This window comes from Chrysemys picta, chromosome 5 (genome assembly GCF_011386835.1).
Source record: "Chrysemys picta bellii isolate R12L10 chromosome 5, ASM1138683v2, whole genome shotgun sequence".
In the NCBI taxonomy this organism is placed as follows: domain Eukaryota; kingdom Metazoa; phylum Chordata; order Testudines; family Emydidae; genus Chrysemys; species Chrysemys picta.
The window spans coordinates 22687567-22831745 of NC_088795.1; the positions used below are offsets into that span (position 1 = coordinate 22687567).

A 144179-nucleotide genomic window follows, 5' to 3' on the forward strand; every position below is an offset into this window, starting at 1 on the left:
CAGTGAGAGCCCCATCATCTGAGTTTTTTTTAAAAAAGGAAGTAGGCAAAGGGAAAGAGAACATACTGTAGGGAACAAGAAGTGGAATGGACAAGATGACCTGATGGGCTAAATTATGCTCTTATTAACACAGACAGTAAACACTAAGGGCTAACGCTTGATCACCTGTGTGAATAAGGGTAACAGCCACTCACATGAAAAGTCCTTTGACTTCAGCAGGACTACCTATGCGAGCACTTTTTTGGCAGGGGAAGTGGGAAGAAACTTCTTTGCCCAGAAAGGGAAAAAAATTGCTTTGGCCATAGGGTCCAATCATTAAGTTGCCCTACCAGACTGGGGAAAGTTGTCTTTAGAAAAGAAAAATTGAGCCAACTGCCCCTCATGCTTAGGAGGCTCTCCTTGTAAACACCCACAAAGCTACTTTGTTATTCTTCTTCAAAACCCTCCCTAAACTCTTCTTTCTCATGATACCTACAAAAAACTTGACAACGGAGTAGTTGCTGATGTGTTGAGGCCACAGCCTATCATGTTGACCAATGTTGTCTTATTGTTTCCTTGTACTCCCCCCCCCCCTGTATCTGTATCCATCTCTTGGCTTATACTTAGATTGTAAACTCTTTGAAGCTGGGACTATCTTTTTGTTCTGTATTTGTACAGCACTAGCCCAGTGAGATCCTGGTCCATGACTCGGGCTCCCAGGCACTCCACTAACACAAATAGTAAGTAGTAACAGGGGCCATGGAGAGGAAAGTTTCACTCCAATACAGCCATCTTATGCGAGCAGAAATTAATTCAGAGACGTGCCCCTTCCATTTTCATTTTGTTAGTAATTAGGATGGGAGAACCTTACAGTATACCACATGTTATTAGTCTTCAAGACAAACAAAATGGATGAAGTGTTCCACCATTTTAAAATATTTTCTAATTCAGGTCATAGATACATGAATGCTCAGCTCCCTTCAAATGCAAGTAGATACATGAAACCTAGAAATATTCCCTTTTTACGGAATAATCAACGTTCGGGTTGGAAAACACATACTGGACCCAATTCAACTTGATTAAAACAAAGTGTAAATCCTAATCTACTGAGCTACTAGCCATACTCTTGCTTTATAAAGGAACAACAGAGTAGAGTTTAGGCACTAGAACTGAAGGTAAAAAAACACAAGGACAACTCTTCAGCTTTTGCAAATTGGTATCAATGGAGCTGTGAGGATTCACACCAGCTGGGGATCTGCCCTGAGTGTGGGAGCAGCATATTACAGTTGGTAACTTGAGATAGATGAACTGTTGAAAGGAGACGACTGCAGAGAAGAGAAACAACCTCTTACTAGTGTTCTGTACCAATCTAACCTCAGAGTTGAAAACCTCACTGTACTTTAAAATGAGGACTAATGCAAAAGCTGCCCAGAAGGTTTTAAATAGCTTGAAAATCTGGCTGTGATGAATGTCAGTGGGAGGACAAAAATATGCCAGAAGGGGTATAGCAAAACCAGAACCAAAGCAGCTTTCAAGATCAATCAGAAGCTGAAACTGTTTCAGAGCCTATGCCAAAAATAATGCCCGTTCAAGTACATGTTACTCAACAGCCATTTTAATGAACCTGCTTAGAAGTGACAGAACGGAGATGGTATTGGCATGGAACAACATTGAGAAATCTGAAGCTGTCTGCTTATAGTCCAAGCATTTATTACAAAGTTCAGCCATAGATAAAACAGGACAAGCAACTGAAGATTAATTAAGTTTTACACCACGGTGGAACAAATCTCTTACTAAAATGAATGTGGAATAAACAGGCTATTTACAAAACAAAAGAAAACAATACCATGCAAGATATATTGACAGTCTTCCTGTGTTCAAGACACAGTAAAAGCTATAATCAAGCCCTACTGTACCTCAAAGAATTCAGATTTGATATTTGTGTATCTTTTTCTTCTTCCTGCCCTCACCCTTCCTTATCTGTTTTCCATTTTCAACATAGCATTTGGGATCAGTGCACAGTGACAGCGTTCCACGCAGTTCTGGATAGCTGTGCTATGCCAAAGCCAGCTATAATTTTATAGCCAATGAACCTACTCAATAGTACTAAGACATTCACCACTTCAGTCTTTTCTGCTTCCTACACAGGAGCCCTTCTTGCCATTCTAAACACCACACAGCAGGGCCAGAATTCGAAGTTACACTCTATTAGAAATCTTTTGCACAACTTGGAATAGTAACATGGGTATTTCTAAACAAAGGGCTAGGGAAAGGAAGTTCACCTGCTAATATACAAGTGGAATCAATTTTGTGTGTTGGTACTTATACCCACACTGCATAATGATCCTGAAAAGTACTGAACAGCCTCAACTCTCACTGCCCCTCACGGGATCAAGCAGAGACTGCTGAGAATGGGCATGCTGCCACTAAACCAATGGAAGGTTTAAGAGAGATCGGTGTATAACAGCCTGTCCACACTAGCAATGGTGCGTACACTTGCATAGACCTCTGGCTAGTGCTTTAACTAGCATGTCATTTTACACTGCTCAGAATGGCTTCTCTGTGCTAGACTTGCAAGGATACAAGCAATGGCATTTGCAATTGATCTGTGCCAGTGGGAAAAACAATGGGGGAATGTCCATTATAAACAAAGACATAAAATGCTGGTTTGTTAATCTGGTGTTAACCTTTTGGTGAAAAGCCCAACTTTTACCAGAGGACATTGGAGAGTTTTTCCTTGTTTTCTTTGTTTACTAATGTGCATTTTATTAGATTAATGGAGATGTACCCTGAGATGTATAACGAAACAAGCTCTCAAATATCAATAAGTAAGCAATGAGAAAAAACTATGGCTTATTTTCTCAGTCCTACTCCATGGAAGTCCACAGGACTTTTGCCACTTCTTTCAGTGGGTCACAGAGGAATCCATGTCAGAAGAGCGACTAGGACTCAAAGTTCCCAGCTTCAAAAGCTTGTTCTTGGGCCACTGAGCCAGGCACCTCTCATGGTAGAGTGTTAGGGCCCTAGAGATTGCAATAGATATAGTCTTTTAAAAAAAGATTCAGAGTTAAATAATTAGGCTGTCTTGCTGCTGGTTATTTAAGTGACATTGCCAGTTTTAGGCTCCCAATTTAAGTATTACCTGATTCAAATGAAAAACTGAAAATATTTCTATTTTGTTCATTTAATCATTCCCTTGGAGTACAGGACAGATCAATAACAGCATTGTGCAGAAGCATGAGAATGAGGAATTGAAATTAGATGGTTTGGTTGCATTGTCCAATCTGATTTTTATGTTTACTTTTTGTCCTTAAACTTTTTTTTTTAAAGAAAAAAAGTAAATTAATGTCTTAATGTTCTTTTACTTTCAGTAATCAAAGGTAATATTAACACAACATTTTTCATATGATTTATTTTGGCGGCATACCTTTCAACTTGCATCTGTATTTGAATCTGGACTAGCTGGAGTTAACCTCCAAGCCTGTTCTTGATCAATAAGAAATAATAATTGATCGGTGAGGTGATTCAAGCCCTGATAAACACAGAAGGGATGAATGCATTTGGAATAGGTGTTCAGCGACTCAGCCAAACATAACATGTTTGGTCAGAATGCAAGAATCTGCTCAGTTAGTTTTATGTATTAAGAATACATAACAATAAATATAGGGAGATGCTCGTCATGGGAGACTTTTACACTCTTGACTGTATGTGCCAGGCACAAGTGTCACGTCTCAGAACCAATTACAAAATAGGAAGTGGAGGATCAAGCAGCACAAAGAAGAAAACATCAGGAAAATATTTTTTGTGGAAAGAGCAGACACTCAGCTAGAAAAGGGTTAACCCAGACTAGTTATTATAATGCCCAAACTCAAGTTGAACCAAGACTTTTTCAAGGTTTATAGAGATTGATCAACAATTTCTCTCAATAAAATTGACACTTGCTTCTGCACAGCTTGATTTCTACTGGATCTCTCCTTCAATCCTGAGGACAAAGGAGATAGCAACAGTCCAGATTGCAGGAGCAATTTAGGGTCTGATTTCTATACGTTAGACATTCAGAGAAGTTCACATAAGCTTCTGGGACTTTTAGATGCTAATCTAAACCAAACCAAGGAACTTATTTATGCTTATTCTTCAATACCTCATTATTTCTCATTAAATAATTGATCTGCAGCATCTCTACACTTGTGAGAGGAGATATGGATCTGATCTATGAAATTCAGGTCCTAACTTCCCCAGAGTTCATGGTTGTTTGGATATTGGCACATCCTATTATAGATTTAGAAGCCAATCTCTCAGGTCGGATTCCAAAGTGGGACGTGTCCGGATTTGGGGTTTTGGTTTGGTCCATTACAATAATACAGGTGGGAGATAGAGAACAGCAGTGGCTCAGGAGGAATAGGACAGAAATCTGTGGCACTTCTGTACCATGCCAACTGCTTTCAGGTCATTTTCTCTGCTAAGCTCTCTCTCCCTTTTCATTGAAAACTAGCCTCATATGTTACAGTTTGCAAAGTTTGATTGCTACGAAAAGTCAAATCACAGTCCATAAAAGAAAGCTGGTTTTCCACCTATTGAGGGGCAAAACCTTGGAAGTTTCTGGCCAGCAGTTACGGGTACAAAAGTTGTGAATGTTCCTGCTGTCTAATTCCTACGGAAATATAAACAAGTATTGATTTAAAAATCAGCTGATGATCACTTGCCTGTTTCTGTTTAACTTGACATCAATAGGTCTTCCTTTGCATGCATAAACATGTTTCTGCCATGATGAGCAATAATAGATAACGTCCAGCAAAGCAGGTCTTCCATTTCTTCATGTTTTCTTGTTGAGGTCTTAAAATGTATGCCTTTTGTTTCCAGTCTAACGGTGAGTTTAACCACTGGGGCAATTTACCAAGGGTCATAGTGGATTCTTCATCACTGAGCATTTTAAAATCAACTTGGGATGTTTTTGTAAAAGACATGTTCTAGGAATTAGTATGGGGAAGTTCTAGGGCCTGTTTCACAGGAGGTCAGACTAAAGGATCACAGTGGTTTTTTCTAGCCTTGGAATCTATGACTGTGTTATGGAAAGAGTGAGCCAGTATTTTTAATGAAATTGTACTTAGAATAGGCAATAGGCAGGGAACTATATTAATTTTCAGTATTTCAATTATCTTTGCCATACATTTCAGTCTCTGCAGGATTGGACTACAAATCTGTCATGGTCTCATTCAATATTTCTGATCTTGGGAGGGTAGAATAACAAAGCCAAAAGCCTCACTAGAGGCTACATTGTCTGGCTTAATACCTAAGGAGCTTGTAATAATACAATGACAGTTTTAAGCTGCAATTTATCAATACAAAAATCTAAGGAAAGGTCAACCATAAAAATGAATGTTCATTGTACCTACTGTAGAAATGGAAAATGAAACAAAGAGGAATTTGAAGAACAAATTTAACAGACAAATGTGATAAGGGTGACTTACCTAGCTACATTCAATGCGGAAATACAAGACATAATACAAGCTCTTCCAGAGTAAATATTTAAAGGAAGGTTCGGGAGACACTGTTTTCAGGTTTATTATATTTCAAAGAAAGGATATCCTCAGGATCATCTAAAGGAAGTCTCAGTTTGGGACTATGTTCCACTGTTTGGACTTGCACTAATCACAGCAGAAAATAAAGTATATTCAGCATTTTTAAAACTTAAATGCCTAAAGTTAGGTACCTAAACAGGGTGTTGATTCTGACTCTCTTGAGAGTCAGAGTCAAGCACACCCATTCCATCATGTGATCAGACCCTATACTGAAACAACAATCCACAGCTCAGCATCTCAGAGCCCAGGTCAATTGATTCAGCTTAAAATTGCGGCGTAGATATTCCATTTTAGGCTGGAACCCAGTCTTGGCCCGAACTCAAACATCTACACTGCACTTTTTAGCCCCGTATCCCAAATCCCCCCCAGCCCGAGTCAGTTGATCCAGATCAGCAGTAGGTCTTGTATTGCAGTGTAAACATACCCCAAGTGGCCCGATTTTTCAAAGTGCTGGATATCTGCAACTCTCATAAATGGCAATAGGACCTGATGCATGCTCAGCATCTGAGAAAATCACTGCACTGATGTATTGCCTATATATGGCTTTAGGTCCCAGCTGGGGGCACTCAAGTTGGAACATTTCAGCTTAATCATTAACAAGATTTTAAGGGGAGCTGTTCAAGCTTCCTTTCTGGAATGTTTTCCCATGCCATTGTATGAATATATTGCTGGATTTTCAGAACCGCTAACTACTCACTGAACCCACTAATGGTAAAAGAGAATCGCAGGTGCTTAGTGCCTTTGAAAATCAGCTTAGTAACGTTTTTCCCCCCTAACTACAGCTGCAGAAAAATCATGGGGGTGAAAAATCTTGTATGAAGTCAAATTCCCTATCATCCTGTCTGCATGAAGGATCTGCACTTTATGATTAGAAGGGAAATGGTTTGAATATCAGACATGAGAACAAGTCAGTTCTGAGGACATGAGTTCCTCCCGCTTGGTGTTTGTTGAGCTCTCTCATTCAATGGTTGGTAAACTAGTACAAAGAAAAAAGCACTTGAGAGAGTAGTTTGTAATAACGTAATTGCTGTGGACCCTCTGCTCATTCATTAAGGCCAAACAAACAGTGTAGGTTTGCTATGATAGGATCAGCTCTCAAATGCTGAAGTTGGATGTAAGCGATGCACGACCCTGTGCTGACTCGCTGCACCTGGGTAAAATTCACCTCAAATGCATTAGCTTGTCCAAGCCTGAAGAATGGTGATCACATGGAGGTGTGATGGCTTGCTTTCATGGGGAAAACTGCATAGGGGTCAGGGCTTAGGTCCTTTGACATGCAGTGAGGTGTGAGGTTGGTAGGGGAGCCCAGGCCTTCCCACTCCATTGGCTCTGGCCCAGGGCCCTGTGAGGGCTATCAAAGAACTGACATCGAAGAGCATCTAAAGACTGCCCTCCCTGAGCCACTTCTTACCACTCCACAATTGTCCAAGGTTCGCAGATGGTGGCAAGAAGGTACGAAGGGGTCAGTTCACCACTGGGTTCCTCCTCGTGGCTCTGCTTGGCAGCTCTCTCTCGGGTCAGCAGCTGCCTCCTCCTGTCACTTGGCCCTCCAGCCAGGTCAGTACCCAGTCTGTCCCTTGTTCAGGTAATCCATGAACAGCACAAGGGCAATTAACACAAACTGAATTCATATGGGTTGGGGAGGGGGAGGGGAGAAGAGAATAGTACTTCCCTCTGAGGGTGCATCTGAAGCATCTTCAGGCCCTTGTTGTTAAGAGAGATCCTGCCTTGCCTGAGGAACTGTTCTGCTCCCTTTCAACTCCTCCTCCTCCAGTCCATGCATCTTTTCCAGGTGTGATGGGGTGGGGCTATGGAGTTTGTATATCCCCCACACAGGAGGGTGTTACATTTATCATTTGAAAATAAATTGTTTTCCAGGATGTCCACATGGTTTGGTTAGTGATCCTATGCTTCTCTTTATTTTGCACAGTTTATGCAATAGCTTTATTCACAGATTTTTGCTGCTATGTCTGGAAATGCCATCTTGGGCTGCATGCCTCAGGAACCTTGTAGTACTACATGGAGGTTTTAAATGCATTCTGGTCATGGCTTTGGCATCCTTTTCTAATACAGTGGTTCCAGTTTATATTGATATCTTTCAGTAGCTGAAAGAGGAGGATAAACTGGTTGAATTTAACTGAAACAATCCTTTGGCGATGGGAGAAACAAGGCTAGGTTGTTATCTTTGCCCAAGCAGTATATAATCCCTGCAGTTTACCCTCCTCAAAAAAAAAAAGTTTGGTTTGTATTCTATTGTCTTTGTATTAGAGTTACAGCAATTTCTTGCATATCCTTGGGAGACCTTACTGAATTAAGATTAAGTATATTTTGGGTCCATTGCCTTAAGCTAATTGTATATGTATTACTATGTATTCTCTAGGTGGGACACAACAGACGTGAGGCCTGGGAGTTCAAAGGATGATATTGAAAAGTGTGCCAGATGTTAATGGACTTTGGGGAGAATTCCCCATATGGAGAAGTTAATGCAAATTCCACACCTCTGGTTATGCAAAATCCCAGCTTTTTGAAGCTACGCCCTGAGGAGAGGATGATTGTCTGCTGCTTATTTGTTCCCAGAGACGGGCAATCAAAGGCCAAGCTGTATAAAGAAATGGCTCAACTGCCAGGCTGGGTGCTGGTTCTGAATCAGAGTTATGAACCTGTAACCACAGGGGAAAAAAAGAGTTGTGGATTTTGAAGGCCTGACACTTACCAGAGCCTGAGGTTGGATATGGGGTGAGATCTGTTAAGCTTTTAACCATGGGTGTGTTGTTGTTGGTTTTTTTTATATTAGTGTTTTTAGTATTTTTTTTGGTAATGCTTTCACCTTAATACATATTTTTTTCTTAGAAAGAGCTGTGCGCAATTGCCTGCAGTGACAAGTTACCACAGTTCACCGCTTTCAGAGGGAAAAAGCAAAGTACAGATGCTGGCCTATTTAGGCAGTCTGGCTTGCTAGAATCATCACAGAGGAAGCAGGGAACTGTGCAACCTGGAAAAACCCTGGTCAGGAGGGAGTGGGACTTGGATCTGCCCAAGAGAGATGATGGCTAGGAGCTGGAAACCTTTAAGTGGGTGCCCTCAAAGGATCATGGAGGGGAATTACAGGTGCACTTACCTTGAAACTGACCCATTGCCATTTCTTTCGTTTACTGCACTAGTCCACGTCTTTGGCAAAATTAATCCTCCCTCCTTCAGCCTGCTGTATAATGAGTTCTGTGACCATCATAGACCTTCTAGGGATAACATGTAGAGGGGAGAAAAGTGAATTTTCCTGATGGCCTTTTAAAGCCCGCATATTCAATAATAAGGAAAGACTGAGTGTCAAAGTCTTTCCAGCCAATAGTTCTATTCATAGCACCATGGCCTCTGCACATGACTATTTTATCTTTAGTAAGAACAAGTATTGAATTTTATTTTGTATTTTTGGTGTTGACATCCAAAAAGAGGAGTCAAGATGAAGGAGCAACAGATGTGCTGAGTATCATACTGCACAGACTAGCCAGTACCACATGTGCTCGTTTTTGTTTTTTTTTGCAAGATTGGAAAGAATCATTTTCATTACTGAAGGAAGCAGGGAGATGGTCGCTTATTTTTTTGACTCCTTTTTCACGATCATTGCATTCACTTATGCTTATGGCATCATACATCAGCTGTGGCTATAAATCCAAGGCCTGGTGGATACCAGCAGCTGCAAAAACTTTGTGACAACATTCATCCACTTACAATTTGCTTAGAAGGTGTCACAAACACAAGTTATATTTTTCTGACTATTTAAGGATTAATGTTTATCTAGAATGACCTGCAGAGCAGCAAAGCTTTGAAAAGAGGCCACTTAATTCTAAAGATGGACTAAGGAAAACTTTGGCATTCATAAATGAGGAAAATGAATGGCTGACCTTTCTTTGTCTGTTAAATATGATCTATACTGTGAAATAAAAATAATAAATAATGATAATACAGGCTGATTTGAGCCACTTGCAATACCTTTAGGAAAAAACACCCAGAAAGAGTTTTTATGAGCAAAAATGGGATTGTAAATTTTGTACATGAAATTTCAAAATCAAGTCATTCATCTCATGGCACATTCCTCATCAAGACATCTCTAATGTATGATCAATAAAGTTATTTTTAAAAAAGTCTTGCTTAAAACAGATGGTGTTGAAGGGAAACAGGCAATATGTACAGAGAAGAGCTAACCCCTTCATATAGTAAAATAAGGGTCTGGCCTTCAAAGTGAGCTAGGGATGTTCCCCTTGGAATTTTAAGACGATTTAACTGTTTAATTTTGATAGGTCTGGATTCCGCTCTCACAGACACTGATGAGAATTAGTCAATGGAGTTATCTTGGTATGAGATCAGATTGAGGGTTTGTCTGTGTTCCAAATCCATGTGAATTAATGCATTTATTAGACTGTACAATACTGTTCCAAGAGAACTTGGTGAGACATTGAAAATTAGCCTGTGCAAAATAGCAAAAATACACAATAAGAAAGAGTACTGCATTGGCAAGGAGATGGACTTCATGACCTGACAGGCCCTTTTCTGTTATTTTATATGATTCCATCAATAGCTGGAGAGAAAGCCAATAACTTTCTGAATGTGAGATCAGTGCAGATCAGCCCTCTTTAAAATGATCAATCCTCGGGCAGTTTGAAGATTTCGCCTCATTTATACCTGAACAGATTGTCTTTAATCTTAAAAATCATAGCCTAAGAGGTCTTCTTCAGTCTTAGTATCAATCTAGTCCCACTTCTTGCCATCCTTCTGCCTAATCTCCCAAACGATTTATTTTACCAACTCTTAAACACCTTTAGTGTTGATGCCTCACGTTAAACAGATAATTACACTGCCAAATTACCTTCATTGTTAAGATTATTAAGACTAAGCAAGTTAGTAGTCCCCAGGCATTAATTCTTTCCCTGTTGTTTAAGGCACTGCAAATAACTCCTCCTTTCCTTGGTTTTACAGTTCAAACATTTGTTGACAAATCATTTCTTAGAAATTCTGTAAAAAGAGACATGAGTGAAATCCCCATTAATGTCAAATACAAGACTCCCATTGATTTAAATTTTCATCCAATATGTGTTTATCAAGTTGGATAAGTGTGTGACAATAGATGGGGGAAACCAGTACTGCTAGACAACTTTTTAGCTAGATGATTTCATTCGGCTAGAATACAAATGAAAAATGTATTTTCTAAAGTATGAAACATTAAGTTCTTATTATCCAGATTTAAAAAGACCCCTAATGCATTAACATCAAGTATGCACTTTATGGCAAAGTCCAGGACACTCAGTGTGGCTTTAGACCTGGTTGTTACAGTGTCAACCATATCTTTACATTGAGACAGCTTTTTTACATAAGAACGGCTATTCTGCGACAGACCAATGGTCACCCACAGTGGCCAGTGCCAGATTCTTCTGAGGTAATGAACAGAACAGGGTAATTATTGAATAATCCATCACCTGTCATCCAGGCCCAGGTTCTGGCAGTTGGAAATTTAGGGACACCCAGAGCATGAGGTTGCATCCCTGTGCAGCTTGGTTAACAGTCATTGATGGACCTGTCCTCCGTTCACTTAATTCTTTTTTTGAACCCAGTTATACTTTTGGCCTTCACTACATTCCCGGCACTGAGTTCCACAGGTTGACTGTGCATTGTGTTAAGTACTTCCTTTGGAAAAAAAAACAACAAAAAAACATCTGCCTATTAATTTCATTTGGTGACCCCTGGTTCTGGTGTTATGTAAACAGGTTAATAAACACTTCCTTATCACTCTGTCCACACCATTTATGGTTTAATAGACCTCTATCAAATCTCTGCTTAGTCATCTGTTTTCTAAATTGAATATTCCCAGTCTTTCATTTCACCTTATATGCAAACTGTTCCCGACACCTAATCATCTTTGTTGCCCGTCTCTGCAGCTTTTCCAATTCTAATATAGATTTTTTTTAAACGGGGGTGTCATAACTATAAAAGGAAGGGTAACAGCTCTCCTGTGTACAGTACTATAAAATCCCTCCTGGCCAGAGACTCCAAAATCCTTTTACTTGTAAAGGGTTAAGAAGCTCGGGTAACCTGGCTGACACCTGACCCAAAGGACCAATAAGGGGACAAGATACTTTCAAATCTTGGGGGGGGGGGAGAGGAAGGCTTTTGTTTGTGCTCTTTGTTTTGGGGGTTGTTCGCTCTTGGGACTGAGAGGGACCAGACATCAATCCAGGTTCTCCCCATCTTTCTAAACAAGTCTCTCCTATTTCAAACTTGTAAGTAAATAGCCAGGCAAGGCGTCTTAGTTTTCCTTTGTTTTCCCAACTTGTAAATGTACCTTTTACTAGAGTGTTTATCTTCATTTGCTATACTTTGAACCTGAGGCTAGAGGGAGGTCCTCTGAGCTCTTTCAGTTTGATTACCCTGTAAAGTTATTTTCCATACTGATTTTACAGAAATGATTTTTACCTTTTTCTTTAATTAAAAACCTTCTTTTTAAGAACCTGATTGATTTTTCCTTGTTTTAGATCCAAGGGGGTTGGATCTGTAGTCACCAGGAGTTGGTGGGAGGAAGGAGGGGGGATGGTTAATTTCTCCTTGTTTTAAGATTCAAGGGGTTTGGATCTGTATTCACCAGGGAATTGGTGAAAGGTTTCTCAAGGCTACCCAGGGAAGGGAATTAGCTTTTGAGAATGGTGGCAGTGGACCAGAGCTAAGCTGGTAGTTAAGCTTAGAAGTTTTCATGCAGGCCCCCACATTTGTCCCCTAAAGTTCAGAGTGGGGAAGCAGCCTTGACAGGGGGCAACAAGGACTGCATGTAGTGTTCAAGTGTGGGGCATACCATGGATTGATGTAGTGGCATCATGATATTTTCTATCGTAAGAACAGCCATACTGGGTCAGACCAAAGGTCCATCTATCCCAGGATCTTATAATTTATCCCTTTCCTAATGAGTCCAAATAGCATTAGCTTTTTTTGACTGCTGCTGCCCATTGACCGGATGTTTTCAGAAAACTATCCATAAAGGACTCCAGGATCTCTTTCTTGACCATTTTCTGGCCATTACCATCAACCAGCCACCACTTCACAAACAACTCAGTATTAACTTGTCCAGATAGGAGACATGAGCATGTGACAATTGTCAAATATCTGGGCAGCATCATAGAGCTGGAGGATACTTTAATATGTGGATACTTGTATAGTAGCAGCTGCTTCAGAGACCTCTTTGGAAAAGATGTGACATCAACTTTGCTGCAAAGCTGCAGATCTATAGAGCCACAGTTAAACCAACCGTATTATATAAAAGTGAAACCTGGGCACGGCGGAACACTGAATAGCACCAGATTGATGCTGTCTACTGTCATTGTCTTCGTCAGCTATTCCTTATTAAGTGGCAGGACAAATTCCAAAATGAGGCTATTCATAGTCAAATCCATCAATCGTTTCTATCAGCACTCGCCCAGTTCCGGCAGCTTTCTTGGTATGGTATTTTAGAATGTAAAACCAATGAATTCTGAAGCATATGTTCCAAGCAATGCGACTATAAAGGTTGGTGATCAGCTAGGTGCCAAGAAATTCAGTAACATCATAAGATTGCCAGTAATGGACATACTGAATATCCAGCTAGACCCCCTTAAGAATTTAGCCAGAGAGTGATATGTGTGGCAATCTGTGAAGAAGCCACATTCCTTTGACTTTTGCCATGATGATGAGGATATATTGTTACAAGTTAAGCCACACTGAACTGCTGTTGTGTTCTTTTGAGTGTCCTGATGAAGGAGTCTGAAGCCAGTGCTTGAGGAAGAGGATTCTTTATTGAAGTTAACACCCAGCCTATTCCAGCATGTAAGAGCTGTTAAAAACAAAAACTTCTGTGGTCAACGTACCAACTCATTAGAGCTGCTAAGGGATGAGAGCGGGAGAGAGACAGACAACTGGGTCACAGGGTAGCTCTTAAAGAGACATGATCTTCACAACTGCAGCCCTTCATTTAAGATAGTGGAAGTAGTAGTCAGTCTTCAAACTAAAACAAAGGCACAGGCAAGGCCACTCAAGAATTTGAATGATTTCATAATTGTCCTTAACTATGCGAGTGGAAGGGCTCCTCTGGGTAAGGGAAAATGTGTATGAGTGTGTGAGAGACAGAGTGCAAAAAAGCGGGACAAGGTGAGAAGCAGGAAAGAGGCACACAGAAAAAGAGTGTGAAGGAAGCTGCTGATACAGCCTGGACACAGATAGTGTTTGGTTCTGATAGAGGCCTAGAGAAAAAGATTTGCACCCAGTGTTGACTAAAAAATTTGGGGCTGTAAGCAAGAAAACCGTCTCCTGGGTTCAGGAAAACAGGACTTTGTACACTCTATGTAAATAAACACCATTGTATCCGAAAGTAACTGGGTTCATCATCAATTCCATCTCCTAACTGGAACAAGCTGCAAGTCTCATTTTTTGACTAGCTGCTTGGGCTATCTGTTTGAAGCCATACTTTCCACTAGCTGAATGGAAGAGAGTTACAATTTTAAAAAGACTGGTCTGTGTATAAAGGACCTCTAACCTCAAATGGCAAGAATATGAGAATTTAATCACATTCCAGTACCATATAAGCAAAATATATAGTTCATATAAGTAGTTAAATATGGAAAATTATGCATTGACGCAACAGGGATTAGCACTGTTTATCTGTTGTGTGTTTTTTCCCCATTTGTTCTTTATCCTGTTTTAGGACTAATTCCTCTATCCCTTACTCATATAAAAGAGTAAGGGAGTAAGAGCTATGGGATCAGGGTCTTAATTAGTTGTTTATATTTGTTAGCTTTCTTTTTAACGTGGGAAAAGATTCTTTTACATGCTTTATTATCTCGCCTGCAAGATTAATACGATAAGACAAAATTAATATTAATTACATAAAGATGACAAGGATTTAATATAAGAAAACAGATTGCTATTTAACATTACTTAATTTGTAACTTCTATGGTTAATAAACACGTTTAATATCTTTGATAATTATAACTGTGATGCTAATTAATGCATACTTTGTTCCTATATTACTCAGCTTTATTACTTATAATTGTGTTGGAAGAAATTAGACTTCTGCCAGACTATTTGCATTTTGTATGAAGAGTAGAACTTTTGGAAAGTATACATCTATCAACTTGTCCCATTAAAGTTACAGCATTTGTTTTTACACTTCTCCAAAAGGGGTCACAATGGGGAGGGGGGAAGGAAATGTATTCCAAAGAATTTCATATTAAAAAAATCAAGTTAGAAAAAGAGCAGTTCAACCACAAGGTTGTGGACTTGATTCTCTTCTCACAAGAAGTGACTGGTCCAAAGCTTACTGAAATTAATAGATTTAAAGTTCAGTAGGGACCACTCAGTCTATTCTGACCTCTTGCATACCACGGGCCACAGAACTTCCCCCAAATATTTCCTGTTTGAAATACATGTATTTTAGAAAAAACATCCAATCTTGGATTTTAAAATTGCCATAGACAGAGAATCCACCACAATCTCTGATAAATTGTTCCAAGTTAAAGGGAGTCATTTGACTTTCCTTATTTAGGGCCTAATCCAAAGCCAATTGAAGTGTTATTGAAAATAATGGTATTTTACCAGTGTAAAACTGGTTTAAGCAAAAAGCATTGGGTCCAGGTGATTTAAAAAAAAAAAAAAAAAAAAAGTTGTGCTAGAAATAGGTTAGTTGTTTAATTAGTTAAAAAAAAAAACAAAAAATAATTAATAAAAAAACCCCACAAGACAGAGCTTACTTGGCCCCAATCCTGCAAGCACTTATGCATATCAGTATCTTCAACATCCACGCTTGCAGGATCATTTCCGCAGTTCAGAGCTCCCATGTGCACATTTTGGAATGCTTTGCTGTTGGCTACGTTTGCCCAGATTAGGGTGACCAGATTACCACTATAAAATATCGGGACGGGGGCGGAGCCAAAAGGGGGGGCGGAGCCAAAAAAGGGGGGGGACAGAGCAAAAAAAAGTTTTAAGGGGCCTGGGGCATTAGCAGGCCCCACACGCTGCCCTCCCCGAGTCCCCGCGGAGCCTCCCGCCCCCTGGCCCGCCACGGGCATATGCGGGGCGCAGTGGGTCTGGGCGGGGGCAGCGCGGAACGGGCAGGAGCCGGGGGGGGGGGGGCGGCAGGGGCCGAATCCCCGCTGCTGCCAGGGAGCCCCGCGCCTCTCCCTCCCGCTCGCGGCTGTGGCTCCTTCCCGGCGGGACGCGCCTCCCGCTGCCCCGGGCACATGCGGCGCGTGTCCCCCGCGTAGGGTGACCAGACGTCCCGATAAAATCGGGACCGTCCCGATATTTAGGTATTTGTCCCGCGTCCCGATTGATCTTCGGTCGGGACGCTGCACTCCGCTTTTTTTTTTTTTTTTCTCTGCCGGCAGCACTCAGCTGTTCTCGGCTTTTTTTTTTCTTCTCCTCTGACTGCCGGCAGCACTCAGCTGTTCTCTGTTGGTTTCCCCCCCCCCCCCCCTCCTAAAAACCAGAGGCTGAAGGTATGCATACCTAAGGAAGGGTAAGCATAATCTCCTGACTGCCCGCAGCCCTGGGCTGTTCTCAGCTCCCGCCCCCGACTGCCAGCAGCACTGGGTCACAGTAGGGAATTGGGAGAGGGAGCTGTTTGTGTCCTTACACTGGCAGCACTCGGTTTTTTGGGTTTTTTTGCTCCGCCAGTGACCCCCCCTTCCCCCCCCCCTTGTGTCCCGATATTTTCTTCCTGTCATCTGGTCACCCTACCCCCGCGCCTAGTCTCCCTCCCGCCGGGAAGGAGCAGCTGGACGCGCGCCGCATGTGAGTGGGACAGGCCGGGGGGGCGCGTCCCACCGGGAAGGAGTCGCAGCCGCAAGCGGGACGGAGAGGCGCGGGGCTCCCCGGCAGCAGCAGGGATTTGGCCCAGGCCCCCGCGCCGCCCACCTGGCCCCTGCCTGCTCCGCGCTGCCCCCCGACCGGACCCACCGCGCTGCCCCGCGGGCTGCAGGGCTGGAGCAGCCTTCAGGCTGCGCTCCCGGCCCTGGGTGCAGCAGCCCGGGCAGAAGCCCTCTGGCGCGGCGGGGGGTCTCACAGCTGAGCCCCCCTGTCTCCCTCCCTTGCCCGCCCGGTGCCCGGGTGCTGGAGCTGACTCACCAGCTCCAGGATCCAGGCACCGCCGCCGCCACCCCCCTCCCTCCAGGCTTGCACCGCCATGCTGCAAGCCTGGGAGGGAGGAGGAATGCTGGGGAAGAGGCGGGGCCAGGGCGGGGATTTGGGGAGGGAGCCAATGGGGGAAGGAGGGGGCGGAGCCGGGGGGCGAGCGCCGGAGCGGAAGGGAAAATTTCTTCTTTGTCCAGTGTCCCGACCAAACATTGGTCGGGACGCGGGACAAAGAAGCAAATATCGGGACAGTCCCGATAAAATCGGGACGTCTGGTCACCCTAGCCCAGATTCTGTTCTGGGTAATTTGACCATTTTAACTGCTAAGTCTTTGCTAGCAGGGAGTGTTTATAGATAGCACATCTTTATACAGCTGACCTCTTCTCCCTTCCTGCTCGCCCACTTGGTTTACTTTGCCATGTGAAATGTTTTCAGTCAGATGTAATAAACCCAAGCTAATCCACAGACTCCCACAAGTCTCTTGTGTTCATGTGTCTGCAAATTTACATGTACTGAAGGATGATAAAAGATGAGAAAGGAGAAGACAATGTGCAGCTTAAACATCTGTTCCTTATGGCCTGCTGATATCCTTTTTGTCAGGGTCAAGAAAAGATTTAGGAGACTTTCTGTTTGAGATCAGGTGCTGAAATTATACGGTCTACACTTCAGGGCTACAGCTGATCCATACCTGTAAGGCTTTCTACAAGTCTTAGATCCTATAGGAAGCAACATATATAGCCAACAGGAAGTTTTAGAGGATACTAAAATGCTTCCTGTAGGAAGCAAAGATTTGTAGAAATCCATAGAGGTATGGATCAGCTGTAGCCCTGAAGTGCAGACAGTATAAAATAAATATATATATATAAAAATAAATAAAATAAAAAAATAAATTTCAGATGTTTTTGCTGGGTATATATAAATAAATATATAAATAAGTTCAGAGTATGTTTTTTAAACTGGTTGGCAAGGGATGAAAAAAATCCTTGACTGATACCAAAAGCACTAGGAATAGTTTTCTTTGCAAAAAAACAAGTGTTGTTGTTTTTTAGAGCAGCCCTGTAGTCATTTGCAGGCTGGCTAAGAAGCAATCTATAAAAGCATCCTCTCGTCTTCAGTAAGAGCATGGCTGAGCTGCACGTTCCGAGTTGTTAAAAGTTTGCTTCTAGTGTCAAGTCTTTGCTGGAGTATTATTCGACTAAAATAGGGGCCTGGAGCAAAGGAAAGCTCACCCCACTGAGAAGTGTCTAGACCTTTAAAAATAATTTGTTTTTATACCACTTTCCATGTGGAGGATAAAAATATTTCTTCAACCTCACAAAGATGTGTAATCACTGCCATTTTTAAGCATGGGAAATGGAGGTACAGGGTGGTTAAAAGGCTTATCGAAGATCACACAGCATGTCTGACAGTTAAGAACAAAGCTCAGATTATTTGACTCTCATCCCTGAGCCATGACCCTGAAGGTGCCCTTCCCACAAGATTATATTGGCTAGAGGTGGCAAGTTCTAGTTTTGGGCCAATATTTGTGCTATTCAAACAATTGACATCCCAATCTCATATTGTTGTTGGTCTTAATTCAACACATCTCTCCGTGGAAGAAAAGACCCACCTTCTGGCAGACATGGCAAATGAAGTTGATTTGTTTATCAACAAGGGGAAGACAGAAAGTAGGAGCCTATATAAAAAAAAATCGGGACATCTGGTCACCTGAATAGAAAGACACTAGAAGTCAGTTATTTTACTTATGATAAATTTTATGGTCAATTGCTTGACTACACTTTAGTTTGTTATGAAATCTAGTAAAGAGAGCAAAACCAGTATCAGACAGGTTTATTGCTAAAAGCCCATGATATAGAAAAGGAAATGGTTCAAAATACGATACCAGACTCTGGAAAACTGTCTCATGCAGCATTGTTACAGTCATCTTACACCGAAGGTATGCTAGGCATATTTATAGGATGATTTCACAAATTGAAAAACTCTTTATACATCCTTAATATTCACCCCATTATTGTGTCTTAGTTCTTTAACTTGTTGTTCTGTTCCTTTCGTTACCTTTGTTTTTGATACTATCATTCCAGGTACTGGCCTGTGCAGGCATCACTCTACTTTGTGCTAATGGGTTGTCTAGAATTCATGTGGCACAGCTGTGATGTTGCAGCGCCTCAGTATAGACACTATCTTCATGGACAGGAAGGATGCTCCTATCAGAGTTGGTAATCCATCTTCCTGAGAGGCGGTAGATAGGTTGACCGCAGAATTCATCCCTTGACACAGCGACTTAGGTCAGCTTAACAATGACACTCAGGGGTGTGGATTTTTCCACCAACGTAGTTAAACCAACCTAATTTTATAGGCCAGGCCTCAGAGATACAACAAATATATCTTGATTTTCACAAGTTTCCTACATGTTTAAGCCAAATGCTGAGTTGTGTTATTGCAGGGTATTGTGGAACGTAACTTAGCATGAGTGAACAGAACTCTGGGAAAAACACAGGCAAGTTCAGCTCTTGTAACTGCCAGGCATTTGTATAATGTGGCATATAGTAACCTAACATATGTGTGTTGGCTCACAGGTCCCTGCTTGTCACTCTGATTATTATATCAGGGCAACACCTTTGTTAAATTAATATATGAAGCAATGCTAAAACATTCATGAGACTTGTACTATTTTAGCAAACTATGTAAGTGGCCATACATAATTAATATGATTAAAATGAGTACTTTTTTGTAATACGAGCAAAGCTTTAAATGAAACTTCTATCCAAGTGTGGTAAATTTTGAATTTTGGATTTATTTTGAGAAACTGGAATAAGTATTATTGTCTGACCACAATGCTATGTAAATAAGGAGTAAACCAGAAATTTGGAGTAGTGAAATTATAAGTGAGGTCTTTATAAATTGTTTTGTGAACAGTACTACTTATTCAAATTATTCTTACTGCTAGTAGCCACACACTGGAGTTGTGATATTAACCTCACCACATAGGCACATGTCTCCATTCCCTTAATGGACCAACAAGCTGTGCGCAGTATCCCAAAGTTTTGTATTGCTGAGTGAAACACTAGTAGTTGAGGTAGATCTAGACTTCTTTTGTAGATGCCATATCCAGGTAACCTACTGAATGGACAGTACCTAATTTATCAACTATTGCTTTGTCAGAGTCCACTATTGGTAGCAATATCGTAGAAGAATGATACATAAGGAATTTAATTACATGATTTAACACTTTGCCAATTTACACAGTTTTTGTTATACATTGAGGGCAATACCATTTAGCTATTTATTGCTAATAAAGTCAGGCAGTTTTCCTTTTTCAGTATCCCCTAATGAATTGGCTATGGTAGTTAATACATAACTTCCATAAGCCGTACAAATATTTTTTCTACCAACATAGGTTTTCCCTTGTCTTCATATTATTTACTGAAATTAGTTTAACAACTTTTACTTGTTTGATTAAGCACCTTAGCAATATCATGCATATTGTACTCTATGTACTGGTCAGTAACCAGGCCCTTGATACTATGAATCATAAATTTAGAGACTGTTTAAAATAGGTCATTTTTTCATATTGCCCTGTTCCAAAGAGACATTCCAGATTCAAATAATCCTGAAATGTAACCAATAATTCCATCTAGACTCTGGAGTCCCAGGAAGTCTTTTGCACAGCCATTGAGTCTCATGTACATTCCTGATAAGAGGCTATTATTCTGATTAATAAAGTAGTTGATAGCAATGATATGTTTGCTTTTACAAAGTAGCCAACTTCAGCCATATTCCAATGAGAGACATTTAAAACCATAGTTACAGGCATAAACTCACTTTGCTTAATAAAATACAGTTTAATCAATAGTTAGATCTGACCCTGCTAGTGGTCTTTATAATAACTCTAGTCTATTGCATACGCACTTGTGTGTATGTTAAAGGGTAGTTGACCAGTTTCTTATTAATAAGACACTCTTTTCTTCACTGTGCGCTGCTATTTTTGTGTCTCCCATCTGTGTGATGCACCCTTAAACAGTTTAAATTAACTCCTATCAAGAGAGTGAGTTGTGCAATAATGGCACTCCCATGCTAGCTATCAAGCAACAAAAAACTTTCACAAACTTGAAAAGATTTGGGAAAGTAGCATTAGCACGGCTACACAAATACACATTTTTAACTCCATCATGTCTGTCCTCATTTATGAATTAGAGTCATGGAAACCTACAACAGAATAGTGACTCAATCCAATCGACTCAAGTAAATGCCTGCAAAACATCTTTAGAGCTCATTTGGAAGAGTTTCTTGCAACATCAGAAATATAAAAGTAGAGCAAACCAACCTAAAGCATCAACCCTGGTAAAATGACAACACTGGAAATATTTAGGACAAGTTTCTAGCATCCCCTCAACATAGAACATGGATATCACCTGGAAAGAGAAAGAGGGTGACCTAGAAAAACATTACGCAGAACGAAGAGAAAGAAGCCAAATCCATCAACATGACAGTCAGAAGCCTGAAAAGCATACCACAAGACCAAAGTAAGTGGTGGAAACTGGTGGACGCCCTATATGCCAGTCTCAACCAGCAGGTAGTATTTCAGCAGCGCTACCAAGACACTTCCTTTTCTGGTCTATACTTTTTTCTTTTTGCTCAGGCACTGGTGCTGCCACACTGATGTAGCTAAACTGATGCAACTCTCCCAGTGTAGATTCACTTCACAGGTGTAAAGAGTGACTTGCACCTGCATGGCTTACCCTGATAGAGAGACACTAGCATTACTGCCTCGTCTTCCCATTCCTTTAAGTGTCCTTTATGGTTTGCATCTCATGACCTCACTCTGTAGTCAGTGTGAGATTAATTTAACAACATGGCATGGTAACATATGCAACCGGAAATTAAGCCAGTTTTAGGGTGCTGTGTAGCAACCTCCCTAATTCAGAGGTCAGATCAGCCTGGGCCGAGGCATTACTATTTGCACAAACTCCCAAGAAAAATTAAGGAATCCTCTCACTCTGTCCCCAAACCCGATGCTAGCCCTTCCTCACTGGCCCCCTACCCTCTGATGGCGATACCACTACTCTTCTTGTTCCCTTCTCATCTTTCCTTCCCTTCGCTCCAGATCCACCTTCCTTTTGCTGGCTGCCTCCTCTTACCACTTCCTCCTCTCACCAGCCCCTCATCTCTTTAATAGCTTCTCTTCAGCTCAGCATTCCCCCATATGAATGTGGAGTCAAGGCTGTAATCAGGGCAAGGTGAGCAGGGCAGCCACCCGGGCGAAAAGCCGTTAGTGCAGGTAGAAAAATAAGTGACATAAAGCCCTGTACAGTGGGGCTTGGTTGAGCCAGTCCTGGCTGGCGGGGCTCAGAGAGGGAACACCACCTCCACCCTCAACACACCTCAGTGACCCATCCAGCTTGCCTGGTTTGGGGGGAGCACAACCAAAACATCTGGGGGGACATGTGACCCTAGATGCCCCCCACATCATCTCTGGGTGGAAAAATGACAAACGACGCAGTAGGGGGTGCAAATATGCTTGCTCATGCTAGCTGCTAAAATGCCTACTTATGGCTTTGGTGGTAGCCTCCCATACAGGGGAGTGGAAACCCTACCTTTCTACTCCCAGGCTTCAGCATAGAAGAAAGTCTTTTGTAGAAGAAAGAGGAGATCTTTGCCAGTCTTCTCCCTATTGCCCTGCTGCTCCTGTCATTAGCCAAGCCTAGCTTTTACTGGAGTCTGGTGAAATAGAATAGGAAAATATGTTAAGGAGATCAAGAAAAGCACTAGTTGAACAAGGCTGTGAATAGAGAAACAGAGAATTCTAAGGGATAAGACCTTTATAGCCAAAATTATCCCTGGGTCTAAGTTAATGGGAACATTAGGCAAAAGGCCATGTCACTGCCAACACTCTGAACTCTGTTTGATAATACTGATTTAGAGCAGCAAGCTATCAACATCAGCAGTAGAAAGCAGCATTAATATAGCAGGATTTGGGTCTGAACACAAGATAAGATGTTTCATGCATGAACATTTATATGCCCGACAGTAAAATCTGTGTTTTGGTACCTTTAACACACAGCCATGTTATATCAAGCCCTCCAACTGCTACCCCTTCCTACTTCTCCATGTGGGCACCAATGATACCGTCAAGAATGACATTGAATGGGCCACTATAGACTATCCTTCTTCCCAGAGCCACGTAAAGGACTTTGAGGCACAAGTTGTGTCCTCGTCTATCCTCCCTGTTGAAGGAAAAGGCCCAGGTAGGGACCATCGAATTGTGGAAGTAAATATGTGATTATGCAGGTGATGTCGGAAAGAGGACTTTGGATTCTTCGACCATGGGTTTTTTCCCCCTGGTCAAAAGATTGCTAGGAAGAGATGGGATCCACCTAACCAAGACAGTGAAGAGCATCTTCACAGGCAGGCTTACTAACCTAGTGAGGAGGGCTTTAAACTACATTCGCCGGGGGATGGAGACCTAAGCCCTAAAGCAAGTGGGGAAGTAGGATACCGGAAAGTAACAAGGAGAGTGCAACAGGGGAGGCCTCCTGATTCATACTGAGAAAGCAAGCAATCAGCTAGTTACCTTAGGTGCCTGTACACAAATGCAAGAAGCCTGGAAACAAGCAGGAAGAATTGGAAGTCCTGGCACAATCAAGGAGCTATGATGTGATTGGAACAACAGAGAATTGGTAGGGTAAGTCACATGACTGGAGCATTATCATGGGTGGGTATACACTATTCAGGAAGGACAGGCAGGGGAGAAAAGGTGGAGGAGTTGCACTGTACGTAAAAAAGCAGTATGATTGCTCGGAGGTCCAGTATGACACTGGAGGAGAGCCTGTTGAGAGGTCTTTGGGTTAAGTTTAGAGGCGAAAGCAACAAGGGTGATGTCATGGTGGGCATCTGCTATAGACCATCAGACCAGGAGGATGAGGTAGAGGAAGCTTTCTTCGGACAACTAACAGAAGTTTCCAGATCACAGGCCCTGGGTCTCATGGGGGACTTCAATCGCCCTTACATCTGCTGGGAGAGCAATACAGCAGTGCACTGACAATCCAGGAAGTTTTTGGAGCGTGTTGGGGACAACTTCCTGGTGCAAGTGCTGGAGGAACCAACTAGGGGCCTTGTTCCTCTTGCCCTGCTGATCACAAACAGGAAATAATTGGTAGGGGAAGAAGAAGTGGGTGGCAACCTGGGCAGCAGTGATCATAAGAGGGTCAAGTTCAAGATCCTGACAAAAGGAAGAAAGGAGAGCAGAGAATATGGACCCTGGACTTCAGAAAAGCAGACTGACTCCCTCAGGGAACTGATGGGCAGGATCCCCTGGGAGACTAATATGGGCCGGGGAGAAAGGAGACCAGGAGAGCTGGCTGTATTTTAAATGAAGCCTTATTGAAAGGCTCAGGAACAAACCATCATGATGTGCAGAAAGTATAGCAAATATGGCAGGCAACCAGCTTGGCTTAACAGATAAATCTTTGGTGAGCTTAAACACAAAAAGGAAGCTTAGAAGAAGTGGAAACTTGGCAGATGACTAAGAAGGAGAATAAAAATATTGCTCGAGCATGCAATCAGGATGTCACAGCCCTATGCTCTGTCATGGCATCTGGATGGCCAATTATCGGTCAGAAGGTCACATCCGTGTCGTGTGCAGCGCCTTGGTGCCGTGTGCAGCGCCTTGGTGCCATGTGACCATTCTCAAACCTTCCGCCTGGTCAATTGTGGGTCACATTGGTACCGTGTGCTACAATTCCAGGGTGCCGTGTGCCAGGTGCAGTGTCTGTTTACGTAGAGGGCACCAGCTCGGACCCTGGTTGGTGTAGGAGCGGGGAACCAATTAGATGCTAGCACGTGCAAGGGTCTATGTCCTTGCCTAAATCAGCAGGAGTGTCCGCGTGTTAGCTGGAAGGCCTGATCACCCTTTCAGCCAGGATCTCATCCGGATTTAGCCGGCTCGTGTCGTGTCATCTCAGGTTACATCTTATGTCCCTGGTGTCTGTACTGCTGGTCAGCTGAGCCTGGTGGTATGTATATATTAATTTTTGTAGATATTCTGTTTGTTAGGCCTTTTTTCTTTATTACTTGGTACCAAATCTCACGTGTAGTGTATAGAGGACGAATTGTTACAGTTTACTCAGTTTTGTATGTTTGTTCTGGTTTGTCAGTAAATGGTTGTAAATTATCTGATTCTTTGTTGTTAAGTGTACGTAGACTGTTTTATATTACTGCTCCGGTGATATTTCTGGTTGGTTACTTGTTCCTATTTCAATTGAATTTGTATTGTTAGTTGGTAAAAGTGCTCCTCCCCAGCCCAAGTTGTGATTTATCCCCCATTAATAAACGGCCACCTGTTTTGAATTTCAATCTGCCTCTGTCTCAATTTTCCTCTTCCACTCGAATCCTCATTCGAGCCTATATTGGTCTCGGACACAGGAAAGCCAAAGCACAACTGGAGTTGCAGCTAGCAAGGGATGTGAAGAGTACAAGAAGGGTTTCTACAGGTATGTTAGCAACAAGGTGGTGATCAGGGAAAGTGCAGAACGCTTATTGAATGGAGGCAACCTAATGACAGATTATGCTTTTTTTGCCTCGGTCTTTACAGACAAAGTCAGCTCCCAGACTGCTGCACTATGGAGGCTGTTAGCAGCCCTCAGTGGTGAAAGAATAGGTTAAGGACTATTTAGAAAAGCTGGATATGAACAAGTCCATGGGGCTGAATGCAGTGCATCCGAGGGTGCTGAGGGAGTTGGCTGATGTGATTGCAAAGACATTAGCCATTATCTTTTGGAAAAAAGTGGTGATCGGGGGAAGTACCGGATGATTGGAAAAAGGCAAATATAGTGCCCATCTTTAAAAAAAAGGGAAGAAGGAGAACTACAGACCAGTCAGCCTCACCTCAGTCCCCGGAAAAATCATGGAGCAGGTACTCAAGGAATCCATTTTGAAGCACTTGGAGGAGAGGGGGGTGATCAGGAACAGTCAACGTGGATTCACCAAGGGCAAGTTGGGCCTGACCAACCTGATTGCCTTCTATGATGAGATAACCGGCTTTGTGGATAGGGGGAAAGTGGTGAAAGTGATACATCTTGACTTTAGCAAAGCTTTTGATACAGTCTCCCAGAGTATTTTTGCCAGCAAGTTAAAAAAGTACGGATTGGATGAATGAACTATAAGGTGGATAGAAAGCTGGCTAGATCGTCGGGTTCAACTGGTAGCGATCAACGGCTCGATGTCTAGTTGGCAGCTGGTATCAAGCAGAGTGCTCCAGGGGTCGGTCCTGGGGCTGGTTTTGTTCAACCATCTTTATTAATGATCTGGATGATGAGATGGATTGCACCATCAACAAGTTCATGGATGACACTAAGCTAGGAGGAGAGGAAGATATGCTAGAGGGTAGGGATAGGGTCCAGAGTGACCTAGACAAAATTTGAGGATTGGGTCAATAGAAATCTGATGACAAGTCTGATAACAAGGACAAGTGCAGAGGCCTGCACTTAGGATGGAAGAATCCCATGCATTGCTACAGGCTGGGGACCAACTGGCTAAATGGCAGTTCTGCAGAAAAGGACCTGGGGGTTACAGTGAATGAGAAGCTGGATATGAGTCAACAGCGTACCCTTGTTGCCAAGAAGGCTAATGGCATATTAGGATGCATTAGTAGGAGCATTGCCAGCAGATCAAGGGAAGTGATTATTCCCCTCTATTTGGCACTGGTGAGGCCATATCTGGAGTATTGCGTCCAGTTTTGAGCCTCCCACTACAGAAAGGATGTGGACAAATTGGAGAGAGTCCAGCAGAGGGCAATGAAAATGATCACAGGGCTGGGGCACATGACTTACAAGGAGAGGCTGAGGAAACTAGGCTTGTTTAGCCTGCAGAAGAGAAGAGTGAGGGGGGATTTTATTGCAGCCTTCAACTACCTAAAGGGGGGGGGGGTCCAAAGAGGATGGATCTCTGCTGTTCTCAGTGGTGGCAGATGACAGAACAAGGAGCAGTGGTCTCAAGTTGTAGTGGGGGAGATATAGGTTGGATATTAGGAAATACTATTTCACTAGGAGAGTGGTGAAGCACTGGAATGGGTTATCTAGGGAGGTGGTGGAATCTCCATCCTTAGAGGTTTTTGAGGCCCAGCTTGACAAAGCCCTGGCTGGAATGATTTAGTTGGTGTTCGTCCTGCTTTGAGCAGGGGGTTGGACTAGATGACCTCCTGAGGCCTCTTCCAACCCTAATCTTCTACGATTCTTCTAATAGCTGCATCCGAGAATACCCAGAATGCAAAGTATATGAAAAACCTGCGGTCAGTTCCCAAATGTAGCCACTAGAGGGTACTTTAAGTGATAATATATGCATCAGGATTATGCATGAGGTGCATTTACAGTCTATCATTAATTATTATTTTCATTGAACCATACACAATTCCTGTTTATTCACAGCAGTTGCACTTTGACACATTAATGAAGGAAGACAGGAGTACAACCTTAATGCTTCTCAGAGGGGAAATACAGACTACAAAGGGAAGGAAGAGAACAAACAATCAAAGAGAGAGAGGATGAGCTGCATAAAGAAAGGAGAAAGCAGTGAACAATGAAGAGGGAATATATTCAACCTTTCACCTCTGTCATACCAGTTTAAAGTCTTGAATACTCCAAAGCAGCACTATTAATGAAACAATAATAAATATGTTAAGGCTGAGCCATTAACCCCCATTATTCTTTGGCACAGCCCTGGAGCAAATATGTCATTGGGAGTCTCAGCACAGTGAAAGCCTAATAAACTCACTTTAACAGTTAAAAAAAAAATTGAACACAAACACAGGGCATAAGTAATTCCAAAAGATAATTGTTTTAGAGAGCCAAAGATAATACATAAAGGATGAGCAGATTCATTACGAGTCTGAGAATAAAATATGATATGCCAGGATTTGTATTATCTTTAGCCCCAAACTTCTGTATTAGTATGGAAACTGTCATTCTAATATACATTAGCATTGCTTTCTAGAATATATTTGCATTGCCTATGGGGCAATAACCATGTCTCCTTACTAGTTTGTACAGCATCTACCACACTGTGGGAGGTATGCAAATGAAAATAAATACCATGGGGACAGTGGGGTTCAAAAAAACGCTCGTCTGCTTGCCAGGGCTGCTCCTTGGTAAGGATTCCAGGGATTCCTATTTCATTCCAAGGAAGGAGCGAGAGCAGCGGAATAAGGACAATAGACTTAACAGAAAAAAAAAGAAAAAAAAAAAAAAGAAGCAGACTTTAATAAACCCAGAACCGGTAGGTTAGGACCCAATGGAAGAATATCTAAGGGGAAAAGGAATTCAGGAGAGCTGGCAGTTTCTCAAGGAGGCAATATTAAAAGGCACAAGAGCAAACTATCCTAATGCACAGAAAGTGAGGAAGAATAGTGGGGGGGGGGGGGGGGGCAAATATGGCTCCATCAAAACCTCTTTAATGACCAGAAAAATCCAAAAAGAATCCTACATAAAGTCAAAATATGGACAAATTGCTAAGGAGGAGTACAAAAATAGCACAGGTATGTAGGGACAAATTCAGGAAGACTAAGGCACAAAATGAGTTATACCTAGCAAGGGACATGAAAGGCAATAAGGAGAGGTTCTTTAAGCCCAATAGGAGCAAGAGAAAGATGAAGGAAACTATAGGTCCTCTGCTTAGCGACAAAGAAGAGCTAATAACGGAGGCCATCAAGAAGGCTGAAGTGTTAAAGCCTATTTTGCTTCAGTCTTCACTAAAAAGGAGAATGACGACCAGATACTCTATGCGATTAATATTAACAACAAGGGGGAAGGAACACAAACCAGAATAAGGAAAGAATAGGTTAAAGAATGTTTAGGTAAGTTAGAGATGCTAAAGTCAACAGGGTCTGTGGAAATTCACCCTACGGTACTTAATAAACCACCTGAATAGCTATTATCTTCAAGAAGCTTACAAGAAGTGGAAGATTGGACAAATGACCAGGGAGGAGTATAAAAATATTGCTCAGGCGTGCAGGAGTGAAATCAGGAAGGCCAAATCACACTTGGAGTTGCAGTTAGCAAGAGATGTTAAGAGTAACAAGAACGGTTTCTTCAGGTATGTTAGCAACAAGAAGAAAATCAAGGAAAGTGTGGGCCCCTTACTGAATGAGGGATGCAACCTAGTGACAGAGGATGTGGAAAAAGCTAATGTACTCAATGATTTTTTTGCCTCTGTCTTCACGCACAAGGTCAGCTCCCAGATTGCTGCCCTGGGCAGTACAGCATGGGGAGAAGGTGACCAACCCTCTGTGGAGAAAGAAGTGGTTGGGGACTATTTAGAAAAACTGGACGTGCACAAGTCCATGGGGCCGGATGCGCTGCATCCGAGGGTGCTAAAGGAGATGGCGGGTGAGATTGCAGAGCCATTAGCCATTATTTTTTAAAACTTATGTTGATCGGGGGAGGTCCCAGATGACTGGAAAAAGGCTAATGTAGTGCCCATCTTTAAAAAAGGGAAGAAGGAGGATCCGGGGAACTACAGGCCAGTCAGCCTCACCTCAGTCCCTGGAAAAATCATGGAGCAGGTCCTCAAGGAATCAATTATGAAACATTTAGAGGAGAGGAAAGTGATCAGGAACAGTCAGCATGGATTCACGAAGGGGAAGTCATGCCTGACTAATCTAATTGCCTTCTATGATGAGATAACTGGCTCTGTGGATGAGGGGAAAGCAGTGGATATGTTATTCCTTGACTTTAGCAAAGCTTTTGATACGGTCTCCCACAGTATTCTTGCCGCCAAGTTAAAGAAGTATGGGCTGGATGAATGGACTGTAAGGTGGATAGAAAGCTGGCTAGATCGTCGGGCTCAACGGGTAGTGATCAATGGCACCATGTCTAGTTGGCAGCCGGTTTCAAGCGGAGTGCCCCAAGGGTCAGTCCTGGGGCCAGTTTTGTTTAATATCTTTATTAATGATCTGGAGGATGGTGTGGACTGCACTCTCAGCAAGTTTGCAGATGACACTAAACTAGGAGGCGTGGTAGATACACTAGAGGGTAGGGATCGGATACAGAGGGACCTAGACAAATTAGAGGATTGGGCCGAAAAAAACCAGATGAGGTTCAACAAGGACAAGTGCAGAGTCCTGCACTTAGGACGGAAGAATCCCATGCACTGCTACAGACTAGGGACCGAATGGCTAGGTAGCAGTTCTGCAGAAAAGGACCTAGGGGTCACAGTGGACGAGAAGCTGGATATGAGTCAACAGTGTGCTCTTGTTGCCAAGAAGGCTAACGGCATTTTGGGCTGTATAAGTAGGGGCATTGCCAGCAGATCGAGGAACGTGATCGTTCCCCTTTATTCGACATTGGTGAGGCCTCATCTGGAATACTGTGTCCAGTTTTGGGCCCCACACTACAAGAAGGATGTGGAAAAATTGGAAAGAGTCCAGCGGAGGGCAACAAAAATGATTAGGGGTCTGGAGCACATGACTTATGAGGAGAGGCTGAGGGAACTGGGATTGTTTAGTCTCCAGAAGAGAAGAATGAGGGGGGATTTGATAGCAGCCTTCAACTACCTGAAGGGGGGTTCCAAAGAGGATGGAGCTCAGCTGTTCTCAGTGGTGGCAGATGACAGAACAAGGAGCAATGGTCTCAAGTTGCAGTGGGGGAGGTCCAGGTTGGATATCAGGAAAAACTATTTCACTAGGAGGGTGGTAAAACACTGGAATGCATTACCTAGGGAGGTGGTGGAGTCTCCTTCCTTGGAGGTTTTTAAGGCCCGGCTTGACAAAGCCCTGGCTGGGATGATTTAGCTGGGAATTGGTCCTGCTTTGAGCAGGGGGTTGGACTAGATGACCTCTTGAGGTCCCTTCCAACTCTGATATTCTATGATTCTATGATTCTATAAGAACTCAAGGAGGATAGGTGAAGTCCCAGAAGACTTGAGAAGCACCTATGTTTAAAAAGAGGAGGTGGGGAAGAAGAGGAAACAGGGAATGATAGACCAGTCAGGCTAGCTTTGATACTTGGAAAGGTACTGGAACAAATTATTCAACAATCAATTTATAAGTCCCTAGAGGACAAGAGAGCAATAAATAGCCAACGTGGATTTATCAGAAACAACTCATGCAAAACTAACCTAATTTCCTTCTTTGATAGGGCTAGTCAACTAGTGGATGGGGCCGGGGAGCAGTAGAAGGGATAAATCTTGGTTTTTATGAAGACTTTTGACACAGTCCCACATGACATTCTCATAACTGAACAAGGGAAATATAATCTAGATGAAGTGACTATAAAGGTGGGTGCACAACCTGTCAAAAGACCATATTCAAAGACTGGTTATCAATAATTTGCTGTCAAACTGGAAGGGCATATCTAGTGGGTTCCCACAGGGGTCAGTCCTGTGTATGATACTATTCACTATTTTCGTTAATCATTTGGATAAAGGAGCAGAGAGTACATTTTTAAAATTTGCAGGTGACACCAAGTTGCAAAGTATTACAAGCACTTTATAGGACAAGATTAGAATTAAAAACAGTCTTATTAAATTGGAGAACTGGTCTGAAATCAACAAGATGAAATTCAATAAAAACAAATGCAAAATACTACATTTAGGAAAGTAAAAATCAGCTTCAAAATGGGGAATAACTGGTGAGGTAGCAATACATCTGAAGAGGATCTGGGGGTGATAGATCACAAACTGAATATGAGTCAATAATACGATGAAGTTGTGAAAAAAAGCCAATGTTCTGGGCGGCATCAACGGAAGTGTCATAAGTAAGACAAGGGTCATAAATTGTCCTACCTTACTCAGTACCACTGAGGCTTCAGCTGGAGTACTGTGTCCAGTTCTTGGCACCATGCTTTAGGAAAGATATGGATAAACTGGAAAGAGTCCAGAGGAGAACAACAAAAATTATCAAAGGTTTAGAAAACCTGACCTATGAGAAAAGGTTAAAAAAATGGGCATGTTTAGTCTTGAGAAAATAGGACTATGGGGCAACTTGATAAGAGACTTCAAATAGGTTAATGGCTGTTATCAAGATTCTCCATGTCCATTGAAAGTAGGACAAAACACAATGTGTTTGCAACATCCAGAATATAAACTGACAACAAAGGAAGAAATCCTGGCCTTACTAAAGTCAACAGCAAAACTCCCATCGACTTCAGTAAGGCCAGATTTCAATCCAAGATTTTTGGGACTCTTGATTCTTATATAAGTAATGCAATCAGTGCCTTTTAAAATTAGACTATCAATGTGATTGCTCCAAAATAGGGGTAGGGGATGCTAGTGGCCTAGGTGCAGCATACACTGCCACTCTCTGGACTGTATCTATTCTGTGGGCAAAGAGATTATAATTAGAGCAGTGCCTACAGACTCCAATACATATCGCTAGAGTCAGTCCCTGACAGGAAGACAAGGCTGACAAAGTGTCCGAGTGGAAACAAAGGCACAAAGAATTAAGTGACTGGCCCAAGGTACCAGAGCAGATCAGTGGCAGACCCAGGAAAAGAATACAGGTTTCCCAAATCCCATTCTAGTGCTCAATCCACACTGCCTTTGAAACACACAATAGTTAGCCTGATGATGATTCCTCTCTCGGATCCTCTATGTTACCAATTTCCTAAAACACCAGGCTCTTCCAGGGGACATATAAAAGGCAAGTAGGCAACAGCAACACCACACAGACTCTGAACCTTTCCTTCTGCTTGTTGTTGTGGAATATTCTGCTAATTCAGATTAAAAAAAAAATCTGACATAATTAGAGCAAGTTTCTGGAAAAAAGCAACTACCACACACATTGGTTTAAAAAAGTGGAAACTGCAGCAATGACAGCAACAACAGTAGCAAAATGTGTTTGTCTTTCTCCTTTGGGAGCAATAGAACATGTGGAGTCATGAGGGCTTTGTCATTTGCAGAAAGTACGGCAATTTTACTAAGACAGGACCCATCTGCTTGAAGAGGAGTGGAAGATTGTTTGCTTTATAACAACTGCTTTATGTCTCGCAGAAGATCTCCTAGTGCATTAAGCACATAAGGAAGCACAATTCCACCTTCATCTATCTAGCTGTATTTCATCTATGTCAATATTACAAAGAATTTTTTTCCTCCCATGCACACACGCAGTTTGGCTTTATTTAAAGAAAAGATTACAAATGGTATGTGGCCATGATGCTGCTTTCTCTTAATCCTCATTAAAGGGAGATGGCAGGTCCACTGCCCTTTGGAAACCTTCCAAGGACATCTCTACCCCGATAATCACTATCAACAATAGAGACCAGTTATTTTCTCAATGTATTTACTAGATATGATTAAACCAGGTAGTAAAAGGCAAGCAATAAAAAAACCTTTTAAAAATTGACTTTTCGTGCGTTTCATCTGCCAGGTCTGAAAAACAAAACACAGGAAATATGCAAAACTGAAGAGTCAAGCAAAGCGCCAATAGCAATAAAACTAAAGATCTTGCTTTCAGACTTGACTTTTGCTGAAGATGATTTAAGACTTTACTCAGGACTCACCAGACATGTAATAATTAGTATGTACAAGGAATGTGTACCACTTGTACACCCATGGACTAGTGTAAATACACAGTAGTTAATGGTTGCTGTTTTGGTCCTCAAAACAACTTCATTTAAGTGTTTCTCTTTTTCTGGAAATCTTTCACACCCTTGTGCATCAACCCCATAGAGGGAGACTATCATGAACTAATGCAGCAAAGAGTCACACCAAAGTATGCTGCTGGTACATGTGCCAGTTGCGCTGCTTGGCCTAGATCACAACCTGGTGTGGCTTACAGCTCATTATAAGTTACAGCACGCTAGAAGTGGAATTTGGATTAAGAGGAAATGTATCCAGTCCCCTAAGTTTAGGCAGACCACCTGGTGGTATGAACCTAGAAGAGAGGTACCTACAACACAACACACCCCAGCTACTAGCGTAAGGGGCCTGGCAGGCACATAAGTGCTAGAACTGCCGCATCCCCCAGCTTGAAGGGATTTCCTTTATATACAAGGTTTACAGTTTGGTTTGATGGCTCTCAGCACCCCCACTATACAAATGGTTCCAGCACCCCTAGGCAGGGATGACCATACCTAGTCTGTTCCAACTCCTGGCTGCAGTTTTGGCCCATTAGGGCCATTAGCAACCAGCCTAAGTCACAGGAGGTCTCAGGTTGTTTTTTTACTGGGCAATGGCTCTGCAGATCCAGCCCCAGGAATGATAGAATTTAAAGGTGGGCTTTACACCACCTTTACACATGTACCCCCTGATCCAGGATGTGTGGTCTTTATCCTAGCAAAAGTTCTGATCCAGGCTACATTCCATTTGAACAATTTTTTTTTTTGGGGGGGGGGGGGGGGAGAGAAGAGAAGAGAGAAACTCTGGACTTTTGAGCATCTCCTTCCTCCTCTGCGTAAAAGCCCAGCTGCCCTGTCAGCAGCTGTTTGTAGCCCAATTCACTATTCTAAAAACTAAGGGTAAAATTCAGCCACAGGTGATGCGTAGCGGGGACATGGGGGGGGGGGGGTGTCAAGTGCCCACTCACAGATTGGCCTACCAGGGGTAGGGAAGTAGAGGGGCTCTGTCCTTGTCTCCCTACTCCTCTCCTGTGGCACGTTCGGCCACTGTCCCTAGCTGCCGGGTGGGAAGCAAGATGGAGCCGCTTCTGCCTGACAGAGCCTGACTAGAAGGCAGAGCTCTCTCAGGCAGAAGTGGCTCCATTTCGCTCGCCACCCAACTGCCAGAGAAGTGGCCCAATGTGCCAGTGGGGGGGGGGAGCAGGGGTGGAGGCACAGGTCAATCATAGTGTAAAGTTAGATAATCCACATGCCCTTCTGTATTCTAATAGCCATTCTCTAATTGTGAAGGCTCCATTAAATGAAAGGATTGTTAAAGAAAGAATTTACCTTATAACAGTTGAGAAAATATTATGCTTCCATTCATATTCAATGGTGAACTGCATGTCCTTTATCTCAATGCACTTCCCAGCAGGAGGTACAATCTGATAAAATACCAGCAAAATGTCAGCTCCCACTGAGATACACAAGCACCATTCACTGAATGGTGACAGGTATTTCAACCACCAGCTTAAAAATTCATGTTTTAATAAATTGTCTATTGTTATCCAGTAAATATGTACTTAAGGATGGATAGTATTAGAACCACTGCATTTACTTTAAAAGTTTCTAGCAATGGGCTTGCTATACTACTTATCCTAGAAGAATACATCATGAATTAATAAGTCAACAATTTCATAACCTACAACTGACCATTAAAATTTTCTTTGGCTATTCAGACTAAATGTTCCTCTTCTTATTTTCATCCCACTATTTCTACGTATAACCCACCTTTACTCCTTTGTGTGACACTAAGTTATTCTTAAACATAGATTAAGAGGTGTGCAAATCAATTTTGCCATTCCAAAAACGTCATGGTGAAACTGATTTTTTTTTTTTTAAATACAGCAAGTTATATTTTTGAAGTACAGGATTTTTCGCAGTTACATCATGGGCTCATTCGGGAAGACTCTGTAGCCATTTTCACATCATTTGCGGAGACTTTTCTGTATCAGAAAGTGAAAAGCTGTTTGCAAAAGATTGGGGAGGAAGTCATTCTTTTCCTAAGAGCAAAATTGACAAAAAGCAGTCAGAATTTGCAAGTTTGCTTTCACAAAGCCTTCTCACAAATCTCTAATGTCTTTGGGTTTTTTTTTTTTAACATGATTAATGGTGTTAATACTTAGCAGGGCTTCCAGATGTGACATTTGCCCACCATATCATGTCGTTGTGCAGCCCTGAAGAAACATCACAGATGCACTAGGAGTGAATTTATTTGGTCTGCAATTCCACCTTTCAGTCGCTAGGAATTGCACTCCAGAAACCTGAGGACAGCTGAGTTGCTCCTCTTCCTCCTGCCTCTTGATGGTTAGCATTGCCCCATGCAGGTTTCCTACTGTACCTATACATAGGCACCTCAGCATGGCCAGCTAGGAAGAAAGGTAGAGACAACAAGGAGGAAGGGGAGGACTGAGTCCTTTACTCAGGCTTGGAAGGATTAGATTTGTCGGTAAACATCAATTTCACCAAACAGTCGGAAAGTATTTCCATCAATAATCAAAATTTACAGGAGGCAAAGTACAAAAAATGATGCTTGAGAACTTCGAGACCATCATTAAATAATTACAGTTACACACCCCCGTAGTTCCCTGAAACTGCAAACACTTAAATAGGAAAAAGTGTGAAAATAAATATCAATGTTATCTGTCGAAATTATAAAAAGTAAGTTGAATTCAGCCACGCCTAGTTTAACTTTAGCTGCTCGGTAGTTATGGATACAAAGCAGGTGACACAGAATCAAGGAGATCAGCATCATGAGGAGACAAAAATCAAAGAGAACATTAGATGTTAGCTGAATCAGAAGTGGTAGAATTGAGAGTGACGGGGCAAGACAGATAATGGCTTATTTTAATTGCAAAAACGTCTCATCAGAAGGCAACCTCTTTTTTAATGCTATTTTTGAGCCCAAACTTAATATCTGTGGCTGAGTTTGCTCGAAAGCTATAAAGCTAAGGCGGTTACAGTGTAACTGGCTGATCAGTCATAAACGGAGCAATGCTATTGGATGCCACTATAATAAAACTGCAACACTTTTCTGGAGTTGAAACAAAACCTCATGTCTGTTACTCGATAAATTTCTAAAAGATAGGTTCAATAAAAATATAACTAGTTTCCGCACTGCGGAATCTCACAAGGCTGCAAAAGCTGTATATATTTTATTGAATCCTGCCTGAAGCACAGATTTGTAAATGAGAAATTATCTGCTCTTGAATCCCTGCAGGAAGATATCATTTTATTCTCCAAAGCGGATTGTCTAAGTTTTTTCCCCTTGCTGGATCTAAAAAAAAAAGCAGAATAAAACAAGGAAAGTGTCAACTTTGTGGAGTTTGAGTGATTATAAAAAATTACATACAAATCACAAAAACTCAGGATTCCAAAGCTGCATCTCTGCAATGCTTTGGGATACTGCTACCATAGCATGGGCCAGACATTTTATATGATTTTAAGTAGCTTAGATTATTGATGCAACACTCATGTGTTACATCTTGCTCTCTGAAAAAAATTCCAAGTTCTTATCAGTCTGAAGTGTAAGAGCAGTGAAGTGATTAGTTCAGCCTTCTGTACTTCAGTGGCTGTCTTAGAACCAGTGAATAATGTTCACTGAAAAAAGCAGGTGCGTTAACACTACAAGAAATACAAGGCAGTTCAGTACAACTTGGCTAGTAATATTATAAAACTCTACCTATCAATAAATTTGTAGGAGTAGAGAGAGGGGTGAAATTTGGATGTGTCCTTTCAATAGAACAAGACTAGTTTCTAAAGCAGAGGGGGACTCTGGCTTTTCATCAGAGTGGAAAGCAGCAATGAGAAATGGCTCACATTTAGTGCTGGAGCCATTGACTGGACAAAATTAAAGAGGATATAGAACAGCCAATGGTTATGGAATTCAGATAGTCAGAGTGGTGCCTCCCTGTGGAAATACCATTGTATTTGCATTATCTTCTGTTGTTGCATACAGTGTTCCATTTCTACACAGATATGCCACATTGTTCCAGCCATCAAAGGAAATGCTGGTGCTGATTGATGTTTGAGTCTTTACACACACACACACACACACAGAAGAGTACGTGCATGCAGCAAATATAAAAAAGGATCAAAGACTGAAGAAAAAGAGTGTACACAGTAGCATACATTGTGATATTTATACTGAAAAGCAATGAAACTCTCAGAGAAAGTTTCCCAAATTAGGCATAAACACAGCACATGAAGAAAATTGTCAAGGCTGCAGGTCTAGTTCGCTCCGCCAAAGCCACAGAAGGTCCCTTGGCAGCAGAACTGAACGGGTGCTATTCCACTGAACGTTGTAAAGGTACAGTATTCAGGTTGGGTGCTGCACAGCTAATTTGCTCCGAATCACATTATCACTGCTACTCCAAAATGAAACTTTCGGCTAGGCTGGAAAAGGCTGTCCAGTCAGATATGCACACACAGTAGAGTTAAGGACTTATTGTAACATAAATGGTCACAAATAATTGCCACTAAAAATGGCCTCTCTTTACAGATTCGGAGTAAAGTGCCAAATCCTGTCTCAGGTTGCATCTGTAGTGTGGAAATGATTGCAACTGAATGCAAAGTGAAGTTCCACAACCACAGAGGCTTAATCAAAACCTGAGGGTAGTGGCATCTGGTTTATGCAGCTGCTTAATTCTTACCCAATCAGGGGAGGAGTATCAGACTTGCTGCACCTGAGTTCTGGCTGACAATGTTGGGGGCTGGGGTACAGTGCATGCACAATGCCTCTCCCCCCTTTGGGAAGGTTTGTGAGGAGTCAATGGAAATAGTTGGGCTATGAAAAAGTATTGAAGCAAACTTAGGAGTCCCCACAATGAGAAAGCTATTAATGGGTCAAAGTCTGTAGCCTACCCTGTTCTCTTTGTACACTCTGGTGGCACAAAGGGAGCAAAGTGGTTATCCGTTTTATTTCTCCAAGGGTTAACGCACTTACTACAACAGAAATTATATTAAACTAGTTCTAGAACTTTATCAATGTGTTATAAGTAAGTAAACGGTCTCCCTGTCCTTGAAGTTTATGTAACCATGTCAGGAGTGGTGACTGCAACTATTAATAGTAATAACATTCAAAAAAAATTAATAGAAGAACTCCCAGAGTTAAATAATAAATCTATAGTCATTATCCTTTCAAAATCGGCATTGATAACAGTAGTGTCTCTTACTCTGAAAGCCAAATATGTGGCAAGCTTCTTCTCTATCAGTATCAACAATGGAGACAACACGCCTCGTGTCAGCAACGTAGCTGTGAATGGGTCTACCCGACTCCTTAAGCCCTGTTTGGGTAAGAGGTCAGGTAAAAGGGTGGGTCTGGCTTCTCCATCCACATTCAATTGACTGATGTCTGCTTTCCTCCCATTTGAAGATGAGAATGGCATCCAGGGAAGAAGCTTAACCCTGCCCATTTGGGGACAGATAATTGCCTATAAGACACATTTTTGGCTCTGGTCAATTGGCTGGCCAAATGCCCTTGAAAAAGTGCCTACAGGAGATGGGTGCATTGCATGGTATGACATGTGGTTTGAAGGAAAGGAGTAGCTAGTGGTGATTCTGCAGTGATAGAGCAGGTCAAAATGTAGCCTGAGTACAGAGTTAGAAGACAGGCTGGTGCAATGGACACTGAAAACAGTGTGTGGGGGGCATCTGGAGGTTGGGAAGTGGAGCCACTTGTCACCAGCTCTAGGAGAGGCAGGCACTGCAGAACGAGATTTCTGCAGCAGGATAATATTAAGTAGTCCCTTTAGATATTTGATGGTGAAAACTTAACGTTGAATCTCCTTATTTTTGTTAGTTTGTCTCAGGCATTTTAATGTTCTTTTAATTAAGATTGTGTAAACTTATTTAAGTCATAGGGTACCCAGGAGGAATAAGCAACATTTTCTGACAAAGCATATATCTTTTCAATTTCACTTACTAAAGCAATTGCGGCGTAACGTAGCCAGTAGCAATACTGATGTCAAACTATAAGAGTGCTAGATTATATATTCAGTGACTATAGCTTTTTCTATATAACCGACCAAACTTCAGTCAATCTGAAATCAAGAAAGTTCTTAAAAGAACTACACTAATATCTGGGGCCAAATTTTCTGCAGTACCCCGCAGCTCCAATTGTTACACTTATGACCAGATTCTCCAAAGTCCTCAATACCCCATGAGCTGAACTCTTCTGAGTGTCTGGCTCTAACACCAACTGCTGAGCCCTTGAAACTCAGGCCCATCGTAACAGTCTCAAGCCACCAAATTTGATCTAGGTATCAAATAACGCAAAGTTTAATGGTGATAGTTAAGGCTAAGAGCAGCTTCCTGTTTAAAGAGTGACTGGTTTTAAGTGCTCTAGAATCTATACAGTCAGATTGCCTTGAAATTCAGTGTGCCTTATGTGGGAGTGGGATATGGTCAGGAATCCATACTTGGGACAAAGTTTCAGCTCCCACACTGGGGGTGGGAGAGCGGGGGAAAGACAGCGGTTCTTGAAGCGGATGCATTCTGGCAAAGTTAATTTGCTCACAGGCAGAGATCAAACCAGTGCTCAGATCATCACACCAAAGTCTCAAATGCTCTAGGGTTACCCTAGCAGAGTGCATGGCTACTGCCAGCCCTATGGGGTGGGGGAAGCAAATTTGAAAGAGACTTGGCTTCTCCAGTTATGAATAGGCACATGAGCCTTAACCTGTACCTAAAGGATTACACTGACCGTAAGTGGACAGAAGAGTTAACAGGATTTTGAGCTTTCAAAGCATCATGCTAGCTGAATACTTTCATGTGATAAACAGGAGTCCTTTAAACTTGACCCCCCCTCCCCCCACAGCCACTGTCAGTTTGAATCTCACCTTAGGAAGAAGATGGAAGGCATAATTAGCAAGTCTCTGTGTGTATTTAATTTTGGGAGAATATAATCAAGGTATTTTTGTAAAAAAAATCTTAGATGTGAATGCTTGCTGGCAGGGGAGGGACATTTTAGGGCATGAAGGAATAGAGTTGAGAGAAGTTTAGGGCTGCATCAATGGAAGGGGATAAAAATAGGTATTAGAGGAGGCACTGGAACAATGTGAATAGTGGGGGTGCTGAGAGCTATTTAACCCAACTGCAAACCTGCATATAATGGAAACCACTTCAAGCCAGGGTATGTGGCAGCACCCTAGTTCCAGCACCTATGCCGTCAGCCCCACATTCTCCATTTCTGTGTGCGCACATGTGCCAGGATCTAGAAGGGTCTGAGCCCTTCTCCTGACCCCTCCTATGTGCGGAAGGTGGATTCAGGGGTGGCTCTAGGCACCAGCAAAGCAAGCATGTGCTTGGGGCAGCCCATTTGCAGGGGAGGCAGGGATCCAGCATGGGAGCTGAGAACCAACAGGGGGCCCTGGAAACTGTAGTTCCTTGGTTAGCTTCCTACCTATAGAGCCAGCCCTAGAGCAGGGAAAGAACGACATTTCCCAGCATTCCCTTGGCCACTAGTAACAGGAAAGAGGGGGAGGGAGTGAGGTAGCTGAGACCTCATGCTGCAGTGAATGGAGAGCTGCACTGTGAGTAGGGATACCATATTTTAACATTCAAAAAATAGGACACTCCACAGGGAGGGAGGCTAGCCCAACCCTGCCCCCATCCACTCCCTCCGACTGCCCCACACAGAAACCCCAACCCATCCTCCTCCCTGTCCCCTGATCACCCCCTCCCAGGACCCCTGCCCCTAACTGCTCCCCAGGATCTCATCCCCTATCTAAGCCTCCCTTCTCCTTGTCTCCAACTGCCCCCTCCTGCGATGACCCCCCCCCAAATTCCCCCCTAGGACCTCACCCTCTACCTGTCCCCTGACAAACCCCCGCGACTCCATGCCTATCCAACCACTGCCTGTCCCGACTGCCCCCCCAACCCCATCTAACCCCCCCCTTCTCCCTGCCCCTGACTGCCCCCCCCCAAACCTCCACCCCGTCCAACCCCCCAACCCCCTTACCGTGCCACTCAGACCAGCCTGTCTGGCTCCACGCAGCGCCAGACACACTGCTACATACATGCTGCCGTGCTCCCCCGCAGAGCCACAGCCCTCTCTGCCCCCCCCCCCTGCACCTGCCTTCCTGATTTGAACACCTCAAAATTCAGGAGTGCTCAAGCTCAGTTTGGGCAGCTGTTACTTCATTTCTCCCAAATCAAATATACTGATCCACTGTAACTTGCTGTAGAAAAAGTAGGATAAAATTGAGCAAGAAATGATTCCCAGTGGTTATTACGATTGGAATTGCTATTTTCAACAGCCATTGCCTTTTTTGTTTGTTTGTTTACAAGGAGGACAGTGATATTGCATTGGCAAATTCCCCATAGAAAGAAAGAGGAACAAAGAATAATAAAGGCACCTCAACTTTTCTTCATTTATGTAGGACAGTCTTATAATATGCATCCAGATATCCTCCAGTCACACAATCTGAAAATTGTTCCACTTTACTGCAGTTCTGTAACCATATGGGAAGCAATCCTGTCTGTGTTCTGGGCACATCTAAAATTCCTGCTGAATGATCTGCCGTGGGAGTGAGTTACCAGTGACCCAGGGCTGCGGCGGAAGGAGGGTGCAGGTGGGGGGGGAAGAGAGCCCAGGGCCGGGGCGGCAGGACGTGTGTGTGGGGGGGGGGCAATGAGGGAGCCCAGAGCTGGGGTGGCAAGGGGGGGGGGGGGAGAAGAGCCCAGGGCTGGGGCAGCAGGGGGTCCAGCAAGGAGCCTAGGGCTGGGACGGGGGGCAGCCAAACATTTTTTTGCTTGGGGCGGCAAAAACCTGGAGCTGGCCCTAGGTGGATTACCTACGCCTGTAGGAGAATCCCTCCAGTCTGCATAGGTAGTGTCTATACTGAAACACAGCAGTGGCACAGCTGTGCTGCTGAAACTTTTTACATGTAGACAAGCCATCAGTGCAGTATCCTAAGCAGATACTAGATCTGGTTGGAAAATGCAGAACAATTAGTAAACCTTAATTCAGGCATTTCCTAATTTTTAAGTGCCTGACTTTGCATTACAGTATGTCTGTGTTTGCCTGTTCACTTCCACTACATTCCATTCAAACTGGTTACTTACATTTCCATTACTCGTTAAAAGAACGCTCACTGAGCTGCATAGGCATTGAGAAGAGAACTGGATGAAGCTGCAGTGGTGCAAGAGACAGATAACACTAGGTTCATCACATCTAAACTCAGATGTGCACTTGTGCAGTGACAAATGCTGTAGCTGGACCAATGGTTAAAACTCCAACCCAGACAAGGAGTTTTGAGTACAGAATCTTTGTTACTGGTAGTGATGCATAAACCAGAAAGAATTAGCTTTCAATTCTCAGTGCTGTCAGTAAGAAAAACTATCTGGACTTGTAAACCAAGCAAATCTCATATGGAATAACAGAAAGTAAACTTGGAACCTTGCAACACCATTCTTAGTGACTTTTCAAAGCAGAACCACATTTTAAGTGGCATTTACCAGGTGTTAATTAGGTGCAACGCTCTGTGCCAGTCTATTAATAATAGAATTGCCAAATGGAAATTAAAGAAATAAAGATCAAATAAAGATGAAAGAGTGAATCTCATTTTGATTCTTGCCTCTTTATTCAGGACAGTGTTTTATGTCATTAAGTCTTCCCAGTTTTTTTTTTTAAATTACATCCTACTGTTCTGGGAAAGCTGCTAATTAAGACAATCAACTGTCCACTGAGGTATTTCCAATTAAGACGACTATTATGGCACTGATCCTGCCAACACTTTGTCGAACATGCAGTCCCACTGCTATCGATAGAGTAGGCACAAGATTCTTTTTCAAACATAGGCCTGGCTCTCTACTGCCTTGCATCTGGTGTAGGCATTTCTACCCGTGCAAAGTGGGTAGAAAACACACTCTTTTCCCTGTGAGAGGAGTGGAGAATTCTGACTGGTAGGATTTTGCATAGGTGTAAGTGACTGCCAGAGCTTTAGGTTCACTTTGTACTGGCTGCAGATGTATCTGGCTGTTTGAATGCAACAGATTTCTCAAACTGTGAATCAAATATTCAATTGAGCTTTTAAAATGTGGCCCACCCCCTTTTTTATCCAGTGGGAAAAAATGGAGGTGGTGGGTGGGGAGTGTCACAGGGCACACCACTCACCACTTGTCTGGAGCCTCTTCCTGGTCACTCTGGGGATTAGCTCTCAAGGTCGATGCTACCTTCCAAGGCCTCTCAGGTCTGCAGCCCCCCTCTCACTCCAGGAACCATAACGTCCCCTTCATGACTCAGCTCTCCAGCTAGGTCACTTAGTGTTTCTCCCTTCCAGGCACAGTCCTTCGATTATCTGTCACTCCCACAATGACCCAAGCAATGTCCCGTTCACTGCCCTGCCAGTCTATGCCACATCCTCAGCGGCGAGTAGGGCTGCCCACTACTGCAGGTTCCAGTCCAAGGACTCTAGACCCAGCAGTTCCAAGCTTTCTTCTCCCAGCCCTCACTGCTCCTTCCCTGGACTCCTTCCTACAACTCTTGGTTCCCCTCCTTGCTCTGGGTTTACCAGCTCCCTCTTACCAGGGAGAGGCTGCCCTTTCCCAGCAGCAGCCCCTGTCTGTTGCCAGCTTCCTGGCTTAATAGGCCCCACCCATTTGTGCCCAGCTGAACCTGCTTGCAATCAATTCCCTGCTCCTTCCAGGTACAGCCTGTAGATTTAATAGGCCTACCTGGGCACCTTAACTCTTTCCAGCCCTGTGTAGGGTGGACACTCCATCACAGGGAGAAACATTTTCTTCTTCCTCTTCACCATCATGAAAAAGAAAGGAAGAGAAGGAATGGAATTGGGGGGGGGGGGGAGAATTAAAGGGGAAGAGAAAGCAAACAAACAAAACAAAAAAATTGAAACCAACCAAAAAGTGACAAAAACGTGAAAAAACTTTCAGATAAAACTAATATTTTTCACGGTCTTTAAATTTTTGTTGAATACAATTTTTGAGCAGCCATACAGTTATATAGTTTTGTTATGAAAGATAAATACTCAGTGTAACTCTGTGATAGGGTTGCTCCTGGCCTAATAGCCAATCACTACTGGGCCCCTAGTCTTGTGCACAAGACAAAGGTTGTTATTCATCTGTCATTCCCTTCCTGCAGCAGTCTTTCCAAGCAACAGCAAATAAGGCATTGGTAGCAAAGTGAAACAATAGTCCAGCAGCAAGACTACCTTCCCTCAGGCAGGATGTGACTGGCAGCAATGTTTCAAGCAGTTCCTGGCCCAACCAAGCTCCTCTCATGGAGTGAGAGCTGCAGGGCTGCCCAGAGGATTCAGGGGGCCTGGGCCAAAACAATTTCAGGGGTCCCTTCCATAAAAAAAGTTGGAATACTATAGTCTCATGGGGGCCCCTGCAGGGCCCAGGGCCTGGGGCAAATTACCCCACTTGCCCCCCCACCCCCAGGCAGCCCTGGAGAGCTGGCAACTCTCTCCCCCACACCAACACCCAACTTAGCTGGGTTCTTCCCTTTTAACTCCTCCCTCCAATCCTTACACCTGTGGTAGATAGTGCAGGGTCGGGCTCATGAAGCCCACAGCATGTTAACCCTTTCCTGGCCAGTGGTGGATTTGTATGCCCCACCATTTTATTTAAATTTGTACTGCATACAGGCTTTTCTCTTCTTATTCTTGGTTTGACCTTTTTGCATTGTTATATAGTCAGAGTTCCTACGAACACTAATTATTACAATGCTAAAAGATTTTGTTATCCATTCACTATGGATACAAGAGTTCTGTGCTCTACCGTGGCTAGATTCTCCTTAGTTACACCAGTATAAATCTACTGTAACTGCAACAGTAACTGGGCCAAATGCTCATTTGCACTACGGCCCATTTGAACCACTCGGAAAGTGAAAAGGGGCCTTAAAGCATCTTCCAAAGCTGTTTAAAGGGAACATATAAATTAGAATCAGACTGACTTCTATCAGGTTACTGCAGATTTATGCAAGTTTAAGCAGAACTAAAATCTGGTACTGGATCTTTCTACCTGGTCTCTTAGGACCTGATTCCCATTTAACAAAAACTGTTCCACACAACATTGTCAGTGTCAAGTACCTTTAGGGTAAATGAGAATCAGACCAATTCAGTCTATTCCCAAAATGCGAGTAGCAGATCTGTGTAACTGTTCTCTTCATTCTTAACTCCTTGGACCTCTTCTACTCAGAGGAGAGATTAAAGTCAGGTTGAAATATAAGCTATTTCATTTCAGAGGAACTTAAATACCTTCCCTGGGCCTGATTAAACTAGGATAAAAAAAAGTCAAACTTTCACCAACATGAATTCAATTCCACCAGTGTTATCAAGCCAGCCAAGGCACCCACCACAATTGTAAGCATTTCATCAATTTGATCTTCACTGCTCCAAGCAGGGTTAAATGGCATAGTGTAGGAGTGGTCAAACAGTGACACGCAAGCCATGCAGGACTCTTTTACCATTTTAGTGCGGCTCGTGGAGCCCCCCCATCCCTCACCTACCAGACTGCGGGGAGGAAGCTCAAGACCTCTGCCTTGCAGCAGGGTGGTGTGTGAGGGGCTTCTGTCCAGTGGGGAAGGGGGTCTCAGGGCTTCTGCCTAGTGAGGTGTACTTGCCAGGGCTCAGGGTGTCAGCAGGAGCAGTGCTGGAGCCCCAACCCCAGGCTCCTGGCAGGTATGCCCCAGCTCTTGATTGTCGTACGTGGCCATCCCTGGCATAGTGATTAAAATGGCAGCTGAAGCCCGCAGACCAGCAACATTGGGAGCCCATTTAGATAATAATTGTGGAGCTGAGCAAGTATTAGCAAAAACAGAGACAGGGCCTCTGCAAATCCCACAGGTTTCATGCTCGTATTAAAATGTTCTTCTCCTGGACTTAGAAGCTCATTTAAACTGCTTTCCAAATACCATTCTTAATGCAGCTACACTGATTTACACTAGCTGAAAATCTTTAAATGAGTTAAAAAAAAATCTCATTTTGGCTCCAAGAGCTATTGTTTCAGATTCATTGGCTGTGCCTATACTTAGCTTCCTACTGTTGCTTCCAGTGGGGAAGTTCCAGTGAGGGGTGTGATAATGTTAGCTCTGTTCCCATGACTGCCAGGGTTTTTACAATCTTGTTGTGTAACTCTACACAGAGCAGGTCTAAACAACAGCATTTAAAATGCCAGCAGCGAGGGGTGATGTTGTCTACACTCTTACTTCCATTGTTATTGCCCCTCGTGGAGCTCAGTGGTAGAGTTTTGGCACAGAAAGCTTGGTTTTAGACAAGATTTGTGTCTGTTGGACACTCAGGCCCAGCATCCTTGTGAATGAAGCTCACCTTTGAGTGACATCTCATTACCATAAAGCCTAAAAACTTAGGGTGGAAGTTTCAAAAGCACTCAGGATTAATCATACTGCTGCTATTGAAGTCAATAGGAATCTTACGACAGCACAGATAAACTAAGCTTTTGAAAATCCCACCCTTAAGGCTTAGATTCTGCAGATGCTTCTGCAAAGGAGAAGAGTGATGGCCATTTCCTTTGCTGCTCTCTCCTCCCCAGCCTGCCCTGTGCAGCAGGCAGTAGGGTTCAACTACATTCTTAGACTGTGCACCCCAACATCTGATAAGCCTTCTGAAGAAGAGCTTTCTATTGACAAAGTATAATGTTCCAATCTAATTCAAACCCCATTTCTGGAAATTCTCCAGGTCATAAACTAAGAACTTGTGCTTCATGCCAACCACTGTAGCAAGCATAATATGTAGTGACTGAACATTGTGAAAACGTCTTTGTTGTAACTAGACAGAACAGCTGTAGCTAGTTAAAAGAGATCACAGAAATACGGAGAAGTTGTGATGGAACTATGGGCACCATTGTAACTATGGAGAAAAGGTTTCCATTTATTTTTCAGTGGCATACTATTCTTCCTGCTTTAGTAACAGACATGAAAGAAAATAGTTGTAGAAACAGCAAAAGACCCAGTGCTATAAAAAGTGATCTCCACCTTAATACATGAGTGGCCCAAAGGCTCATGGAACCATATATTTTGGGATGAACTAGTAGTAATAATAATACTTGCATAGCACCGTTCATCTATAGCTCTCAAAGCACTTTACAAAAGATGTCAGTGTCATTGCCTCCATTTTACAGATGGGGAAACTGTAGTACACAGACTGACTTGCCCAAAGTCACCCAGCAGGCCAATGGCTGTGCTGGGAATAGAACTAAGATCAGGTAGAGTTCTAAGATTCTGCCCTCGTGAATTGTGCACTATGAATATTATTAAATGGAGATGCACAGCTCATAAGCATCCCTCTCCGTAGATCTCAGTTTACCTTCACACCGTCTAAAGACCTGGTGTTTTCATAATTCATAAATTATTTCCATCAGAAATTGAACTGTACAGGATCTGGTCCAAGAGATGAACATAGCTGAACTGTTCAGTAATAGTAACCATAATGTGATTCAATTTAGTATCCTGATAGGGGGTAAAATAGCAAAGAAACTCACCACAGTAGTACTGAACTTCAAAAAATGGAGAACTACACAAAAGTGAGTAAGTTAGTTAAATGGAAATTAAAAGGAATAGTGCAAAGAGTGAAATGTCTGCAATAGAGGCTCAACCTAGATTTATACACCTCCCCCAAGCCCTCCAACCCCCCACAATACATTAAGACGACCAAAAAATGCCACCTTGGCTAAACAACAAAGTAAGAGGCAGTTAGAGACAAGGACATCTTGTAAAAATTGGAAGTCAAATACAACTGAGGAAAATAGAAAGGAACAAACTCTGGCAAGTCAAGTGTAAAAGTATAATTAGACAGCCAAAAAAGAATTTGAAGAGTAACTACCAAAAGACACACAAAGTACAACTATTTTAAGTACATCAGAAGCAGGAATCCTGCCAACAGTGAAGCCAATGGACGACTGAGTTCCTAAAGGAGCACTCAAGGAAGACAAAGCTGTTGAAGAGAAGCTAAATAATTCTTTGCATTGGTCTACACTGCAGAGACTGGGAGGGAGAGTACCACACCTAAGCCATTCTTTTTAGATCACAAATCTGAGGAACTGTCCAAGATTGAGGTGTCAGTAGAGTAGGTGTTGGAACAAACTGATAAATTAAACAGCCATAAATCACCAGAACCAGATGGCATTTATCCAAGAGTTCTGAAAGAACTCATGAAATTGCAGAGCTATGTACCCTATTGCTTAAATCAACTTCTGTACCCAATGACTGGAGAATAGCTAATGTAATGCTGATTTTTTAAAAAGGCTCCAGAAGCAATCCTGGCAATTACAAGCTGGTAAACCTAAATTTAATACCAGACAAATTAGTTGAAACTAGAATAAAGAACCAAATTATCAGACTTTTAGATGAACACAGTATGTTGGTGAAGAGTCAACAAGGTTTTAGTAAATGGAAATCATGCCTCACCAATCTACAGAATTCTTTGAGAGGAGTCAACAAGCATATGTAAAAGGGTGATCCAGAGAATATAGTGTACTTGGACTTTCAGAAAGCCTCTGGCAAGTTCCCCCACCAAAGACTCTTAAGCTAATAAGCAGTCATAGGATAAGAAGGAAAGTCCTCTCATGGATCAGTAACTAGTTAAAACCTAGGAAACAGAGGGTGGGAATAAATGGGCAGTTTTCACATTGGAGAGAGGTGCACAAAGGGAACCCCCAACGATATGCACTCAGAGCAGTGCAGTTCAACATATTCATAAATTATCTGGAACAAGGGGGTAAACAATGAGGTAGCAAAATTCGCGGACAATATAAAATTACTTACAAGATAGTTAAATCCAATGCAGACGGCAAAGAATTACAAAGGGATCTCACAAAACTCAGTGATTGGGCAATAAAATGGCAGAAGAAATTCAGTATTGAGAAGTGCAAAGTAATGCACATTGGAAAAAATAATGCCATTATACATATCAAATTATGGGGTCTAAATTAGCTATTACCACTCAATAAAGATCTTGGAGTCATTGTGGAAAGTTTTCTGAAAACATCCACTCCATGTGCAGCAGCAGTCAAAAAAGCTAACAGATTGTTGGAAATCATTAGGAAAGGAATAGATAACAAGTCAGAAAATACCATATTGCCTCTATATAAATCCATGATACGCCCACATCTTGAATATTGCTTGCAGATCTGGTAGCAGATATATTGGAATTGGAAAAGGTACCAAAAAGGGCAACAAAAATGATTAGGGGTATGGAACAGCTTCTGTAGGAGGAGAAATTAATAAGTCTGGGACTTGTTAGCTTGGGAAAGAGATGACTAAGGGGGAATACGATGGGGTCTATAAAATCATGACTGGTGTGAAGAAAGTAAATAAGTGAGTGTTATTTACTCCTCATAACGCAAGAACTAGGGGTCACCTGATGAAATTAATAGGCAGCGGGTTTAAAACAAAAACAACAAACAAAAGGAAGTATTTCACACATGACACAGTCAACCAACCTGTGGAACTCTTTGGCAAGGAATTTGTGAAGGCCAGAAGTGTAACTGGGTTTTAAAAAGAATTAGATACATTCATGGAGGATAGTAAAGGGATCCATCAATTGCTATTAGCCAAGATGGTTAGGGATGCAACATCACACTCTGGGTCTCCCTAAACATCTGACTGCCAGAAGCTGGAACTGGACAATAGGAGATGGATCACTTGATAAATTGTCCTGTTATATTCATACCTTCTGGAGCATCCTGCACTGGCCACTGCCGGAAGACAGGATACAGTGGTAGATGGAACTTTCATCCGACCCAGTATGGCCATTCTTATCTTCTTAATGTTTCAGAGTAAATAATTTCTCACATAATTGTAGCATGTATGCTATTGCTTTTCCTGTGTCCTTGTTCCACATCAGAACCTCAGCCGTTTGAGAAGGGCTGCACAAGTGCATGAAATCATAGTAATTGTCTCCGTAAAATGTAATCCTAAAGGGAATTCATCGGGGGTGTTTAGAAATTAAATAATCCAGAATATTGCTTGTGAAGCTGTTTACTGGCCAGACTTGAATGAAAACATTAAACAGCTGATGGGAAAATTGCAGCAGCTCTTAAATACTATTACAAAGAATGAAAGAAGGAAATGATAGTAGAAATAGTGCCTGAATATCCACAATGGAAAAGGGTAATCATGTTTGTTTCATTTCACTTGAAAGGACATAATTTAAAAAATATTTTTGGCCCCCTTCACAGCACTCTGGCAGAGCAAAGTGGCCAAAAAAAAAAAAAAAAAAAGTGCCCTCATAGGCAGCTGAGAATTTCCATGATGTAACTACTCTTAACTGATAGTCTGTCCCCCTCCACACACCTTCCCCTTGCAGCATCAGATGGGATATTTGGGAAGGCGATCAGCGGTGCTGAGGTGATCCCTAGCTGACGAATAGGCCTCTAGAGAGTTGTTGCCAACATGTATAAATCAGAGTAGCTCTGAGGCTCCCAGCAGCCCCAGTCATTGGGGGAACACAAAGGTGACTTAAAACCACCTTGCCCACCCCCATTCTTCAGCTACACCAAGCAAAGAGCTGGTGCAACTGAGGATCTAGCTCACTGCCTATTATGCAATCTCTTTCCATACATTCATGAGGCCAAATTGTATAGCTGGAAGACACCTGGGCAAGTTGGTATGAGTAAACAAGAAATAGCCTGAATGTTTTCACCCCCCTTGAATCAAATTGAACCCAAACCTTTTTAGGCTCTTGAAAATATGTAGGACCCCACCACCATACACCCTATTCTGTCCACCCAGTCTGCTGGGACTTCAGCCAAGCAAGTCATTAGTTCCTTTTCAACAAAATGTTAGTTTCGATTCCAGTAATTCCCTGAGTGGTTTTGGGTTACCTCCCTTAGAGCCTGAGGTTCTGAAACCTGCTGTGATCCTCATGAACTCCCAGCTTTTGATTATCCAGTGTAGCATTCACAAAATATATGCTCTTCAGGATGCCAAATACTCAGTTTTCATATTTCAATAACAAACATTTGGAGACCTGTTATTCTAGGGTACATGGACATCATGTAACGCAAATAAAGAAAAACATCAATAGTAAAACCCAGTGGTTATACCATGATGAAAACAGTACCTGTGATAGCATGGTATCCACCTCTCACAAGCAACCCCTTCTGCTCAGGTGTGTCTGCAGTCTTTAGACAATCCCAGCCCTGGTATCAGGCCATACCCCCAGGAAACAATGATTTCACACACTCTGGCCCCAACTGGGCCACTCAGTAGTTCAGATCCCCTTCTGGGTGGTTATCAGTGTACAATTGTAGGCCACTTCCCCAGTGTCCCATGGGAGAGGGACCCAGGTCTGCCCACTGCTCCAGGTCCCAGCCCAAGGACCCTAAGAATAGCAACAATGTCCCTTTAACAAAACAGCCTGCAGTTCCCTGGGTCACTTGCCCATGGCCCCACCCTTCACCAAAGCTTTACCCTTACCTCAGGCCCCTTCTATGTTCAGACCAAGCCACCAGCTCAATGCTGTTCCTCCCTCCCCGCCAGAATTGAGCTATACATGGTGCTGCAGTTCCCTTTGGCCAGACAGAAGCACCACCTACACTCCTCTGACTCCAGCAAGGAAAGAAGTGGGGTTTGGACTGCCGCCCCTTTTATACTAACCTGCAACCCTCTGATTGGCTAGCTCCTTGCAGCCTCCCTCTGATTGGCTGCTTTCCTGCACAGTTTCGTTAGGCCCCTTCAAGGACTTAGCTCCACTGCTCCTTTCCTGGGATAGGTGTGGCAGTACTCTGAATCCTCCAGCAGGGGGCCCCTGGGCCTAGTCTACCCCTAAACCCAGCATTTGCAACCACTTAGGGAAATCCCTCAGACCACAAGAGAGAAGTCTGCTCAGGCTGTGGACATGGAGCCTAGTGTCTTGGGTAGTAGCTGCCTATTGTTTCAGCTATAACAAAAGGAGCATTTTATAGTTTCTTCCAGTTAACCTGAACTAAGAATGCTTAGTACACCCAGCAACTTTAATCATATCTATAATTGTCTATAAATCAAAGACCCACTGGTGACATACATTAACATCTCCAAGTACAATATTTTACAGTTAAAGGAATATTTAAACTCTTTGTTTAAGAAGCAAAATACAGTATCTATAGGATTCCATCTATTTTTATGTAATTGTGCACGATACAGACTGCTATGAACTAGAGTATACTATGAACTTTAAATTCATTTTACAACTTCTTTTCTTCTTTGTAACAAATACATTAGTCTAAAACTAGATAACACTTCTAGGACTAGATAACACTTCTAAATTCTCATCAATGGTAAAACCAGACTATCAGATAAAGGATAAAAATACAAAGAGAAAGATAATCCTGAAAACTCTTACTCATGTGAGTAATCATTAGTTTTACAAGTAGTCCCACTGAAGTCATTGGGACTTCACTACAACCACTTATGAGAGTAAATGTTGTTGTTCTAGCCTTGCTATAGGTTGACTTAAAACCTCATTAAGATTGATGGATGTGAATGAACCCTTTAATTAACACAACTGTAAGGATACGTTAATCACAAGACCCACATTAGACAAAATGGTTAGAGAAACCAGCCCAAGAATTTCTGACAGGGTAGGCAGAGGGGCTTTTGGCTGAGTTTTGTTTTGGCTAAGGGGGTGTGTGTCTGTGTGACAGAGAGAGAGGAAGGGAGGTTGGGTGGATGGCAAGCAGAATACAGAACCAGAATGACAGCCTGAAGAAATCCAAGCAGCAACATGTAAGCATGGTGTGGTCTGGTAGAAGCTATAAAGGGAGCTTTTGGGTCTGATGCTGGCTAAACAGACTTAGGTTGTAAGCAAAGACACTTTCCCCTGTTTTTGGTTCCTCTCGGGGTCAGACGCGTGGCATGTATAAAGTGTACATGCATTTCTGTAAATTTGGGCCCCTTTCTCCTCACCCCACTTTTCTACCACTAAAATAGAGTAGTAGTAGCTGAGTTAAAAAAATCATGTTTTTTTAAAAAATTGAAAACCCAAGTCAGTTAGAAATGGGCCTAAGCCACAAAGGCCCCAACCCTGCTGTCTGGCCCAGGCAGGTGTACTCCCTTGCTGAGGAGAGCCCCTTCCTGCAGGTGTAAGGATCCACTCACGACGATCTGATTATGGGACAGGGGCCAACATTCGAAGCTGGCCTTCAATCATAATACATTTATTATTGTATACTTTATGCTATAAAGCTAGTTTTTATTACTATAAAACTTACTTTTCCATTGTATTACATCCTCCCCAGGTGAATGTTGGAGCTCAGATTGGAGACAAGTCTCTTTCTTTCCTCTCTGTCATTTTCTGCTGCTTCCATACCAGGATGGTAGCCTGGTTCTGGCTCTATACCAGTGGATTTTTTTTTTTTAATGAGGCCAGGTGGTTAGGTTTGCAGTCACCCCTCCCCACCTTATCTGGGTTTGGACCAACAGCCGCATCAAGGTGCAGAAAGCAGGGTTATAGCAGTTTACCATACTAAAAGCTAGCTCTATAGGCAGACTGACTAATGTATCCTCTGAGAGTGTTACACGTTTACAAATGGGAATACTGAGGTTTTACATTCAATTAACAGCAAAACATAGATTAGAAATCAGGCCCTCCTGATTTCTAGCCCTGTACTCTTTCCACCACAACACACTGCTTTCATTAGCCATTTGGAGTATTCAGATCTGGGTTACTGGTTTAGGCTCAGCTCTAGTTCAGTTAGGATGTTATATATATAAAAAAACACCTATACGCTAGAGAACGTTTAGCCATTTACACGCTCAATCTAAAACAAGGCACCTTCCAAATTCAGATTTTCTTTCACTGTGTTTATAATTTAAACAAGGGGGAAGTCAAATTAGCACTAAAGTACTGTACCTCGTTTAACTCTGGAGATAAGGTGGGTGAGCTAATATCTTTTATTGGACCACTTACAGTTGGTGAGAGAGACATGCTTTCTTACTGGAAAACTTGTCTCTCCCCCCAACAGTAGTTTGTCCAATAAAAGGTATTAGCTCACCCACCTTGTCTCTCTAATACTCTGGGACTGACATGGCTACAACAACATTGCATACAATATTGTTTAACTCTACTTTAAATAGGACACACTTTTCTACTTTAAATAGGACACACTTTTCTAATTATATCTTTGTGGCTTAAATTTTGTTTACTAATGTTTATAAACTGATCCAAGATATTTTGTGTATCTTTATGGTATTAAGTGTTAAACCCAATCCTGCTTTCTCAAGTTCCTTGCCCACTTGCTGTCTTAACCTAAAAGCTGAGAATGAGCAAGCCTGAGGACAGAAACACTTCAGGATGGTCTTTATCATGCAAATGAACTGCATAACTACTTCTACCTGAACCCATAGGTGCCACATTTCGTGCAGCTGCTGGTGTAACAGTTTATGCCAATTATAGGAGGAGGTTGGGAGGGAATAGCTAGAAGTTAGTTGTGGGGATGGGGAACGCAAGTTTGGAGACAGGTGGGTAGGGAGTTGGATATTTGGGATTATCCAGGGGGAAAGCTGGGAGACTTGGAGAAGGTGGGGGTAGCCACAGGGGATGAGATTAGGGGAATCTGGGAACAGACAGATTTTCTGAGGGTATCAAGGGACATGATGAGAAGTGGAGGCTATTGTGTGAGGCAGCTGGCTGGTTAATGGGAGGAGGAAAGCCTGAGGCCTCCCATCCCTTTTGTCCCTGTCCCCTTGTCCCTCGCTTGCATGCTTGCTCCAGCTGCTCTTCTCCCACTTGGATGTGGCAGGTAAAACAGTGAGCCAGAAGCTGCTTGGCTGCCCAGCCAGCTGACACTACAGTGGCCTTGAGCTGCAATTGCAGGTTATTCATATAGCCCAGTTTGAATGCGTGACACCTCACCTGGGCTGTGGGAACACATAAGAGGACTGGTAAATCCATGTCACCTGAGATGTCTGACACTTGGTAGTTCTGTGTAGAACAATCCCTGGGGATTTGGGACATGCTGTCAAGGCCAGGTTGTCAGCACCTCATGGCCAGAGCCAGAGTCCAGTCAGGAGTCAAGAATCAGCTGGATCAGAATGCCAGCAGATCAGAAGCAGGAGACAAACTTAGGATCAAAATCATGAATTGGTAACTGTATCAGGCTGGGTCAGGATACCAGGGAATCAAAGACAGGAGACAAACTGGAGATCAGGAGCCAAGCAAGATCAACATGCCTGGGGACTAGGAAGATATATAATGCAGAGCCAGGTGAATCCCAGTTGTTCAGTCAGCTTCCTGTTCCTGTTTCAGGCTTAAGTAGGTCCAGGGGCCAATCAGATGCTCTGGGCCTCTGCCAATCGGACATCGGGGCGGAGCCTCAAACTGGGGCTGAGCTTCATGGTCTGGGTCAGTAGTTGTCAGTGGGCTGTCAAGTGAAGGATTGATGCATGGCTGCTCTTGTGAATGCAGATTTGAGGCTTATAGGTCATGATGTTTCCAGTACTAATAGCACAAGCCTTTACCACTTGAGTTAAAGAAGTTACTTCTCCAGTTGACTGCTGTAGTAGACTTTCATTTCCTATGTGAAATGGCCACTAGAGAGGGTTGCATAAGACATACTGAACAGTTGAGGTATATTGGTACAGCCTGTGTAAGCAAGCCCACCAACCTGGGTCAACAGACTCTGGCTAGTGGGGCTCATGCTACCACACTAAACATAGCTACGTAGACATTGCTGCTTGGGCTCTGAAACCTGGAGAGCAGGTTGGGCCTCCAGGACTGTAGCAGGCTCGGATTTCTGTGTTATATTTAAACAAAAAAATAAATAGTTGAATGCGAGTAATTGTTGCTTCGATGCACAGAAAAAACACACTGCCCAGATTGTGTATAACATGTCCAAAAAATGTTACAAAGTAATATTTCAGTTTGAGAAACAGCCAGGTTAGATGTTAAAGAATTTGAACTAATTTATTCCCCTGTGACAGAATTCACACAGCTAGATCACTGCTCTAAACTGGGGAGAGGAAATAAAGTTAGTTATTAATGGTTTGTCTGTAAGGAAGGGAAATTTTTATTTTAACCTATATATTTTTATTAGTGATGCTGTTCATTTATCTCTCTCTCTCTCTCTCTTTAGTGTTCAGGTCCTATTCTGCATATCTCTTGCCTCTATGGTTTATTAATAAGCTTGAAGTTTCTGCCCAGATTAAAACTTGATTTCTCTGATGTCCTAGGATTAAGGGTTTTTTTTTTTTTTTAATGAGTTCTTTTGTGGATAAGAGCTGGGGCGGGGGAGGAGGGAGGAGAACAGCTGTCAGTTACATTTTAGAACTTGGTTTTGACAGAGACATTTATTTTGTGAGCACTGCAGTCAGAACTGTCCAGAACTGATAGCCCAAGGTTAAACCACAGTCTTCTTTGGAAAGTAAACAATGAATCTTTTTGAAGTATTTTGACGGGAAACCAATTGTTTCCAGCTGAAGTGATGTGGGTATGTGTATGTACACATAAGGATGTGTGTGAATATCGAGATAGGATAGTAGCTTTTGCCTCTAACCTAGTAGTCCAGCACTAATGTTCAGGGCTTCTTGACTAAAGTTGAGGTATTTTACTAGTGCAATATTTGGTGTTTTGTTGGTTCTTGGGGGAAGCCTGATAGCAATGAGGTGTGCCTCGGATGGAGCTATCCTGGACCGAGGGAGGACTTTAACAAAAATAATTCTACAGGCCAGTTCAACTCCTCCCTGGGAGAAACCTGAGGGAGGGAAATTAAAGGAAAAGAAAACACCGCAAGCTTCACCTGTTTTAGTTGTTAAGAAATTATCACTTTGAATCAGAGGGGCTTTGGGAGAGTAGTGTGGACAAGGGTGAGGTCTCCCCACCAGTAGAGCCTAAGTGGTGTAGGTAAGCCTGAGACACAAAGGCAGAGCACTGGGAGGGGAGTTCTGTCCTGTCATCTCTTGGTTCCTTTCGAAGTCATGCTGCCACAGGAGGCCACAGAGCCTGTAGATGTTAATGCTGCTTTAAGGTTATGTCTACACTTAACAGCAGTGGGTAGAGTATATACACTGCACACACACCATTGCACAGGTATAGATAGCAGCATAGATGGTGAGGGCCTTCTTAGATGCTAGAGTATGTATTCTACACCATGCTCTACCTGCCCAAGCAGGGCTTCCTCTACAGGGGTGCCAGAATGGGGAGGACCAGGGGGTCATGGGCCCACCACTTTTTACCAGCTGTAAAGAGGAGCGATGGGGAGGACGGCGGGGTCTTGGGGGGAAGAGGCACTGTGGGAGCGGGGCCTTAGGGGGAAGGGGCAGTCCGAGGGCAGGGTGGGGCTGCGGTCCAGGTGTTCATGCCCCTCTCATTGTTAGGAAACTTCTGCCGCCTCTGTTCCCCTATCTACTGCTATTTTTAGCAGTCTAGTGTCCCACTGCCTACCTGCTGCTGGAACGTTTCCCACGGCAGGGAAAGACTCCAGCAGCGGCGAAAGGCTCTGGCAGGGAGCAAGCAGCGAAGCAAGGTTCCAGAGCTTTTCACTGCAGCATGTAGCTACGCAAACCCTACACACCACCAACAGGGTACGCGAGGCCTAACTGTCTGAGTTGCCCACTGGGATTTTCAAACAGAAATGCATTGGAAGGTGGGGGTTTCTGAGAGCGGCTGAGCCACTGCTCTACCCTCTCTTTTCTGCTGCCACAGTTCCAAAACCCACTGGGCCCACTTCCTTGCAAGCTGCAGTGATAGGGCTTTCATGTGACCCCAACTAAGAGGAGGAGGAGGAGGAGAATGGTTCACAGTTCCCCACCTCTCTTGCCACCAATACAGATCTACTGTATCTCAGTACCATCCATTCACAGAAATGAAAGGCAGCGTTTGTAGACTTTTTTTTAATTGAGAAAAGACAGGACGAGGAGAAGGGTCTGCTTCCTTGCTCCCAAAGAGCAATTCAGCTCTGGCTAAAAAGAATCATCATAAAAAAAAGAAGCTACCAGCACAACCTTTTATTCCCTTACTGGAGCTGCTATTTTCAACATATAGCAAATCCAAGCTAGGAAATAAACCTGCCAGTCATATTTAGAAAGCAATAAAAAAAACCCCAACTGTTAACATACAAATAAGGAAATCTTTTCTCAGATTAAACAAGACACAGTAGAGCTAACATTTCTCATTTGTTACAGCTAATAAGCTCTAACATGGGATACATAACTGGGGACAAGGGGGCCAAATTAGCCCTAGCTGTGTCTTTTTAACATGCATCCACATTATATAAAATTATGGAAGATTTTTATGGGAAAGGTTTAGGGAATAAATATACTTTTTTTGGTTGATTAGATCATTGAAACAGCACCAAATTACTGAATAAATTAATGTGCTAACGCAACTATTCAAAAGATTTCATGAACATTTTTCATATTACTTCTTTGAAATGTATTCTTGACAGTTCATGAATTAAAATAAAAGATTTTTTAAAAGAGATTCATGAACATTCATATACATATTAAAATGCCTCCTTTTACATAAAATGTATTAATATGAATTTGAATATTTGCCTCTAAACTTGGGTCCTTTGGTCCTTAATGATTTTATACATATTCACAAAATTCATAAAAACAGTTCACCTGAGTAGTGTCATTATCCCAAGGTCGTTTGATTGCAAAGAGAGTATAGAGAGCGCTCGTCATGTGAAATACCTGAAATATTACTATCAATCTGCATTTGCATTTTCTTGTTGAGTTTTAATGTACTTTTCCTCCCCAAATTAGTTAACACTTTTAAAGAGCTCTTGCACCACCACATTTGTCTTTTTATAGCGCACTTTATGTAGACAAAGGTGAGCTCTTTAAATAGATACAATTTTTAAAAAATCATTATGAGTCAGACAAGACAAAAAGATTTATTTTCAAATCTGATCTTAAAGATTGATGGAATGGGTGGGGCTCACTTTGCATGAGCGTATAAGCAAGGGGGCAGACAATGCTAGCATCAACTCATCAAAAAAAGAGGCATATTCAGACATGACTGACAGCACTTTAGTTACCAAAAGAAAGAGGACTAGAAGTTCAGCCCCCTAAGTGGATAGGTATGTTAAGACAACTTATGGAATTGTTGAATGTGTACAGGACACCCATGCGGTGGAACAACAAAATAGCTTCTTCATGATCACCTTTTTGCAAGATTCTGAAAAATACATTGATGCAAATACAGTGCAATATGCTGGAGAATCTATATTTTAAAGTAAAGGTTTGAAGAACTGTTTTAAAAACAGGACCTAGATGCAGTTTCACCACACTAGTTTTGTAGAATGTATAAAATGTGGATGATAAAAACATGAACTGTTGTAAAGAAAGCTAAATTCTGCCAGATTATTTTCTTTTTACTAGCATATATTAAAAATGGATATTTGAATGTTGTCTGCATTGATGATAGTTGGGAAGGTGATATATTCCTTAGGTAATATCTTTTAATATTATGGCATATTATTTTCTGCTCAGGAAGGATATATAAGATTTTAATACACAGAAACTGAATACTTATTACTTGGGCAAAATGCAGTGTACTAGTAACGAGTCTGTAGCAAAAGAAAAGGAAGAGAATGTAATTGACCAAAACAGCCAATTTTCTGTTGTTTTTTTGGATGATGATTTAGACCCTCAAGCCTGCAAACATACCTGCTTAACTTTATTATTGGGGGTGAGGGATAGCTCAGTGGTTTGAGCATTGGCCTGCTTAAACCCAGGGTTGTGAGTTCAATCCTTGAGGGGGCCAATTAGGAATCTGGGGCAAAATCAGTACTTGGTCCTGCTAGTGAAGGCAGGGGGCTGGACTCGATGACCTTTCAAGGTCCCTTCCAGTTCTAGGAGATAGGATATCTCCATTAATTAATTAATTAATTAAAAAAAGTAGCCCCATTTAAGTCAATGGTGCTGTTTGGTTGAATAAAGTTCAACCAATGTTATACCCATGTTTAGTGGATTGGGGCCCTAAATGCCATTCTCTTGGATCACCCCCACTGCAGCCCTAATGCCAAGACCTTCTTGGGAGTGGGTGTTGTGCTCCCACTCCATGCTTAATCCATGGGGGTATGACTCTATTACATTTCTCAGCTTGACTCTTTAGCTCAAGCTGTAGAGACTCTCACTTGTAGTCCCTAGTTCACCCCCTCGTGCATAGGGCAAGATGGCAGCTGTCTCACATACATGTAGTAGACAGGCTCAGCTACAGGGTTGGTCTGCTCACAGCTATCTTGCACAGTATTAAACTGAGCACAAACACTTTTGCTGGCACTCATACCATAAGTGATTTTGAATAGTTTGTGACAAAACAATCTACTCAGCATTTGAATGCCTGGAAGTGCATTATTGTTTAAAGACAACTGCTGGTATTTTACTTAGCACTTTTGTTAATTTAGCAATGATTTAATCTGAACAATATTTGTATTGCACCAACCTTGCATTCCTTACTCAAAGAAAACCCTCATGGGAGTAAAGTCAGCAGGACACAGCCCATTTCTACTTATTTCCTACGTAACAGGTACTAGAACTAACCTTACAGAAATAGTGAAAGTTTTCAGCCTCCCTTGTGTATTCAAACACACATAGAACGGGGGACATGATCTGGGCTAAAGTTTTGACACTGGAACAGAGGTTAAATGTGACTATTGGACCATACACTGCTTCTGAAAGAATAGCTTGCTTGGAACTTTGTAGGAAAGGAGCAGTGGGAAAAATCCTAATTGTTTGTGCTTCCTCGTCTCTCTCCTGCTTTACTTTTCATTGAGGCTGAAGACTGTCCACTTCATTAGTATCATTTAAATCATAGGGTGGAGGATAAAAAATGGTTTATCTTTTTCTCACGAGTCTCTCTCAACCCCTTTCCTTCCATCCACACATTTAACATAACTGTGGAGGTGGTGTGGTTCTGGTACTGAGGCCTCTGTGTATGATTGGGAGTTGGAACAATTAAAAAAAACTGACTGGCTAGGGAAAATGTGGTTTTAGTCACCACTTATACTTTAGATTATTACCCATTTTAGCAGTAATTATTTAGCTATTTAAGGTATTAGCACTAGTCACTATGTTTATCATAAAAAAAAATCCTAAAAAAGGAGATTCTAAGGAAAGCTAGAAAAAAGGGCATGCTGCGAATCATAAAAGAAAGGGGTGGGGAGAATTAAAAAGATCTGTTTTCTGTCTCCTGGTATAAAAAACAGAGGTGTTAGATTTATTATATGTGTATGATACTAGTCCAGTGTTTAACTCTGGCCTCATTTTGTGAGCTAAATGAGATAGTATACTAGGGGTAACACTGAACTATGATGATTAGGCACAACCGATAAATTTGTTCTGGTGTAGCTACATCACTGAAGTTATATATATGCAAACCCCAAACACAGACAGGTTTCACTTACATTAAGTGGGATGTATACTAACGCATCTTAGTTGGGTAATTTACCAGATTGTCGCATGAATGATTAACTAGTGCACATATTACTAATGTAGATCTCTCTTACTTTCATTCTACATCACAAGTGAGAAAATTAAGCCCAGGCTTTAAGACTGTTCATTTTCTTCACCTAACCTACTTGAGAGCTGTGCCACCTTCTTTGCATTTACTCCAACCACTGCAGAGCCCTACAGAGATTCTATTTATGCCAAATGTCCCTCTTCTGCGCTTTATTGTTATATGTACTTTATATTGTGTGCTTCTCCTTCCAAGTGACAGACACATTATACACAGCAGGTTCAGAGTTCCATTTTACAAGTGGTTGTTGTGAATAACCTTTCTGCTATTTGAGTGAGACATTTCCTCTTGAAAACCTCAGTAGCATTCTCTGACCAAATCCTCCCTCATGACCTGCATTGCTCATAAAAAAAAAAAATCACACATAGAACCATGGATTTTTACCTTGTGTTAGAAAAATCAATATACAGTACAAGCTATAACCAAGAGTAGATGTTTAGATTAGAAATGGATGGATGGAATTTTTATTGTCAGTTGTCATCACCTTCTGGACAGGTTTCTGGGTGAAACAGTGAAAGCTGTGATAAAGCTTGATTCTCAGTACAGGTCTGTCTCATCTTACACTGGGGTTACATTCTGCAGTCAGCGCCTAAAGCGAAAATCGCGTATAGTCAAAATTACATTGAGTGTAATGGCAGGCGTAATCACCTGCACTACAGAAACAGTATTTAAATTGTTATTTTTCTCTTTTTGTTGTTGTTGTTTTTGCTGACCGCGTAAAGCTGAAAACGTGCATGTTAAATGCGCCTAAGATGCGACAGACCTGTATACTGGTAAGTGGCTGTTTTTATCTCCAGCATTTGGAACCTTGAATAATCTAGATAGACATGGTTCATGTTTTATATACACACCTTGCAAACAATGATTCTCTCATTAGCTAGCTCGCTATCATCATCTAAGGGTATGGTCTTCACTACCCACCGGATCGACGGGCAGCGATCGAGCCAGCAGGGATAGATTTATCACGTCTAGTCTAGACGCGATAAATCAACCCTGAGTACTCTCCCCTCGCCTCCCGTACTCCACTGCCGCGAGAGGCGCAGGCAGAGTCAACGGGGGAGCAGCAGCAGACAACTCACCGCGGTGAAGACATGTAGCTGAAGTTGCGTAACTTAGATCGATTCCTCCCCCCCACCAAGTTTAGACCAGAGCTAAGTGACAGAAACTCCTTGAATTCACAGGTTTATGTGGCACATCAGGTAAGCACACTATGCAAGCTGCACAAGTAATGGTGTGTGCACAAGACAGTATGCCCTCTGTCAATTCACATCACTGTGTGTCCACACAGTAGCAGTTTTCTGTAAACCGAGGGTGTGGGGTTCTCAGAGGGTATCCCATGCTCCTTTGCTTCGCTGCTGAATGGTGTGCATTGTGGGATACATAGTGGAAGCCAGGGTAGCTCAAATTTTCTAAAAATCCATAATTCATTTGTCGCCAGCCCATCTTTCCTTTAGGAGCAGATTAGTGCCTTTTCTGAATTATTGTCGGAGCCAAAAATGCTCCACCTTGTTATGCTGGCAACCTCAAATATGCAGAGGCTGCTTCAGCACTCCGAGCTGGATAAATTTGGCTTGGGACTTTGCTTAGCACCACACCGAGCAGATTATGCGGCAGCAGCAGCTCGCGGCTCTTCAGCGGTGGCAGAACCAAGATGTAGATGAGCAGGAGGGCTTAAAGTCACAGGTGTCTTGGCTTTGCCTTTTCTTGTTTATGGGACTGCTGGTGTGAGTGTTAAGGCTCAAGGATACCAGGGGTGATAGAGGACTCAAAAGAGCAGGCGTCCCAGGTGTCACTGAGCTGAGGTCCATGAAGTGACTGGCTTCTGGGAGCATGGCTGCAGGGATGCTGGGGAGAGAAACTACTGTTTTGCCTAGTAGCCTGTAGTGTCCAGGGGCTGCATAACATAGATGGGTGTTGGTTTACAGTACTGCATTGCCTGCTGGCCTGATAGTAACATGTGCTACAGCATGACATTCTGGCGTAATGCCTTCAGGAGGTGCCTCTGCATGTCCTTGTTTCTCCATACCGTCTTTGGCCATGGCAATGTTTTCCCTGGCAATTGCCCTGCTGTACTTTACCAATGCAATGATCTCCCTAGAAAGCTAATGTTGGATTCCCTCTCTGTCCCAGTCTGGCTTTGCAGTTTTGCGATGTCTTGGAGGTGTTTATACTGTGTCAGAGGGGTAAATATGGGGGCAAGCTCCCTAGTAATCCCTTCTGCCTCCTCTTTAGGCTGTTTTGACTCTCAGTGAAGTTACACTGAGGCAAGTGATTAGGAGGCAGAGAATAGCCTACTTTAAGAAGGCAAAGGGCAGATCAACCCAATACTCTGTGAAGCTATTCACCCAGATGGTTTCCCCAGAAGTGTTGCATGAGTGGAAGAGAGTTGTGAGCTATGCTAGAGGGGATGGCCATGCAGCTTTTCCTCATAATCTCTGAGCAAACCCCAAAACTGAGCAATTTCTCAGCCTTAGATTTTGCTTTATCTCCCATGAAGACATGTTGTGAGAGTTAAGAGAAAAATAGATAGAGTTCTGCAATGATTGCTTGAAGCATTCACTGTTCCCAGGCTGTAAGAATGCATCTTACAGGGCATTTAGACCTCAGCAGGGAGCTGTACTTGCTGTATCTTTACCGCACGAAGTATCAATGTCTGCCTTGTGTAAGTGAGACTTTTTTTCCCCCTCTAACCAGTCTCAAACTTTTGCATTTCAGTCACACAAGAGAATGTTTTCCTTATTCCAATCTTCTGCAGGAGCAGGTGGGGTAGAGGCTGCAGCTGCTCCATGCTGTTGGCTGCCATTTTGAGGTGGCAAACCTAGGAGGAAGGGCGTTTGCTAGGCAGGACAGCTGAGGGAAGAAGAAAAGGAAATAGGTGCATATGGCTTCCAAGGCATAGGCCTAAAAATGGTGGCTAGTTGGGGCTTTAAAATAAGAGAGAGCAATTGCCCTGCCAGACTAGCTACCATTTCGGAAAGGTGTACGGGGGGAGGAGAGGGGCCTGCACATGGACAGCGTGGGGCAAGGGAATGAGGGAAGAAAAGAGACAGGGGCCTAGGACTTGGAAAGGCTTCCAGTTCACACCTGCCTACAGTGGCTGCATCCCTGGGGCATCCAGAACAGACGATATCGTGGTAATGTAGCAAAACGAATTATAAGAAATATTAATTTAAAAAAAATATATATAAAAAGGCTTATATGCCAAAATTCCTTCTGTAGGCTCAGCCTCCTCAGTCCCAGTATGGGTTGCTGCCTGGGAACTGGAGTTGGTTGCTGCAGGGCAGAAATTGAACTCTCCTTCTACTTGGCTGGTGTCAAGGTACTAGGCGCTGAAGAAATCCTGGCTCTCTGGGGAGGTCTCTTCACTGGCCTACTCATGCTCATCCTCTGCTGAGGCTTATGGGTCATCCTGGGGCAGGGGGGAGGACATAGCCAGCGGGCTCCACAAGCTTTCTTGGTTGGTTATATAGTTATGCAAAATCCTGTCCAGCTCCTCAACAAATTTACAGGTTACTTTCTCCTGTCATCCCTCGTTTTAATGTAGGTGCTCCTGAGCTGTTCTCTTTTCATTTGTCACTGTCTGGCATCCTAATCAGGGGCCCTCATGGACATCTGCCTGGCAATGTCCACAAAAAGGTCTTCATTCCAGTGTCTAGCCACAAGAGCTTCTTGCACTGATGCCTCTCCCCAGATGGTGATGAGATCCAGTGTCTGGACACAGCTCTAAGCAGCTTCTCGAGGCACAATGTAGGGCACCTGCAGTATTATCACAGCTATTATGATATACTGGAATCTGGGAGCAAATGGACAAAATCCAGCTCTGTGCCAGTTTATAAATGGGGCAAGGCTCTCTGGTCAACTTGACCCTAGAATGGGGCGGGCACACAGCTAAACAGACGGAGTGCCTTCAGACCACAGTGGGATAGCCGTTGAAAGAGTGCCAACATACTTTGCAGCAGCATTGCATGCCCACAAACAATACACATTGCTAATTCATTTGCAACAAAGTTAGGTGCCTGTGAAAGAGAACTCAAGAGTTCAGAATAAATGTGGAGTCACTGTGCTACAAGGAATTGTGTCATGTGTATGCAAGCATTTTCAGACTGAATTAATTTGATTTGGTCTGGTTTTACCCCTTTTCCCCTCACTCCCCTTCTCCATGTAGACAAGTCCTTAGCTGTTCTAAAGTATCAGATGGGCCACAATGTCTAATTTCAGATCTGGATTTGGGCTTGTTTAGATCCAAGTTTTTAATTCAAGCCATTATATATTAAAAAAAATAAATCCTGTCTTTTGTCTCAAGTGAAAATAGTTTAGGGAAAAAGAACAGGAGTACTTGTGGCACCTTAGAGACTAACAAATTTAGGGAGCTCATCCTAGTCCCCATTTTTGCACATCAGAGTCATCACATAATTTGGCACAAGTGGCAGTCTACGTAGAAGTCCAGGCCTGGGATTCCAGAGATGTTCTTGAGCTGTTTGTGGGTATCTTCTACAACTCTTATCTTCAGTGAGTCTGTCTTAAAACAGTATTACTCCATTAGTTTCATCAGTACAAATTTCATTCACAATAAGAATGCAGCAATCTGGTACTTGCATGAATTCAAGTAAACAATTTGTATAAAACAGCAGTATGGGCTCCATATCTAGCCCATTAATTACTGGAAAATTGCTCAGCCTAGTATGATCATCATCTGGCCTTGATATAGTGAGGTCCATCCTGCTTCCATGGAATCAAATATCAAAACTCCCCTTGCCTTCACTAGGAACAGAGGCTGGCCCTTAATTAAGCAAAATACTGTCCTAATAACTCATTTTGCAAAGAAGCAAAGTGAAGGACTATTGGAGATGGGCAAACGCCAAAATGCCAGATTTGAAGTTTGGGGCTTCAGCCTCTTTCTAATACACAATATTTGTTGGTCCCAGAATATGAAGCTATTATAATGACTACCGCAGTCTTGTTGTCATGTGTGGCCTATGTTCAAAATACACAGAGCAAATTTTATACACAGAGACACTAATTATGAGATTTTTCAAAGCTGATTAGGGGATTTAGCCACAAAATTCAAACTGAAATTAATGGGCCTGTCTGGTCAAATTCCATATTCAGCAATGAGAATCTTAACGTTCGAAAAAAGGTAGCCTGAGAAAATATGTTATGACAATATACATGGAAGATCTTTTTCCTCCAGGAAAACCTGTCAGTGCTTCTAATATAAATAACTTTAATCTACCCTCTTATTTTTTTGTTTTGGTTGTCTGTGAATGACAGACCATATTTGTGGTTTAATGTGTAACTAACTATAGAGGGGTTCACGTTGTTTTATGAATCCTGAATTAATCAGAAGTAGCATTAATGTTTATGCTTTTTATTGTTTGTAGATTCTCTATGTCAGTCTCTTTTGCTTTTATACAACAGGGATTCTCAACCAGGTGTACACTTATCCCTGGGGGTACACAGCAGTCTTCCAGGGGGTACATCAACTCATCTAGATTTTTGCCTAGGTTGGCAGCAGGCTACATAAAAAGCACTATCGAAGTCAGTACAAACTAAAATGTCATACATACAGTGACTTATTTATACCGCTCTATATACCGTATATTGAAATGTAAGTACAATGTTTATATTTTAATTGATTTATTTTATAATCATATGGTAAAAATTAGAAAGTCAGCAATTTTTCAGTAATAATGTGCTGTGACACTTTTGTCTTTTTATGTCTGATTCTGTAAGCAAGTAGTTTATTAGTAAGGTGAAACTTGGAGGTATGCAAGACAGATCAGACTCCTGAAAGGGATACAGTAGTCTGGAAAGGTTGAGAGCCACTGTTATACAACATACATAATATGAAGAAATGCCTGGACCTCATTGTGCTCATAACATTCATGTTTACCAACTATATACAACAGGCAAGGCCTACATGAACACATTGTTGCTCTGGTGGCTTCTAAAATGTAGAAGACAGTGAGGACTACTAGAGGCTCTCATTATTTAAAGCAGAGGTTTTCAAACTTTTTAGGTTGCGTACCCCCTTCCAAATAATGCCGTCTACTGCATTCCCCAAGCTCAGATAGGGTCATAATACACCTATGATTAGATTGCCAAGTCTTACTAAATAAAATGCATTGTCCGCCATTACAGGATTTTTCTCACATACCCGCTGATGAGAGCTCGTACCCCAGTTTGGAAGCCACTGATTTAAAGGGACACCATCCAATTCCTATACACTTAGCTTTCCTTTCTCTAAATAATATAGGTAGCTAGTCAACATAATTTAGATCGAAGCCGTGAAGTGAACTCTAATGCAACTAATGTTGATGATGTGGGTCCTCAAATTGCAGTATTGCACCCTGTCAATCCTTCCAAAGCCCAATGCATGACAAGCTTTTAAAATATGTGACAATTACTCCAAATAAAGTCCTCAACAAGGGTAGAAGAGAAAACATATTGAGATGATGGAAGATTAATCTCTTTAGAATGGATAAGGTTTCTTGTAATCTTTGATTTACATATCATTCGATTCCTTGCCCTGAGGCCTGGCTGCAGCCTTCTCCATTCTCTTCTCAGGGGTATGGATCTTGGGTTCCTCTATAAGGGGCACCTGGTGCCTTCACCCATGGAAACCTCTCCTGGTGAAGAGAGCACAGGGGGCTTGTCCTTTGTGGAAATATTTAACACACAATCTGTTATAGAACACAAAAAAGAAGATACCTATCACAATTCCCAGAGTAATAAAACACTTGCCAGGGCTTTATTATGTAGGGGGAACTCAGGATAGGGAACAATGGAGAAAGATCAGAATGATAAAAGACAAACCACAACAATACATCAACTCTACTCCTCCCACACTCCCAGCCAATACAAACCACCTTATGCTCCCTCCCAGAACCTCACTAGTCAAATAGTGAATTTAGGCTCAGCCTTTGATGTGGGAGGTGCAGTACTAAAGGCCAGGGCCGGCGCAACTATCAAAGCAAAAAAAAAAAAAATGCCGGAATGCCGTCCCTGGAATTGTGCCTCCCCAAGCATGTGCTTGCTTTGCTGGTGCCTAGAGCCAGTCCTGCTAAAGGCAGTGGCCATCTTAAAACAAAATAGCAAATTAAACCAACAGGAATGTTCTTACAAAGTACCCATGCCAACAATGGTAAGATCATCCTTGACGTGCTATGGTCTGGATTCCACTGCACAATTAGGCTACCAAGAGCCAGTATAACCACAATCCTTTCAGCATCCTGTGTTTTGGGTCTCTGCTGAGAGGACACTGTTCAATGTCCCAGAAGTCCCAATAGGACTCAAAATCTTCCTTGGGTTGGAATGGTCCCTTAGAGGGTCAGTGTGGTATTTCAGGAGCACCATCTCCAAAGCCATTACACACAATTCAACCTTTCTGATAATATTATGCAACAAAGACCACCAAGGCAAAGATAAGGAAACTTACCTACTTAGTAGTCTTTAATGAAGTGAAATAGGACCATCTGTAGAGTCCCATTGCTATTACATCTTAATCTGAACTGGAATTCAGGAGATCTGGGTTCAGGTTTCAGCTTTTCTATAGGTTGTTTGTGTGTGATCTTATAATAATAATAATAATAATAATTAATGGAGATATCCCATCTCCTAGAACTGGAAGGGACCTTGAAAGGTCATCAAGTCTAGCCCCCTGCCTTCACTAGCAGGACCAGGTACTGATTTTGCCCCAGATCCCCAAGTGGCCCCCTCAAGGATTGAACTCACAAACCTGGATTTAGCCGGTCAATGCTCAAACCACTGAGCTATCCATCTCTCTGTACCTCAGTCCCCCATCTGTAAAATAGGAATAATAGAACTTCTTTTCTCCGACCCCGTTTGTCTTTATTTTGATTTACAATAAGTCAGATGTGATCATTCACAAGTTCTAATCATCCTGCCACTTACTTTACCTTTACAAAAATTAAATGCAGTGCAGATCAGCTCAACCCTTCTACACAGCAGCAGCTGTCAATAGATAAATACTGCCATTGCCAGACACTGACCTGTATCTCAGTCCATTTGCCCCATCTTAAAGGGCAAGTAAACCAAAAGGGTCCTGCAGTGTGTCATATAGTTATTGAACTTGGGCTACTTTGGACCAGGGGAGGACATTCCAGAAACCTGGGGCCCTTACAGAGCACACCTTGCCAATAGCCCCCTCTCTATTATGTATAGAGAGCTAGCATCTCTGCCTCCTCTGACTGTAGCTATGCCAGTACATCATAGGGAGAGCCTGTGTCTGCCCTGTTTGTTTAGAATGTAAGCTCTTCATGGCATGAACTGTCTTTCACTAGACACACACGCCACCCAGCCCAACTGATCCTGGACCTCTAGGCGATACTGTAATATAATAGTAATATTGACAGAAGGTTGAAACTGGCAGGGATGAGAGTTTCTTTTACTCTAGTGGTTCCCTGTATTTGTAAGATCTGGAACAATAGTCAATGCATTAGAAAACGGATATTAAGAGATGAGTGACAGGTTTATAAAATACAATAATTCGACAAGAAGCTGAATGCCCTCAACTTCCACTGAGATCACATCTGTGTACAATCCATTAACAACTTTTAAATGCAAAATATAATTCGCATCTATGACCATATTATTTATAAAAATATATGGTTCATCTTGAATTGTGCTGTCAGAGAAGGTACTTCAGTTCACTCTGGGATTAATAAACTCAAGTGTGTGCTGTATAGTACTTTAAACAGCCTCGTATAAATAGCTAACTGGCTTGTATATTAAATCGTGGAGTGGACTGACCAGAATATTACATCATATTGGCACTAATCACCTAGGATGGTTTGTATTTCAAATAACCCTGGCACTTAATATCCTGGAATTGTTAATACTGGGAGAAGGAAAATGTCAGCCTACATTCCAGCCCTGACTACTGCTGAGATACCTTATGTTGAGCTGGGGGGAAATGAGGTCATACTTTTAGTACTGACCTTTGTTTATGTATAGCGATATTCATCTCCTACGAGCATATTTACAACACTGTTAAACCAAAGGGGACATTTACAAAGGCACAGATGTCACCTAAGTGCCTGATTCACACTGAGGGTAGATTTACATGGCATTCTGAAACTTGCTGGAGCCAGCCTCCCACTGAGGGTCAACAGATTTGGCTTAGCAGGGCTTGCGCTAGCGCTCTAAAAATAGCCATGTAGAAGTTGCTGCTTGGGCTGGAAATCAGGCTCTGCACCGTGAGATGGGTAGGCATCAGAGCCTGAGCTCCAGGTCAAGCTCCAAAATGCTGTGTAGACATACTCTGCAAGCCAACTGGAGTTAGGCTCCTACTTACCAATTATGCTTTTTAAAGTGCTCCCCCCCCCCACAAGTCTTCTGTTCAAAGGGGAAGTTAAAATGGAAGGGATCATTCCAAAGTGAACCAGTATGGGGAGCTGTTCATTATGGTTCTTGTCTGGCTGACTCTGTGTACCAGTGTGGGAAGTATGAGAATGGGTGGGAAGTTAGGAAAGCTGACCTGGGAAGAGTGAGAAACAGGGGCTAGTGAAGTTATGGTGAGATCATGCCTTCAACAGGACGGGGGGGATTTTCCCCCTTTCTTGGGGCAATTCTAGACTCCCAATCCCAAGATTGTTCAGGGTGGTTCAAGGTATGGGAGAGCTCTGCCCAGGGAGTTAAGGATGCCCAGGAGAAGTTTTTGCGACTGCTTCCGTCTTCTTGTAGTAGAGGGCTATGGAGAGATCAGTGCTGGAACCATAACAACAAGGACACCATAATGCACCAAAAATGCAATAAATTCATAGATTCCAAGGCTAAAAGGAACAATTATGATCACCTAATCTGACCTCCTGTGTAACACGGGCCACAGAACATCCCCAAAATAATTCCTAGCGCCAATCTATTAGGGAAAAAAATTTAATCTTGATTTTAAAATGGTCAGTGATGGAGAATCCACCATGATCCTTGGCAAATTGTTCCAATGGTTAATTCTCACTGTTAACAATTTATGTCTTATTTCCAGTCTGATTTATCTAGCTTTGGCTTCCAGCCATTGGATTGTGTTATACCTTTCTCTGCTAGACTGAAGAGTCCATTATTAAATATTTGTTCTCCATGTATGTACTTCTAGACCAAGGGATGATTTGATCATCATCTTCTCTTTATTAAGTTAAATAGATTGAGCTCCTTGAGTATCACTAGAAGGCATGTTTTCTAATCCTTTAACCATTCTTGTTGCTCTTCTCTGAACCCTTTCCAGTTTATCAATCTCCTTCTTAAATTATGGACTCCAGAAGTGGGCAAAGTATTCCAACAGTCCTTGCATCAGTACCAAATACAGAAGTAAAATAACCTCTCTATGCATTCAGGGCTCACATTAGCCCTTTTGGTCACAGCGGGAGTTCAGATTCAGCTGATTAGCCACCATGACCCCACACATTTTCCCCCGGAGTCACTGCTTCAAGGCAGAATCCCCCTGTAGGACAAACCCACAGCCAAACTAGGACTGCTCTCTTAGCTGCCCCTCCAATAGAGCCAAAGTGAGACATCACTCAGGTATGGGGCAACAACTTCCAAAGGAGCTTGCAGTGACTCAGCCTTCAGGCACATGGCAGCAGCCTATCCCTGAGCAGAGCATCGGGCCGGTTAACCCTCAGGCTCAGGTATTTCCCCAAACCCGCCAGGCAGTGTGTGCAATGACACTACTCAGCCAGGAACCGTTCTGCAGCCTTGCAACGTAAGACTCTCTAGAGTCCTAGGGGATCTGGTTCCTGTTCCTGTCTCAGCCTTGCTCAAGCCCTGTTCCAGCTTTGTTCTTACCCTACTCTGACCTTGCTCCAGCCCTGTCTCTGCCTCCTGACCCCACATCCCAGACCCTTGGATTCTGACCACCTGGCTTCCACCTTTGGCCTGTATCTGAACTCTGGCCTCAGGTCTGATTTGGCTTGTCCATGGTCTCTGATCTCAGTTCTGACTCCAGCCTGTCTCCATACCCTGGTTCCATCATTACCCTTGGCCTGGTGTTGATCCTACGTCCAGGTAGGATCTCTGTTCTGACTACTAGGCATGACTACCAGGAGCCAGCACCTATAAGTTTGACCCACATTCTTTGTTCCTAGAAGTACACATTTACTTATAGCAGTATTAAAAACACATTGTTTGCTTGCACCCAGCCTACCAAGCAATGCAGATCACTCTGTATCAGTGATCTGTCCTCATTATTTACCACCACCCCAAATTTGTGTGTCATCTGCAAAATTATCAGTGATGATTTTATGTTTTCTTCCAGGTCATTAATAAAAAATGTTAAATAGTGTAGAACCAAAGACAGATCCCTGCAGGACCTCCCTAGAAACATACCTGCTTAATGATTCCCTGTTTACTGTTACATTTTGAGATTTTTGAATTAATAGAGATATCCTATCTCCTAGAACTGGAAGGAACATTGAGTCCAGCCCCCTGCCTTCACTAGCAGGACCAAGTACTGATTTTGCCCCAGATCCCTAAGTGGCCCCCTCAAGGATGGAACTCACAATGCTGGGTTTAGCAGGCCAATGTGCAAACCACTGAGCTATCCCTCCCCCACTCCAAGTGAGCTTCTAGATCTACCAGTGAGCTAGCTTTTTAGTCCATTTGATGTTTCCATGTTTATTTTATCTTGTTCTATTTTTATCAAAATATTGTGCAATACCAAATCAAAGTCTAAGTATATTACATCAAACTCTTACCTTTATCTACCAAACTTGTAATCTTATTAAAAAAAGCTCTGAAGGTAGTTTGACAGGATCTATTTTCCCTAATCTCATGTTGATTGGTATTAATTATATTATCTTCCTTTAATCATTTCTAAATCGAGTCCTGTATCTGCTGCTCCTTTACCAGTGATTGATATCAGACTGGCGAGCCTTTTAAAATAATAGCACGACATTAGCTATCTTCCAGTCTTCTAAAACAGTAGTTTTCAATCTGCGGGTCACACCCAGTACAGGGTCATGGAATGTAAGGCACTGGATTGCAGCGGCTCTGGTCAGCACCACTGACCGGGCCACTAAAAGTCCAGTCGGCGGTGCTGCCCGGCTAAGGCAGGCTAGTCCCTACCTGTTCTGACACTGCGCTGCACCCAGGAAGCAGCCAGCAGCAGGTCCGGCTCCTAGGTAGGGGGACCACAGGGCTCCGTGTGCTGCCCCCACCCCAAGCACCAGCTCTGCACTCCCAATTGGCCGGTTCCCAGTTAATGGGAGCTGTGGGGGTGGGGTGGTGGCCGCAGGAGGGAGCCATGCAGAGCCAGACCTGCTGTTGGCCTCTTCCAGGGCATAGTGCGGTCCACGGTGCCAGCACAGGCAGGAAGCCTGCCTTAGCACCCCCGCTGTGCCGCTGACTGGGAGCTGCTCGAGGTAAGCCTGTGCCCCAATCCCCTTGCCCAGCCCTGAGCCCTCCCAAACCCAGAGCTCCCTCCTGCACCCCAAACCCCTCATCCACAGCCCCACCCTAGAGCCTGCACTCCCAGCCCAGAGCCCTGACCCCCTCCCACACCCCAACTCCCTGCCTCAGCCCAGAGCCCCCTCCCATACACTGAACCCTTCATTCCTGGCCCCACCCCACAGCCCTCACCCCAGCCCTAAACCCCTCCCACATCCCAATCCCCTCATCCCCAGCTCTCTTGGGTCACAGGCATCAACAATTTTCTTCAACTGGGTCGCCAGAAAAAAAAGTTTGAAAACCACTGTTCTAGAACTTACTCTGAGCTCCAAGTCTTATTGAAAGTCAACGTGAACAGACAGCTCTTTTGAAACTCTTGGATGCAAGTTATCTGGACCTGCTGATTTTAAAATATCTACCTTCAGTAACTTCAGTTTAACAACCTCCCATGATATCTCTGAGCTCAAGCCTTCTTAAGCCTGATGAGTCACCCCAAGCTATTGCCTGCAGGTTTTGTTATAAGCCCCAGGCCTTCAACTAGGGTTCAGTCAATCCACAAGCAAGGACCACCCAGGGGTGATCCCAAGGTAAGTATATAGGCTCCTAAGGAAAGAAGTCTCTCTAGCCTGCCCAGTGGCTCTACCTACTCAGGAACACTCCCATTACCAATAGTTTCAATTGGGTGCTCTTGCTTGTGCTCCAGCCATCCCTTGTTCCTGCTCTATTCATGCTTTTTCCACACTAGCCAGATCCTACTCCAGCCTGCATCTGTTTCTGTCTCCGCTGCCTGCCTTGCAACTCTGACAACTCCTGAGATACTAGTGGAATAGAAAATGTTCTTATCTGATGAGTCCACATCTGTGTGTCTTCCCCGCCCCCCCCTCCTCCCAAATACAGAACAGAAATGTTTTAGGATGTTCTGGCACACACAAAAATCCCACCCCAACTTTCTTTTCAGGGCAGTGAAGGTCTGGCTTTTGTTGCAGGATTCCTCCAGTCAGACCCTCTCCCTGTGGCAGGCAGCATGAAGTATGTCAGTATGGGGCAGGACACAAAACCTGCTCTTCATCTGCATGAGGATGCAAGCGAGGAGAAAAAACAAGGAGATGCAAGCGAGGAGACTTTTTCAGAAGCTGACATACTAGACCATTGGAGGATTCCCCGTGCATATAAGGTCCTTTGAATAGCATGGAGCTAGAGTAGTGCCTTCTAAGTCATCCTGCAAATGCAGGGAGCTGGGCTGGAAAAAGAACTATGGCTGTATTTCTTCCCGCAGCCATGTTGCTGCAGGTAGTTATTTTTATTACTCTTGCACCTATAGGCCAGTCAGTCATGGATCACCATCCCATTGTGCTAGGCACTGTACATACACATAAATTTATAATCTAAGTATAAAAAGACAATAGGTGAACACAACAAATACACAGGGACATCAAGCAGCCTGAAGGCTGACACCCTAACTTGTGCCAGTGCAGACCAGTCCTAGACTGGGGAGCACAACGGTTGTTTAAAGCCACTTTTGCACCCTTCCTCTTCAGCTGTGCCAAGCAAGAACATGACCTATCACCTACAATAATATATAGGTCCTTAACATTTTTCTGGGGGATTGGCTCAGTTCATACTTAAGAGGGAAGAGATTCACCTATTATGTAACCTTCACTTAATTCAACTCTAGGTTTACTTTAGATGGTATTTTGTAGTAGTAACAAGACCACAGACCAAGGTGGTATACTTGACAATTAGGGTGGCCAAGTTTCTAAACGCACAAAACCAAACACCCTAGCCCTGCCCCTTCCCCAAGGCCCCACCCCCACTCATTACATTCCCCCTCCCTTGGTGGCTCACTCTCCCCCACCTTCACTGGGCTGGGGCAGAGGGTTGGGGTCTGGGAAGGGGTGAAGGCTCTAACTGGGGGTGTGGGCTCCAGGGTGGGGCTGAAGGGTTTGGGGTGCAGAAGGGGGCTCCAGGGTGGGGCCAAGGGATTCGGAATGCGGGAGTGGGCTGTGGCACGGGGTTGCAGTGCCGGTGGGAAGACGGGCTCTGGGCGGGTGCGGGATTTCGGGTGCAGAAGCGGACTCTGGGTCTGGGGGGGGCGGCTCAGGGCTGGGGCAGGGGGTTGGGCTTACCTCAGGTGGCTCCTGGGCAGCAGCGCAGCAGGGATAAGACAGACTAGTCCCTATCTGTCCTGGCACCATGCTGCGCCCCGGAAGCAGCCAGAAGGTCTGGCTCCGGGGGGGCAGGTGGGGGGAGAAAGAAGAGAGGAGGCTTCATGTTCTACTCTCACCGGCAGGCCCCCACTCCAGTTCCCATTGGCCATGGTGAAGTGCGGAGCCAGTGCTTGGGGCAGGGGCAGCACGTGGAGCCCCGTGGCCCCCGGCCTAGGAGCCAGACCCGCTGGCCGTTTCTGGGATGCAACATGGTGCCAGGACTGGTAGGGACTAGCCTGCCTTAGCGCCACAGCACCGCTGACCGGACTTTTAATGTCCTGGTCGGTGGTGCTGACCGGAGCCACCAGGGTCCCTTTTCAACCGGGCGTTCCAGGTGTCTGGTTTTTGACCGGCAACCTTCTTACCAAAAGGCCAGCCCCTCCCACATCTGCAACAGCTAAGTTGTAGGCAATTAAATAATGTGATTTAGAATGGAAATGCTATCAGAGCCTTAGTCTTAGTGGACCGAACAATGAATTATAATGAATTAAGCCACTAATCTGGGAGATGGGGTAGAAATATATTTTGCAGCTTTTTGACCATCTAATGAGCCCTATCATGTCTTTCGTGTGCTTGAAAGTCAGAGAGAATTATTCTCTAATTTACAAATTGAGGTTTAACTATTTTCAGGACATCCCTTCAGTATAATTTTCATTTGATTCTAACCTAAGCTTTTATTGTAAAGTGTCCTATTGGCTATGTGATTATTGCTACCAACCTGTCAACATGAATAAATAGTAAGCTTTCTACCAGCTGTCGTGGGCAAAGCCAGTGGTGAAGCAGCAATAGCAGTTGCATGGTGGAAACTAGCATTTAGAGATGCTCTGGAATCTTATTCTGGGAAAGTGAGGATATGGAATATCATCGGGATGGTACACTGTACCCGTCAAAGGAAATGAGATGGCCAGTTTTGTTTGTGCTGAGTGATGGAATGTTTTACCACATAGGTTCTGTGTTCATTCTTCCTGTTTAAAGGGTAAATATCACCACAGTGCTAGGAGCGTGTGTGTGGAGATTTTAGGAGGGAAATGTGTCAGAAGACAGCTGACATAACTATATGGCTTGGGTTATATTCTGTTAGCAACACCAGTTCCTATGCAACAGCTCAAGAATTCAAACCAGGACTTGAAATCATGCTCATTTCATTACTAGCTGCTTAACCCCTCACCGAACTCTGCTCTTAGAAAGGTGTTGCATTATTTGAGGAACCACCTTTCAGATAACTAGCACATCCTTTCTGTATGTCTTTATTGGCTCTTGGGACAATAGTACAAAATCCCATTTTTTTAAATGACAGGTTTCAGAGTAGCAGCCGTGTTAGTCTGTATCCGCAAAAAGAACAGGAGTACTTGTGGCACCTTAGAGACTAACAAATTTATTAGAGCATAAGCTTTCGCGCAAGAAGTGGGCTGTAGTCCACGAAAGCTTATGCTCTAATAAATTTGTTAGTCTCTAGGGCCTGGTCTACACTAGGCGTTTATGTCGAAGTTAGCGCCGTTAAATCGAATTAACCCTGCACCCGTCCACACTGCGATGCTATTTAGTTCGACATAGAGGTCTCTTTAATTCGACTTCTGTACTCCTCCCCGACGAGGGGAGTAGCGCTAAATTCGACATGGCCATGTCGAATTAGGCTAGGTGTGGATGGAAATCGACGCTAATAGCTCCGGGAGCTATCCCACAGTGCACCACTCTGTTGACGCTCTGGACAGCAGTGCGAGCTCGGATGCTCTGACCAGCCACACAGGAAAAGCCCCGGGAAAATTTGAATTTGAATTCCTTTTCCTGTCTGGCCAGTTTGAATCTCATTTCCTGTCTGGACATCGTGGCGAGCACAGCAGCACTGGCAACGATGCAGAGCTCTCCAGCAGTGATGGCCGTGCAGTCTGGGAATAGAAAGAGAGCCCCAGCATGGACTGATCGTGAAGTCTTGGATCTCATCGCTGTGTGGGGCGATGAGTCCGTGCTTTCCGAGCTGCGATCCAAAAGAAGGAATGCAAAGATCTACGAGAAGATCTCTAAAGACATGGCAGAGAGAGGATACAGCCGGGATGCAACGCAGTGCCGCGTGAAAATCAAGGAGCTGAGACAAGGCTACCAGAAGACCAAAGAGGCAAACGGACGCTCCGGATCCCATCCCCAGACATCCCGTTTCTACGAGGCACTGCATTCCATCCTCGGTGCTGCCGCCACCACTACCCCACCAGTGACCGTGGACTCTGAGGATGGGATACTGTCCACGGCCGGTTCCTCAGACATGTTAGGGGACGGGGAAGATGAGGAAGGAGATGAGGAGGGCGAGGCAGTTGGCAGCTCTCACAACGCTGATTTCCCCGACAGCCAGGATCTCTTCATCACCCTTACAGAGATCCCCTACGAAGCGTCCCCAGCCATTACCCCGGACACAGAATCTGGTGAAGGATCAGCCAGTAAGTGTTGTAAACATCTAAACATTTATTTTTAACAAAACAGGAATATTAACAATTAAAAGAATGGGTTGTTCATGATTAGTGTGCCCTAGGCGCTTAACGGTTTAGTAAGGGGCAGTGCAAGTTTTGAAAAGAAATCTAGCAATGTCCGGTTTTCAGTGATTGTCCTGCACAAGCCGCTCTACTGTGTATTCCCTGCTACTGCAGCTACAGTAAAATGCGGTCTATATGTGCGGGGATAGAGCAGTAATCCTCCTGGGACATCTCGATGAAGCTCTCCTGGAGGTAACTTGAAAGCCGTTGCATGAGGTTCTTGGGGAGAGCGGCCTTATTGGGTCCTCCGAAGTACGACACGTTGCCGCGCCACGAGATTATCAGGTACTCGGGGATCATTGCTCTGCACAGCAGGGCGGCATACGGCCCTGGTCTTTGGAGGCTTTCCCGGAGCATTCTCTCTTTGTCGCTCTCGGAGATCCTCATCAGGGTGATGTCGGCCATGGTGACCTGCTTTTAATTAGGTAGGGGAATGTTAGTGTTGGGACTGCTTTCCCGTTCCTTTACAGAACTGTCACCGCTGGTTTGCAGCCACGCGGTGGAGGCGGGAGAGGGGCAGCCGAAAGGGATCATTCCCGGGGACAGCCGCGAGGGGGTGGGACAGGGGCAGAGTTCCCGCTTGCCGGATTGCTGGCAGCAGGGACTGACATTGATTTAAATGTGAAATGAGGCCAGTGGTAATATAAAAGTTTTAAACTGCCACAAGTGTACGGCTTACCATGTCTGCCTGCAACAGAAATTCCGTTGTGCTGCCTCGCTTCTCAAATGTGCTGTTCAAGACCCCAGGCACAGAATGCGAAGGCCGAGAATTCGACCTTGTGCTGAGTGCGCATGTGAAAGGTGCTGTGCATGGTCTTGTTCACAGAGAAAGACTATGTTCTTTGTTCACAACTACATTTATCTTTCAGAGGAATTCACTCCCTTTTTCCCATTTCCACAGCCCCGTCTGCGACTGTCTCACAACCTAGCCTGGAATCACACTCCCAGAGGCTAGCGCGGATTAGGCGTAGGAAGAAGAGGACACGGGAGGACATGTTCTCTGAGCTTATGGCCTCTTCCCAAGCCCAGGCAGCACAGCAGACCCAGTGGCGGGAGAACTTGACCCGAATGCACCAAGCCAACATGGATCGGGAGGAGAGGTGGCGGCAGGAAGACCAGCAGGCGACTCAAACGCTGCTTGGACTACTGAGGGAGCAAACGGACACGCTCCGGCGCCTTGTGGATGTTCTGCAGGAACGGAGGCAGGAGGACAGAGCCCCGCTGCAGTCCATCTCTAACCGCCCTCCCCCGCCACCAAGTCCCATACCCACCTCACCCAAAGTGCAAAGAAGGAGAGGCGGCAGAGTCCCTGCTAACTCTCACTCCACCCCTGCAGAGAGCTCTAGTAGCAGAAGGCTCTCATTTCCCAAAATTTGAAAAGTTCTTTCCTTCCCGCCTGACACAAGCCCACGTCCAAGTTTCACCTCCCAATGCCATGTGTAGTTGATAATAAAAAATTCGTTTCTGTTAACTACTGTTTCAATCATGTTCTTTTGGAGGAGGAGGGGAAAGGGGGTTGGAAATTGGACAGGACAGTCTCCTTTGGCAGGGTACATAGTCGGGGGCAGGCACAGCAGCAGGGCACATACACAGTGCAGTGATGCAGTGACTAGTTGCCCCGGTTAGTCTGGGAGGTTGTTTTGATGTAATGTTGGGGGGGGGGGGTTGCTCTGTGACTTTGTGGCGGGGGAGGGCAGTTACAGATCTTAAGCGCCGGTCCTTAGACAGGATCACAGAGCCACACAGCATGGGATCTGTAACCGTCCTCCCCCTGCCACAAAGTCAAATAGACCTCCCATACACACAGTCCCGATCAGGAGGGGTGACAGGCTCCGTTGAAACAAGCATCCCACCGCAGCGGAGCCTGTCAATCCTTGAGTTTAGAAGCTGCATTCGCATCACAACACTAGACCCGCCCCGCACCACAGTCTGCGTCCCAGTTTTAAAAAATTCCCGCTAAAACAGTATTAAAGAAAACGGTGTGCTTTAACAAAGTAGAACTATTTTTATTTCGACACGTGTGTTGGAGGGGGGGTGAAGGGGGTATGTAACTGGATAGGATAGTCAACATTACCTGGGTAAAGAAACGGGGGCAGGTTTAGCTTCTCAGTACACAAACTATAAAATCACAGGTTACCCTGCTCACTCAGGAACTTTGCTTTCAAAGCCTCCCGGATGCACAGCGCTTCCCGCTGGTCTCTTCTAATCGCCCGGCTGTCTGGCTGTGAGTAATCACCAGCCAGGCTATTTTCCTCAACCTCCCACCCCGCCATAAAGGTCTCCCCCTTGCTCTCACAGAGATTGTGGAGCACACAGCAAGCTGCTATAACAATGGGGATATTGGTTTCGCTGAGATCACAGCGAGTCAGTAAGCTTCTCCATCTCCCCTTGAGACGGCCAAAAGCACACTCCACCACCATTCTGCACTTGCTCAGCCGGTAGTTGAAGAGTTCTTTTTCAGTGTCCAGGGCGCCAGTATAGGGCTTCATGAGCCAGGGCATTAGCGGGTAGGCTGGGTCCCCGAGGATGACTATAGGCATCTCCACATCCCCAACAGTTATTTTGTGGTCCGGGAAGTAAATACCTTGTTGCAGCCGTCTAAACAGACCAGAGTTCCTGAAAACACGAGCGTCATGAACCTTGCCCGGCCATCCCACGTAGATGTTGGTAAAACGTCCCCTGTGGTCCACCAGTGCTTGCAGCACCATGGAAAAGTATCCCTTTCGGTTAATGTACTGGGTGGCCTGGTGGTCCGGTGCCAGGATAGGGATGTGAGTTCCATCTATGGCCCCACCGCAGTTTGGGAATCCCATCGCTGCGAAGCCATCTATGATCGCCTCCACGTTTCCCAGGGTCACTACCTTTGGCAGCAGTACATCAACGATTGCCTTCGCTACTTGCATCACAACAACCCCCACGGTAGATTTGCCCACCCCAAACTGGTTCGCGACTGACCGGTAGCTGTCTGGCGTTGCAAGCTTCCACAGGGCTATGGCCACTCGCTTCTGTACACTCAGTGCAGCTCGCAACCGGGTGTCACTGCGCTTCAGGGCAGGGGACAGCAACTCACAAAGTTCCAGGAAAGTTCCCTTCCGCATGCGAAAGTTTCGCAGCCACTGGGATTCATCCCAGACCTGCAGCACTATGCGGTCCCACCACTCAGTGCTTGTCTCCCGTGCCCAGAATCGCCGTTCCACGGCATCAACATGACCCATTGCCACTGTGATGTCCTCGGCGCTGGGTCGCCTGCTTTCTGACAGGTCTGTGCTACTCTCAGACTTCAGGACATCACCGCGGTGCCGTAGCCTCCTTGCCTGACTTTTCTGCATCTGCCTCAGGGAAACCTTTATGATAAGCTGCGAGACGTTGAGAGCGGCCACAACTGCAGTGATGGTCGCAGCGGGCTCCATGCTCGGAGTACAGTGGCGTCCGCGCTGTCAATGACTGGAAAAGCGCGCGAACTGTTTTCCCGCCGGCGCTTTCAGGGAGGGAGGGCGGGAGTGATGGACGGATGACGACAGTTTCCCAAAAGCACCCTCGACTCATTTTGTTACCCAGAAGGCATTGCCGGCTACACCCAGAATTCCAATGGGCAGAGGGGACTGCGGGAACTGTGGGATAGCTGACCACAGTGCACCGCTTCGAATGTCGACGCTATCACCGTTAGTGTGGACGCACAAAGTCGAATTACTGTCCTTAGTGTGGACACACACGTTCGACTTTGCAATATCGATTACAAAAATTCGATGCAAGTAAAATCGAACTACTCTCGTAGTGTAGACAAGGCCTAAGGTGCCACAAGTACTCCTGTTCTTTTTGCATTTTTTTTAAATTGCTTGTGACAGTGTAGCTAACAAACCCCCAATTCCTAAGAAAATATTGTACTAAGAGTCTGTGGGGGTATGAATTATTTCTGAATTCATGGCTGGTTCATTGGCTCTAGTGTCTCTGCCTTGTCAATACTTTGCTCATCTAGCACTGGGGAGGGATTTGGGGGGAGATTGATTAGGGCAGAGAAAATCATGTGTGCAGAGTAACCACTCCTCACCTAAGCAATTCTTACAGTTGCTTTCAGTTTGGAGGACTGGCTCTGTATATTATTCAGTTCCACAGTAAGAGTGCAAAGGGAGTGAGAGAGCTGCCTGTAGGAGATCTGAAGCCTGGAGCAGCCTTGCTAAATGAGCTAACGCAAGACACCTGGAACAGGGAGGGAATCACAAGCAGTTGGCTCCTTATATCAGACCTGACTGGGAAATCAGCTGTGAATAGGACAGGTCCAAGTTGAATCCCAAGACAGGTCCGTCCCGAAGACCTCTGAAGAAATGCAAAGGACTAGATGAAGGAACCCTTTTGCTCACCCAGGGTCTGAGATAGAAACCATGTCTTGGGGCTGGATTTTGGGACTCAGATATTTTCTAAATAAACCCAGATCCCTGTAAGCATAGCAATTAGACAAGCAAGTTTGTGGAGTATCCGTAAAAGAGCCTGGAACAGGGAGAATAAAGGACAAAGCCAAGGCCCCCTGGCCACACGAGGGTGCACAAGGGCAGCCCCCTCTTCCATATCCACCCATTTCCAGGGTCCTTGGGTAAAACTCTTTCTTGAATGTTTGTGAAGAATTCTGGTTCCAAGATAGAATTATAGCACTATGCTAGTCTTACTGTTCAATGTCATCATTTATGTTCGATCACATCCTTAATGAAAACAGAGGATATCATTTTTCTCTGACTCATGAATAGATGCACAAAGACAATAAGTAGACAACATTTTCCATGTTATCCTTTCTATGTGCCTCATTCCTGACTTGGAAGAAGCACATCTGGAAGTTAGTAGTTATTCTTAACTTAGTCTTTTTGTGGAAACTGCTGCCAAGTTTGTCAATGAGTGCTACCTGTGTGGTTTCAGTAATGTGGACAGCTGGCTGCTAGGAACTGGATGGAGATGATCAAACTCATTTCATGTAAGGCAAAAAACCAAGAAATTTGATGGCAAAAAAAGGGTTGCTACTTACTTGGACTGGCTATTCACTTGAAAAATTGTGGCAAAAAGTGTACTTTCCTTCTAGAAAAGAGAAGGACTAGCGCAGTTGTAGATGTTAAAAGCATAGGAGGCTAAATCAATCTTCAGTGTATCACCCTGCAGTCCAATAGAGAGAGAGACCAAAGATTAGTTTAACTTACAGCAGTATAGATTGCTTGGGGCTTGCTAAGTTGCATGTTAAGGGTATGTGATGAGGTGTGCTCCCCACACTAGCCCTGCAAGAGCTGAATTAAGCCAGGTGGGCCCACTCAGCTAATTAGGCTACAAACAGGGGAGCTTTAGGCTGGAGGCAGCTAATTAGAGAGAATCTCACCTGTGAAGGACAGGCTAGCAACAGATGGCTGGGAAAAGTTACAGGTTACTCCCTGGGAAGTGTGTTTGGAGGCTACAGAGACAAAAGTTAATCTTTGGGAGGAAGGAGTGAAGGAACTGGCAAACCCAGAGGATGGGGGAAGGCCAGAAGAGATGTAAGCAGCTCAGGGAAAAGCAGTAAGGTACAGGGAATAGGCCTTGGTTGCTGTGTAGAGGGTCTCTAAGCCAGAACCTGAATGAAGCATAGGCCTGGATTCACGGCTTTAGAGTGGAGCCCAGAGCTGGAATGCCGAGCAGTGGAGCTGCAGGTTTTTGCCTGTAGTTGGAGCACAGCTCCAAAGCCCTGCGTGGGTTCCTCTGCCAGCCACTGTGGGAGTGGCACTGTAAGGCAGTGAAGTAGAAGACAGCCTGAGATTGCTGAAGAACAGGAACCTTGGTAGAGTCCCCCTAGGAAGAAGAAATCACAATAGTGATGGGCCAGAGGGCTGAGTCATGAAGAGGACAGCTGTGGTTCCTGAGAGTGAGAGAGGCACGGCAGAGGAGAAACTGACAGGGTGTAACAACAGGAAGGGACATCAGCCTGATCATACTAGTCCCCAGAACTGCTAGCTGGCAGCACTATCCAGTGGTGAGTAGAGCAAGCCCTTCACAAGGTGAAAATTTGGGGTGCCTTAGATTGATTTAATTTCATTCTGACCTAACTCTACAATCTTGAATTAAAATAAGGAATCATGGTATAATTAAATTACATGCACTGTACTGGCTGTATATAGCCTGTATTTTTCCTCTCTAACCCTCACTCCACAAACAGTGAAGTTCACTTCCTGCATGTACCCCAAGAACACTAACTGTTTCAATAGCGTGAAATATTCCATTAATTGTTTCATCTAAATGCTGTTTGGAAATAGATGTGTGTGTATGTATACATATTATACACAAAGTGGCATTCTTGGTACATGCATTTGATAGGTGGCACAGATAATGATGCCTGTAGTTAAGATCAGTGGCAGGGATGTGCTTTTTGCCATCTCCGTGAAAATCCAGCCAAATTTGACCCAGCTACAAGCTTTTCAAAGTTTGTGTGCACCTGCTCAGTAGGCTTATTAGGGTTTAGCAGCTAAATTCTCCCAAGATTCAATCTGTACTGAGCATACTCTATGCCATGGCTACAAAAGTTGAGCAGAACTTTTCCTGCAATGTTCCTCTTGGCTGCAGGGGGTGCCAGACAAGTTCTCCCCCCGCCCCCTGCCAAAAAAAGCCACAAGCATCTCCGAGTAGGCACCCAGAATTAGTGGACACATGACATTAATGTGTATCTCAATCCTCCATCTGTAAAATGGGGATAATAGCACCACCTTATTTCACAGGGTGTTGTGAAGATAAATAAGCCCTATATAAAATAAGCCACAAAGACATCTCTTCAAACCCCACTCTGAATACTGTGAAGTAAATAAGGCCTCTAGTTATACATTGAACAAGGATAAAATAAAATACTGAATAGCTGTTCCTTCAGTGAGTATTATCAATCCTGTGCACTGAATGAGGCAGAGGGTTTGTGTGTGTGTGTGTGGGGGGGGGGGGGGGGAATAGTATGTGATCATGTAATTAAAGGCAGCATTATAATACATATGCACAAGGGGATCAAATTAAGGTTTACAGGAAGCCTTAATTCTGGAATATCCTAACCTTTGAATGCTTGGGTTTGCCATCTTAATGTCATTTTTAATATAGTTTGTATAGTGTATATCCTGGTGTGTGTAAATATTTTGCAACAAGCATTTAATTAGCAAAAGTGTATATGTGCATGTGTATTTTTGCAAGCATTGATAAATGGAGATGTGAAGCCAGATTCTGATCTTAATAATACCAGTTTTATTTGGAAATAATTCCACTGGCTTCAGTTGAGTTGTTCCTGAGATGCAGAAGGACCGAAGACCAAGCTGCAGTTCAGTATTAAGGTTCCGTTCCTGTTTAGAAATAACTTAATACATTTCAAGTGTGGGATGTCAACTGAACCCTGGATTGAACTACATCTCAGTGTTCATTGTTGCTAACTGAAACTGATGAGTCCACTCCAGGAAAATTCCACTATGCTTTGACTTCTGTTGTCTTTACGTGACAAGCAAGTTTGTGTTTCCTAGGAGCTATGAAGTAGCTTAATAAAATGTCACTTTAAAAAAGCAGAATGAAAGGGGGAAAAGACCTCAGAGTGATCCATGGAATAACAAGAGGGTTCTAGCTTTGTTCAAATCTATCATGAACTGTGACAGGGCTCTCCTTGATACCAAGGAGTGGGCTAAATATTGAAATTAACTTTTCTATCTTTCTCCTTGGTGACACATATGTGGAACTACAATTTTAAAGGGGGAGAACAGTCTGGGACAAAAGGTAAGAGAAATAATGGTGTTCAAGGGAAAATCTAAGTTATGTAAGAGGGGAAAAATAGATTTGGGGCCCTGTTCTCTCCATGCTTCTGTGGATTTATATTTCCCCTTTCAGAGTAGGGCATGCCCTCCCCTATGGGAGTGTCTGGACATTCTGTTCCACAAACCAGTGGCTCTTGGAGAATCTATTAATGGAGATGAGGCCTCTGCAGCTGTCAATCCATCCCCATGGCTCACTATAGCAGCCAGGAGTCCATGTTACAGCAGTTCCCCCCCACTCAGTAGCTGCTCGGTCAGAGGAGAAGAGTTCCACAGCACAGAAGTGTTATAGCAAGTTGCAGTAACTCTGCAACTGTGGCCTGCAGGTTTGGGAGGGAAGATAATCTGGTGAGACCTGGCAGTCCTCTGCCAACCTGTGACTATGCCTTGCCTCCTTTCCAAACACACACAAGCTTCTAAAGGCCAGAGGAAAGGAGGAACATGCTACAGAGGAATCCATGAACATTAGGGCCAATAGGTGCCCTTAATCACTAGGTACACTTAGCTTGTATGTTCCCAGGGAATTAGTTGAGGCATCTTAGGGAAACTACTAGATTTCATAGGAAAAAATATTGAAAAGTATTCAGCCAAAAAGCCTCTTATCCTAACTGAATCCAGTTACTCCTAATTATACCACCTTAAATAGATTTCCATCCTTGTGATTACCCATTGCAAATTCCTGTTGCCTATTATGGTCCCTTTCAGTTTGTTATCCAAATTACATATTTATCTTTCTCTGTTTCTCACATGACTGTCCTTCCAGCCCCCTCATAATTTTTGCATGTTGCTCTCTAGTTTTCAAATATCTTTCTGCACTAACTCCAGGTATTCTCTTATCTGAGCCTATAATTTTCCTACTCCCTTAAAATTAATGGTAATTCGGCTTCTAGAGTCAATAGTCATTGCTGAAAATCTCTGCCCTTACCATCCACAGACAATGGCACCTTCCCCTCTCAACATCACTTTCTTAGACCAACATGGCATGCAAAGGACATGACACGAAGCGGCAAGGAAGGATTGATTAAAGTAGCAGAAAAGTTGCTCCAATATGCAAAACTCAAAAGGTGCTAAAACACCTGATGTCACCTACTATCTTAATAACATTTGACAGAGGGCTTTTGGGATGGAATTGTCAAAAGAGCCTAAGTGACTTACAACTTTTCTGAGGTCATAACACACAAGCAAAATTATAACAATTGGTTTGTGAAACAGGACTGGCAGCCTCCTGAACACACCTTTGTGGTAAGAGGTCTCTGTGGTGCTCTGCTACCAATTGCTCCTCTCCAATGCCCCCTCCATGGGCAATTAATAAACATTAACCTCCTGGGATCCCATGTATTGAGTCCTTCCCAACAGGCCCTAACACCAGTTCCATCAGTCTCTCCCTGTAGGTAGGGAGCCCCAAGCCCTTCTTCCCAGAGCTATCTCCCTGTACCAAGTCTCTCAGGCTTCACCTGGCTAGAGCTTGGCCTTGTTCAGCTGTCTGGCTTCCAGGTCCACAAACTCCTCTTCCAATCAGAGTCGGTAGCAGGAACCTCCTGCTCACTGCAGGGTCTCTTTTTCACAGCTCCCCGGGTCTCAGGGTTTTTCCTGGAGGAGCCTTTCCCACTCCCTGCAATCTTTATATCACTTCCTGAGCTTTCCCCCCTTCATTGTAGCCTTTTGCTGTTCTTAACAGGGCAATAACCCTGATCTCTCCCAGGTGTGGCTCATCCTGTAATCAGGATTAGCTAACCCCAGCCCTTAGTGGGTGAGTCACTCTGTTATAGCATTACAGAGATTTGATGGGATAAATCTCATGACTGGAATATTGAAATAGATTGGGTAGGAAGGAAAAAAGGAGAAAGTGTTGCATTGTGCATCAAGAATATACACACTTGTTATGGGGTTCAAGAGGAGGTGACAGGCAGACCCCTTGAAAGTCTCTTGAAGATAAAAAAAGGGGGGGGGGTTGAAACTGAGTGACATCAGACCACCAGATCAGAAGGAGAAGGCTGAAAATGCATTTCTAGAACAAACAGAAATATCCCAAACAAGACCTGGTAGTAAGTGGGGATTTTAAACTACCCAGATACCTCTTTAAAAAATAATACGACAACATGTCAAATTCTTGATGTATGTTGCAGATAACTTCTTGTTTTAGAAGGTGTAAAAAGTTATTCAGAGTGGCCATTGTATACTTTATTCTGACTAACAAAGAAGAATTGGTTGTGAATCTGATGGTGGACAAGAACTTGGTAGAAGAGATCATAAAATGATATGCTTCATGAGTCTAATGAAAAAGGAGAAAGGACAGCAAAGTAAGGTCAAGGGAATTAAAAAACAAAACAAAAACAGACTAAGTCATAACTAGCAAGTAAGATCCCATAGGGAAAAAGGAGTTCATGAGGGCTGGGAATTCCTCCAAGAGACAATATTTAAGGTACAATGAAAGCTAATGTGGAGAATAACTGTCTAGGTGGTACTAATGCTGAAAAGGATCTGCAAGTTATAGAGGCTCAAAACTGAATAAAAGTGAACAATGTGATGCAGTTGCAAAAATGCTGCTATTCTGAGTGTACTAACAGGAGTGGAGAGGAAATTGCCCTGCTCTAATCAGCACTTGTGAAGCCTCCTCTGGAATACTGTGTCTAGTTCCGTGAGCAACATTTAAGGAAGAAGTGGACAAATTAGAGTCCAAAGGAGAGCAACAAAAATGATCAAAGGTTTAGAAACCTGTAGCAAGGGGGATTTAGGTTAGACATTAGAAAAAAAACTTTCTAGTTAAGGGTAGTTAAATTCTGGAATAGGCTTCTAAACAAGGTTGTGGAATCCCCCTCATTGGAGGGGGTTTTTCAAAACATGTTGAAGAGATAAATGTGAGCAGTGTTCTAGGTTTATTTGGCCCTTCCTCACACGGGGATGGACTACATGACCTCTTGAGGGCTTTTCCAGTCTTCCAATTCTGATTTTGTAAGGGGGGGGGTATATTGAGGACTCTGTTGTAAGGAAGCTATCACTTGAAGAGGGAGGAGTGTTTCCTGGTCCTGCTTGCAGGCTAGATGGCTCTTGAGCAAAGCATGCAATTAGAGTCAGAGACGTCTTCAAAGCAAGTTGGAGTTAGTTGCGTGTCTCTGCCTAGCTTTGCTTGTCTGCTTACGGTTCTTGTACTGTTAAGGTTCTGGATTTTAAGAAATACAGTGATGTTATGGTATAGCCTTCCAGAAAGGGTATTCTATGTTTATCATCTATTGTCTATGTTTATGCTGTGAACACGACAATGTTCCCCTGAAAGTACATACGGCTTGTGCTCCTAAGTCACAAGTGCGTTTGAAAATCCCTTTCTTAGTACATTAATTTTTTGGTCAGACACTACACTTTTCCATGTGCCTCTAGATATCAAGGATTGATTCTTTGAAGGATGATTTTCCTCAAATAAGTGCAAATAGGGAAATACCTCACAAAATGACAATTTTGCTGGACAGAGTGTTAGTCAAGTATAGACCTCAATCCTGCAGTATGATCTGCTGGCATGGACTCCCATACCCATGTATGGGAATGCAGGGGTGTGTATTAATACACTACATTGCAGGATTGGTGGGGGTCTTATTTAGTAGAGTGAGTCAGAATATTAATTTTGGCTTTGGCTTTAATTATTACCCTAAGTGGAGCTGAATCATAATTTGAAACATATTCATGCTTTGAGAGACTAGATCGGTGGGGTAAAATCTTTTATTGCACCCACTCTCCATTTGTTAGTGGCTAAGAAAGAAAAGGATCAAGTAGAGAAGTAACTGCTAAACTGGAATGCTGCAACTGAGACTATAGCAACTGATGCTTGTTCAGAGTACCACCACTCTTCAACTTCTACCCTGGCTTTTCATCACCTGTCTTCACTTTTACGTATCAAAACATTTTGGAATAAAACCTGACCAAGAAGGTGGATGCTAAGTCTTCCACTTCTAGAAAGATCATGATGAAAATTGTTATTCAACAGATTTTTGTGAAGGGCCCTAGATATCAAATAGGCCGCCTTGGCCTGGACGTGAAGAAAGTGAAAGAAAAATGTTGAGTCTAGCTCAACACCGTAAGGGCAGAGGTCAATGAGAAACTGAAGTTTAAAAAGTGTGTAAGCATTTTGTTTTGCTTTCACATGCTTATAATGTTCCTGGTCTAATCCAGGACTTCTCAATGCGCTGAGCTATTTCAGACCACCTTGAAACAAGAAGTCAGCTCCAGCTTGACTTCTACAGCAAACAAGGATGGATAAGTACTAAAATCTTTAGATGTTTCTGTTTTGAACCTCCTTAGAAGACAGAATGGAACCACGGTACTGGGACAAAATAGAGCTGCTACAGTATATTCTTCTTGTTCTTCACACAGTATTTTTTTAGTACCTAATATTATAAGACTTAATAGTCTGTGCCTTACTGTACTACTCTGCCTTGGGAAAGACAGTGTCTGAATAAGAACAGTGGAAAGTAATGTTTGAAAATTTGTCTTAAATATTTTCTTGGGAGGTGGAGAGATACCAGGAATTGCCTTTCAGGTGAATTCATCACTTCTCACAGGTACCGAAGTATCAGGCTACAATGGTTTTCAACCAGGGATATGTAGAGCTCTTCCAGGGGATGCATCAACTCATCTAGGTCAGTGTTTCTCAACCTGGAGGGGGTCATAGGAGGGTTTTTGGGGGGGGGTGTTGCAAGTGCAGGGCTGCTGTTAGGGGTTGGCAAGCAAGGAAACTGCTCCGCCACAGAGGGCCCTGCTAAGTTACATGCTTCAGTCTCAGGCGGCAGGGTTTGGGCTTTAGACTCCTGAAAGGGGTACAGTAGTCTGAAAGGGTGGAGAACCACAGCTATAGGCTACAGATTGCCATTGATTCCCAGAGCAGGTACAGCTGCAGCACACGCTTCCTCCAGGGCCGGCTCCAGCATTTCTGCTGCCCCAAGCCAAAAAAAAAAAATGCTTCAAGCGGCGGCGGCAATTGGGGGGTGGGGGAAAAGCCACAAGCGGAGGCGGCAATTGGGGGGTGGGGGTGAGAAAAAAGCCACCAGCGGCGGTGGCAATTCGGGGGGGGGAAAACAAAAAGCCACGAGCAGCGGCGGCAGTTCAGCGGCAGGTCCTTTGCTCCTAGAGGGAGTGAGGGACCTGCCACCCCCGAATTACCGCAGGTGCTGCCCCTCTCCCTTGGCCACCCCAAGCACCTGCTTGTTAAGCTGATGCCTGGAGCCGGCCCTGGCTTCCTCACAGTGCCTCATCAATAGGGATCTTCTCTAAGCATGAAATGATGCTTCATCCTCTGGCCCCACTGAAAGCTAGAGAAAATGTGACTTACTATTTCTGTTGTGAGTGAAGACTTCTCATTGAACTCACTTGAAAATTCTTATGTAAAAATACTGGCAAAATGTGTTATAGTCCCTTGAGGCCAATTCATATCTGGCTATTGCTTATCCAAGCTAATAGGTTTTTTCTTTTTTAGTTCAAGTAGTAAAGGTTGTGCTTTGGAGCTAGAGGTCCTGGGAATAATGCCCACCAATAGCATAACTAGGGCATTACATTCAAACTTCGGGGTGGGTGGGGGGAAGAATGTTACTTTTTCTCTGTGCGCTCCATTTCTTTAGTACAGCAGGGAACACTATATTGACCAATTGAGTATTTCTCTCTCCTTTAGAGGAATCTTCTTGCCTTTCTTTCCTGTTTCTCAAGTCACCACACAGTGAATAATCAAGAATAACCGCCAATTAGAATTCCCTAGGAGCAAACTACCAATAAAACAGAAGAGTATATCTTCTGACTTTGACTATGCTAATCGCAAATTTGTTAAATTCTCAAATTAGATTGACAATTTGCATTGTAAACCTTCCTGTAAACTGGCTTTTTAAAAAGTGTGGAAAGGAAGACATTTTCATACTACTACATTTGGAGCATGGTTAGTGAATTTTGCCATCTCTGTTTACTCCAGCAGTGTTTTGATAGCAAAAAGCAAACAAACATAAAAGTTTATGAGAATGACACACATTAATGAGGATTTAATTTACAGCAAATCTGTGTTATAAATAAATCATTAAGAATTATCTTGTGGCCTAATGCTCAACCAAATACATCATGACACTTAATTAATCTAATCGTGTTTGTGCTAGACTGAGAAATAGTTTGGAGATCTCATGTCCTAGTAGAACACAGGTTAACATTTCCAATAATTATTTGCAATAAAACATTATTTGATTACTTTATGGGCTTTGGGAGTATTTTCATTGTGTTTTACTAATAAACTTGTAGCACTCTAAATTATGTAAGTTGATTATGTTTCTAATCATCAGGATTTCTTCTCCCCTAAAATTAAACTCTGTTTTGAAACCAGATAACTGAAACATTAGCAACCTCCACCCAAAACACACATACACATGCTACAATCCAAAACAAAGGCACATATAGGCAGAGCGCTTTTGCTGGGTATTTTTTGGCTGAGGTATGTGTACACACGCAGGAGCGCCGCTAGCTTTTTTGCCATCCGACAGAGGCAGCAGAAGGTCCCGCCCCCCAAAATGCCGACGACAACCTGGCCGGCTGAAGATCCGGCCGCCACGGTCGCCGCCCCCCAAATGTCAGCGCCCTAGGTCGCCTAATAGGTTGCACGGCCCTGTACACGTGTGTCAAAAGCTGAGAGAGAGAGAAACAGCAGAAAGCCAAGGACACAGCCAGAATAAGCACTGGAAGTGTGGGTCTGAGGAAAGCCTAAAGAGACCTTTTGGGCTTAAGCACTCCTTAAAAAGGGGCTTTGAACTGTGACCAAAGAACCTATCTCCTGTAGTGTTCAGGGGAACAGAACTCTGCACAATCTTTGCAAATAAACAGGGCTGCATCAGAAACACACCTGACTCCATCAATTTCTCCTCCTAACCAAAACAAAGTGCTAGACCCCAAAATTCAGCTAACCACTCGGGTCAAAAAGGGATAACAAATACTACAGTAGGATGAAGGAAATGCTGAAGTACCTTTATATTTAACAAAGTAACAGATCCTTTGATATAAAATAAACATCTGAAAAAAAAAAATCAGAAAGATAAGGAGCAGAATGACAAAAGATTTCTTTACTGATAGCAAGGAAGGAATGTCTACTAACAAAAAAAAAATCAAGAGTCTCAAAAATGCATATGTGAAAAATTGTGCCTTACCAAATAATGAAGTTGTTTTTAAGTGATGAAAATGATGAATCCATTTCTGATACTGTTTGCAGTGACAATGATGATGGTGATGATGATGATGATTGTGAATGCAACAATAAGAGCAGTACCTCTACTCCTGGCAGCTGAAAATGGTATACATTAGACAAGATAAGTTTAAAAAAAATGCTAATGCTAAAGCAGCAATAGAAACCTCACGCAACAAATGAATTGAAGAATTTGAAATAGAATGTGTTACTAGTAGGAGTGAAATTCTAAGCGATACAGACCAGATTAAGGAGTCCATCACCAATAGCAACACAAACCTGCTTCATCCCAGTTTGAATATCGTCTTGTGTACTGTTAAGCATCTTAAAAGATCGTTCAGTAAACTAGGAGCTCATGTTTTTCACCTTGCAATGTAACCAGCATTGTTGAACTACATGGAGAACCCAACTTACACGTTATGAGCGTTTGAAATTGTGCATATACTGGAACCTCTTAGGCGGAGCATATGTCCGAGGAAATCAGATTCTTTTTATGGAGAGAAAAGACCAAAAGCCTATTTATATTTCAGTAGTTAGTGATAAGCTCATCTGGGTAATTTGATTATTTTCAATATAAATTTATTACCAATACAACTGGTTCCATTCTCTGAAGTGTCCCATCACACCTTACACTAAGCTACTTTTTCATTCCATTTATATTAACCAGTGAATTTTACATTTCCTGATAATCTTTTCAGAATTAAACCCTAATAGCCTAGTTGTACAACTTTTACTCTCAATGGTGAGTACTCACCAGCACTGGTATGAATTGCTCAGGTGAAACCTAGGTGTAGTTTTTTTTACTATGTTTGGAGGGAATACTTTAAATGAGTCAAAAATACATTTTGGGTGCAGTGTAGTCACAGAGGTCTGCTCTACAGTACAGCCCTATAGCAGTATGACTGCACAGCTCAGAGATGTGAAAAATCTATACCCCTGAGGACACACTCCATCTCCCCCATGTAGATAGTGCTACCGCCTCTTGGGGAGGTAGATTAACTATGCTGATGGCAGACCTCTCTTCTGTCAGCTTAAAGCATCTTCATTAACGCACTACAGTATCGCAGCTGCATCAGCCACCGCATTCACAAGAAGCAAATGCATGTAAAAAAACTCAAACATTTTAATTTCTTCTCATTATTGTGAGGGTTACTGGAGGTACACTGAAATAAACAGTGCACAAGGGTGGCATTAGCTGACTTTCATTTGCATCACCTCACTAATTAGTGTGAAAGGACAAGCTGTCACTAGGCATAAGGGAAGGAAACTCAGTGTTGGAGAACACAAGACTAGTTTGTTAACAATTTGTGTTTTTAAGGCCCTCAGACAGGTGCTCTGAGAGAGAGGGAGGAATCCGGAAACTCCTAGAAAACTGGGATAGCCCTTTTCAGGACTAAGAATAGTACCAGGAAGGACTTCCTGATGAGCACATTTTTTTTTTAGCTCTGCTGCAGGGGGAAAGGAAAAGTCACTTGAGCTGACTGGAAAAGGGGCAGGCCTCTTCGTGTCACTCCTGGTAGCAAATTGCAAAGCATGGTAGGAAATGGGAGGAGTTTGGGGCCCTTAAAATACAGATAGCTGTCCCTGTCAGATAGTTCAAGTCAATAGGTGTTTGCTCGAAAGCAAGCGTGGGAAGGAATAGTATTATGGAAAGCACATAGAGCCCTGGAGAGGTGCAGAGCTCTAGTACTTCTATAGGTGTCTAGCAGTGGTTGTATGATGGCGTTTCCTGCAGTGTAAATTACTTTATACTATGGAGGACAGATGTGGACTTGAGCCATCTCTCTCTCTTTTTTTTTTTATGGTGTAGGGAACTTCTTGGTTTTAAAGGAAAAGCCCTTCCCTTCATTTCCTTCACTCCAGCACTTTTGCTGTGAGGCAGGGATCCTAACACTGTGATTACTACAGAAATACAACAGACAGTAACCCACGTGAGTCCAAATCCTGCTTGCTGTTCTATGTGCACACATCCCCTTGAAGTCATATCAGAGGGCAAGATTTGTCCCTTTTTAAAATTTTGCTTCTTCCAAGTTCGAGGCCAGATTCCGATATTTGTATTCACACTGACTAGTCCTTTTCTCCTTGAGTAGTTCCCTTTGATTTTAATAGGACTACCCTGCGAATAGCATACTACACTGTGTAAGTAAAAAAATCTCTGTCTACATAGCAGCTGGAAAAGTGCTTCCCAGCAGGGGTAGACAGATATTCACTAGCTTTGCTGGAGTTAGCGCCACATAAACATCAGTGTGGCCACAAAAAACATGGGCAGCAGCTCAAGCTCGCTTTCAGGAAGCAGGACCTTCAGAAGAGCTAAACACCAGGCAGTCTCACCAATACATCTGGCCTGTATCACCATGCCACCTGGTTCACCTGTTGGCCCCTGCAGCCAGCAATTTAGCCAGCAGCAGCAGCTCACTGCTGATGCCCACCACTGTCCCTGCTTCTGCATTACCTTGTTTCTGCTGCTCCCGTCTTGCACCCAGCCTTGCGTCTGTCCTTCCCTTCCTTGAAATTTTCCTTGCCTGCCACCCTGCTCGTTCCAGTTCCTGACCTCCAGCTTGACTCATGGCTTTGTCCTCTGACTCCCACTTGACCTTCAGCTCTGGCATCCAGTTCCTGCCCTTTGGTTTGACCCTTGGCTCCAGCTTCTGATGAGCAATGCCCATTCTGACCATTAGGCCTGACCACAGTCATCCTCACCAGCTGATTCTAGCCACCCAAGTAGAATCCTGCCCAACCCCCAGCTATATTTGCTCCAGCTACACTACTCCCAGCTGCTATGTAGACACCCTCAGAAACTGGTCCTGTGGTCTCTTTAGGGGGACCAGACGTCCTGATAAAATTGGGACTGTCCCGATATTTAACCCTTTGTACCGCATCCCGATCAATGTACACTCGGGATGCCATTTGTCCTGATATTCAGGCAAGCGGGAGGGAGGTGCTGACTCCGTGGGTGCTCCAGGGTTGGAGCACCCACGGGGAAAAATTGCAGCCAAGCTCCCCCCTCCATCTTCCCCCTCTCCTCCCAGTGCGCTGCATCCCCGCTCCTCCCCCCCTCCCAGCACTTTCCACCTCCTAACAGCTGTTTGGCGGTGCTTAGCGCTTTCCAGGAGGGAGGGGGGAGGAGCGGGGACATGGCACGCTCAGGGGAGGAGGTGGAGAAGAGGCAGGGCAGGAGTGGGGACTTGGGGGAAGAGGGTGGAATGGGGGCAGAGCAAGGGCGGATGCTTGGGCGGGAAGAGTCGGGGGGGTGAGCGAGCACCCACCCAGCAGAGGGGAAGTCAGCGCCATAGGGGTGAGTGGCAGGTGGGGGGGGGTGAAGAGGTGAGTGGCAGGCGGGGGACTGAGGAAGGACGCAGCAAGCCAGCAGGGGCCAGAGAAAGAGGAAGGGGTGGATTGTGGGCAGGGCTGACAGCACCCCAATATTTTAGTGTTGTGATCTGGTCACCCTATGTCTCTTCCTCCTTTAGCTACTCTCACACAAGTAAGCTTTACTTCATACTTCTCCATCCCTAGCCTTCCTACACAAATATCCTGAGACACCCTTGCAACCTCACACTATATTGTATCTCTCTTACCTGTTAAGTGTTAGATACATGCTTAGTTAGATGTGCTGCAAATGGTAAGCATCACAATTATTGCATGTGCTAATTAGACATGTCAGTACAATTGCACACTTAATTTTTAAAATAAGGGTTTTTGCATGATTTATTAGTGATTACCCTGATTTTATTTCCATAATTAAAGGGGAGATTTAGAGGGATAGTTCAGCCAAGTAAAACTTTTGGATTTTAGTTTGACACTTAAAAAAAATGCTTAATAGCAAATCTCAGCATGGCAGCCAATTTACATTATAACATTAATCCCATGAAAATGAGTTTCAGTGAGTGGAATTTAGTATTTGACCTTTCCCTCCTCACTACCACAAAAAATTCATTTGCATTTGAAAAAGCTGTGTTTCCTTTATGTTGAAAGCAGTCTAACCTGCAGTCATGCCTACATTTCACAAAGGAACAAGTGTTCCAAAGAGGATAATATCCTTGACAAACAGGAATGATTGTGTAAGAGACAAAAGAGTCCAACCTGGTAAAGTACTGTAACTTTGTTATTAAGTTTTGCCTACTAACCAACATTGGATAGTGCATAGTATCCCTGACTGCGATCTGCATCATCGGGGCAGGGGGAAAAGGTGAACCAAGTAGAACTAAAGAAAATTGAATAATCTGTTCATTTTCAAAAAAAGATTTATAGGCTGCAGTAGAAGGCAATGGGTGAATTCTATGGCATACTCTTTCATCTGCCCAAGGAGTTATTGACTGCATACATGTTGCAATTTGATCCCTAGCAGAAACTGCATTTAATATTAATCAAAAAGTCTCTTATTAAATATGCAGGTAACATTTGATGTGAGATGAGGACTATTTGATGTACAGTAGTTGCAAAGGATCATGTTATTTCATTATACTAAAACAATCAGCCTCAAACTTATTCACTCTGGGCAGAATCATGGTGGATAGCTGCTGGGTAGTTTAGCTTCTTCAATGTAAGTCATACAGCATTTTTTTTTAAAGTGACTGAATAAAAATAGCTGATGTTCTCCATTTACAAAACACCTTCAGCAATACATTAACTGAATTCAATGAAATAACTTTTGGTACAGCACATTTAAAATGACTGTTTCTTATACAAATTGTGTAAGAGTGCAATAAAGCACTTTTGAAGTTGTAGATAGTCCTTGCATGCAGTATTTTATACTGTAATTGACAGAGGTATATCTTTAGGTGAATAGGCTGGAAGTGATGCACAATAGAACTTCGATAAAACTGCCACAAATCAACAGCTAGATGCTGAAGCTATTAAAATTAAGGCTGACTGTCAGACAGCCGGAAAAAATACCATTTTAAAGGTATTAGTTTTTATTAAATAGATTTAACAAATTAAAGAATAGCTTTACTCTCAAAAGCATATGTTAAAATGGCTGTATGATGGTGCTTGTCGTGAATTCTATATTTATTTTCTTTTATGTTCATATCAAATTAGCTCAGTTTGTAAAATACTAGGGTTTTTGCTTTTTTTTTAAATCAGTCCCTGCTACAAACTCACCTCAAACCTTTAAACACAAGTTATATTCTTTTCTTCTCATGTACCATCACCAGTCACAAGGATGCAGCAGGCCAAGTTGTGCCCTCAGGGAGAGCTGTGTGCAATCCAATTAGTTTTCAAAACCTTTTCATGAAGTAGGACTAGGAAGACTGAAGATTAAAAAGGAGTTGGATCTATAGGAATATGGAAGCATATTCAGGAAAGTTTCCAGAATTGGCAGAAAATAGTGAAGAGGCATTAGAGTAAATTATCTCAGCAATGTTGGGCTACAAGTGACCTTGAGAAGTCATCAAGCCTAGCCCCTTGTGTTGAGGCACAATCAAGTAAACCTAAACCATCTCTGGCAGGTGTTTGTCCAACCTGTTCTTAACCTCCAGTGAGAGGGATTCACAACCTTCCTTGAAATCCAGAACTAAACTCCCCTTTATAGGGAGAAAGTTTTCCTAATATTCAACCTAAATCTCTCTCGCTGCAGATTAGAGCCCATTACTTCTTGTCCTACCTTCAGTGGACATGGAGAACAATTGATCACCATCCTCTTTATAACAACCTTTAACATATTTGAAGATTTATCTTTTCTCAAGACTAAACCTGCCCAGTTTTTTTTAAATCTTTTCCTCATAGGTCAGATTCTCTAAACCTTTATCATTTTTGTTACTCTCCTCTGGAGTCTCTTCAATTTGCCCACATCTTTCATAGAGTGTAGCATCCAGAATTAGACACAGTACTCCAGATGAGGCCGCACCCATGCTGAGCAGAGCGGGTTAACTAACTTCCGTGTCTTACATATGACACTTCTGTTAATATACCCTAGAATGACATTAGCCTTTTTGGCAACTGTGTCATATTGATGACTCTTATTCATTTTATGATCCATTATAATTCAGAGAGCCATTTCAGCAGTACTACCACCTAGCCAGTTATTTCCCATTTTGGGATTCTGCATTTTACATTTTTTCCCTTCTTAATTGTAATAAATACTTTGCACTTATCTTTACCAGTTCTCCCATTTTTCAAGGTCCTTTGGAATGCTAATCCTGTCCTTTACGGTGCTTGCAACCCCTCCTCAGTGGGCTGTAGTCCACGAAAGCTTATGCTCTAATAAATTTGTTAGTCTCTAAGGTGCCACAAGTACTCCTGTTCTCCTTCCAGCTTGGTGGCATCTGAAAATCTTATAAGCATACTCTCCACTCTTTTATCCAAATCAGTGGCTCTCACCCTTTCCAGACTACTGTACCTCTTTCAGGAGTCTGGTTTGTCTTGTGTACCCTCACATTCTTTTTCACTTAAACTCCTTGCTTACAAAAATCAGACATAAAAACCCAGAAGTGTCACGGCACACTATTACTGAAAAATTGCTTACATCCTCATTTTTACCATATAATTATAAAATAAAACAATTGGAATATAAATATTGTATTTACATTTCAGTGTATAATATAGAGCAGTATAAATAAGTCATGGTCTGTATGAAATTTTAATTTGTACTGACTTCATTAGAGCTTTTTTTCTCCCTCACATGCCCCATCTTTCACACATCCTCATACCCCTGCATCCCATATACCCAGTTTCATCTGGTTCTGTGCCCCCCACCGCAAAAAAAAAAAAAAAAAAAAAAAAAAACACCACACACACCTGAGCCCTTTTACATGAAATTTGGCCATGTTAACACCATATGATTTTTATTTGGTAGTCACAGGCCAGCATTGTCAAAGATGGGTACCCAAAGCAATGGCCTCTAATTCTACAGCCATATTTAGGTACTTACACGGCTTTATTTTCACAGGTGCTGAGCACTTGCACCTCCCATTGAGGTCAGAGAGTTCAGAGATTACCTTTTGAAAAGCAGGCTACTTAGGCATCTAAATCCATTTGTAGACAACTATCATTAGGTAGCCAATTCTGGTTAGCATACAGGTAGACACATAGGTAGTGGTTTCGCTATGTGAGAAGGTGTTTCTGGGAAACAAGATGGCTTTAATTTACTGCACCAGCAGTATAGTTTGATCTACCTACTGAGTAACTCCATCTCTTTAGTTGCTGTGTGCAGTATCTAGTGCAGATAGTCATTTAACTTCTGGACATGTAATCATAATTCAAACGTAATGTTCCCTGACACTTCTACCCATGACTGACCTGGTATAGTCCGTCTCTGTTCTACACACAATGTATTCTACATTTGTGTGTGATGTCTGTGCTGTTCTACCTTCCTGTCTTGTTGCTCCACAAAACAAAGTTGCCAGAGAGGTTGCTGCTGTTCCTTTACATGACTTTTTAAAAAGGCAAAATTTCATTTTTAATGAAAGGAGAAATTTGCAAGTTAGTTTAAGGACAAGTTGTTGAGGGTCAAAATATTTTGACAACTGGATAACTACAAAAGAAAATATTGCAAAAAAATGAAGTGTGAAATGTCATATTTTTGCACTTCAGAGTACACTCAAGTATACACAGTTAAAGTTAAATATTTAGCCAGTTGTTCCATTTGGGAAAAAAATAAATTCTCTGATTTCTCTTTCTCTTCTATCCAATCATTTTAATGTAATGAATATTTAGTTCACAATTCCCTGGCCATTGAAACATTTTTGTTCTGCTATAACTATGTTGATTAGAAACTGATTTTTAAATAGTACAACCCTATAGAGGTGACACGATTATACAGATAGAGATGTTTGTTAGTTACAGCTTATTATAGTTAGTATAAAGCAATACCACTATAAACACCTTTATACCAGTATAATTTCATCTGTACTACGTGGTTGTACCACTTTAAACATAATTTCCTCACCAATATAGCTATAGAACTACAAAATATGTAAACCAAACCTTATGCACATGTTTAAACATACATACTGGAACAATCCAGTGGGATTACTGGGATGTATGAAGTTAAGCATGTGCCTGTCTTTTCAAGACCAGGGGCTTAGTTAAATGCAGAACATGCAAGGGTATTACGTAAACATTTTTAGGAAGTTAAATATGCTCATGATATATGGGCAATTTTTTTGCATATCACTTTAGATGGAAAAAAATATATAAAACCTAGAAGATATTACTATATTACATTGTTTTAAGTGTGGTATGTAATCTATCACTTAGATCAGCAAATGGAGGATAGCAAATGTGACACCCATTGTTTTAAAAAGCTCCAGAGGCAATCATAGTAATTACAATCCTGTAAACCTAACTTCAGTACTGGGCAAATTGGTTGAAACTATAATAAAGAACAGAATTATCAGACACACAGATGACCATGATTTGTTGGGAAAGAGTCGACACGGTTTTTGTAAAGGGAAATCGTGTCTCACCAATCCATTAGAATTCTTTGAGGAGGTCAACAAACATGTGGACAAGGATAATCCAGTGGATACAGTGCACTTGAATTTTCAGAAAGCCTTTCACAAGGTCCTTCACCAAAGGCTCTTAAGCAAAATAAGCAGTCATGGGATAAAAGGAAGGATACTCTCATGAATCAGTAACTGATTAAAAAAGACAGGCAACAAAGGGGATGAATAAATGGTCACTTTTCAGACTAGAGAGAGGTAAATAGTGGTGTCACCCAAGGATCTGTACTAGGACCAGTGTTGTTCAGCATATTCAGAATGATCTGGAAAAAGGGTACAACAATGAGGTGGCAAAATTTGCAGACAATACAAAATTACACAAGATAAGTCCAAAGCAGACTGCAAAGAGCTACAAAAGGATCTCTCAAAACTGGGTGACTGGGCAACAAAATGGCAGTTGAAATTCCATGTTGGTAAATGCAAAGTAATGCACATTGGAAAATATAATCCCAACTATACATACAGAATGATGGGATCTAAATTAACTGTTCCTCCTCAAGATCAAGATCTTGGAGTCATTGTGGATAGTTCTCTGAAAACATCCACTCAGTGTGCAGTAGCAGTCAAAAGCTAACTCACTGTTAGGAACCATTAGGAAAGAGGTAGATAATAAGACAGAAAATATCATAATGCTACTACATAAATTCATGGTATGCCCACACCTTGAATACTGTGGGCAGTGCTGGTCCCCATCTCAAAAAAAGATATTAGAAATGGAGAAGGTGCCGAGAAGGGCAACAAAAATTATTAGGGGCTTCAATATGAGGAGAGATTAAAAAGCCTGGGACTTTTCAGCTTGGAAAAGAGACTAAGGGGGAATATGATAGAGTCTGTAAAATCATGAATGGTGTGGAGAAAGTGAATAAGGAAGTGTTTACTCCTTCACATACCACAAGAACCAGGGATCACCCACTGAAATTTAATAGGCAGCGGGTTTAAAACTAACAAAAGGAAGTACTTCTTGACATAATGCACAGTCAACCTGTGGAACTCATTGCAAAGGCCAAAACTATAACAGAGTTAAAAAAGAATTAGATCAGTTCATGGAGGAAAGGTCCAGCAAAGGCTATTAGCCATGATGGACAGGGATGCAACCCCATGACTTGGGTGTCCCTAAACTTCTGTTTTCCAGAAGCTGGGAATGGGAGATGGGGGATGGATTACTTGATGATTACCTGTTCTGTTCTTTCCTTCTGAAATACCCAGCATTGGCTGCCATCAGAAGACAGGATTCTGGGCTAGATGAACCATTGATCTGATGCAGTATGGCTACTATTACATTTTGTATTTAGTCATTCCATACCCTTCTCTCTCCCCACACATATACAGAAGGATATAATGTCCTTAAATTACAATGAAATTTTTGAGGTTTTGATGTCCACTAGGTGCAGCCATGCAATATAGTGAACACATTGTCTCAAACTTTTAGAAATAATTGGTAACACAGGGGAGTAACTGAGCATGTTTGCAGTTATTCCAAGTTACTTTTGGTTTGTTAAGCAAATAAAACCCTGCCATACCATTTGATGAAACATACAGTAATAAAGAGCTTTCTTTCCAAACAGCATATGATTAAACTTGCTAATCAAGTATCTAGTGAGAATCAATTTATAATAAATCTGGATGGATCTGTCACCCAAAAACCTGATTGTACAGTTGGGAATGCTTCCTCCTTTCTACCTCTGAATTGTCTTTCCTCTACCTTTGCGTTCCTCTTTTCTTACATTATCTACCCCGTAAGGGGGGAGGGTCTCGGAACCAGGCACTAGTAAAATATAATCACAACTATACATACAGAATGATGGGGTCTAAATTAACTGTTCCCCCTCAAGATCAAGATCTTGTAGTCATTGTGGATAGTTCTCTCAAAACATCCACTCAATGTGCAGCAGCAGTCAGAAAAGCAAACTGAATTTTTAGAACTAAATAATACCCTATATTATACAGTTCGTGTTACAACTTGCTAAAAACAGTGGTACAAACATACTGTGTGGTAAATTAAACGAAAGCACTTGGTATCATTGGGTCCACTCACTGCAGATGACACCTCCTGCTGGTCATCCCAGGGATCAGCTTTTCCAGTCAGTGTACCCTCTTAAAATGGTGTCTCTCCTGTCGTCCTCTAACCCTGTGGACCCACCTCATTCCAGAAACTGCAGTTTCCTCTTCATGACTTGACCTTCCGGCTGGGTCACCATCTATGTTTCTCCCTTCCAGGGTTACTCAAAGTCCTATGCAAACAGTCCCAGGCTATCCTCACCTGTGTTTTCCTGATGGTGCCACTTCCTCAGTGGCAAGAAGGAAAGCCCAGGCCTGCCCTCTACTCCAGTTTCCAGTTTAGGGACTCCGTAGTCAGCACTTCTTTGCTCTACCCTCACTGCTCCTTCCCAGGACTGCTTTCTACTCTTTACCTACTCTTTTGGAGTACCAGCTCCAAACCATCTCCCTCTTCTGAGGGAGTGACTGCCCTTTTCCCCAGCAGCCCTGTCTGTTCTCATTTCCTGGGCTTTGTAAACTGCCCATTCCTGCCCATCTGAGTCTCCTTTAATCAACTCCCTGTTCCCTGGCTACTCCTTCATGTGTTAATTGGCCTACCTGGGCACTTTAATCTCTTCTTGGTCAGAAGGCTAAAAACAGAGGGAGTGAAATCTAACTCAGCATAGGCCGGGGCAAAATGCATGATTTAAGACGGCATTTGAATGCTGATATATAGTACAGAAGTTACATGTCAGACTCCTTCAATGGGCTCTGTATGTTCACATAGCTAGCTGTAGCTACAGTTATTTATAAAACCACAGCTCTTCAAATTATAAAACTTCTCTGATTGTTAGCTAACGTATGTTTTTGGCTTAATGCAAGACAAGGAGGAGAATTCATATAATTATAGGATCCCTGAGTATCCATTGTGACAGAGTTCCTCCTCTATCTTGGTAGGTCCTGCGCTTATTGGCAGATTTTCTTGCCTCAGAGATTCACCATGTGGGTTGGGGAACAGCCCAGAGACCTTCCCCTCTGGAAGAACCCACAGTCCAGGTCAATTGGGAGGTTTGGGGGGAACCCGGGCCCGCCCTCTACTCCGGGTTCCAGCCCAGGGCCCTGTGGACTGCAGCTGTCTATAGTGCCTCCTGTAACAGCTGCATGACAGCTACAACTCCCTGGGCTACTCCCCCATGGCCGCCTCCAAACACCTTCCTTATTCTCACCACAGGACCTTCCTCCTGGTGTCTGATAACGCTTGTGCTCCTCCGTCCTCCAGCAGCACACCCTCCCAGCTCTTTGCACCTCTTGCTCCCAGCTCCTCATACTCCCACCACAAACTGGCGTGAGCTCATTTTTAAAACCCAGGTGCCCTGATTAGCCTGCCTTAACTGGTTCTAGAAGGTTCCTGATTACTCTAGTGCAGCCCCTGCTCTGGTCATTCAGGGAACAGAAAACTACTCATCCAGTGACCAGTATATTTGCCCTCTACCATTCTCCTGTACCCCACTGTTCTGGGTCTGTCACACCATATACCATCTCCAGTTTTAGCCCCATTCAAGACTCCATGTTGGAAGCACCATATGTTTAGCAGACATAAATTAGCTAACAGTGAGATAGGAGAACCTTCAGTGGGACTGCATATTTTTCTTGGGCTGTTCAAATATACTAGGAGGTTTGTTAAGGTGTTGAGAATGCATTTACAAGATGAAAGAGCATCAGCCAACAATGATAGTGTGATTATATTATTTATTCCACTGCTGTGTAGGGAACAACCAGGAACGATTCACAAGACTCAAGCTTAGGAGGCACAGTATATGCTCTCACGTACACCTACACATCAACTGATGTGGAATGAGTTAAAGTCTGTATTGTATCTACTATCACTCTTACTTCCAGCACAAGTGATGTGTAAATTATTTAAAATTACACCACTCTTAAAAAAGCAAAATTAACCACATTGCTTCTGGAGAGAAAAGACCCAAGATATTTACTTACTTTTCCATCATACATTGAACACACCGAGAAGTGTACTGATTCACTGGCTGATATGTTTGCCAATGACTCACCTTTTAACAATCACATTAAAAGAATCTGTTCTGATCCTCCAAAAACTCCCTACGTGGATGTACAGATTTGCACATTTTGTGAAGTTAATTTTAAGGCATCATTTGGCCTAATTTAATCAAACTGCACAAATCTTCCATCATATCCCACTTTTCAAAGCTATCTTGAGTTTTTACGTGAATTCTACAAGAATGTTTACGATAGCATATTTTCATTGATAAAGTACCTTCTTCCAAATAGCCTAGCAAAAAGCAGTTTGACTTATTAGACTTTTCGCGCATGCAGTCCATATTTTGAAGTTTCACTTTCACATTGACATTTATACATACTGTCCAGGGTTCAAAGAACAATACAAAACAAACTAAAAGCCCAGTCTTGTCAAGTTTTTCTATTTGGTGTGGTGCTTGCTACCATGTATACCATATTCTGTGTTAATGTCTCAGACAAACTGCATTACATATGTATTATTGAGGCAACCAGAAGTTTTAATCAAGGATTATCAGCCATTGTGTTTGACACCGTGGAGACAAGTTAAAAAAAAAAAGCATGCATGCATGCATGACCATCCCTACCTCCAAGACCTTATAACCTATGACTATGGCAAGATGCAACAGATAGAGGAGGTGGACAGAACAGACCAAGGGAAGAGAGGACAAGGTAACAATAAAATAACCTTCTTAATAAGTAATCTTACCAGCTGCCAAGCCATAGCCAAATGGCAGTGTTTTGTAGGCATCGTGCCCAAGATAAATAATAGTACCTACCTCTAGTACAGCATTTTTCACCTACTGCTCTTACAGTGACTTTTGCAAAGGACGTAAGTCTTTGGCAGCAATTTGAAATCACAAAACTTAGAGGCTTTACTGACTTTGACAGTGAGCTATTTCCATGCTTAAGGGAAAAACATGGAAGAAAGAGGAAAAGTCAGAGAGAAACAGACTGATGGGTGGTAAAGAAATGTACCCATATATCCTGAAGTGTGCAGAGTTAAACAGTAGGTACCAGCACACACACACACACACACACACACACACACACACACACACAAAGAAGAATTATGAGTTATAGGAAAGGGAGAAAAGTGATGTTTCTATCTGAGATTTGAAAGATAGATGGAAAGCATGTTGCTGAGAAAAGAAAGGTTAAAGATGGTAGGGTAGTTAAAATATATGTTGAGGTCAAAGGAGGGTTTTAAAGAAGTGGATGAAAAGATTGGAGAGGTTGGAAGAACAGTCTTCTTCCTTCTCTTTATATAAAGGAAGTTAACCCTTATCAACCCATAGGGTGAAAACTAAAGTCTCTTTCAGGTTTTTGTTTTTGTCTTAATTTACGTATCAGGAGAGAGAGAGACAGACAGACATAATAATTAGCCACCCATTTCGAATTCTTTGTTACTACCTTTCCCTCAGAAACTAGAATTTGCAATCTCTACATTACCATGTAGTTTGTCCTGTTGCGCTCTCGGTGCATGAGTTTAGGTACAGATATGATCCACAGCTGACTTTAAGTAACAATAGTGACATTCTAGAGTAACTCCGTAGAATTCTATGGAGTTTCTCTGTGTTGACATCGGTTGGACCGCTAACTTTGGTTCTATGAATTGACCTGTGTTTACTGTCCTACTTTTCATTTCTGCAGATAGCATATTGTAATACTTTGCCAAAATAAGAAGAAAGCATTAATCAGAAGCTAAAATTGCTACAGAACGACGTTTCTTCATTACAAATAAGGGCCAGTAATTCAGCACAGCTCCTTTAAAGTGAATGGAACTACACCAGATTACACAAGCTGAGGATCTGGCCCCAGGTTTAAAAACCTATATGCTGGTAAAAGGACTGGGGTTATAAATATAAAGAGAAATGTTAAGAAAGCCTGTTCTGTTTCCCCACTCTCCCACCGATGTCAGCATCTGGAGAGGCAGCAATCCAGTAAACAAAGCAATAGAGTGATTCCTAATAAAAAAGGAGTTTGATCTGAGTGGGAGTCCTGATAGTAGGCGGATGTAGGCGGGTGACTAAGTGAATAAGGACAAATAATCAAAAATTTAGCAGTGAGCAGGAAGACAGCAAGCAGATGAAAGAATTATAATGGATGGTTCACAGAAGCAGGTGTAGTGTGTACTTTGTGTGGTGAATGGCTGAAAACAAAGTACTGGTTTAATGAGCAGAGTGTTTTTGTAGCTGATGAATGATGTGCTGAACGAGCTTTGTTTGAAAGCTCTGTGTAGGAGCTTAGAATTCAATCGTTGGATCGTAAATGATCATAAATGAGTGGGAAGAGCTGAGACAGGTACAACAACTAGGGCCAAGTCAGGAAAACAACAAATGGCTTAGTTCATGAGGGAGTTAAAAGGAGTAGTCCAGATCCTGACATGGTGCAACAAAAGGAGAGGTCATCAGGGAAATAAAATGCATTGATCAGGAGCTAAAATGGCTACAAAATAAACTAATGAGGATGACGTGCAGTGTTTCTATTTTTGCATTAAGACTGGGATAGCAGAATATGGCAGCACAAACTGGTTCTCCTTCTGGAGAAGGTGGAGATGCTCAATCAGCAACTCAAGTCAGGGAAAGAAACCAGGAAAACCAAAACTGGGTAGATATCAAAGGAAGATACTGTTATGCGAGACAGAGCAGGCTGAGCCTATGAATAGAGAAGATAAAGATAGAAGAGCGGGGCTAAAAACAGGGGGAAATGCATATAGAGCCATTTTATCCCAGTGGTCAATATTTTAAATATCCTGCCTTTGATTAATTATAGGATGATTAGATAGACCAGAGGCTGAAGAGACAGAGTAGGCTGATCCGTGACTAAAGGACAAACACTGAGAAGTAGCTCTGCAGTGAAAAACTTTTTGCATGGCATTTGTAGTCCAAACAGAGAACAGGATGGCATACTGCCTATTTGATTCTAGGACAAGAGCTGCAATAACAAGGGCAGAGAATATAGTGAGGAAGGCTGTGGAATTTCTGCTTATTGTAGACTGAAGACAAGCCCAGCATAGGTATCTCCTTCCAGTGCTAGATCTAAGTGCAAAAAGAAGGATACTGATACTGAAGGACAAAGCACAGATATGCTGATAATTGAAATCAAAATCAAACCCTGTAGTCTTTAATGAAGGATTTCTAAATAAAAAATGGTTTTGCTTTACAAATCTTTGAGCCAAATTCTGGTCCCATTGAAGTCAGTGATGAAGCTCCCACTGCACTTCAATGGGACCAGGATTTGTCTCTCTATTTTTATATTTTATTATATAGGGAAAGATACAAACTTGGAGAAATAAAATAATTTCTGTATCCTCCATCCATTTTCACAAAATCATAGACACTGGAAATAGTGAAGAGCTATTAGATTATCCAGGCCATATTCTCCCCACTGCAGGATAATTCCCTACAGTACATCTTCTATTAATTTGCCTAGTGTATTTTTAAATAGCTCATGAGCAGAAACTTGCATTAATTTTGTTTTATAGCACTGCTCAGTCGGAATACTCTGATAAAGGGTAACTACATCTGTTTTATTTTTATTTTATTTATTTTTTACCTCTGAACTACCCTCATTAAAATAATGTATATAGTACTCCTATGAAGAAAGGATACAGGTCACTACTGGACCCAGAACTGATCCTTGCGAAACCCCACTTGATATGCCCTTCCAGCTTGACTGTGAATCACTGATGATAACTCTCTGGGAATGGTTTTCCAACCAGCTCCATCTTGGTTGTATTTCCCTGGTTTATGAATTTCATACTATAATCCTTAATGGCACACTATAATCATTGATTTATATATTCATCTGTCTATAAAATCACCTGTATTCCACACTGTACTCCACTTAGGAAGGAATAATCAGTTCTGGGTCTGGTTCTGTTCAATATCTACATCAATGATGTAGATAATGGTATAGAGAGTATACTTACAAAGTTTCTGGATGATACCAAGCTGGGAGAGGTTGCAAGTGCTTTGGAGGATAGGATGAAAATTCAAAATGATCTGGACAAACTTGGTAGAAGGTTTGAAGTAAAAATAAGATGAAATTCAATAAGAACAAATGCAAAGTACTCCACTTAGGAAGGAACAATCAGTTGCACTTGTACAAAATAAGAAATGGACTGCCTAGGAAGGAACGCTGCAGAAAGAGATCTGAGGGTCAGAGTGGATCATAAGTTAAATCTGAGTCAATAGTGTAACACTATTGAAAAACAAACAAACATAATTCTGGGATGTATTAACAGGAGTTTTGTAAGCAAGACACGAGAAATAATTCTTCCGCTCTACTCGTTGCTGATTAGTCTCCAATGGAGTATTGTAGCCCGATCTATAGATTATGTATTAATTATATTGATTACTTAAGAATTCCCAGTTATCACTTTGAGGTTTTACAGGTTCTTGTCCCAAGATCAGGCCCAATATTATTCAAATTGACTCTTTCTTTCTGCCCATAGGCTGGGATGTAACTTTTATAATATGTTATGTTGACACCACTATGTCTAATGTATATTCAGTAGGGGTTTCTCTCCCCTCTTCCTTATTTGTATTTCCTCATCCTACTAATGGTGGAGATGTCCTTCTTCTATAGGTTAGTATATTAATTATTTCAACTTATTATCATATACATCAATTCATTTTCATGGATGGTTCATTGTAAAAGCTGGTGTTAGCTCATGTTTCTGTGGTTGGCTGATGGAGAAAATTCCCCCTTATGCTCTATTTCCAGTTAACCAAAACTTAGGGGTTATTGTTGGGCCGTTTATCTGGGCCAAAATTCATAGCCCTCAAGCCTCATGCTAACTGCTGAAGTCAATGTCCTATTGGATACAGGCTTGTAGGTTCCTTGCATTACTGCTGAATATAATAAAGGCAGAATATAATGAAGGTAAGGTGGTAAACATAATAAAGGCAAGCTAGCCCTATGGGCTGCAGTATTGTGTCCAATTCTGGACACCACATTTCAGGAACAATGTGGACAAATTGAAGAAAATCCAAAGAAGAGAAACAAAAATAATTAAAGGTCTAGAAAACATGGCCTATGTGGGAAGATTGAAAAAATTGGGTTTGTTTAGAAGAGAAAGTTTGTGGAGAAGAGAAGACTGAGAGGGGACGTAACAGTTTTCAAGTACATCAAAATTGTTACAAAGAGGAGGGAGAAAAATTGTTCTTCTTAACCGCTGAGGCTAGGACAAGAAGCAATGGGCTTAAATTGCAGCAAGGGAGGTTTAGGTTGGACATTAGGAAAAACTTCCTGTCATGGTGGTTAAGCACTGGAATAAATGGCCTAGGGAGGTTGTGGAGTCTGTCATTGGAGATTTCTAAGAGCAGGTTAGACGAACACCTGTCACGGATGGTCTAGATAATACTTACCCCTGCCATGAGTGCAGGAGATTGAACTAGATGACCTCTTGAGGTCCCTTCAAGTCCTATGATTCTATGTTAGTCTGTTTGTTTAAATGTATAATATTAAATAATTAATCATTTCCCTCCCAAAAACCCCTCAGAATTCGTGGCTCCCGAAGACACAGTGTTATAATGAGTGAAGTATGCTTAAGCAAAAACATACTTTGTATTCAACTTCCCAATTATCTGTTCCACTCTCTGCAGAAGTTATTTCTGTCTGCTTTAATTTCAACTGGGATGAATTGGAGAAAGACGTGAGGTCTTAGCAGATGGTTGTCACAAACTATAGACCACAAATGAGATTTAGGGGAACATTTCCTGTCTGATGTTTTGTGGAAATGAGGTACCAAAATCTCTTTATTCTGAACGGGAATCATATGCCAATTTTTTTCATGCAACATGCTGAAAGTTTCTCTTCATGCACAAGGATGGTGTATGCAGTTTGCGTAAAGGGAGCTGCAAAGACCCCTGCTTTTTAGAAAAAGTTAAGTACTTCTCAGTGCTCGGCATTGAGTTATACGGTAGACTGCAGAATAATTGCTTAGATAGCATGTAGAAGTAGGAATTCTGCACTCCATGTTCAATGATTGACAACAATATTAAGAAGCTGCTTTGCTGAGCATCATAAAAGCTAGAGGAATGACACTTAACGGAATACTGATTTGAATTATGGATCCCTTTCCCAATGGTGTCCTTGTTGTTTTCTTCCCTAAAACATTTTTCTTTCATGATAGAACTAGAAAGAGTACGAGATAGAAAATGGTATATTACAATAGCATATTCCATCTGATTAACTCAAAACCCTTACGTCATTGAAGAAATCACTTTCTCAGCACACATAAGGGCTGTGTAGTATTTCTTTCATTACTTTAAGGGGTCAAGGTTTAGGCCTATTTTCTCAAAACTGGCCTCCAGTGAAGGTGCCTAAATTAGAAGACTTAGGAAATGTTTTTTCACAGAGACTGAGCACCTGCAGTTCCCATTGATTGTTGGAAATACTCAATATAGGAACAGTCATTAGAATACTCAAGGATTAAAGTAATCCTCTAGGTAAGTAAGGCCCAGAGTTACACATGGCAACTTAACTTTGGTATTAGACTTACATTTTCTTAACATGAAACATTAACACCATCTTACTAATGTTGTCATAAGTGCAATTACATTTCCACTAACAAACTACAACCTAAATTATGAGAACATAAGGATGAAGGATGGGAGAATGAGATGCAAATAAAAGCAAAGTGACTGACCAGTGAAGGTCAACAGGCGTCTTGTTTGTTACAAAATACTGGTTTGGATTACTTTTAGGAAAAAAATTCCTACTGTCTTTTCATTCACATTATTATGAATGGGAAGATGTGAGTAGAATTAGGTTTTATAGGCCTCTTGAAGAATGTGCATTTTTTTTGGAAAACACTTAAATATAGTTAAAGCTTGATTTGATTGATTTACAGACATTTTATAATGGTGTGAATATGACTTATTCTCTGTTTGACTTCCCCTTCTGAGACTCATTCTACAAGTATGTTAGCAACAAGAAGAAAGTCAGGGAAAGTGTGGGACCCTTACTGAATGGGAGAGGCAACATAGTGACAGATGATGTGGAAAAAGCTGAAGTACTCAATGCTTTTTTTGCCTCACTCTTCACAAACAAGGTCAGCTCCCAGACTGCTGCACTGAGCAACACAGTATGGGGAGGAGGTGAGCAGCCCTCAGTAGTGAAAAAACAGGTTAAGAACTATTTAGAAAAGCTGGACATGGGTCCAGATCTAATGCATCCAAGGGTGCTGAGGAAGTTGGCTGATGTGATTGCAGAGCCATTGGCCATTATCTTTGAAAATTCTGGCCATCGGCGGGAGGTCTTAGATGATTGGAAAAAGGCAAATATAGTGCATGTATTTAAAAAAGGGAAGCAAGAGAACCCGGGGAACAACAGACTGGTCAGCCTCACTTCAGTCCCTGGCAAAATCATGGAGCAGGTCCTCAAGGAATCCATTTTGAAGCACTTGGAGGAGAGGAAAGTGAACAGGAACAGTCAACATGGATTCACCAAGGGCAAGTCATGCCTGACTAACCAGATTGCCTTCTATGAAGAGATAACTGGCTCTGTGCATATGGGGAAAGCGGTGGATGTGATATATCTTGACTTTAGCAAAGCTTTTAATACAGTATCACACAGTATTCTTGCCAGCAAGTCAAAGAAGTATGGATTGGATGAATGGACTATAAGGTAGATAGAAAGCTGGCTAGATTGTCGAGCTCAACGGGTAGTGATCAATGGCTCGATGTCTAGTTGGCAGCAGGTATCAAGCGGAGTGCCCCAGGGGGCAGTTCTGGGGCCGGTTTTGTTCAACATCTTTATTAATTATCTGGATCATGGCAGATATAGCTGAGTGGTTTGAGCATTGGCCTGCTCAACCCAGAGTTGTAAGTTTAATCCTTGAGGAGGCCACTTAAGAATCTGGGGCAAAATCAGTACTTGGTCCTGCTAGTGAAGGCAGGGGGCTGGACTCGATGACCTTTCAGGGTTCCTTCCAGCTCTATGAGAGAGGTATATCTCCATATAATAACAGTCTACAAATACCTAGGGGGGGGAGGGATAGCTCAGTGGTTTGAGCATTGGCCTGCTAAACCCAGGGTTGTGAGTTCAATCCTTGAGGGGGCCATTTAGGGAACTGGGGTAAAAGTCTGTCTGGGGATTGGTTCTGCTTTGAGCAGGGGGTTGGAGTAGAAGACCTCCTGAGGTCCCTTCCAACCCTGATATTCTATGATTCTATGATTAATTGCACCATCAGCAAGTTTGCAGATGACACTAAGTTGGGGGGAGAGGTAGATAGGGCCCAGAGTGACCTAGACAAATTGGAGGATTGGGCAAAAAGAAATCTGATGAGGTTCAACAAGAGTCCTGCACTTAGGAAGAATGCCATGCGCCGCTACCAGCTGGGGACCGACTGGCTAAGTGGCAGTTCTGCAGAAAAGGACCTGGGGATTACAGTGAACAAGAAGCTGGATATGAGTTAGCAGTGTGCCCTTGTTGCCAAGAAGGCCGATGGCATATTCGGCTTTATTAGTAGGAGCATTGCCAACAGATCAAGGGAAGTGATTATTCCCCTCTATTCAGCACTGGTGAGGCAACACCTGGAGTACTGCATCCAGTTTTGGTCCCCCCACTACAGACAGGATGTGGACAAATTGGAGAGAGTCCAGTGGAGGGCAACAAAAAATGATTAGGTGGCTGGGGCGCATGACTTATGAAGAGAGGCTGAGGGAACTGGGATTGTTTAGCCTGCAGAAGAGAAGAGTGAGGGGGAATTTGATAGCAGCCTTCAACTACCTGAAGAGGGGTTCCAAAGAGGATGGAGCTTGGCTGTTCTCAGTGGTGGCAGATGACAGATCAAGAAGCAATGGTCTCCAATTGCAGTCAGGGAGGTCTAAACTGGATATTAGGAAATACTATTTCACTAGGAGGGTGATGAAGCACTGGAATGGGTTACCTACGGAGGTGGTGGAATCTCCACCCTTGGAGGTTTTTAAGTCCCGGCTTGACAAAACCCTGGCTGGGATGATTTAGTTGGTGTTGGTCCTGCTTTGAGCAGGGATTGGACTAGATGACCTCCTGAGGTCTCTTCCAACCCTAATATTCTATGATTCTATGGCAAACTAAATTTTAAAAGGTCAAAATAAATAGCATAACTTTTCCTGCCACACTTTACAGAGTAGTTGAAGCAGCACAGTGATAAACCTCCTACAGCTGCAATGATTTTCTTGAGTTTTCTCATTGTTTGACAAGTTAGAGGTGGCAACAATAATTACACATTTTGGGCCACAAATCTGAGACCTGATCTTAACTTTGACACTGCACTCCTCCAGGGTATTGTAGCTGATTGAGAAAATGTTACATTTAATCAGAAGTTAGCTCTCCAGATTGATACACGTTTAATTTTCTCTAAGTGAAAAGCGGCTTTAGGTGTTGATAACTGCTGTTTGTTTTGAGCAAAAATGCAGTGGATAAAACAAAAACAAAACAATCCCCAAAAGTCACCTGCTTCCCCTCTACCTTACTTTCTACACAACCGTAGTGCCACCTAACCTGGGAGCTGATCCTGTACATCAGCATCTTGTGGCAGGTCCCTACAGGACCACTTTCTTGGGGTAGCCTTTTATATACAATGAATCCGAAGTCATTATTAGCCAGATTGTGAGGTTCTGAGCACCATTAAGGATCACTAAAATCAAGAAGCAATCTGCACCGCTCCAGATCTGGCTCTCAGTCTGTATCCTCATCAGAGACACAATACAATACCCAATAAAGAAAGTAGCTTACTCTCCAAATCCCTATTTAGTCTAACTAACTGTGTCAGGTAGTTCTGATTTCCCAGCTTGCTGGGTACATGTTCAATTTTGGCTTGGAAGTATTTTTTCTGATTTATATTGAAAAGGTGACCTTATGTTTCTCCAACAACTATTTGATCATTATAACCTTGCTACTAAAGATTTTTTTTCCCCTTTTTATCTTCAGGTAAGACATTTCTTGAACTCCATTCTGGTATTAAATTACCTATTCCATTCTCTTTTGAAGTGATGCTGGTGAGAAAAGGGAAAAAGGTGCACAATTTCAGTTTAAATCAGTGGAGCCCCAAAAGTATAGGTTGGACTTCAAAGTATAGCTAGGATTTGGAGTTACAGTACATTTTCTACTGCTGAATAAGGACTGGATTGTGTTTTACCAGCCAATACCTAGTTGCCATTGACACTCATTTGCTATGTAAAAACATTTCTGAGAAGGGACGCTGAGGATGGTCAGTACCTTGCAGAAGTACTCCAATGATGGCAGGAACATGCCCAATATATGGTGGTGGTAAAGTCCCATTCTTGTGATAGATTTCCTTTTCATGCATAATTGAAAGTCTAACCTGCACTCTGATCACTAACTTCCAGTGTTTCTGCATTAGAATCAATGGGACTTGAGGTACTCAGCTCCTCTTGAAAGTACTCAAAATGTTAAGGTACATGTCTACAGATATACAAATAGGTTTATGTTTATATAAAATATTCAACACGCACACATTTTAGTCTCCAGGGTGAAGAGCTCATGTTACAGCTGAATTATTCTAAACTGACAAATGTATTTTCTAGACATGGGCTATAGGATTTTAAGTCTCTTTAAATTGGATTAATGGATTAACTCTCTTGCTAGAATTTGTAACTTAAATTGATTGTCTTATTTTTAAATATATGGTCCTTTTTTCCCTATCACAGAGTTTTAAAGGAAAACTGAGTTTGGAAAATGAATTTGTCTTGTGGCCCAAGTTTAATCCATTCTTGCTATTAATTTTTTTTTTAAAAAATCCATATGTATATTGTATATAATTAGAACATTTCCACAACCCCTTTGCCTTAATTTTGCTGTTTAAGGTTTATTAACAGGACTTGCAGACAAGGCAACAGTATATGGCTTTCCAGGTTCATTATTTTTTTTTTCATTAGGTTGCTTGAACTATTCTAAATGTCTGTTAGTCCCATGTGGTTCTCAGCTTCAGGACAATTACACAGTTGTCTCCAGACATTTCCAGACGTGGCCACTGATTTTGGGTTCATGGTTCACATGATTTTGGGTTCACTCCATGGTTCAGCCTCAGTTGAAATCGTGGGTGTTCAGCACCTCTGAAAAAAAAATCGAGCTCAATGTCCTAAAGTTATGCACCCCAAATCAGTGACCACTTCTTAAAACATTGGCTTGAGTGCCCTTTCATCTCAGTCTCATGCTGACTCCAGGCAGATACACGATCCTCCTCCTCTTCTAATCCCAACATTATTGGAGCATATCTGAGCAAACTAGCCATTACTTCTGCTTCAGTCTCATCTCTAGTAACTAAATATCCTATAGTTTATATAGATTTGATATGTATCATAACATTCATTGCATGTAAAAATATAGTACAACATATTTCAGACTGATTAGGATATTTAAAATTTAAGAATAATATTTAGATGAATTTACATTAAGTATATCCCAGTACATTTCATTAATACCCCATTAATGAATCTAATCTTATTTATAGTCTCCCTGTTACTTGCAATGGCCTCATAATTGCCCTAAGTTGCTATTGGCCCACTGGTCTGCATTAATTTATTACTATCTTCCTGTTTTCTCTTGTGAAAGAGCATCTGGTGCTATAGCACTTCCTTCTCACGGAACCTTGATGATAGCAGAGTGGTTCTTGCTTTTTATTTTCCTCCTGGGTTTTATCTTTAAGTTAACGCTTTCTAATTGGGAAGCATATGCTTCTCTTAGCAGCCTAAGACATAGAGCGGAAAACAGCCCTCTAGTGGATTTTCGTATAGAGACATTTGTCTGTATTAGGGTCCAGCTGAATACTCAATGCACAGGTTCATTTGTTTGGTTTCATTTCTGTATTTTTCTTCTTGTTTGCTCTACTACTACAGGTTGGAGTGCTTGATTTATTTTCCACTGGAAAGTGACTATTAGGCATCATCTTAGTGTAGCTATATGACTTGAGGGTCTTAAACCAATATTTTAGACCAGTGGTTTTCAAACTGCAGGTCGCGATCCAGTACTGGGTCATGGTGGCTCTGGTCAGCACCACCAACCAAGGCAGGCTAGTCCCTACCTGTTCTGACACTGCACTGTGCCCCGGAAATGGCCAGCAGCTGGTCCGGCTCCTAGGTTGGGGGGGGGGGGGGCAGCAAGAGCTGTGCAGAGCCACTTCCACACCTCCGCCTAGGAGCCGGACCTGCTGCTGGCCACTTCCAGGGCGTGGTGCTGTCCATGGTGCCAGGACAGGTGGGAAGCCTGCCTTTGCACCCCCGCTGCATCACGGACCGTGAGCCACCTGATGCAAGCCTGCACCCCAATGCCCTGCCCCAGCTCTGAACCCCTCCAAACCCGGAGCCCGCGCCTGCATCCCAAAACCTCTCATCCCCAGCCGCACCCCAGAGCCTGCACCCCCAGCCCAGAGCCCTGACCCCCTCCTGCACCCCAACACCCTGCCCCAACCCAGAGCCCCCTCCCACACACTGAACCCCTCATTCCGGGCCCCACCCCATAGCCCTCACCCCTGCACCCCAACTCTCTGCCCCAGTCCTGAGCCCCTCCCACACTCCAAACCCCTCATCCCCAGCTCCGTTGGGTCACAGGCATCAACAATTTTCTTCAACTGGGTCCTCAGAAAAAAAGTTTGAAATCCACGGTCTTAGACTGTAAACACTATGGGGTAGGGACCTTTTTGTTGTCTATACATCCCTTAACACAATGGGATACTTGTCCATCAATGAGGGTCCTAAGCACTGCTGCAATATCAACAGCAGGGTGGATTTCCAGCTCTGGATTAGCTTCCCTTCTTCTCCCCATCTTACCTGTATGACAGTTGTTTTCTTTCCCATTATGCCTGAAAGTGTAAGAAAATGTGATGAAAGCCAACAAGTTTGTTCAAAATACCATATGTGTTTGCCTAGAATCCACCCTCTGTTGGCAAGCACATCTTTGGCATGCAAGCAACGGGGTACGTAATAAAAGTGAACAGAAGCTGCAGCTTGGAAATGGGCACAGGAGTGCTCTCCTGAGTGACATAGAGCAGAATTTTCTAGCTCTCCTGCTGGGTCTAGGGAAAACAGACTGCTTAAAAGTTCAGAATAGCTGTCAATTAGTGCCCCGTCAGAACTCAGCTTAAATTATAATAGGTGAGGACGATAGTAAGCAGGTTGGGACTACTGTTTCTAAGGTCTCAGTGCTCTTTAGTGGAAGTCAAAGGGAATGTGACGAATGATGCGTCAACTCCCTTTGGGTCTGATCTTGAAAGGTGCTGCATGGCCCCTTTTTAGAAGCAAAGATTGCTTTCCGACAGGTGTGTGAATCAAACCAGCCTGTCAGGAGCCAAAGCTGTGGTGTGAAATCCATATCACAGATGTAAAGCGATAATGAGCTCCCTCAGGTGGTTTTCCACAAAGTTGGCTAGAGAACCCCTTGTAGCAGGCTGGCAAAGTTTGCCACAATCACCTCACCCTGTTAGCAGGTATTGATCCTGCTGGCAAAGAGTTAAGTGGTTTCTTTTGTCTAAATGAGACAAGTGGCTGTTTCCCACCTTACCCATATGCAAATGAGAATGAGAGCCTCTCTTAAAGAAGATCTAGGATGTGGGCTAGAGTTTCTCCCTCAAGGCAGTTTTGGGAGTGGCCAATCCTGGGGAGAAGGTTTGAGATTAATTTTGCTACTACTTTATTGTTAATCCATAAGGCTGGCTGAAAAAAGTCATTTCTGTCCCATAGGAAACTGATTTCAGAGTTTGGTTTTGTCCTGATTCAAGTCAAAAGTCCAAATCTTGTACATGTTTTGCAAAACAAAATATCCTAAAGGATAGAGGGTTTTTTTGTGTGTGTGTGTAATAAGTCAGACAAAAAAGTTTCAATAATTTCACATTGATGTGTTCCTGCAAAACATTTTACATTCAATGAATCAGTATTTTCCAATGGAAAACTATTTCATTAGAACATTTTTGAGTGGCTCTATTAATTCTTTTGTTAAAACAGCTGAACTCCAAGAAGGGTTGATGAGTTTTGACTCCATGTAGACTGTGTTTTAGAGGAAGTCAGGAAAGGCAACTGCTCACTCCCTTTAGCACACGCAAGCACAGAGAATGGGATCAGATAAGGAGAAATCTGGTCAATGGTCCCGTCACTTTGCCATATAAAGGGGTTCCTAAGCTTGTGTCTCGATAAGACTACTGCTCCCTTGTTGCGTCATTGAGTTAATAGATGGCAGTCAGTAAAGACAATCAGCCAGTTGCTAGTCGGGGTTGAAAAGGATGATGTTTCGTTCTGGAGCTGGTGCATTAGCTAGTGAGGGTTGCCTGTATGAGAAGCAGAAGCATTTTCCTGTCCTCTGTCTGTGTCCAGGAAGACTGTCTAATCAATGATTTTAAATAGTGCATTCCAGCCAGTAATCAGTGCTCAGGAAGAGTCAGAAAGTGAGGAAAGAAGCAGTTGTGGCTGCTACTTCAAAATCCAAATTAAGAGTATGGAATTAATCCAAATTATCCAAATTACAGTAACTCCTCACTTAAAGTCATCCCGGTTAACGTTGTTTCGTTGCTGATCAAGTAGAGAACATGCCCGTTTAAAGTTGCGCAATGCTCCCTTATAATGTTGTTTGGCAGCCGCTTGCTTTGTCCACTGCTTGCAGGAAGAGCAGCCTGTTGGAGCTAGCTGGTGGAGGCTTGGAACCAGCGTGGACCGAAAGCCCCGCCCCCTCCCATTAGCTCCCTGCTCCCCTAAGTTCCCTGTGCGGCAGCCTCCCAGCAGGCTATCAATTGCGGGGGAGTTCAGCTGTCCCTCCCCCCCCACTGTCATGTGCTGCTCCTGCCCTCTGCCTTGGAGCTGCTCCTGGGAGCCTCCTGCTTGCTGTACAAGGTGGGGGGAAACAGGGGGATTAATTCAGTGTGTGCCCCTCCCTCCTGCTCCTGCCCCCCGCTTACCCCATCTCTATGGAGCAGGGGGAGGGGGAGACACAACAGTGCTCAGGATGGGGGGAGCTTGCTGGCAGCAGGGGCTGTCTCAACTTGCTGATCTACTTAAAATGGCAATGTACTTAGAGTGGGGTCAGCGTACTTAAAGGAACAACGCGCCTCTCTCGCTCTCTCTCTCACAGTCACAGGTGAGAGTCTCCCCTCCCTCCATTTGTGCTGCCTTGTAGAGTGTGAGGCTACATTAACAACAATGTGTTAATCCTTGAGGGCTCAGCTGTTCTAGTTCATCATTTAGCAGTCAGGCATTTCCTGGGAAATATCCCACCCTCTGGCTTCACCACATCAACGAAGCTTCACCATCATCATTGCTGTGTACAGTATTAAATTGTTTGTTTAAAACTTATATTGTGTGTATGTGTGTGTATACACATACATACACACAAAAAAACAAATATATACACACACATACACATACCTCTACCCCGATATAACACGACCCGATGTAACATGAATTCGGATATAACACGGTAAAGTAGTGCTCCGGGGGCGGGGGCAGGGCTGCGCACTCCGGTGGATCAAAGCAAGTTAGATATAACACGGTTTCACCTATAATACGGTAAGATTTTTTGGCTCCCGAGGACAGCGTTATATCTGGGTAGAGGTGTGTGTGTGTGTGTTTATATAGTCTTGTCTGGGGAAAAAAATTTCCCTGGAACCTAACCGCCCCCCCGCCCATTTACATTAATTCTTATAGGGAAATTGGATTTGCTTAACATCATTTCGCTTAAAGTCGCATTTTTCAGGAACATAACTACAACATTAAGTGAGGAGTTACTGTAAGATGTATGGAATGACTATGGTGGGGCACTCAAAAGCAAAAGACTTACAACCAGGGCCAGCTCCAGGCACCAGCCTACCAAGCTTGTGCTTGGGGCGGCACCTGGAGGGGGGCGGCGCGGTGCGGCGCTCTGGCCGCCGGAGAGAGCGGGGCCACGGCCGGGCTCGCCGCCCTCCCCCCGGTGCTCTGGCCACTGGGGAGAGCAGAGCCCCAACCGGGACTCGCCGCCCTCCTCCCGGCGCTCTGGCCTCCGGGGAGAGCGTAGCCCCGGCCGGGCACTCCGCCCTCCTCCCAGGGCTCCGGCCGCCCTCCCCCATGGCACCCTCCCCCCGGCCGCCGGGGAGAGCGTAGTCCCGGCCGGGGCTCGCCGCCCTCCCCCTGGGGCTCCGGCCACCCTCCCCTGCCGCGCTGGTGGGGGGGGGGGGGGGGCTGCCGGAGGCTTTTTTGCCAGGGGCGGCAAAAAAGCCAGAGCCGGCCCTGCTTACAACCTGTCAGAGCTGCAGAGATTCAGCATGCCATGGGACCCACACAAAAAGATGCAGTGGGCACTTTGGTGCAGAGCAAAGCAATGCAAGACAGGAAGTTATTTTGCATCACTGCAGAACTTTCAGACAGGCCGCACATTGAATAGTGACTTTTCTGTAGTGAATGTAGGCAGATGAGGAAACTCAGTAGCTGATATAAATCATTGAATAATGATGTGCAGTTTGGGGATGTGTTTAGAACCAGGCAAAGTTTTGATCAAGGGAGTGAAAGTCTCACACCTGACTATATAAAAACTGATTTGTTTTCAGTACACACCCATATTTATGCTTTAAAACCAATACTGCAAACGCTTAGTTCCTAGCATAAGCCCCAACCTCACAGAAAGCTCTATGTTGCTCGACCTCTGTTTGCATGGTGCTAATTGCAGGATTGGGGCCACAGTGCTTACCACCCTGAGTAATCTCATTGATTTCTCTATACCTGTCGGCAAGATCACATCCTTTTTCTGTTAGGTTAAACATCTTTTCCACTAACTGAAAGCATCACTTTACTCCTACTAGAGAAACCTGTATTTAAGGATTATTTTTAGTAGTGTAAAGCACTTTTATCATTTATATACCCTTGTTTTTTTTTAAGTACTAAATATGGAACTAAGTCTTTTCCATGACTGTCTCTGACAAAAATAAATCACTTCTTGTCTTTGATCCTTTTTCTAGAAACTTCTGCATTAGAAATAACAAAATAAGAAAAAACAAAGGAAAACTGGGACACGGTTAAGGATGTATTCACTGAATTACAGGTGAAGATCTCTATATATACTAGAAAGAAACTTGTTTAAAAAAAGAGAATTAAAACCTTTTGTCATGGATCATTTTGCAGGGATCTGGGAGCAGATTTCCCCCAGCACTAAGAGAAGGGGTAGAATCATAGAATCATAGAATATCAGAGTTGGAAGGGACCTCAAGAGGTCATCTAGTCCAACCCCCTGCTCAAAACAGGACCAATTCCCAGCTAAATCATCCCAGCCAGGGCTTTGTCAAGCCGGGCCTTAAAAACCTCCAAGGAAGGAGACTCCACCACCTCCCTAGGTAACGCATTCCAGTGTTTCACCACCCTCCTAGTGAAATAGTTTTTCCTGATATCCAACCTGGACTTCCCCCACCGCAACTTGAGACCATTGCTCCTTGTTCTGTCATCTGCCACCACTGAGAACAGCCGAGCTCCATCCTCTTTGGAACCCCCCTTCAGGTAGTTGAAGGCTGCTATCAAATCCCCCCTCATTCTTCTCTTCTGGAGACTAAACAATCCCAGTTCTCTCAGCCTCTCCTCATAAGTCATATGCTCCAGACCCCTAATCATTTTTGTTGCCCTCCGCTGGACTCTTTCCAATTTTTCCACATCCTTCTTGTAGTGTGGGGCCCAAAACTGGACACAGTATTCCAGATGAGGCCTCACCAATGTCGAATAAAGGGGAACGATCACGTTCCTCGATCTGCTGGCAATGCCCCTACTTATACAGCCCAAAATGCCGTTAGCCTTCTTGGCAACAAGAGCACACTGTTGACTCATATCCAGCTTCTCGTCCACTGTGACCCCTAGGTCCTTTTCAGCAGAACTGCTACCTAGCCATTCGGTCCCTAGTCTGTAGCAGTGCATGGGATTCTTCCGTCCTAAGTGCAGGACTCTGCACTTGTCCTTGTTGAACCTCATCAGGTTTTTTTCTGCCCAATCCTCTAATTTGTCTAGGTCCCTCTGTATCCGATCCCTACCCTCTAGTGTATCTACCACGCCTCCTAGTTTAGTGTCATCTGCAAACTTGCTGAGAGTGCAGTCCACACCATCCTCCAGATCGTTAATAAAGATATTAAACAAAACCGGCCCCAGGACCGACCCTTGGGGCACTCCACTTGAAACTGGCTGCCAACTAGACATGGAGCCATTGATCACTACCCGTTGAGCCCGACGATCTAGCCAGCTTTCTATCCACCTTACAGTCCATTCATCCAGCCCATACTTCTTTAACTTGGTGGCAAGAATACTGTGAGAGACAGTATCAAAAGCTTTGCTAAAGTCAAGAAATAACACATCCACTGCTTTCCCCTCATCCACAGAGCCAGTTATCTCATCATAGAAGGCAATTAGGTTAGTCAGGCACGACTTCCCCTTCGTGAATCCATGCTGACTGTTCCTGATCACTTTCCTTTCCTCTAAATGTTTCATAATTGATTCCTTGAGGACCTGCTCCATAATTTTTCCAGGGACTGAGGTGAGGCTGACTGGCCTGTAGTTCCCCGGATCCTCCTTCTTCCCTTTTTAAAAGATGGGCACTACATTAGCCTTTTTCCAGTCATCTGGGACCTCCCCCGATCGCCATGAGTTTTCAAAAATAATGGCTAATGGCTCTGCAATCTCACCCGCCAACTCCTTTAGCACCCTCGGATGCAGCGCATCCAGCCCCATGGACTTGTGCACGTCCAGTTTTTCTAAATAGTCCCGAACCACTTCTTTCTCCACAGAGGGCTGGTCATCTTCTCCCCATGCTGTACTGCCCAGTGCAGCAATCTGGGAGCTGACCTTGTGCGTGAAGACAGAGGCAAAAAAATCATTGAGTACATTAGCTTTTTCCACATCCTCGGTCACTAGGTTGCCTCCCTCATTCAGTAAGGGGCCCACACTTTCCTTGATTTTCTTCTTGTTGCTAACATACCTGAAGAAACCCTTCTTGTTACTCTTAACATCTCTTGCTAACTGCAACTCCAAGTGTGATTTGGCCTTCCTGATTTCACTCCTGCACGCCTGAGCAATATTTTTATACTCCTCCCTGGTCATTTGTCCAATCTTCCACTTCTTGTAAGTTTCTTTTTTGCGTTTAAGATCAGCAAGGATTTCACTGTTTAGCCAAGCTGGTCGCCTGCCATATTTACTATTCTTTCTACACATCGGGATGGTTTGTTCCTGCAACCTCAATAAGGATTCTTTAAAATACAGCCAACTCTCCTGGACCCCTTTGCCCTTCATGTTATTCTCCCAGGGGATCCTGCCCATCTGTTCCCTGAGGGAGTCAAAGTCTGCTTTTCTGAAGTCCAGGGTCCATATTCTGCTGCTCTCCTTTCTTCCTTGTGTCAGGATCCTGAACTCGACCATCTCATGGTCACTGCCTCCCAGGTTCCCATCCACTTTTGCTTCCCCTACTAGTTCTTCCCTGTTTGTGAGCAGCAGGTCAAGAAAAGCTTTGCCCCTAGTTGGTTCCTCCAGCACTTGCACCAGGAAATTGTCCCCTACGCTTTCCAAAAATTTCCTGGATTGCCTGTGCACCGCTGTAATGCTCTCCCAGCAGATATCAGGGTGATTAAAGTAAAGGCTGCTGCCCAATGAAGATTCCTTTTTGGGCTGCAAATCCTCACATGGTAAAGGGGATGGGTTTGCTATGTTCATTATTCCCTTAATGATCAGTGAGGGAATCTATTGAACAGTGAATAGGTAGCTTCAGCCTTTTCTGCAGTGTATAATCTTCCTTGGGAAGGGGAGAAAGAGGTTCCGGGGTCAGTGGTGAATGGAAGACATTTGGAACCACGCTCATTGCCAGAGACTCCAGGATAGGGAGGTGGACCCCAGAATTGGCATAGGGCCCCTGTGCAGGTAGCTTTGGCCTCCAGAGAACCTTGCGGGATCTTGACACCAAACTGTGAATAATTTGAACAATTGTATTATCAAGCTTGAACCGAACAAAAGTATTGTCAAGGTTAGGCTTCAAACTTCCCGAAGCTTTTAAAAAAATAAGCTTTGCAAAAGGAAACTAAGACTTGTGGTCAAAACGCACTGCAACCAAATAACCCATTATGCTGACTCCTATAAAGTGAGATAAGTTGTGCCCCCGGGCACAGCTTGTCTAATCCACATTAACCACATTTAAAACAATTGGCTACAAGGAGATAAGTAAGCATAATTTATACAGTCAAAGCGACAACGCTAACCACACTGAGAATTTGGCCTACCCTGATTGGTTGGTCAGTTTTAAAACACGGCCCGGCAGATAAGATAAAAAGAACGAAGGCACAGAACTGTGTGTGTGTGTCGGTCGTAAGGGACCTACACCCCCTGAACCAAAGGAACGTGCACTTCTCAACTGTCTGTACTTGGCCAGTGCGGAAAATGGCCGACTGAAGGGTAACGTATTTTTGGACGAATGCAGGGTAAGTTTATGGACTAAAGAAGTCTGGTTGCTCGGGCTGAATAGATCTCAAGTCTGTATTGATACTATAGTGTTAAGAATTATAGTAAGTAGCTGATGAATTATAACTTTGCAAGTATCAGGGGGTAGCCTTGTTAGTCTGTATCCACAAAAACAACAAGGAATCCGATGGCATCTTAAAGACTAACAGATTTATTTGGGCATAAGCTTTCGTGGATAAAAAAACCTGAAGAAGTGAGGTTTTTTACCCATGAAAGCTTATGCCCAAATAAATCTGTTAGTCTTTAAGGTGTTACCGGACTCCTTGTTAATAATTTTACATGTACTTGTTCTTGTCTTCAGTATAACTTACCATTTATATTCATCCTTATTCAGTGTTGGTCTTTATTCTTGCTTTTCGTATTTTGTCTGTGTTGCCTTTATAGTCTAAAGTCATTTAAAAACCTTTTTTGAGGAATAATCATTAGTTTTAATTTTTTCTTATATGGGCACTACTCAACCTCATTACATCTGTGTTGGATGGTGGAAAGTGGTGATCACCCAGGGCACAACTAGGGACCTGATGCGTGTCCCCCACTTCCTTAATCTCCTTACAAACCATCTCCAATGCTAATTCCAATGGGAGGCAAATGCTGCCTCCTGCCGTAATATTGGGGATTAGAGGAAATGACAAGAGAAGTCTCATGGAGTTTTCCTCCTCTTGAGATTCCTGTAGGTTTTTTTGCAGGACAAGATGAGCTGGCTCTTTATTATTAGTAACTAGAACAATGATAGTTGTGCACTGGTATTCATAGAGGTACAATCTATTGAAAAGTTCTTCATGGTAATGTGGGATAATCTTATAATAGTTTAATTACGGAAACTATTAAACAGATTTTGTTATCTGGACACTTATCTATTCTGAGACATAATGCAAGGGTGAAATCTCTATCCCTGGATTCTTGTGCTTTTCGGAGTGTTTTTACTAACATACTTACATTTATTATATACAGATTAATGCTAAATGTTGGATTGGAATTCTGTGATCCGGATCGGATATGGTTAGCTGTACATCACAGAACCTGTAAAAACATTATTTATATTTATGCAATTTGATTCCTATCTACTCTGCGTTAGTTGTTATGCTGTTTTGTTTTGCTTTTTTAAAATGGAGACATTCTCTTGTATGTTTCTTCTGGATATAAAAGCCATAAAAATAAGTTACATTGCAAAATGAATACAAAAATCCTACACTGTCTGAATCCCAAGCCATACAAGAGACATGGATTTGGATTGAGTAAAATGATTACCTAGGTAACCCATGACTTCACAGTATAGTTAATGGATATAAATCAAACTCTTCTAGATTTTAGACTGCATAATTTGGTCAGCTCTTACTCCCACTGAATTCCTAGATAAAGCTTCCATTGACTTCTCTCTTGCTTCTATTAAACTTTTACTTGTCACAAGGAAATTAACTTCCTGCTGCAACTACAATCTGCTATTGGGGATGAGCCAACTCCTATATATTCTCCAAAATGCAAACTATCTGATATTTAGATTGTATCATGGGTATTTCAGAGATGGGAAAACATTGGAGATTGCAGTGATGGACACCCCACCCCTGAGTGCACTGACTGAGCTGACAACCCTTATGCCTCTTTTGCTCCTGCTACATTAAAATATTTTATAACCCTGCTTCTTGCTGCATGGATTCAGCTTTATTTCCTGACCCAGATAATAGCACAAATTAGGGCACCATCCTGCTATTCAGTCTTGACATAATTCCTTCACATAAAATGACTTGACCACTCCTCATGCCCAATGGGGAGGGGGGGCAGGCATGGCACTCAACACTGAAATCAATAAGAAACGTGGGGGGCAGGAAAACTAGTGACCTAGGATATATACAAACCTAGTTCAAAACTGATCAGCTACACTAAAGGTCAAAGTTACTTTTCAGTCTCCAAGTTATACCTTACTCTTTTAAGAAATACAATTGAATTAAATTGCCACTACCTTTTGTAGTTTATTTTTGTTATAGAAGCTCCTAAAGGTCCCAGCTAAGATTGGGGCTCTGTATCTGGGTCGGGGACCACCTGACTGGCCCCTCATGGCCAAAGGTCGCTCTATGGCCCCTTTCTTTTGCTTTCCTCTTATTGAGGGCTCCTCCTCAACACAGCCCAAAGGAAATTAAAACATTTCCCCAGCTACAGTCCACTTTATTCAGTCCTCAGGTACATACTGGCCCTCCAGGCCACAATCTCAAGTCAGTTGCGGAAGGGTTCCTAACTCTCTTTCCAAGAGTTGGGGGTACAGTTCAGTCTCTCTGCAAGAGCCAGTCTTCCCCATCTGTCATGAGTGGACAGTAGTACTTCTGTACCTCACATGGGTGCTGTGAGTAAAAGTACATTAAATGACTGTGAGGCACTCAGATATTATGATAATGGTATAAGTACCATAGATACATTCAAATGTTTCCAAATGTAGTGATGTTCAGACTACTGTATTATGGGGACATCCCTACCCTAATTGTGACAATAGGGGTCACACTCTGACTATGGTAATGCTGGTGTTTATTTCCTACCCATCAACTGGGAAAAACACTATACATTTAACTACCGTTGGTAGCTAATGCTAATGTTTTAAAAATGTGATTATCTTAATTACTCCAAATCCTCAATGCAATTCCTGCCAGTGTGGATCTACCACAAATCCTGGCCTGAAAAGCCTGTTGCCATTTCTAGTTCTTTATACAAAGTCAGAACATTTCTTAAAAAGGATTCACACATCATTTGATCAATATCTCACTGCTGCATTGCTTGTGAGATACTGAATTGCACCTTGTAACAATGGATACGTTTCACAAAAGCTTTTCTTTTCTTCTTCCCACACCGGAATAGTCTTAAACCGAACTCAGTCATTGCAGTAAACAGTAGCATTAGTGAAAGATTGCACATCAAAAAGTCCTAAATTGGGTATCCAGAAAAATTAAACACAAAAATTCAACTTAGTTATTTGTGCCCATGATTTTACAGAAAATGGTGTATCTAAAGCTCTGCTGAAAAACTGGCATTTAATATGGGAGCTATTTATATTAGAGTTGGTCAAAAATATATTGACCAAGCAAATTTTCCTGCTAAAAATGGAGTTCTATAAAAAAGTTGTTTTAATGAGAAATTTAAAAATGAAATCAAAGTTCTTGTATTTTGTTTTGGTTCTGTTTTTGAAGATGAAATTTTCAGTTTTCAATTTTTGGATTTTTCAGGGAGGATCCCCTCTCTTTAAAAATAAATAAATAAACCCCCCCAAAATGGAGAAAAAAATATATTGAAGTAAATCTGTACAGAGGAATTACAATTTTTCTCTTCTGTGTAACACTGGGTTGCTTCAAAAATGTGGCCATTTCTGCCCAGATACTTTCCAGTTTTTGATAGTCACCCCTACTACTGTTTAGCAAACATAATGTAGGAATTTTTACTAACTAGTTGAGAGACAGGATGGTCTTTTGGCTAAGGCACTGGATTGAGTCTCAAGAGATCTGGGTTTAATTCCTGGTTCTGTCAGAGACTTGGAAAAGTCACTTAAACTCTCTGGCCCTGATTAGTGGGATACTTCAGCCTTTGCCTATCCCTGCACATGAATGGTTCCACTGACTACAATGGGACTATTCACATACTTAGTTGGGCATGTGCTTAAGCACTCTGCTGCCTGGAAGTTTCTCTGTCTCAGCTTCCCATCTGTAAAATGGCGATACTATTGCTTTTCTTCTACTGTCTTGTCTAATTCGTCTGTAAACTTTTCAGGTCAGGGACTGCCTCTCACTATGTGTTTGTACAGTGTAAGCTGTATCTATCTCAAATTTGACCCACTTGTGGGTGCATTGTGCCAGATTGAATAAATCTTTATTAGCTCAGGATAAAATTAGGAAAAGGATTTTAAATTTTAGCTAACAGCAGTGCCAGCCTTGCCATGCTGCTTTATCTCCCATATACCACAATGAAATGTTAAATTCTTGCATTTTCACCATCACACAGATGAGAGGGCATTAGAATGCCCAATATAGCAACCATCCTTCCTGAAAGTGCAGACACAGCGTAATAGAAGAGCACTAATAGAAGAGGAAGGACTCCAGCACTAAGACTATAGTATCAATTTGGGTGACACTAATTCATCAAGGAAACCAAGCTCTAAGTGAAAAGAAAAATGTGAGGCCAAACGGCCTGAGGTATTTTCAGAACCTACATAAATGATTCTCAGATATTTGCTTTGAAGGATTGTACTGATTTCTGCTAATAAAAAAAGCAATGCTATTAGATGGCTGAGCTAAACCCAGATACATACACAGCTGCTAGTCCTTCAACATGCATTTAGAATGCATTAGCAAAGCTACTGAAAAAAAAAATGTATCTAATGGTGATCCTCAGGACATCTCTTCCAGGGACTGCTGAATTCCTCTAATCCCTCTAAGAAAGTGCTGAAGTTTACCAGTCTGTCTCAGACCCTCCAATACCAATAATAATGATTCAGACTGTATGACAGGTAGTGGCAATGATCCGACAGTTCTAGGACAGGCGCATCACACTGTAGGGTTGGGTTCTGTTTTTGACTAAGAAATAGGAATAATATAGTAGTAGTTATGTCCTAATAACGTCCCTTTTTCTGAAGCAGTGGGAATTTGCTGAGGAACCCAAATTGTCTTGGCAGTTACTTAAGGGATCAAAATACAGTGGAATTTGTGGTGAGTGATCACTGCTTGAAGAGATTACTCACCTCTATGACTCCGATCTTTCTTTCCAAAAGCCATTTCTTGTTGGTGTCTTGCTTATTTTGTCCAGTGGGCATTTGGTTGCAAGGATTAGGTCACAAGTGACTATATATAAATTCAGAGGTAGGAAAATGTGTTGCACCTTCCAGAGTGCTACTCTGCTGCAAGTAGAAAGTGTTACAGCTCTTTGGAGTGAAGTGATGATTACTACCATTTTTAACATGACTAGCCTCGTATGGCAATACAGTATCTGACAGAACTCAATCTGTGCTGGCATTAGGAAGCTTGATACATCTCTTTTTAGGCATTCACTCTTGTCAATATGGACATAGTGACTCTTCATGTATCAAAATGAGGAATGCCAAACTGATCTTTATAGCAGAACTCCTGTATTGGAAATTGTACCAGCTCTCGTTTTCCAAATATGCTAGACTAGAAATACTTGGTACAATATTTGAGAGCAGCAAAATAAGAAGAAAAATCCACCTGTCCACGGACATTCCTAATGGCAATATGTTGAATTCCTACCACTGGCATTGGTGATAGAAATAGATCTCCTGGAAACAGATCAACATTTTAGTGACTTAAATCTGGAGTTTAGTTAGGGTTGTAGGTTGTTAGATTTGGGTGTGGGAAGTTATGTTATGTGCTATGCTTGTTCCCAAGCCTCACTTCCAAAATTGTAATGATATTTCTTTATGTCATAAGACATAAGGCCAAAAACACCTGGATAAATTAAACATCCATATGGGAACTCTGAACAATTGGGAGCTATCCACTGGCAGCATGCCCACATTGCTGTAGAACAGACTGCAGTTATTTCCAGAAGCAGAAATTATAAATGAGCTCAACAGTTAAATGCTTGGTGCTAAAATGGGCAGCTTGGAAAATGCAGCTGCTGTTGATACTTTAGGAAAAGGAGGAAATAACCCAGATAATCGGAGAGGCTGGTAGTGTGGTTAGTGTGCATAATCCCCCATAATATAAACTATGTATTGTGGCTAAGATAATTCATCTTGCAGTACCACCTGCTGCCACTGCAACAACGGATGGGGCTGCAAAGCACCACCGTGCTACCCCTGGGAGACTTCTGTCCCTTGCAGGGAGCAGAGAGGAGATAGAGCAGGGAATACAAATTTCTGTGGGACTATTTTTGTTCAGCCCCAGGGAGGCAGAGAATATGACTGCCTTCAGGTGCTCACTGCTACCGCTGTTCCTGCTTTTCCATACCTACCAATAAGAGGCAAGAAATAGGGGGTAAGAGGTTCTGAACATGGGGTGGATTTTCTGAGCCTGGGGGATTGTATATGTAGAAAGGCAGAAAGCGGGGAGGTGTTCTGAACTTGGAGTTCTCAGATGACAGACCTGTTCATAGCTGAAGTGGTTCTGATCTGTGGGAAGAGGGGGGCTCTCAGCTAGGAAAATAGGTGTGTGGGGCAGAGAAAGAAGACTGAGCATGGGGCAGATTGGGTTATAGGGAGATGAGGGGAAGGGTTGGGCTGGCAGAGCTGAGTGTAGGAGGAAATGTTAAAGGAGGAAGGAAGTCATTTGGTAGTGTGTGTTGGGGGGTGAGGGCAGGGTAGACTGGAGGGGGAGATGTTGGGGCTAATAGTAAAGGCGTCAAAAAGGAATATTTACTGTTTTCTCCCACTCTGCCCTTTAAAGTAAAGCATCCTAGTTTTTCATGGTGAAATGGGGGAGGGAGTGCTCCTTTTTCTTCCCACTTGCCCGCTGAACTTCCTTAGCAGAAAGATTCCCAGCAATACCTCCAACCACAGTGCCCCAGTTTTCCCCTTTTTGAAAATGTCAGCCTACAGCATAGGGAGGTGGTGAGCACAGATGGCTGCCTGCAGCCCCTCCATATATCTGGGTCTTTACCATTTATACGGGGCATTTCAATATTTCACTGGCAGTGAGATGTTGATCAAATGATGTGTGAATCCTTTTCTCAGAAGTGTTCTAAATCTGCATAAAGAACTAGAAATGGCAACAGGATTTGTGGTGGATCAACACTTACAGGAACTGCACTGAGGAATTTGAAGTAATTACAATAATGCCATTTTAAAAACTTCAGCATTAGCTACCAATTTTTTTTTCCAATTGGAGTGTAGGTTTTTTTCCAATTGGAGTGTAGGAAATACCACAAATGCAATATGACAGGTTTCAGAGTAGCAGCCGTGTTAGTCTGTATCCGCAAAAAGAAGAACAGGAGTACTTGTGGCACCTTAGAGACTAACAAATTTATTAGAGCATAAGCTTTCGTGGACTACAGCCCACTTCTTCGGATGTATCCGAAGAAGTGGGCTGTAGTCCACGAAAGCTTATCCGAAGAAGTGGGCTGTAGTCCACGAAAGCTTATGCTCTAATAAATTTGTTAGTCTCTAAGGTGCCACAAGTACTCCTGTTCTTCTTTTTACAAATGCAATAGTCCAATTGTGAAGCAATATGTACTGTTTTGTTTAATTGTAACCACTCTGTTACAATTAGAGCAGAAATTGCCACTACGGACAACCCAGCTGTCACTTGGCTATCTCAAAAAAAGACGGGGGGGGGGAAATCTATAAGAACAGAGGCTTGATAGTGACATCCTTTCACTGAGATTACTTGCAGACTAAGGCAATACTCAACATGAGTAACAGTAGCAGAAGAGCCCTCAGTGATCAGCTACAGGAGGTCTTGCTTGAATAATCCAAAGTATTTAAACTCAGGGTTGATAATTCTGGAAAGACAGAAGAACATTTGAAATCAGGTACTGCAAGTAGTTCACAATCAACCCTCGGAGGCTAAGACTTCTCAACTTATTGAGCAGAGTAAATCAGAGAGAACTAGTTTGTTCCTAAGCCGTGCAGATTTATTGGCTTCAGAGTTGTCTCCATAAATTAGCATAGAACATACATTCAATGCAAGCCATCCTGAAGTTATTGACTGTAGAAAAACCTCTGCAGGTTTGCCGCATTATTGGCATCAAGGCAAATAGATTAAGGATATGAAATTATTGGATAACATTTCCACCAGAGGCAACCCAAAAAGAAAGCCTATTCCATTTTAAAAGCTATCGAGTGGCATACATTGAGATGTGAGTAGGTTTGAAAGTGATCTCAGCAGAATACAGGAGGAGCCTTTTATCTCCATGTTGAGTGCCCATGCAGGGGCTGGATGCAAAGGACTCAGCTGAATGCAAGAACAACATGGGGGGAGCATCGCTAGCCACCCCAAAGAGGATGGAGAAAAGGCAAAGCCATATCACTTTCCTAGGGCTTGTCTACACAGCAATGGAAAAGCACACCAGACAGGTGTGATTTGTTGTGCTCTAACTGCCCCATGTAGACACAATTGGTGTGCTCTGGATTATATTAATGTGAACTAGGTACCTTTTAGAGTGAGCCAGTGCGGTCTGCACGGGGCATTTAGAGCACCACAAGTTAGTGTGCGTTACAAATCATACTCCTCTGGCATGTTTTGCCATGCCATGGAGACAAGCCCATAGTCCCTACACTAGTCAAGGTAGCACATGCTGCAAGTTCTGCTCTGAAAAGAGACTGTGTAAAAAAATAATAAAAAATAGAATCTTCTTACACTACAGCTGTACAGTCTGCTTAATCAGAGAGAAGTCTGTGCATTTTACTAACTAAAGGAAGCTTCAACTTCTTTTTACACCTGTTAGCATAGCAGAGCCAATACAGTTATTGGGGAGATGAGGTAGATTGTATTCCGGCTTCTGCATACTCAACAAGAGAGTTAAAGTTCTGATTGCAGATACTTAGGGATAGTGGGAAGATCATTGCTTGACTTTAGACTAAGTCTGTAGGGCTGTTGAAAACAGCTTGTTTACTTGCTTATTTGTTTGGAAAGTTGTTGTCCGGTGACTATAGCACTCCACAGTTGTTGTCACAGTATTTTAAAGAGCCACTGTTCAGAAAGAGAAAGAAACTTCCAGGGGAAGAGCAGAAGCTGTGATCCTCTACTGTGTGAGTCTCTGTGGCAGTCTGGCTCTGCCGTACAGCCAGAGCTCTGCCTAAAGACACACCAAGGCTTCAAGAAGTTAGACAACAAAGCATACCTGTCTAAACATTTCTGTATGCAATGTAGTTGTAGCTGTGTTGGACCCAGGATATGAGAGAGACGAGGTGGGTGAGGTAATATCTTTTATTGGTCTAACTTTTGTTCATGGGCGGTGGGTGAACCCCCTCTTTGAGGAGGCTAACCTGTTGGCCCTGCCCCTTCTGCCCAAGGTCCCGCCCCCCACATGCCAGAGTCCCGAAACCCACCCCTCCATAACAGGAGGAGCACTGAGGCCCCCCCCATGACCAAAAGAGTCATGGTTTGACCCCTAAGGTACCCCCCAGGCCAGCCTCCCCCAACCCTAGCTGAGTGCCGCTCCCCCCCGCCGACCCCCACCTGAGCGCTAGTCTGAGCTGCTCCCCCCAAGCGATGGTCCAAGCAACTACTCCCTGCCCCCTGCACCCCCCCAGCACTGGTTTGAGCCGCCCCTCCTAGCGCTGGTACAAGCCGCTACCCCCTGACCCCTGTCTTCTGCTTGAGCACCGATCTGAGCTGCCCTCCTCCCCCAATGCCGGGCTGAGGTGTGTCCAGCCCCCCACCCGGAGTACCACGCCAGGCTGAGCCACTCCCTCCCGCCTGAGCACCAGGCTGAGCTGCCCCTTGCACAAGCGCTGGGTTGAGCCGCCCCTTGCACAAGCGCTGGGCAGAGCCGGTGCCCACCCATCTGAGCCAGTGGCCCCAGTGCCTGGCTGAGCCACCTACTCCCCCGCCACACCCCAGGGCCCACCATTTGCTCTCAGCATCCCTCCTCACTCCCCTACCCCCTAAGGAAAAGCAACCTGGCGTGCAGCGAGGACCTGCGGGGGCGAGGGTGGAAAGGTGGAGTGCAGGTACGCAGTCAGCCAGCAGCAGCAGGTGGTGGCGGCAGGGGCTCAGGGAGGGTGTGGGGCCACCATGGTCCAGGTGTCCCTTAGGGGTGGCTGTGCAGGAAAGCCTTCCCTGGCCTATTATACCCGCTGCTCATGATTCTGTTTGTGAGAGAGCTTTCGAGCCACACAGAGCCCTTCTTCAGAACAGAAGTTGGTCCAATAAAAGATATGACTTCATTCTCTCCTGTCTCTGTACATTTCTGGGCAATTAAGGTATGCTTTGAGTGAGCAAAGCAAAGTACAACTAGATGCTATTTCAAATATTATACAGTATTTTGTGATTGTTGGATATTCTGATGCTATAAAATGATGGCTGGAGTAGGTTCACTTGCTGGCAAAGAGATTATTAACAACAAAAACCTACTGCCACTTAGAAAGCCAGTGGGTGGGGAAGGTTTGGGGGGCAGAAGAAGCATGTTTTATACGGTTGTTAAAATGACAATTTAGACAAGCAGAGCTATTATAGAGCCCTGCAAAGAACTCCCACAGCACTCAGGTTGGAGGAAGCTTGTTCCTTAGAATAGCATTTTACTTACCCTGTAAAATGACATCACCATACCTGACTGCAAAGCATAGGACTTAGGAGAACGTAAAGTACAGTTTAATATCTACTTTGGAGAGAGAGTGCATCTGCATCCTACTGTGCTCTGAAGTCACTTTCCAGTGGCATTTAAGCTACAAAATTATGTTAGGTCCAAACTGCAGTGGGGCGATAGATGGTATGCATATCGCTATTTTGGCACCAGACCACCTTGCCATGGAGTACATCAACAGAAGGGGCTAGTTTTTTGTGGATGTGCAAGCACTGGTGGGTCACTAGGAACTCTTTACCGACATCAGTATGGGCTAGTTAGGGAAGATGCATGACACATGTATCTTTAAGTACACAGGACTGTTCAGAAAGCTGCAAGCAGGGACATTTTCCCCCCACCACCACCCAGAAGATTACCATTGGGAATGTTGAAATGTCAACAGTGATCCTGGGCGACTCAGCCTACCCCTTGCTCCCATGGCTCATGAAGCCATGCATCTGCCACCCTGACAGCACCAAGGAGTGCTTCAACTATAGGCTCAGGAGCTGCAGAATGACTATTGAATGTGCCTTTGGTCATTTGAAGGGTCGCTGGTGGTATTTACTCTCTAGATTGGACCTCAGTGAGAAAAATATCCGAATGGTTCTAGCTAAATGCTGGTTACTACATAATATCTATGAAGCAATATCTTGCACAGCCAGATACAAGGTCTAATAGCCAGATAGAAGAGTTCAGCATGATGCTGTACAGATCAAGGCGGCTTTGGTAGACCATTTTAATAGTGAACCAGAGTAGTGTTGATGTAGTGTGATCTCCGTGGCCTTGCTCTTTTGTGGCCAGGCATCAGTCTTGTCGTGATTGCTGTGTATGTAGGAAGATAATGTTGTCAATGCACTTTTAATATTGTTTGTGAATGACTTTATGGGTTGTGTGACAGAGAGCAGTAACAGGAAATTGGTAGCTGTTAGACCTGCTCAGCACCAGCCAGAGTATGAATTTTGTTCCAAAATAGAATTTTATTCTGTAACATGAAACAGGCAATTAAAGTAAAGTTTTGCTCTAGGAAGGCTCTCAGATCCTTTCTTCTATGAAGGAGTTTTGCTATGAGTTTTTTGTAACTCAGTACATGACTTCATTCAAAAGTTGAAGCACAACTTCACCTGCTTTTGCTTTAAGGCCAGCATAAATGGTGAATTTCTGCAAGACTTACAATACAAAATGGCCCTCGTTCAATCAAAAGGAGTGATGTGAGCCAGTCACAAAGTTTATATGTGGAACTGAATCCAGGTTTCCCATGAAGATTCAACATGTAAATTCTGGTCCAAGCTCATTAACCCTGCCGGACTTTCAGAAATAACTTGGAGCCTTTTCTATTTAATGCTCTAGGTTTTTATGTGTGTTTGCTTGCTTGTATCTTCCTGAACTTCTAGGAAATAAAGAAAACACCTTGAAGGAAAATTTAGTTTTTCTCTGAGATCGCTGATTTGGAATCCGTGAAAGAGTCCCCAAGGATAGTTAGGCTATTTTGTGATGGTACCTTCCTCATGCCAATTTAAAATTGTACCCTTATCATTGTGGACTTTAATCTAAAGGAGCTAGGAAGGAATTGGATTGGAGGGCCTAGCCAGCTGATAGAAATGTTCCTCTAATTATTCACCTTTCTTAAGCAGCCCGGATTGCAAAGGATACTTCAAAAGATTGTGTGTGTGTGTACACACATATGCTAGAGCAATGTGAAATGTCTGACTTTGCTGGAGAGGCAAGGTGGATGAACTAATATGTCTTACTGGATCAGCTTCGCTCACACAGAGCTCTTCTTTGGGTCTGGAAAACTTACTCAGAGCACTGCAGCCAAATACAGCATGGAACAGATTGTTTAGCAAGGGACCATTCAAAGTGAAGTGGTCTGTTACCACCCAGTCATTGGGAGGAAGAAAAGGGGTGGGAGGAAGCTGCTGCGGGGGGGAAGGGGGGAAAGGGGATGTTGTAATAAGCCATAAATCCAGTGTATCTATTCAGTCCATGATTTTTAATGTTTTCTCCTCCTCCTCCTCTCCTTCTCCTCTGCCCTTTTTGTGTACATTAACGTCATTTTACAAAAGTTTCCTTCTGTTGCAAATAACAGTAGAGCTTTACTGGTATTATGTTGGACATCCTAATGGAGTTGGGCTGCCATAAGTGATTGCTACTACCCCATTCAGAGCAGGGCTAAGTGATATGGTGCTTGAACTAAAATCTTGCATCCAAATGCATTCAAGTTTTAAGAAAGCTTGCATTTAAAAACTGATCTTTGTGGCTGGTCTCTCTCTCCTTGATGAGCCAAACTAAAGCACTCCTTTCCTGAAGCGGGTTAACAAGCTGCTTCTGCAGAATTTCCAGCTCTACAAATTCGATTCTATTTGCGAACAAAACAAGAATTAAAAAAAATACTCTTAAGAGGCAGCAATGCAATGGCATCATGATAAGTGCAGAAGTAAACCTGGTTTCCACTAGCCATCTATTAAAGCTATAAATAGAGCTTTCATTATCAGTAATGCTAAAGAGTAAGTTAGAATCTGGATTTTAAAAAAAATGTTTTTTGAATCAAGCAAGGTAAATTCAAGGAGTGAGAGGTATCCACTACTAGGAAGATGGCTGGTGTGAGAGAGTGTTCATACAGAAGTTTTCAGTCTTAGAAGAAACTGCCAAGTATCCATGAGTCAGTATTCAACCTTTCCACAACTGCAAGGAATTCCAGTCATTTAAAGTGAAGCGTCTTCAAGGTAGAGCCTTAAAGGGTTTTTAAGGTTGTTGCAGATACAGATGCAGCAGACACAATTTGGACAGGCTGTTCATTCTAAGTGTTAACTCAGGAATTCCTGTAAAGCCAAAAGGAACGGTCTTCAGAGGATCCCAGTGCAACCAACGCAGGTGTTTGAATACCCTTAAAAAGCCACAGTTTCTGCAGTTGGTTTCACTCTTTCATACAGATAGCATTTCATCATTCATCTTTGTAAGAGACAGTTACCGTATTGGATATTCCAGAATTAAAGATTTTAGCATTCTCTGATTGGATTGTTCTGATTCTGTATGTTTCAAGTTATTTGATTGCTTTGAACACCACATAGCCAGTAGCAATGATCACAGTGACAATCAGACCCTGTGTTTTGTAAATCTATTTTTTTCCTAGTTGTATATAGTGGCAAATGTTACCATGGAAACTGGTAAAGGAACTACATTATTTGTTGATATGCACCTTATCTGATACTTCCCTATTCTAATTTCTTATGGTCTGATCCTGCAAAGGCGATGAGAACCCTCAACTCCTTGTATCTTCAACTTCACAGACTTAGGCTCACTAGAAGGAGGCAGAAACTTAAAGGTTTGGGCTCCTTATGAGGGGCTGAGCTTGAATACTTCTCCCTCCCTATTCTCTATCTGAATGACACTCTTATATAATTGTAGGCTCCAGGGATTCATCCAATTTAATCTGCCTGTTTAAGGACTGTATTTGGAACTGACAGTGCCAACTGCAGCATCGACACTAATGAGTGCTAATATGGAACTGGTATGTTATACATGTGTGCTCTGATCAGGACTATATTTGGCCTTTAATTGTCAGATACAAATTCCACTGAAATCAATAGGAATAGCACATAACACCAGAGCAAAATTCAGCTCTTAGTGCTTAGTTATAATCGAGTAAAGATAACTCATGTGTACTTCATTTGTATGAAGTGATACTTGGCTTTTGTTAGTACACATTGCATAGTCCAAACTTAGTGTCACTATGACCATGGCTGAAGACAGAGAGCAAAGTGTTTTTTAAAGATTGCTGTGGTCATTTGCTGGGAAAGCAGGGGGTCTAGCTTATTTGGCCCTCTTCATATAGCAGCTGAACTCCAGACTCACATAGGAATAGGTCCCTTCAAACAAAACCTTGTCTCACTGCATGAGATGGTGGATTTGATTAGGACTGAGTTTGGTGTTACAGAGAGGTAGAACAGGACCTAAGGAGAACGTAGCAGATATAGTATTTATACTAAAGCCATTGAAAGGGTTATTTCTCACTAGTCTATTGGATTTGAAAGTGGATTATCATGGCCACTGCTGCCTTGATCCACATGGCTGCCACGTACTACACCCTAGCGTTCGCTCCGGTGAGACAAGAAGGTATTCTCAATGCAAATGGAAAATGCAAGATGTTGACAGAATGTTTTACTCCTCCACTCAGCCTTTTGGGAGAAAAAAAATGGAATAAGATGTCAGTATTCTTCTGCAAGGTCTTTTTTTTTTTTTTTTTTTAAGCAAGGTGAGACATTGCACAGCGACATATCACCATGTTTGTCCTGGTTTCGTTTTTACTCTGAAATAGTGCAAGTTAAGTCTCAGTAAAATATCTCCTTTCTAGGCTTAATAGAACAGAAAATACAGTAATAGCAGGTACATAGGTACCCAGCTATACCACTCATGTAGGGCCTGACTCAAAGTTACTTAAAGTCAATGGAATTGTTTTATTTGTGTTACAGTACCACCTGAAGGGCCTAACTGAGATTGGTGTTCCATTGTGCTAGACTCTGCATAAATGCAGAGTAAATGATAGTAATTAATTTAGGACAAAGACTATTTAAATAGACAAGACAGAGGATGGAAGGGAACCCTCAGGCACAGAGATGAAATAACTTTTCCAAGGCCCTACAAGAGGTCAATGGTATAACCAGGACTAGAACACAGATCTTTTGATTCCTAGCCCAGTGCCGAATCAGCCCATGCGACCTCGAGGAGAGACTCCCATTAACTCATTGATCAGGCCCAGGCTGCAGATTAATGTTAAAAACAAAGAGTTACATTTTTAATAAAGCAAAAGTAAACAACAACTGGCAGGGCAACAACCTTAATGAACTGGTTAAAGCATGAAGAAGAAAACAAGTTTTACTTCGTTACACAGCCAATCAAATAACTGGCTAAATAGCAGAGACCTATTTCCCAAGAGTAAGTTCAGTGTGCTCTGTCATTTGCTGTAGGTGTATTTGTGAGGGTCTGAAATGTGCTAGTTTTGTTTATAGCTGTGAATGATGAAAAATGAACCACTTTGTTATTTGTTAAAGCTGAATAACAATGTTAAATTAGTCACACTACATAAACAGCTAAGATAATTATAGACAGAGGAACAGTGCATTTTATGCTTTGAAGGGGGAAAAGATAAAATGAAATGAAAATAATGAACTTCATCCTTATTCTACCCTTCTTGTTTTAAAAGAGATAAAAAAGCCATTATTCATTCTGCCATGACAAACACATCCTCGCCCTGTCAATGCTCAAATGCAGGACTGTAGCCAATCCTTACCTCACCCGCTGTGTAGTCATACGTCTGTGCCTTAGTTTCCTCTCTTCCAGCTGGTTGTTTATAGGGTTGCCCAGGCAGCCAGATGATTTGGGTTTTAGCCTTACAGATAAACTTCTGTTAGAGTCCTTTCCCTTTCAGGGATAAACAAATGAGCCCAGAGCAATATCTCTCTCTCAGAGCAGTCCTTTAGCCCTTGGTTCAGAGTTCTCCACAGCCATGAGCCCAGAGTCTTTCTTCCAGTCCTCTCAAGGTTCTTTGAGTCAGGAGCCCTTTTTCCCTTCTGGTGGGGTTGTCAGCTTGACCCCTGCTGGTGGCACAGCTGAGGCATAAAGGAGCCCAGTCCCTCCCTCAGCTCCAGGTTCTGGCCAGGATATCCTAATACCGTGAAAGAGCAGATCTTCTTCATGAACCATACCCAGCGTCACTCCTCCCTGGACCCACTTCCTATACTGACATTTTAGGCCTTCCTCGGGGCTCTTCAGCCAACTCTCTCACAGATTCAGCTCCACAGGGAGCAACTCTTTCTACAGAGAGACCCACAGTCCTAAAACAGGTCTCTGCTGCTGGAGAAACTCTGACTCCCTACAGCTCTCTCCTCCTCCAAAGAGCAAGCTATCCCAGCTGGCCTGGGTCTTGTGCTGATGCTCTGGGAGGTAAATCAGGCACAGGTGAGAGTGAGCCCAAATTTCTGTAAAGGGACCGATTCCCTATGCAATAAGGGCAAAGATTTGTGATAAAGCACATAAGAAAAACAGATAAAGAAAAAGTTTAAAATGACTTTAGTGGGAGTTGCTCACATGCCGTCCCTGCATTATGAGGCCCTGAGTCTTTGTGGAGTAGCAGTAAACTGGCATCAACAGTAGATGTCCTTTCTATGAGGAGACGGTGAAGAATGATGTACATGTCCAGAGTTCTAAGGTACATATTCTGTAGATACAAATAGTGATAAATTGATACCTGTTTGATACAATAATATTGGGGGATATTGTAATTGATTAATTTCTTTGCAAATAATTTAAATTGCAATGCTAGCACAAAAACTTGCTGGTTTTGAACATGTTTGTTTTAAGTAGAAATGAGCAAATAATTCACAAGGAATAATGTATGATGAATTTAGTATCTTTTTCTGTTCTAGGGATATCTTTGAGCAGATCTGTTTCATTGAACTCATTCATTGACAAATGCTAATGCTATTTTTTATCACAGACAGTTAATTAAGTTTTAGGCACGACTATCTCATCCTATAAGCTTGTACAAGGCCAAGAACAGCACAGCCAAAATCTCACTTGTGGTTTCTAGATGCAATTGTAATACACGTTATAAATAACAATAATAAGTATTTGGTATTTAACATTCGCTACATGAGCTGCGTAAGTTAGTTGTGGTTGGCTTGGTTAGTCATATGGTACTGTTTGTTCCCCAATTAACGTCACATGTATATACCTCTACTGCAAATATTTGCCTGTGTGAATATAAACTTCTTTTTCCACAAAGAGTTGCCCTTGTAGCTACATAACACAGTTTCTCAAACATTCACTCCAGTAAAACTCAATCCCTCTCGTGACCAAATCAAGTTCATTTAAATATTAGAATATTTATAGAAAATATTTTGCAGGGTTTGGCCTAGTATCAGATTATCTTCAGGGCATGCTATATAGTTCCCCTCGTGAATTTGAAACAATGGGAGAACTACAAAGATATTCAGGCATTGGAAAGGGTGGATTGTTTCAATCTTTAAATTGCATAGCTTACTGGTTGAGGAGTCCCACAAGACATAATTGCTGCTTAGTTATAATTAACATAAATTTGCATAATTGTATTTTAACTTATGTCTAGGACATCTAGAGCTAATGGAGGGGTGCATTCTGAACTTTATATACATAGTTGTATCAAACCAGTATGGCACATACAGTGAGATTAAAAATATTGACTGATTTCTATGTCCGTTGCTGATGCTTCTGAT

General features: G+C 43.0%; 1 protein-coding gene and 1 long non-coding RNA gene across 2 annotated transcripts; one reads left to right on the top strand and one right to left on the bottom strand.

Moving 5' to 3' along the window:
- Positions 1-5435: 5435 nt before the first annotated feature.
- On the bottom strand, positions 5436-51811 carry LOC135984098 (uncharacterized). Its single transcript, XR_010602007.1, has 4 exons — positions 51682-51811; positions 10420-10565; positions 8677-8794; positions 5436-7663 (listed from the first exon to the last, which is right to left on the bottom strand). It is a non-coding gene; the product is annotated as an uncharacterized LOC135984098 (long non-coding RNA).
- Positions 51812-77736: 25925 nt separating this feature from the next.
- Positions 77737-80304, top strand: LOC135983559 (uncharacterized). The gene is made up of 2 exons (XM_065596095.1): positions 77737-78740; positions 79735-80304. Exons 1-2 carry the CDS (start codon positions 78164-78166, stop codon positions 80208-80210), a joined length of 1053 nt encoding a protein of 350 aa, XP_065452167.1. The 5' UTR covers positions 77737-78163; the 3' UTR covers positions 80211-80304.
- The last annotated feature ends 63875 nt before the right edge of the window (positions 80305-144179 follow it).

Bases quoted from the DNA above. Each gene is read 5' to 3' on its own strand.
- LOC135983559 (XM_065596095.1), top strand. From the start codon at position 78,164: ATGCAGAGCTCTCCAGCAGTGATGGCCGTGCAGTCTGGGAATAGAAAG. The intron at 78,741-79,734 runs GTAAGTGTTGTA...CCATTTCCACAG, and splicing joins ATCTGGTGAAGGATCAGCCA to CCCCGTCTGCGACTGTCTCA.